At 51.5% G+C, this 101,485-nt stretch overlaps 3 protein-coding genes and 1 long non-coding RNA gene across 4 annotated transcripts; all 4 read left to right on the forward strand.

Moving 5' to 3' along the window:
- Positions 1–401: 401 nt before the first annotated feature.
- Positions 402–2,839, forward strand: LOC119154507 (WAP four-disulfide core domain protein 2-like). The gene is made up of 5 exons (XM_037402115.1): positions 402–536; positions 749–889; positions 1,226–1,366; positions 1,452–1,856; positions 2,719–2,839. Exons 1-5 carry the CDS (start codon positions 446–448, stop codon positions 2,733–2,735), a joined length of 795 nt encoding a protein of 264 aa, XP_037258012.1. The 5' UTR covers positions 402–445; the 3' UTR covers positions 2,736–2,839.
- A 13,238-nt stretch (positions 2,840–16,077) lies between these two features.
- Positions 16,078–71,723, forward strand: CTNNBL1 (catenin beta like 1). The gene is made up of 16 exons (XM_037402107.1): positions 16,078–16,215; positions 24,333–24,521; positions 26,966–27,072; positions 29,044–29,183; positions 33,257–33,354; positions 35,602–35,695; positions 36,584–36,675; positions 39,917–39,989; positions 40,272–40,330; positions 41,058–41,206; positions 47,340–47,521; positions 57,859–57,956; positions 59,056–59,136; positions 65,178–65,315; positions 65,932–66,004; positions 71,466–71,723. The coding sequence occupies exons 1-16, from the start codon at positions 16,186–16,188 to the stop codon at positions 71,552–71,554; spliced, it is 1,692 nt and encodes a 563-aa protein (XP_037258004.1). The 5' UTR covers positions 16,078–16,185; the 3' UTR covers positions 71,555–71,723.
- Positions 29,190–32,236, forward strand: LOC119154519. The gene is made up of 2 exons (XR_005106481.1): positions 29,190–31,760; positions 31,840–32,236. It is a non-coding gene; the product is annotated as an uncharacterized LOC119154519 (long non-coding RNA).
- Positions 71,724–81,494: 9,771 nt separating the features above from the next.
- On the forward strand, positions 81,495–97,717 carry VSTM2L (V-set and transmembrane domain containing 2 like). Its single transcript, XM_037402126.1, has 4 exons — positions 81,495–81,742; positions 91,712–91,881; positions 93,070–93,120; positions 96,282–97,717. Exons 1-4 carry the CDS (start codon positions 81,634–81,636, stop codon positions 96,591–96,593), a joined length of 642 nt encoding a protein of 213 aa, XP_037258023.1. The 5' UTR covers positions 81,495–81,633; the 3' UTR covers positions 96,594–97,717.
- Positions 97,718–101,485: the final 3,768 nt, after the last annotated feature.

The following is a 101,485-nucleotide window of genomic DNA, read 5'->3' on the forward strand; positions in this document are numbered from 1 at the left end:
GCCTGCTGCCCGCTCCCTGCCCACAGCCCCCTCCCTGCCTGCTGCCTGCTCCCTGCCCGTAGCCCCTTTCCTTCCTTGCCCACTGCCCACTCCCTGCCCGCTCCCTGCCAGCTGCCCGCTGCCCGCTCCGAGCCGTGCTGCGCTGGGGCTGAGGCTGGGGCTGGGGCTGCGCGGCCCCCCCTGTGCTCCCACCCGCCGTGTCTCGCCGCCCCGTGGCCTCCGAGGGCAGCGGGCCCGATCCCGGCGCGGCATTCCGGGGGGCGGCCGGCAGAGGAGGCTGTTGCTCCGCCGGAGCGGGCCGGGCCGGGGAGCGGGGCCGGGCTCCGGGAGCCCCGGGCCCGTGTCCGGGGGCGGGGACCGTCGCGGGGCGCTCTGCCGGGCCGGGGCCGGGGCCGGGGCTCCCGGGCCGTACTTAAGCGGCGGCGAGCGGCGCGGGGGCAGCGCCATGAAGTCGGGGCTGCTCCTGCTACTGCTGCTGCTGCCGCCCCCGGGCCCGCCCGGCCACTGCCGGCTGGCCTCGGGGCACAGCCTGCCAGGTGAGCCCCGGCCCCCCGGCCGGGGTGCGCTGGGTGGGCCACCTGCCGCAGAGCCCGCGGCCGAGCGGGCCTCCGGGGGGGTCGGGGAGGTGTCCCCCCGCGTCCCGCCTCTCCCGCCGGCACCGAGCCGTGCAAGGGGAGGGGAGTGGGGGGGCGCTGCCCAGGCTGGGGGGCTCTGCCTGCGTCCCGTAACCCCCTGCCCGCCCTCCCAGGGAAGTACGGCGAGTGCCCCCCACCCAGCGGGACCCCCCTGAAGTCCTGCGACAGCTTCTGCTCCTCGGATGGCGACTGCCCGGGCAGCGAGCGCTGCTGCAGCACCGGCTGCGGGCGGGAGTGCCGGCTGCCCGCTGGAGGTGAGGGGGTATCCATTCCCCAGCAGCCCCCGACCAGCCCGTGCTCTGCCCTCGGGGGGGGGGGGGGGCGGGCTGCAGCCCTGCCAGACCCGCGCCCCGCCTGGCCTGGCCTGGTGGCCTGGCCGGGCTCATGCGAGAGCCACTGCCTGGGCGCTGCGTCCCGCGCTGGGGCCGGCGGGGGTGGCTGCTCCCCCGGCTCCCACCCCCCTGGCGAAGGGCGGCAGGGGTGCCCGTCGCTCCCTGCCGGCAAGACCCGGAGGCGGGCACCCCGCGGCTGGCTGGGCGGTGGGAGTAGGCAGGGGCTGGTGGGGTCCTGACCCTACTGGCAACCCCCAGCCAAGAGGGGCTCCTGCCCGCGGCCCAAGCCCGGCCTGGTGACCATCTGCCTGGTGGAGTGTGGCAGCGACAGCGAGTGCAGAGGCAGCGGGAAGTGCTGCAGCATGGGCTGCCATGTCCGCTGCACGCAGCCGGTGCCAGGTAAGGGCAGCTGGGGGGCTTGGCGGGAGGGGGGCCACAGCCAGGACAGACCCCATGCGTGAGCCGGTGTCCTTTCCACCCACAGCCAAACCGGGCGTCTGCCCCAAGAGGAGGGTGCTGCACACCTTCGCCCCCTGCAACAGCTCCTGCAGTGACGACACCGATTGTCCCCACCGTGAGAAGTGCTGCTTCACTGGCTGCGGCCGCGGCTGCCTTCCTCCGGACAAACGTATCACAGCCCGGCACCTGCCCGCTGGCTGGGACCACCTCCTGGGTCCTGCTGCCTCCAAAGGCCCTGTGTCCTCAGGTGACATCTGTCATCTCCCGCCTGTGCGTGGCCCATGCAGGGGACTCTTCCATCACTATGCCTACAACCCTGCCACAGGGACCTGCCAGCCATTCATCTACAGTGGCTGTGGGGGGAATGCCAACAACTTCAGGACGGTGGAGGAGTGCCAGCAAGTCTGCCAGCAAGTCTGCCAGCAACTGGGTGAGAGTAGGGGCTGGACTGGGCCATACTGGGCTGCCCCTGCCTGGGCGGAGGTGGGGGCTGGGCATGGGGTGGGAGCACAGAGCTGCACTGCTTGCAGCCAGGCAGCCGGACCTAGAGGGTCTGCTGGCCTCGCCACAGAGCGAGGGCAGCCTTGCCACAGCAGGGAAAGCAGCAGCATCCCCCATCACCCCGGCACACCGTATCCCTGGGCCCCAGTGCGCAGCCTGGGGTCTCCAGGTGTTTATGCTGGGTGGTTTGAAGCAGCTCACAGCTCTGTCCTGGGAGCTGGCGTCATCTTTGGTCAGCCAGGCAATAATGTTAGTAATCATAATTTTGCAGCCTGATTATCAAAGTAGGAAACCTGACCACCAAGGTGCTCAGCCTGCACGGGTTGGGAGAAAAGCCTGCTCTTGCAGTTTGCCTTCCCACACCACTGCTGAATGCATTTGGCACAGGGTGGGCATTTGGGAGAGCTGGCAGAGCCACGGTGGCCTGGGCAGGGGGGTGGCACTGTGAGGGCACTTGTCTGATTGTGACATTGTTCCTGAGTGTTACCACTGGTGGTTGAGGCTGTTGGTGGTTTAACAGCCACTGTGGCTGCTTGGTTTCCCTGGCATGGTGGTTGTGTCTGCGCAACACTGGAACCACAAGAGCTGCTCCTGGCAGTGCCATGTCCCTGGGGGTGTGGGCCAGGGGCCAGCCTGTGCCTGGGGCTGGGGGGCAGATGCTGAGGGGTGAATGCACCAGGAGTGAGTGCAGCAGCAGGTCTAGGGCCAGCTGTGCTCCCCAGTACCAGCACCCTAGTGTCCCCCCTACCCTGCCTGCAACTCCCGCCTCACTGTCCCCTTTTGTCACCCAGGGAGAGCCAAAGAGTGACACCACGGAGGAGAAAGCAGTGGGGCTGGCAGCCCCGGGGGCCAGGGTCTGGAGTGCCACTCTGCTCCATACAATAAAGCTGCCAGGATGCCTGGCTTGCAGCAGCCCAGTCTCCACTGTCTCACCTGACCCACAGCTCCACATGCTCCCCAGTGCCTTCCTGCTTCCCTTCCCAGCCATGTCTACCTGTGCTGGTGCTGTAAGCCCAAACCCTGGCCTCAGCCTGGCCCCCACAGCAGGCAGCTGGGGCAGTGACCCTAGTACCTCGTGTGGCTGGATGGAGCTGGGCAGTGCTGGCTCTGGTGTGAAACATCCCTCCTGGACATGGCCCCTTCCCGGGCCCTCAGTGGCCCCGCAGGGACAGCCCCCCCCTGCCACTGCCCTGGCCAAGCACCTCCAGCTACTCAATGCCTGAGGAGAGCACGGCCAGGGGAGGCAGGTCACGCTGCGGTGCCAGGTGTGGGACAGGCCATGGGTACCTGTCCCCATGCCAGCCTGCTGCCAGCTGGGCTCTGGGCTGGGGACGAGGCCTCATGTCCTTCCCTGCTCATCCTGCAGTGCTGGCTGGTCCCAGTGCCTGTCCTGGGAGCTGCCATGTTCCTGCTGCTGCCTGGAGCTTGGCATGGGTGCAGGGTGCAGCCAGGGCTGGGGGAGACGCAGAAGCAGCTCCCATGGGGGTGGCACCATCCCTGCTGGGCACCACCACCTGCAAGCCAGGAACCTGCAGGTCTTCCCCAGAAACACCTCCTGTCAGCACTCACATTGTATTAATTTGCTAATTAACGAGAGCCCAGAGAGGGGAGGGGTCTGTGCCTGAGTGGGCTGCCTGCAGATGCTGGGGATGTTCCTGGGAAGGCTGGTAAGAGCACAGAGCACCTGGTGTGCCTCAGGACAGTAGCACCTCCACGGCCATCCCACAGTGGTGACACCCAGGCCTCTGCCTGCTGCACTGGGGAGCCTTGGGCTGGGCTCAGGGGTGGGCAAAGCAGGGGGGTGCACTGGGCCTGAGCTTGGCACTGCCTCCAGGCACGGGGGTGATGAATTGCAGGGCAGCTGCAGGAGAACCCTTGCTCTGGGCATCTACCGGGGAGCTGGTGCCAGACTGGTGGGTGATGCCCACCTGCTCTGGCAGTGCCTTGGTGCCCCTGACCTCCCGGGGCCAGGCTTAGGGGGTAGGAGTGCCTCAAGAGTGGCATTTACTCAAGCAGAGCAGGGTTTTGTGCCAAATCTGCAGCAACCAGATGGTGCCATGCATGCTGCTTCCCCTTGTGCCACTGGTGAGCTCTGCAGGCAGAGACGGTGAGGAACTTGAAACAGAAAAGATGAAAACCTCCTGAAAGTGCCCATTTATTATTTAGCTCCCTTCCCCCCTGCTCTGCTCAGCCTTGAGCTGGTTCTGTGGCTGCATAGATGAAAGTCCCCATGTGGGGCGGGCAGGGGGGGCATCATCTCATCCCCAGGGCCCTGTCCCTGGAGCCAGTGTGTGGTGTGACCACTGTGTGGGAGCTCAGGCGGGACCCCAGGGCTGCTCCCTGCTTGGTGTGAGGAGGGTGCCCAGCGCAGGCAGGCTGCCCCCCACTCAGCCCCCATCGGGCCGTCCTCCACAATCTGTCTCTTGGGGTTTAACAGCACTGGCTGCCTGAACGCTGCCACAGAGGCTGCTGCTCTGTAACAGCTTTAATAGCTCCTGTCTGTAACAGCCAGCTGCGGCGAGACGGGGATGGAGGTGCAGGGGGGCCTGGCAGGCGGCAGCCCCGGCCTCGTGGCACAGTGTGGATGGTGGCACAGCCACGCGTGGCGTGCCGGCTGGCGGCACGGGGAAGCGGCCTCCCAAAATGGGTTTTTTATTACAGCCATACATCACCACGGCGGCCTGATGCGGGCAGACGGTGGTGATTTTTCTTCATGGTTTACAGACAAATGAGGGGAAGGAAAATTGATGCGAACTTTGCTATAGCGAGAGGTTGGGTGCGGGCAGGGAACTGGTTATGGATGAGCTGGGGGCCGCTGGGGCTGCCTGCCCCTGGACCCCTCCTGGCACCCTTCTCTGGGCTGGATAGAAGGGAACCCTGGCAGCAGCAGGAGTGGGAACATTCATTGTGGCTGGTGTGGGGACTGTGCTGCTGCTCTGAGGGGCTGGAGGAGGGGGGGGGGCTCAAGCTCCCTTGGCCCCCCATCATCCACGGCAGAGCCCTGAGCAGGCGGCTACACCCATCCCTTGTCAGAGGGATGCTCAGAGGGATGCTTGGGGAGGAGGACCCCATGGGCAGGCTTATTAATTCCGGCAGATATTCATTAGCGCTGCAAACATGGTTTGGATGTGCGGTGGTGGGCAGGCTGCCGTCACCGGCTTCTGGCGAGATCTTGGCTGCTTTCACCACGATTAAAGTTGCCTCCAAACACCACGGTCCTGCCCAGTATAAGATAACAGTTAATACCCTCAAATAGGGACTATCAGCTTCTCCATAAGGCCCATAAATATTAATACAATTCTAATTAGTTCCTTTAAATACATTGCCTAAATTAAGCGTTTCCTCGGCAGTAAATCAGCGGTTTGGCACTCTGCTCATGCCCATTAAGCAGATCACGACATCTCCCTGCCCGCCCGGCGCCGTGCCGTGCCCCGGCTGCTGCTGCTCCCGCCTCGGGGGTCCAACCTTCGGGCTGGGAAGGGGCGGGCGGGTTCCGGGCTGGAGCAGCCGGGGCCGCCGGGGCGGGGGGCTGCTGTGCGGCGGCGCTGCCCGGACCCGGCCGCCCCTCCCCCCGCCCTCGGGGCTGCGCGGCGGCAGGACCCGCAGAGCTCCGCGCCGGGCCGCGGGCTGGGGGCGCCCGGCGGAGCCCCCCAGGCGCAGAACCAGCAATGAATCGGCCGCCAGATCCAGGAGAGGGAGGGGAGGCGAGGCCCGGCCTCACGGCACAAGCAAAGTGCCCCGCGACCGGGATCGGGGGTGGCGCTGTTCGCGCACTCCCCCGGGTGCGTCCCCGTTCGCATTCCCGGGCGCCTGCACAGGAACGGGCCCCGCGGCCCGGGCACCCCCCTGACGGCGCCGTGCTGCCCCCGGCCTGCGCCCCCGGCAGCCCCGCCCCCGTTCAGCCCCGGACCCCCAAGCGGCCTCCAGCCGCCCCGGTCCCCCGTTCAGCCCCGGGCCCCCCAGCAGCCCCGTCCCGCAGCCCCGGGCCTCCCCCCTCAGCCCCAGCCCCCCCCGTAGCCCCGCGGGCTGCAGGGACCTGCCGGGGGGCGGGGGCAACCGGGGCCGGGGCAGGGCCCCGGCGCCCGGGGGACCCGCTGCCGCCGCCTCGCAGCCGGGCTGGGTGCTCCTGCCGCGCCAGCCTGCTCTGGCCTTCGTCCCCGGATCCGAGTCACCATCCTCCTCCTCCTGGGAGGCGGCAGCTGTGGCCGTCCTGCTCGGGCCTCTACCCTGGGATCCCTTCGGGGGGCTTGTGTGTGCCGAGCAGGAAGGAGGGTGAGCGTGTTGGAGAATGAGGGCGTGCAGCGGAGTGAGCGTGCAGCGGAGTGAGCGTGCAAGGGAGGGGTGAGTGTGTACAGGAGTGAGAGTGCACGCAGGGGCATGCATGGCAGTGAGCGTGCAAGGGGGTGAGCGTGTACAGGAGTGAGCGTGCACGTAGGGGCATGCATGGCGATGAGTGTGCAAGGGGATGAGCGTGCATGAGGGGCGTGCACAGGGTGAGCAAGCACAGGGCGAGGGAGCAGGGTGCAGGTCGGGGGGGGCGGATACGGCATGCATCGTCCCTGTGCGCTGGCATTGGTGGTACTGGAAAAGCGCAAATACCAAACTCATTTGCTTGAGGAGAAATTAATACGGTGTGAAGCCTGTAGTGGGTGATTTAAGAAGTGAATTTAAAATCTCAACACAAATAGATTTTTTTATAAGGTCAGAAGAAAGATTAAATGCTACAGACAAGCCCGGAACTTGCCATTTCCAGCATTGCTTTTACCATAAATATTTTGGGCTGGCACCATGTCCTGGCACTACCCACGTGGGTCAGAGCCTGCTTGTCGTGGCGGGGCGACATTGGCTCCAGGCGTGGTGCTGGGTGAGCAGGGGTGACCCCGGGGAGGGTGTGACATCTCACTGTCCCCTTCCTCATGCAGGCAGCCCAGATCACCGCAGGCCGACCGGGAGCAGCCAGCAATGCACTGTGGGCGGCGAGGGAGGAGAGGAGCTGCGTGGGGCCATGCTGTGGCAGCACTGGAGGGACCAGCTGTGGCCACCCTGGACTGGGCACGATCCGGCCCCAGGCCCCTCCAGCATTGCTGCCAGCCGTGAAGGTGCCGGTGGTGCCAGGGAGAAATTGTGCAGCCCAAGTTGTGGTGCCCACCTGGTGGGACATGCGCCCGCTGCCAGCTCCCAGCTCCCCCTCCCGCTGCCTGGCAGGGACCAGGATTGATGGCAAGAGATTTGAAAGGCTCCAAATGTGGAGGTTATATTGCTGAGCCACCCCCATCCATCATGAGACGTTCATTATTAAGTAACACCCTGCACGCCGGGCTGATTTCACACCTTATCTGAACCCAGCAGCTGTGCCCTAAATCCTGAGCGCCGCAACTGTCTGGAGGAATTCGGCTGCCTGTGCTTAAAATTAGTGTTAGCATCTATCATTTCCCCACACCAAATGGCTTTTGTGTCGGCACTTGGCAGCGCTCATCCGTCACTGGGGCTCTGGGCTGCCCAGCTCCGTACCCTCTTTGTCACTGTCACAGGACCCCTTGTTGGCAAAATGTCACCCAAAGGACAAGTGCAACAGCTTGGCCTCTTCCTTTCACCCAGGCTGGTGGCACTGCCAGCGGTGAGGGTGTCCTCTGTCCCCTTGGGCATTGCAGGCACCAGCCTTGCTCCCAGTGGGGCTGTCCCCATCCTTCCAGCCCCACCGCAGCCAGGCACGTAGCATGGGTACAGCCTGCCAACCCTCCCCTAGGCATAGCTGCCTCTCCCCTCCCGTGGCATGGTGGCTCGCTGCCTGCCATGGTGCCATCCACAGCCTCGTAGCCAAGCCCCTCCTGGCCGCTGCTGCCGGCAGCCATCCCTGGTGAGGAGCTCCTGCCAGGCAGGTGATGCTGGAGCTGTCGGCGTGATGAAAAGCCTCCCGCAGCAATGCAGATAACATACAAGCACAGGTCAGGCGAGGCCCGTGTAGCCCATCCATCAGGTGCAGCAGCTACAGGCGCTCCCCGTGCCACCATCTGATGCACGTTATCCGGCACAAATGTGTTTCTTCCCCCAAGGTTAAACGGATGAGTGAGGTTCAGGCACTGACAGCTCTGCCTGCCCCGTGCAAGCAATAAACGAGCTGGAAGAACCAGAGGGATAAAAAAGGTTTGTTTTCTGTCAAATGCTCCTTTTGATGGTGCTGACGTGAGGATGGTGGCAACATGGAGACAGACATGAGGACAGGGATCCACTCCCAGCGCAGCTGGCGATGGCCACTGTCACAACCATGTCGGGTGCCACCAGGTTGCCAGTGGTGACGGATGGGTGAAAGCCAAGGCTCGGCAAGACACTGGCGCACCAAGCAGCCTTGGCGGCAGGTGCTTGGTGTAGCCCTGGCATGCTGCTGTGGTGTGCTGGGCTGGAGGGATCGGGTGGGACAACAGCGAGGGAGCACATCCCCCTGGTATGGCTCCTGTGGGTGACCCCAGGAGCAGTGCCATGGGCTGGCTGAGCTGGCGCTACAGGCAGGCGGGGGCTGGTGCCGCCCTTTGCGTCTCCAGTCTGTGATGCCCAAGGGCCTGATCCTGCCTGGGACTGCCTGCCTGCTCTGGGCGCTGCCTGCAGCCACAGCTGAGCTGTGGTGCCCCCGGGTGTGTGCCAGGTGGGGTCTGCCTCCCCGCGCAGCGTCCCCACTGGGCTGCCACTGCCCTCGCTCAATGTCACACTTGGAGCCTGTCAAAGTGAAAAAAGGTTTGCAGCCGATAAGCGATCGGGCTGTCAGCTGTGGAGTGCCGCTTGCTTGTGATTTACTGCAATGTTGCTAACGGAGCACAGATTTTTCTTAATCTAAATTGAAAACTACTCAAGTAGAAAAATAATTTCATTGCTTCATCTTGAAGGGGCGGGGGGAGAAGGGGAAGAGCTGTGCCAGGGCAGGCAGGTCTGGGGCTGGCCATGCTGCCTGTGGTTCTGTACCCTGGCCAAGCAGGGCTGGCCCTGTGCACCATTCCCTATGGCCCTGGGCAGCTCCTATGCTGGGGACTAGTGGCAGCTTCTCTGGATATGGCAGTAAACCCCTTTGCTGTGCTCCATGCTCAGCCTGGTGGGAGCCGCTGGCATGTGTCAGGATGAGGTGGATGGCAGGAGCTCTGTCCTCACCCACGGGGCACAGGAAAGGCCTCGGGGCATCCCTGTGGGGACACAAGGACAGTGTCACATCCCTGCAGCATCCTGGAGTAGCACAGAGGTGGTGTGGAGCCATGGTGCTTTGCTGCGCCACAGAGCTCGCCATGCCCCAGCCCTTCGGTGTGCTGCGGTGCTTTGCTGTGCTGCAGTGCTCACCATGCCCCAGTGCTTTGCTGTGCTGCAGTGCTCTCCGTGCTACCATATGGCATGGCAGAGCACGGTGAGGTGCGTCTCAGGTGTGCAGGTGCCTCTGATCTCAATGAGCAGGCTTTGACAGTGACGGTGTCCACTGGTGCTTTGGGTCCAGCATGTAATCTAGCCAGCAAAGCTGCACACCCATAGCCCCCGTGCTGACACAGTGGGTCTGCAGAGGCTCCTGGGGCTCCGTGGCAAGCACCTGAGTCAGCCCATGTTCGGGAAGGGGCCGCCCTGGCGGTTGGGCACATGGTGGGTAGCAGCGTCACAGGGACGCAGAGGCAGCCACCGTCCTCACCGCACAGTGCAGAGCCAGCACCTGGGCTGCGGGCAGGGTCGTGCTTTAGGCAGCATCAAAGAGCTCACACTCTGCTTGGAAAGAAAGTTGTTAAAACATTGAGTGCCCCTCATCCCCCCGTCTTCTTGTTAGGGGCCACCGGCACTGGTGGGTGTTTAGTGGGTGACCCATAGGCAGACACACACACGCCTGGCAGTGCTGATATGCCCAGCCCTGATCAGTCTGGATTTGCACCATTAAATACCAAGAGGGGCTGGGAGAGGGGCTGGGAGTGGGAATAGGAATCACCTGTGCCGGTGTGGGTGTCCCGGGGCATCACTGTGCTGGCTGGGGCTGGGCTCATCCTGTGCAGGAGCAGAATCCGGCCATTTTCCACCATCAAGGAGCTGGGATGGCATGGGGAGGGGGCACCCACCAGGGCTCGGCTCTGGGGTGGCAGGGCACAGCCTGGTCCCTGTCCCGCTTGCTGCCCATGGGGCTGCGCCACAGGCCCCTGGTGCCAGTGGATGCCAGCACAGGCAGGGATACACTGCCTCATGGAGAGATCAGTAATTTGGAGTGTGAGTGAATTCTGGGAGCATTTGCTGAGCTGGATAATAACGTGCCCAGTGAGCTGCATCCCAAGCATGCTGCCAAATTAAAGAAATTTTTTTCCCCTTTAATTTAAAAGTCACCGTTGGGAAATCTCTGTCGGCCTCAGCAGTGATTTCCCCCCAGGCTGTCTTTCTGGAGAAATCTTTAATTTTGATTGTCACACTTTGTGGAGTTTAACTCAGGGAAGCAGAGCCACAAATAAGGTGCTGCTCTGGCACCGGCACTCCAGCTGTGCCAGGACGGTGAGCAGTGCCAGCATGGGTGCCAAGGAGGGAGCAGCCCAGCCACGGCCACAGCCACCCCACCACGGCTTGTGGCCACTGGCCACCTCCTTGCACCTCTTCCCCTTCCCACCCTCCACTCTGCTCGCTCCAGCCCCTCACAGCCCGATTTCACAGGTCAGCTCCATTTAATTACCAGGGTCCTGGCCCCCCTACCTGCCTGCCAAATGAATCGGCAGGTTCATGAAAATCTCATTAACCTTAATGCCACAGCTGGCTTCTCCTGCCAGCACCTGCACCTCCCGGCCCCACAGTGCTGTCTGGCTTGGCGAGCACTTGCCCCAGCACCCAGCACCCTGGGACCCCAGCACCCGGTGCCCAGTATGCCAGGACCCTGGCCAGGACCCGCGGCAGGTGTTACACCGAAGCTCTTGGGCTGGGAAGGCGGCACCAGAGAGGGAGGGCAAAGGCTGCATGTTTTGCTCTGTGCTCTGGTCTGTCACCCGGCAGCCCCGGCTTGGCTGTGTGGGGCCGTGGGGCTGTGGGGCCGTGGGGCTGCAGCTGGCGTCACGTGGTGGGGGCCAGCTCCCAGAGCTGCCCCAGTGCCCTGAGCTTGGTGGAACTGGGGTGCGACCCCAGAGGGGGTCCTCTCCTCTCCCTACAGGGCCTTAGGAGAGAATCTCCCGGCAGCTCTATTAGCAATTAAGAAAGTGGAATGAAATGCAGGCGTCTCGGCACAGAGCTGGTGTGGTAACACCGGGGCGAGCTCCAGAAAGGTTACAGTCCATTTGCATTTTACTCTTCAGTAATTTCAACACTTAGGGGTGCAATTAAGAGGCAAGCCTGGCATTACGAAGCTATCAGCGTGGAGAGACCTGAATCCTAACAAACTCCCATGCGGATTCCCATCCCAGGCTGTCCGATCTATCCGTGATAACACCGCAGTAATGCCGGCAGATTTCCACTGGCCGCAGTAATGCGCCTCGACTACTTTAAATGCACATTTTTTAACTTGTCTGATAGCCCAGCCCGCCCCAAGCCATTTGGGTGATGGGTTTGGTGTTTGCTGCGTGCAGGGCACAGACGACTGCGGTTGGTGTGGCAGGATGGCAGCCACAGCAGAACCAGGGCCTGGCGGGTGCCACGCTCATCACGCCAACGAAGTGTTGGATCTAACGTTGCCCTCTGGAAGAAGAGCTCCAGGCCTGCTTTCTTTTACCAGCAAACGCCGATGCGGCAGCACTGGTGGGACCGAGGCGCCCAGTATGGCACCGGTGGCACATCCCTCCCGCAGGACGGAGGCTCCTCCACACTTGGCGGCTCCGGGCTCAGAGAATGGCCATTTTCCCCTTTAAGTTTCATCCCAGTTTAATTGCATAGTTTTGAGCCCCGGCTCATGATTTCTGCAGCAATTTGGTCTGAGATTTCTTTCTTTCCCTCCATTATCCACTCTGATTAACTCAGCTGCACCTGTCAGCTTTTATTCAGCGGTGCGGGGAGCGCCTGCAAGAACCTGTTAAAATGCATGAGTTTTATCACAGCCACTCTTTCCTGACCAGCGATGCTGAACTGGGAGGAAAGGGGCTGCAGGGAGTGGGGCTGTGGCAGGGGAGCCAGGGGCTGCGGGGACCCTCGTGGCTGAGCTGAGGGTGCCATGGGGTGCCATGTCCCCCTCCTTGTGCCAGCGGCATGGAGGAGCCCGGCTGGGAGCCAGCCCGGGCTGGTGGCGGTGGGGAGCCTGTGGGTGCAGGCAGCTGCAAGCAGGGCCCTGCCACCACCCTCCGCTGCCAGGGTGCAGCTTTGCCACTTTGCAAATGCTCATTTTACATTCCAGCTATAACTTGTTCCCTTTTTCTCATTTTAATAAAAACGAAAGCATCCGGAAACACTGCTGCACCCAAGAAAGCGAGATCTGACATAATTAAAAAGTGGCTTCAATCAGGCTGTTTTCCTAATGGTTTGTCATATCAACCCCCACTGCCCTGCACCCCCCTCCCCGTGCTCCCAACCCCCTGAGGCATCATTTACATTTCTTAATAACCCCTCATTAATATTCATGAAATGGGGAGGGTAATAACGGCTGAGTGCACACCACTAATTCAATTTCAGCGAGCCTCAGTGTGTTTAGTTAATCACCGGGGGACCAGGGTTACTCAGTACAATTATTTATTCGGAATTAGATCTCGAGGCGTCTGGATTGAAACCTGAACTCAGAATAAAATTAAACTGGGATTCTCCTCCTCTCCTCCTCCTCCCACTACTGCTCCCAGCTGTGGTGCCGAGCATCCCCCAGCAGCCCCGCCGGGCTGAGCTGAGGAAATGTTTCCATATGGGCACTCGTGCAGTGCTGCTGGGACCATTGTGGCAGCTGGGGCTTCTCCCCACTGCCAGCGGCTGCTGGGTCCCAGCTCCTCTGTGCCTCCACAGCTGGGGAGGCCACAATGCCACCATGCCATCAGCAGCCCTCTGTGCCCATTTGTGCTGGTGTGGTTAAGGGAAAGAAGTCAGATAAGGTCTGTTTTGGGTTGTCCTGAGACACCCTGGAGCCCCCGGAGAGGGGGACGGTGCTGTAGGTCCCATTGCCTCTGGCTGAGCAGTCCTTGGGCTGCAGGGACAGTCAAGCCACGAGGGCATTGGCCATACCCTGGCCCTCGCAGAGGGAGTGTGCCTGGGGGTGCGGAGCCAGGCTTCCCTGGGGTCAGAGGGCCCTCCTGTCCGAGCTAAGTCACAGGGTTTGCTCCAGCTTGTCGAGAGCCTCCAGCCTCTTCCCACAGCTGTGCCACTTGCTCTACTGTTCCACAGGACAGGCTGGCGCTGGCCCCATGAAGAGCCCACCACCCAGGGCAGCCAGCTCATCCTCATCTTTTCATTTCCTTGAGGGCTTTTTGTATACTTTGATTTTGCTCCTGGTTTTGCTTTTTAATTCAATATTTTGTCCCTGTGCTCCAACTCCCCTTATTGGATAAAACTTCTCTGTTATTGAATCCTGCCCTGCAGCAGCTCAGTGAGAATTAGGTTTCCCGGGCAGCAACATGGCTGTTTTGGAGCGTGATGGGGCCGGCAGAGCATGGGGACAGGATTGGGGACGGGAGGAGCCGGCAGAGCTGGGGGCTGTTTTGGTGACAACTGCGCCATGCTGTGCTCATGCCCAAGCTGCCTTCCTCTTGCCCAGCGCCCCGAGGGCTCACAGTGCTGGGCAAAATGGTCACAGCAACAGGAAAGCCTTCACGGGTTGCTTCTAGGTGCCTGTCGCAAATAGAGAGGGGCTTTCAAGACAGCCTGGGAATCAGATGTGTGCAGGCTGGGACCCTCCCCGCAGCAACTGTTGGATCCATGGGGCTCCCACCTGCCCTCCACTGCCATCAGCCCCCCAGTAGTGCTGCCTGCCAAGCACTGCCACAGCCGGCACTCCAGCTACGTCCCCGGCTGTGTCCCAGGGGCTTCGACTGTCCTCCCTGCGCAGCAGAAGGGACGGGAGGTGCTGGCACCCAGCCTCTGCTTCGCATTCGTTCCTTTTTCTGTGCCAGTGTTTTCACAATTAATTCGCCTCCACGGGCAAGGGGTGGTGGCCTGTGCCTCCAAGGGATTTCTAGCCATCAGGGTGAGAAATGGCACCTGAGCTGTCGCACCTTTCCCATGAGGTTAGAGAGTCCTGGCTATCAAGTTTTATTTAAGTCAGTTAATGCAGCAGCCACTTCTCAAATTCCTGACTTTGTTTTCCTGAACATCCCCCTGGCCTCACAGTCCTCCCAGGGAAGCGAATCAACCATTTTCTATCCCTTTGTCTAATGAGAAGCTCCAGGCAGGAGGTGCCAGCCTCACTAGCTGTGTTCATGTTTGGTCTTTTCTCCTAACTGAAGATTATTCGATTTTGCCTTCCCCCAGCTCCCATGCAGCACTGGCTGCATTTCCCTGTCTGCATTTGTCAGCAAACGCCTGGTGACCCTGGGCTGCTGTCGCTGCCTGACACGTTCCAAGGCCAGCCGCCCGACACACGTCAGAGGGCTGAGAGTGGGGTGCTTGCAGCTCACCTGCTGGTGGTCCCGCCGCGCCTCACCCCCAGTGCCAACGCTGCACACCAAGTCCTGCGCTGCTGGGGCATGCGGCTGTGCAGCCTGTGCCCTGCCCCCATAGGGCTCGCTTCATTCTGTGCACCAACTGCCTTGACACGTGGGTAAAATACATGTTCAAGGTGCTATTATGGAGGGGAATGAGGATTTTTTGGGAAAGAACGTAATTCAGAAGGGAAGGGAACAGGGAGGAAGAACCTTGGAGCAGAAGCAGATCACCATGCCTGGTGTTTCTGTCCGTAGACGGAGGGTCAGTTCTTATCTCCGGCTGCACTTCACGTGTTTTACAGCGGTTTGTTGTGTTTATTACCATCACAGGTCAGGCTTCCCAATGGCTGCATCATCTTCACGGGTCTGTGAGTGATTGTGAATGTTCTGGTTTCACAGCTGGTGAACAAGCTGAACACTCAATAAAGGAAAGGCAGATGATCCAATAATTATCTTCTATTTATTTCATCTTTAAAATGCAGATTTGTAGAGTTAATTTTGTCATGACTGGTATCTCCTATATTTCACTAAAACAACAGGGGATGCGAGACACTTCTTTGAAAACATTATATATATTTTTAATTTTGTGAGTGTTCTCAAAGCAGACTCCCACCGAGATAACTGCGTAATAGCTACAATCATTATGTTATAAAAAATTATTTTAGCTCAAAACTGGTTTTTAAAGCATAGTTGAAATAAAATCTGTAAGATTTTGGCCAAGTTGACTCTCTTCTAATTATTCATATTTGTTAAATTGAAAAATGCCTCAATCTGTCTGTGGTTCTGCATCTTGTTGAATTACAGAACTATTTGTCACAACCTCATCAAACAGAGGGATCGTCACGTCCCCTCCTGCTGCATTCAGTGCTCAGTTACTGGCCTGTTTTCAAGGTGACAGCGGTTAATGACGCTGTATATAAATAGAAGCATGTTGTCAATAAACACTGGCAACAGCCTTCTGCTTTTCAAAGCCTGCCTCAGCCCCGGGAAAGGTTCGCAGGTGGTTATGGAAAAAGTGTCAAAAGAAACCACCGATTTTCGGTGCCACCGCTTTGCAGCAGGGAGGGTCGGTTCCCGGGGGCCGTGCTGCGGTGCTGTGCTCCCCGGCCTCGGGTGCTACGCAGCATCCAGCCGGCGGCACCGCGGCAGCCGGGCCCCAGGCTCCCCCCGCACCCCCAGGGGCACGGCCGCCCCGCGTCAGCCGGGAGGGGCCCTAACCTCTCCCCGTTCCGCAGCCGGCGCCACCCCCCCGCCAGCCCCCCGCCTCCCTCGGTATCGCTCGGCCCCGCGGCCCTGCCGCTCCCCCGAGCAGGCCGCAGCACCAGGCCGAGCCCAGCCGGCGGGCGGGGGGTCTCGGGGGCGGCCCCGGGCCGCGGTGGCCGGGCCAGCGGCAGCGCAGTGTGCGGCCCCCGGAGCCGCTGCCGCAGCCGTGGGCTCTGGGGTGGCCGCCGGGCCCGGCCCGGCCCGGCCCGTGGGACGCGGCTGACGCCCACCCAGCACCCAGGCCGCAGCAGGGCCGCCTGCCCTCAGTCACCCGCCAGCCTCCCGGCGCTACTTTGCGGCAGTGCGGCGCCTCCCGTCGCTCGCTTTGCGGCAGCGGCCCTCCCGCCTTGCTTTCCGGCAGAGTGGCGGGCCCCCGGCTCGCCTGCGCTCCCTGCCTTACGGCACGGCGTCGCGCGGCCCCGGAGCTTGGCGACAGTTTCCCGGTGGCGGGGCCCGGTCGGTGCCATGGATGTGGGGGAGCTGCTAAGCTACCAGGTGAGCGGCGGCGGGGCCCGTCAGGGTGACGGGGCCCGGCTGCTCCCGCGGGGCCTGGCCCGGCCGCCCGCGCCGGTGGGAGTGTTCGGTGCGCGGGGAACGGCCCCGGGCCCGCCCCGGCCCTTTCTGCCGCCCCGCTGGGGAGGGTCGGGCGCAGCTCGGGCCGGCCCGTGCTGAGGGTGGCCGAGGCCGCGGTCCCGGCCCGTAGCCCCGAGGCACGGCAGCTCCGGGGGCGGCGGGGCCTGGGCCGGCTGCAGCGCAGGGCGTGCCTGGCCGCTCTCGGTGCGCTCCCACCGCAGCCGGTTAGGGTGCAGCCAACTTTTCGGGGCCTCTCCCCTGCTTCGGAGGAGCGGTGCCCCGGTGGGACCCGGTTACCGGGGGATCTCCAGGAACGTGACTTTGGTGATGCCGTTCCTCCCGCAGATGGGCAGGGTTCCATGTCCTGGTGCCTGTGCGCCTGTTCCTGATGAAAAGTGACACATGACACTGTGCTGGTGTCATGGCTTGTGTTCTTGTTCTTCTTTCGTACCAGTTTTATGACAAAACCCATTTAATTTGATTCTTACCAAAGTATTTTGAAAAAGTTTTCCATTTTATAAAAAATTTCTTTTATCTTCCGAGTATTTTTCTCCTCTCCACATGTGATTGTTGCTTATTTGTTGTTTGGAGGTTGATTTGTAAGCAGATGTGGTAAATTATATATTTATTGTCATGAGAGGGGATGTAGTGTGTTCTCTTGTGGGTCAGGGAACAAGAGCATGGATTTGCAAGAATGTTTTGGTACTTTTGCTGCGATTTGTACATGTGGTGGTGTTGGCTTTTACTTTAGTTCTTGGGCAAACAGCATTGGTGCTTCCCTGTGAGTAGGTGGGTAAGAAAAGCACTCTAACACGTTATCTACTTTGTAAGTAATTGAGTGTGGGAGTAGCGTGAGTGGATCAACTTCTTAATTCAGAATACAGGATTCATTATTGAACTCCTTCTTACGTGCCATCCTGGTACGTGTTATTCTGTGGGGGCACCACATGTTCAGAGCTGAAAAGAGTTTGGTCCATGTTTGTACTTTCAGAATGTGTTCTTTTGAGATGCACGGGGAAAGAGGGAAAGTTACCTTTGGATCTAAGAAATTTCTCATCAGCCTTTCACAGTGGTATCAAAATTCTCTGGAGTATGCCTGTAAGAACAGTCTTTCTTTGAGAACTGTGCTAGATTCTCTAGGATGCTCTAGGACGTTTTCTTCTGTGGCTCACTGTCTCTAACATCCTTCCTACTCCATCCGTTTGTGCAGTGCTGATAGTGTAGTCCTGCTCTTTTGAGATCTGCTCTGCTTTTGTATTTTTCTGCCTACCATTTTTGTTTCTGTTATTTTTCAGTATTGAATTAGAATGATAATTTCTCATGTTCCTTAATTCTTTGGTATTCTCTGCCTCAGTTATGGCTAATGATGCTGTTCTTGTTCTGTGATATAATTTACACCTAAGGCGCAGAAAGGTATACCTGTATTGAGCTGCTGTGTGTTGTAAATTTTTAACCAGGTTCTAGTTTGGGGTTTTGTTTGTTGTTTTTTTTCTTGCTCTGAAACTGTGAAGTTCATTTCCCTTCATAGGATTCCCTTCTGCTCTGGAGGAAAGTGTGCATCCATGTTGCTTTGGTCACTTTGATTTTGTACAGCTTTCTGTTGGCTGAGCCTTCTGTACGGTGATGTGAGTAGTTGCCTGTGACAGCGTGGGGCTGTATTCTGGCGGGGGCTAGAGGTAAAGAAATGCTGCTTAGCTGCTGGGTATGATAAATTTTAATTTCATTCCTTGCTGCTGAAATTATTCTTAGCTGTGGGAAAAAGCATTCTGCAGCTTTCAACCAACTACTGAAATTGTGCCTGAAGGGTTTGTCCTGATGCTGTGCTCTTCTGGTTTCTCACCTGAATACAGATGGCTCTTGTTCAGTGATAACACTTCAGAGTAAGTGTGTTGGATTTCAGTGGCACTGAATTCAGACCTCCAGAATTAGGTAAAATGGTGAAGACATGTGAAAGGAGTGGAGGAGCAGAAGGCACGTAAATAGCTGTGATTCTGAGAAAATGAGATTCCCTTCTGTGAGGATGCTTTTGGCTGAAAGATAGAAAAAAAAGTTGGAAACAACAGGTTTTGCTGCCTTCCATCCGGCGCAGGTCAGGCGTCCGCTACGGCTCGTAGAGATGGGCGAAGCGGGTGCCCTCCTGTATCATTTTTAGAAACGTACGTTCTTGTCCACCAAATGAGCAGAATTCAGAATAATCAGACCTCTGTTGTGCCTGTGCCACAGGGAGGATGCTGGCTTGTGCGTGGCAGGTGAACGAAGGGAGTGTTGCTCCAGGCTGCCTGCTGTACCCAGCTGGCTGCTGCTTCCAAGAGGAGGGTGGCTCGTACAGCAGCTCTTCACCTGCTCTGGTTTTCTGCTTGCAGAAAACTTGAGTGCAGGTCTGGGAGCTTTCCTGCACTGGGCTGAGGCGCGGGCTGGTTGAGGATCTCCTCCTTCACCCTTGCTGCAAGCTGGCACTGGCTGTCAGGTGGGTGGGCTGGATGATGGGTGGTGTGCGCCTCAACTGTTTGATTTTTAATCTCTTGCTGCATATGAGTTGGTCTTCTCTGTTTCCCTCAGCACAGGCCAAAATAATTACTTTTCTCTTACATTGTTTTGAATTTGTCTCCTCTAAATACCTAATCTTGCCCTTGCTTAATCAAGATGATGGTTCTCCCTTAGTGCCAGGCTTGTCATGGAAGATTTTGGGCTGTGTGCCACCAGTTCAGTATCAAGTGTCTGTCAGAGTGGGAAAAGGAACCTCTTGCAACAAAAAATGAAATTAAGCAGCACCTGCCAGTTTATACAGAGCTCAGGAATCCATAAACTTTATGTGTTGCTGCAAAACAGTTGCAGATGGTCTAAACTGTTGATTAAATACTGCTGCTGTTCTACCCAGAAAGACTGTGCCCAGATCCTCTGTGTCTGGTCTCTGATTATGGAGGGTAATTAAGGGGACAAAGCCAACTCTGGTTCTTTTCAGAGATCTCTTTCAATTGTCTTGGGAGGGAATAAGGGAGATTATTTTAATTCTCATTAAATGCAGATTTCACCACTGTGAGTGATCATTACAAACTGCTAATTTTTTAATGAAATATTAGTAAAATCAAATAACAAAAGAAGCAGTAAACAGGGGATAAGGTCTGACTTCACCGAGCTGGGCGAGCTCACTGTTTGAATGGGTTGAGTGCAGTTTGTAGTGGGATGGTTCTCTGTGTTTCTCCAGAGGCACATAATAACTTCTGCTGCTGGTATAGATAATTTACTGTACATTTGCAAGGTAATTGATGAATCTGATGGCGGAAGCAGCTCAGCTGAGCAGGTTGTTGACTGCTTACAGCCTTATTACCATGGTAGCTCTTGTCCTGCCTGTGGGTTAAAAGGAGGAGCTGTCACCAGCTGATCCACCGGCATCACTGGTCTGCAGCACCTGGCTGAGTTCAGCTCAGCTCCCAGGGAGTGTGGGCCCCTCGCTGCAGAACTTGGGTTGGCACGCTGATGGGGTTGCAAATTAATCTTTAGTTTACTTTTTCTGTGTGTTATCTTTGGCTACCAAACTGGAGCATGCATCAAAGTCTGCGAAGGAAGATCCCTGCCCTGTGCGCCTTACCGCTGGGGTCCCGATGGCCGTACTTCTCGGGGTGGTCTGGAGCCTCATGAGCAAGTCTGGAGAGGACAGGGTTTGTTCTCTGAAAGTAATAATCTGCGTCCATGTAGGTACAGCGCACATCTTTCATTTGCCTCAGTCCGTGTGATTTTGGAGCTCTTGGAACTTGCTGAAATTTCTGGATTTTCCTGATACCAGTTCTTCTAGTTTTTAATGCTCTGATCTGCACCTTCTAGAAGTGTCGTGCTACAGGAAGAAAAAACAGTGAAAAGTAGGATTGATAGTAGCCTGGTTTATCACAAATGTTGGAAATAAAATTAAGAAGTTAGTGAAGATACTTCTGGAGATTTGGGGCTTGCTTTCAGGAGTCCTAAACTGATAGCTAATGTGTAGCTTTCTGCAGTGGCTCATCCGAGCAGACTGCAGCCGACTGAGATGTGGTCGCAAAAGGAGCTGCATCACTTACAGAGATTTATTTCAGATTTCATTAACAAATAATTTCTGAGCTTCACAGTAACAAGGTTACTTACAAAGCAGATGTCTTAGTAATATGAAACTCTACTGCTGAGACTTGTCTAAACCTTCCTGATGTTTGGAGAAGGCTGGAAGCAATCAGTACGTTATCAGATTCTACGGGATACTTAATCCTGATAGTAATGTGCAGTCACTGCTTTGAGGGAGACCAGGCAGGGGCCATGGGTATCATTGTTCCTTGATTCAGGATGTCATTTCTCTCGCTTTCCCCACACACAAAGCTGGTGCTGATGTTCCTGCTGCCTGGAGGAGTGAGGGGCAGGCTCCGCATTACGTGTCTGTGCACAAATGAGGACTCGTGTCCGGTGTGAGTTTGTAGAGGAGGTCTGCCCCCCGACGCCTCTCACCAGGCTGTAACAGCTTAGGATATGTCAGTTAACATACAAAGCAAGTATAGCTGAAGACTAGAAGAGAAATGGAAAGATAATTCTCCCTTTACCAATCACCAGCCTTTGTTTACTGTATTTTATAAATGTCAGCTTTTTAAAAATGCTTTTGTATTCGTTGTTTTTTGTGCGGTGATATCAGCAGTAGATTTAAATGAAAATGTCTTCTGAATAAATTACTGTGAATGCACTGCATTCAACAGGAACAAAATTAAGCTTAACTAACAAAACAATTTAAAAATGCTTTTCTTGTGCATTTTCTAATGAATTCCATCTTCTTGCCAAATGCACCTTAGCACAACTGAGTAAGAAACCCCACATTTTATTTATGAAATGATTAACTTTCTCTTTTCTACCTGAAAGGCAAAACTTGTGGAGATGTGTGTGTAGCTATGAAATTAATTAAATGTGTTTAGACACAATATATGTGTTTCCTTAGCAATATGCCCCAGTCTCAGCGCAACAATGTACGTGCTTAATCCTTGTTGGTTGGTAACAGTCCTTTAGAATATACAGATGCAAACCAAAGATGAAAATCAATGAACAGAAGCTAATGCTTGCCTTAAATCAGTTGTTCATGACTGTGCATCTCATGTGAAATGGGCAGAAACCCAGGTGTTTCACTTACGCCTTTATTTCTTAGTTTTAATAGTGCTGGTTGGAAAACTGCAATATCCTTAGTAAGGTTTTGAATAACATCAATAACAAAAGGAAAAACCTTAATGCCTGCTTAATAGCGTTTGCCTGGGAATTCAATTACTGTCTATTGCCAATATGTTGGCAGCGTTAATAATTGCATGCAGGGCACTTCCATAATTTATCATAATGATTTCTGTTATGTATTATAGAAGATTCCTCCCCCCCAACAATGCATAAATACAAAAAAGGATAAAATAATTGAGATTGAAACAGAATGTAAATTCTGGTGCTAAGGATTGTGTACTCGGAGGAAATGGGGTTGGTTTCATGATGGAGTTTTAATTTAGATTTTGTTCTGGTGATGTAGTCCCTTTCCATGGTACATTACTTTGCATCTGACAAACCAGCAGCTCCCTTGGTCCCTCATTACAGCTGCAGCCTCATTGAGGGTTTTGTTCCTTTTTTAATGTTTAGAAATGAGAATGAGGAATGAGACTGACTCCCTAAATTAGGAACATCCAAGAAGGCAAATCTTGTAGGGCTTTTTGCTGTACATTTCAGGATTTCTTACGTCACTGATTTCTATATCTGTGTAACGTTAATCTGTCAAAGGTGGTTTAGAATGAATTGGATATTCTCAAGGAGTGAATGGAAGGACGTGCAAAGGACAGAGACCTATGTGCCATTAAGGGCACTGTGAAAGGAATAACATATTTACTGAAGTTTTTTCCTCAGATAATGACATTTAGAAGAGCACCTTTTTTCTTCATGGGGTTGCTGGTTGCTTGGGGCAGGTTTGAATTATTAGTTGTTGACAATGACACATTTGTTTCCAAATGGATCTATGTGAGATTATACTTTAATGTACCCAGAAGATAAGTATTTGGAATCTGCTTTAAAAAAAAACACCACCACCAAAAAATCCCCCAACCCACAAAACCCTCCAAGCAAATAAATTTTTCATTTCAAAGAATCTCTGGCTATGCTTCTGCTTCACGGCTATTGAATTATGAGCTGAGTAATTGCTTTAAAAGTGCATGGGAGCACTTCAGAAGAGGTTTAAGTCAGGAATGTACCGTCCATAATGGAAGTGGCAGAGAAGATGTAGGCAGAGGGGAGATAGATAACAGAGTTTGAGTAGGTCTGGCTGGGAGCAAACATCTAGAGCTTTGATTTGTGCTAATATGTTGTCCGGGAAACTTGATTCTGCATCTTCCTCAAAGTGGTGACAACACCATAACCCTGAAAACAGTGTGATCTTGGTCAGTCTGCTGGCCAGTTCGCTTCTCATGATAATTTACATTTCAAGTGCCTTTGAGGGGGGGGCTTTTTTGGTTAGTGTTTTTTTTTGTTTGTTTGTTTTTTTACCTCTATCCTGAAAGCAGAGTTTTCTTGAGAGCAGAGCTTTCATTTGCTGGCTTTTCATTTATACTGAAATAAAAAAATACATATATGCTCTCTGGGTGGTGCAGAGAAGCAGTCATAGTTGGTCTGCAGCATGTGCATCGTAATCGGAATCACAGCAGGATTGCCTTATGAGCCTGACAGATTTATTGTCCTTTGAGGTCCAAGAGTTCCCAGCATGCTGGGGAGCTGGAAATTCCCATCTCGATGCCCACACTCGTGCTGGGCCTGGCAGGAGAATGGCACTGTTACCTGTTCCCTCTGCATCTTTCTTAGAATTGAACCCAAGAAGAATCTAAATGTCAGTTAAAAAGCATGCTTTATGTTTGTGAAAGCACAGTGTGACTTTTATGATTTTAGACAAAGGATCCCACAAAGCAGAAGAGCAGTGTCTTCCTGCCAGGTAATGTTTTCTGAAATAGACTGGACAAATGTTAGACCTAATGGGGTTATGAAATCATCTACCAGGCAACTTCTGAGCAGTGGTAGGAAATAAAAATATTTTTTCTTACTGTTTTCATTGTTCTTAACACACAAGCTCCTTTTAAATAGTAAAGAATTAACCTTTGTTTTCCTGTAGTTAGAGAATGGAGTACTCCTGTTCCAGCTTGGTTGTCCTTCAAAAAATGGAGAGACCAGATTTAATATCCTTGTGGTTTATGAAGGGAAAGAGTTTTTCCTTCTGTTGCAAATGCTTTCATCCCTTTTTGCCTAAATTAAAACGTGGGATTAGAATTAATGGACTTATTCTTGTCAAAATTAAAGGTAATTTGACAGGGACAATTAAATAGAAATTGTGGAATAAAATAATATGTTGTTCCCAGCAAACCATAAAGGTGTGGGCACCACTTAATCTGGTGCCAAGACCCTGCAGAATTGCAGCAAGCAACAATACTCCTGTCCTGCATACTCTAAATTAGGCTCTGATTCAGCACGCAAGTGTCAGCAAACTTTAGACAGAAGGATGGGGAAAGTCAAGGTGAATTAGGGTGCAGTCAAGAATTCAATATATTCTCATATATGAGGTGGGTAAAAAATTGTTTTTCACTGTTACCTGCTTGAGCTCATTGGTCTTCTGTCTAAGAGATGAGTTTGTCTCAGCTGACTTAGCTGAGTCCAGATCCTTAAGGTGGTCAGCTGCACAGTCACTGAGCGGTTCAGTCTGGCCACTTCTTGTCTTTGAAATAGTGGTCTTTGCTGCCTATGAAGATATTTTCCCATGAACAGTGTTCATAGATCAAACAAGGTAGGATGTTGACATAGCTCTTGGCAGAAACATTCATCTACTCATGTGATGTTCCACTTCACTAAATTAATTTCCTTTCCAGTTTTCGGAATTGTTAAGTGTTTTTGGAGCTGTTAAGCGTTGTGTAAGCACGTATTTTAAACAACTTGTAAGAATTTCCTCAGTATGTCTTGTAATATTGGTATTCTGGTTTGCAAGGGTCACAAAAGACTTGTATTCATTCACCTTATTTTTCTGACTTTAGCCTAACAGAGGGACAAAAAGACCCCGTGATGAAGAGGAAGAAGAAATCAAAGCACGTCGGAAACAAGCTAGTGCACGAGAGCACAGTCGTCACAGGGAAGAGGAGTCTGTTGCACTGGAAGAAACTGATGATGAGAAGAAGAAACTCCTTCAGATAATTGAGAGGGATGGAGAAGAGGAAGAAGAGGAGGTAAATCACTGGTGTCCTGTGGGAAAGGGGAGGCAGTGGGAAATAAGCAAACACTAAATCACTTCTCTGTGATTTTCATTTCTTACCATGGAGATGATGAAACCAACTGGTGATTTTCATATGCCTCATACAGCTTAAGGTTATGGTTTTACTGTCCTGCCCTGCAGCTTGTTCATTAATTTCAAACAGGGCTTTTCAAAGATATCCTCTGAAGCTTTAAAGGGGGAGGGCAAAAGGGAGGGGGAAGGAGAAAGCGTTCAAGCCTAGCCTCTGCTTTAGGCTGGGAATACCCAAACCAGCTGAAATATATCTTTAGGAAATAGTTTCTGTATTGTAACCGGTTTCCTGACTCTGTTGTTCTCATCAGTACTCCCAGCCATGCAGCTTCTCCCACTCTCTCTGTCTTTGTAGCTGTGCTGCTGCAGCAGCAGCAAATAAACAAACATTCTTCTATACAGGAAAGGTCTTGGGTCAGAGGAGGGGGGTAGCAGCTGTCAAGAGTAAGTGATTTCAAGCCTTGGAGACAGAAATCCAATGCAGCGTTGGCCTTTCTGCCAAGGGCCAGGGAAAAGATCACTTTATAAATGTGACACATGGATTGGTATAAATCTAGAAGATATTTGCTTCCTGCTGCCTGTGTCCTGTTTGATAAAAAAACAAGTGATATTCACCACTGCAAAATCATGTAGGTTTGTAAAGTATCATTGTCCTTTGTATACAGCATTGCTAGCATTTGTCTCTGAAAATCTCCCTCGTTTTTTTGATGTTGAGCTATTGCCATGACAGTGGTTGCTGATAGTGGAGAAGGATAACTCGGGATTTCTGTAGCATTTGAGCTTCAATAGGATGAATGGATGCAGCCGAAAGTCCTCTTGACTGGCCAGTCTTGTGGATTCCTGCAGTGTACAAGTCCCTTGTCTTTGTCAAGTGGAGTTCTCCTGTCCAGACATCTTAAGGGCTGGAAGTCCAAGTTTGTTTAGAACCAAAATCTCTTTGTTTATTTTCTTGAAATGCAGTTAATATAAGTACCATCAAAAAATTTGTACCAGTAAATCTGATGGAAAGAAGCTAATCTGTAAGACATGGTAATAGGGAATGCAAATTAAATACAAGATACAAAGCTGATCCTAATTGGAGATATTGCAGTGATCTGTGTTAGAGAAAGCAAAGAATCAAATGAAACAGAGGGAAGCCACATCAGCATGTGTGACAGTATCTCTGTGGACTGAAATCCCATTGCAGGAATGATGTGTTTTGGGCACTGTAGTATTGATTCCTGAATGGGATGGTGACGTAAGTGGGATGGTGCTAAGACAGGTTGGGCCTGAGAACATAGGAAATCCAATAATAACGGAGAGCTTGGACTGGTAATTATTGTAAATGAGTTTGCTGAAGAAATATAAATTTTCTCTCTCATATAAGATTGTTGCTTAGAGTTGCTAACCAAAGAATCTTCAACACCAGAAACAACTCTTGATTTAATCCCGAACAGGGGGATGGAACACAATACTTTGTTTACGGTGGGAAGGGTTCAGGGTTTTTTTTGCTTTTTGTTTGAGAACTTCTTTTTAATAGTGATTGTAACAAAGCTGAATAGAGGAGAGGCAAGAGATTACACAAGAAAATCTAGACCATCAATGTTTTATTTAAAGATGTGCATTAAAATCCTGAAACAAGGAAAACAACAGAATCATGTTTGTAGGTGTCAGGGAGGTAGCTAAAATTACGTTACTGCTGAACAGTAAGTGTATAATGCCAGCTGAGCAACACCTTAGAAGAACTTAAAAATAAAAAGAAAGTGCTAGAGTAAAATATTGATTTTTTTATTTTTCTTCAGAAAAAGGCTTTAAAATAGAAGTGAAAGCTTACCCAAGTGAGGAAAATACAAAAGAACATAAACTCAGGGCAGTTAAATGTAACCTACAAAAAGAAATAGCACAGTGGACTTCTGAAAGGGAACTATCCCTGGGCATAAACTGCTAATGCAGGTTTACTCTAATATGTCAGCAGCAAAAAGCCCCAGTACATGCTGATGGTGCCAGGTAAGAATAGGTGAAAAAGAACAGCTCAAGGAAGATGAGCCATTGCAAAACTGGGGTTCTTTTCCTTGATACTTGGTTTCAGAAAGCATAGGGAAGCTCTTCTGGTTCTCTTCCAAAGAACCTTACATTGGTAAACCCCTGGTTTATAAAAACCTGAATTAGAAGATTTTGCTCTTGGGGAGCTTGCTCAGGTCAGAGTTGGAGTAAGCCAGTGAATAGCAGTGGTGTATGCGTGTCTTGGCAGCTTTCTGCAGTGAGGCTGCTGGGGGCTGCCCTCTGTCCCTGAGGGGTCTGGCCCCGACTGCTGTCTCCCCACGTCACTGTACTCATGCTTTTGTGTTTTGCCGTGTAATTGTTCCAGCCATCCAAAGCTTTGTTTTCTGCCCTTTTGGATTTGGTTAGGAGGAACCTTTGGATGAAAGTTCAGTAAAGAAGATGATTCTCACCTTTGAGAAGAGATCTTACAAAAACCAGGAGCTGCGGATCAAGTTTCCTGACAATCCAGAGAAGTAAGGTTATGCTTAGTCCCTCTCTGTTACCCTTTTTTTCCTCTGATTTTGGGTTTCAGCCCTAAATCAATTACTTGAATATACAGACATTTCAGTTACATAAGGCTTATGTAACAGCAGTCATTGGCATGTAGTTCTTCTAAATTGTATTTGAAACTAACTTTGTTAATTAAAAATAGCATTATCAGGACCCTGGTTGTGGCCAGTATGTAGCTAGCAGCACAAAGAGAATAATTAGCAATGAAGGGAAAGGTTCTATTATTAAATTTTTGCTGTTGTTAATATTATAGATTGTGAAGTACAGATTCAGTACTAAAACTCAAGTTGCTGTTGTTTTTATTTTGTAAGTGCAGAAATTCCATCAGTTTTGCTAGCTTTCAGTTAGGTAAGTGGCTTGGGTCTCAAAAGTGAGCATTGCTGAGCTCTCCCCATCAGTCCCCTTGGCAGCCGGCATCAGAGGGTCACCAGCCATGCCACGGGTCTCTCGTTTTTCAGGACTGTTTTCAAGCAGTGGTCTCTTCCTCACTGATGGGCCCGTGGTAGGTATTTTGGGGGTGGGCTGAAAGATTGAGATCCTGGATTGCTGAGTTTCACTTTACAGGTAATTAAAGATTTCATGCTGTCTTTTTGTATGAAGGTGTTGGGCTTGCATATGCAGTCAGCGGTGTGTGTGGGAAGGAAATAATTTCATATTATGGAGCTGTCAGGTGCTGTGGTGAGCGAAACGGCTGGAGGGGGTCTGAAAGCCAGGCTTTGTGTGTGTTTCTTTCCACACCTGTGGGTCTAGTGAGCCTCTGCCTCCTTTCATGGAGTTTTGTTATTCATGTTAAATGAGTTTCTTTCTACACTTGAGTGCTGTTATTTTTTTTCCAATTTGCAGTTCTTTCCCTTATCCAAATTCTTTTTATGGGCTTTAATTCAGACTAATACAACCCACATACTAATATGTGGTAGCTAGGGAAGGTGCATCGCTCTGGAGAATTTATTTTATATGCAGGAGGGTTTCATGTGTAGCCACAGCCTCTTGATTATTTTTTTTAAACTTTTTAAGTTTTAGAACTGATTTACAGAATTGGAATTGCTTATTTTACTGTATGTAAATTATATAGTAGGACGGTGTCCTGGTTTCGGGTAAGATAGAGTTAATTTTCTTCTTAGTAGCCGGTGCAGTGCTGTGTTTTGGATTTGATGTGAGAACAAAGTTGATAGCACACTGGTGTTCTTGGTTGTTGCTGGGTAGTGTTTATACTAAGTCAAGGGCTTTTCAGTTTCTTGGGCCATGTCAGCAGGAGGGCTTCAGGGGCACGGGAAATTGGGAGGGGACACAGCCAGAACAACTGACCCAAACTTGCCAAAGGGATAGTCCATACCACAGATCATGCTCAGTATATAAACTGGGTGAGGGGGTGCCCAGGGACTGTTGATCCCGGCTCAGGGACTGGCTGGGCATCGATTAGGAGGTGGTGAGCTACGGCATTGTGCATCACTGGGTATTCTTTTGAATTTTATTCCTCTCTTCCTCTCTCTGCTTTTCATTACAATAGTTGTTAGTATCACTATTATTTTATATTTTATTTCAATTATTAAATTGTTTTTATCTCAGCCCAGGAGTTTTTCCTGATTCTCTTCCCTATCCTGCTGAGGGATGGGGAGTGAGTGAGCGGCTGCAGGTACTTGGTTGCTAGCAGGGATTAAACAATGGCAGGCGGCTTATCCTACTGCATCGTTAAACTTCAAGGGGCAGGCATAGGACAGGACAAGGCACAGGCTGTCTTGTCTCTAGTAGTTCTGGACTCAGTGATGATGTGACCACAGAGGATCAGAAATGCTGGGGCCATGTGCAGTAGGTTGATGAGTCTTACAGGGTATCTCCTGAAGGTGATGGTCTCTGCCTTGAAAAGTGCTGTGCCTTGAACATAATTGATGTACTTTGTGCCTTTTTACCCACCATTTTTTTTGGTCTTTCCTCAGGTTCATGGAGTCTGAACTGGATTTAAATGACATCATTCAGGAAATGCATGTGATTGCAACGATGCCAGACCTGTATCACCTGCTGGTGGAGCTGAACGCTGTTCAGTCCCTCCTTGGGTTGCTGGGACACGACAACACAGATATCCTTCAGTTGTTAAAGCAGCTCTCATGCGAGAGGCTTTCTACAGAGTTTTCTGTAATCTCTTACACAGGAACCTGTAAAAACAGGATGTATGTTTTTCTCTTCTTTTGCACAGCACTGAATTTATGTCATCTTTTTTTTTTTCTTTTTTTCCAAGTGAAAGCCTTCTTTGTTCAAGTAATATTGATTCTTTTTTTTTCAGTGCTGTTACTCTCCTTTCTTGTTTTATGATCCTTTCATCTAGGTTTGAGTGGCTGCGTGAGAGTGTGAACAATACAGGAAAAGCTAAGGTATGGGCTTAGCAGCGTACAGCCTTGAACTGTGTGCAGACTTTGTCTGAATAGCCCCCGGTAAAAATGAATCTGATTGAGAACTGAGCGGTCATGCTTTCAGCTATTTGCCATGGACTAGCTCACCACAGTGCTACACCTTAATTTGTAAATGTAACATATTCTTCATGTGTCAATACCTTTAATTTGGTGTGCTGAGAGCTTGAGGTTGTGAGTAGCCTGTCTGGTTATGTAAATACCCAGAGACATTTCCATGCTCAGTTGGTTCTTGGGTCACTGAACTGGATCCCTGTGTACATCTGTGTCTTGTTCCTCTGCAGATCTGAGAACATCTCAGAGAATTTTCTGTCTATACTGTTAAAGACTTTGGTAGTTTTAAACAAAAACAGTGACTTTTTTTTAATATCTTGGTGCCTTGATGCATAGCCATCAGCTGATGCAGAACTATGCCTGGCTTACCATTGTGCAGTCTTTAAAGGCAGAGCTCAGCCTGCACTGCTTGTAAAACATTCTACAGTAGATTAAGCTGGAAAATGCACGACGTGATTTGAGAGATCACGTGTCTGTGTCCTGACAAACATTAGTGAATGGAGGGAGTGGTGAAGCCCAATGGAAAGGGCACTGGACTTAGACTTGGACTACAGCAGGCTTTTCGTTTTTTGTCTTTATTGACTCATGGGCTTAGGAAAGTAATTTATTCTTTACTTCTTTATGTGTAAAGAAGGAGGTAATACCAGCTTTTTTGAGGTGCTCTGAAATATGCAGTGTTAAAAGGACTATTAGTGTGAAATGTTGTGGCCCGATGAACAGATCTTGGTTTTCTTTTTTAGCACATTTCTTTATAGTACTATGTATTAAGAATTCATAATTAATTCTTTCTAAGTGGGTATAGTGATCAGAAGATAAAAATGAAACATAAATATTTTATTACATACCAGTTTATATTAGTAAGCACTGCGTATGTGTGTGGGTATTGCAACTTGTATTTAGCTGAACCTTGATGTGGTGAGTGCTGGTCCATGCAAAATGGCAACCACCACAGCTTTCCTTATCTGTGACCTGTAATGGGAATTACTCTCGAGTAAATTTTTGTTAACAATTTACTGTTGTACAGTGGGAAACACCTACCATACATAACCAGTTTCATAGCTACCAGAATTTCATTACTTATTTTTTTGCTAGACACTGCAGGCTTTTTGTTTGCTGTGTGCGTGGCATTAAAAGCTTATACTGAATATCTAATTCACAGGGAAAATATCAGCTACGGGTATTTTGGCTGGGACAGCAGAGCTGGTTCATGGCTGGTGTGCACAGGAATACGGCTTGCTTTGTCCTTTAGCCGTGAAAAGCTGTGTCCTAGGGCCACTGCTGCTGTCAAAGACTTGTCAGTATTTCTACTGTGAACTCTTTTTAATTGGTTTGCAACTTGCCTGTCAGTTAGTTTACCGGGTAGAAATTTGGTCTGTGAATTGCAATTTTGGGAAAAGTATATTTCTTGTTACAAAACTACTCAAGTGTTTTCAGATCCATTGGAAGCAGACACAGGCTGTTGTAATGCCTCTTCGTTGTGCTGCTGCTGCTTATGTACAGAGTAGAAACACTATTAAAGTGATACATCTAGACGTAAAACTAAATTGGTAGAGCTTGAGTTTTCTAATGACTTTTTGTCAAAACAAACAAAAAGATTTTAAAAATGAGCTTTTCAAGGAGAGAACAAAACAAATGGCTCTTCAGATGTGATTTAAGTGTAGTGTCTTGAGGGACTAACGCAAGGAGACAAAAGCATGTCCAGGGGGAGCAAATAATCTGCGGAATGATTCATGCAGTTTTACACAAAACATGTGAATGGAAGATGATCACCGACAAGATTTTATTAATGAAAGACAGAAAAGCTTCAAGTGAGGTTTTGCTTTTCTATCTCCTAAATTCTATAGGACAGCTGATACTTCCACTGGAAGCCTCAACAGAAGCTCCCTAGACGGGAATGCCCTGCAAGATAACCCCTTTGACTGCTAGAGTTCTTTGCTGTGCCCTCTCAGAAAGATCTGACTCAGTTGTCTTTATATCACCCAGTATGTAGCAGTAGTTGGCAGCTAGCTCCTTTCTTAGCCTTCTCTTCCATGGGTTGATCAAGCCCCATCCCCTCAGTCTTTCCTCATATGTCATGTGCTAGCCTCTGAGCATCTTGGTGGTCTTCCACTCTCTTTTGAGTCCAGTATGTCAAGGTCTTTCTTTCCTTGGGAGAGCTCACAACTGAACAAAGCCTCACAAGCACCAAGCAGCAGGTAAGAATGCTTTTTCTTGGCCTGCTGGTTTTGCTCTCTGTAATGCATTGCAGTTGGTGATGAGCCTTCATCGCTGCAGTGGCATACCTTCAAGTGGCGCGACCTTCAACTTGTCCACCAGAACTTGCAGATTCTTTGCTGTTGTGCTGCTCTCTCCAGTCATCCCCAGCACATGGGCTTGTTCCCTCCCAGGTACGGGACTTTGGATTCGTTGAACTTTGCGAGGCTCCTGTTGGCCTGTTCCTCCAGCTTTTGTTAATTAATAGTTGATTCTTTGCAGAATAAACGTAAGGCAGGTTATTTTCTCTTAACTCGCTTATTGGGTTGTGCTCCAGCTTGCTTTAAAAAATTGTACCCTGGCACCTTTGTCTATATTTTTATATCAGTACGAGTGACTGCCCAGTGAGGAGTAACCACCCTTCGTTTGGTTCCTAATGGCAGCTGCAACTGGAAGTGACATCTACCTATCAAGAAAATGTACAGATGGCATTGGCTTCATTCAGGAGTGCTGTAGAGTATAAAGAAAGTAGTAGTCTTACTGATACGCATCTTCTGCAGCACCTAGACATAGGTTAGCTTGGGACCAGGACAGGCAGCTCTGTTACAGTCTTCCCTGAGACTAGATAAGTCATGACTGAAACCTTGCTAAGAAAAGATATTTTAAAATGCTTTTCCTACTGCTGTGTGTCTGAATGAATGCACAAATAGGAGAACTGGGAGGCTGGATTGTTAGCCTGTGCATTTTAAAGAGATTCATCACAAAGTTGTTATATAGGACATGCAGAAAATTGCGTATCCTCTTCTACCCCAGTGGGACTCCGGCAAGATTGATCAGTGTGTCTGAGAGAATGGAGAAGTGGGTCTAATGAGGTAGAATATGTCTTGTCATACAAGAGAGCTGTGTAGCAGTCAGGGGAACCATGTATTATGCAGCCCAGAGTTAATGAGTGAAAATTGGGCTGGCAGAAGCTATGCTGTTCCTGCGAGGTGTGCGGTTAGAGGAGCATGCTGTCCTAATTGGGCCAGGCCAAAGGGGGTGATCGCTCCTGCTTCCTGCGGTGGCCTTGGTAGGTGCATGCCGTATCTGGTTAGCAGGGGTATCGCTGAGAGCAGAATACCCAAATCAGATTATTATAATTCATTTCTCTTTGCTTCTATTCAGTCTTGACAAGGCAAGATGGCTTAGTTATACCGACTCTAGCAATTTTGATTTGAAAAGAATAAGTATCATCAAGAAACAGTAAAATTGCTTGATACAATAAGCACACAATCCCATTTGTTTTTATTGTAGTTGTAATTGTTGGGATTCTCTGATTTTGGTGCTTATGAGGACTGTCTGCTGAAGTGTGCTCTTGGCTCTGGTGTTCCTGTGCCTTGCTGCTGTAACATACTACCAGCCGTTTTGGATTGTGTCACAAGCATGCTGGCCTAAGAGCAATCTACTTTTGATATTAAATGTGTCTGCCTCTGTGTTGGTTGTCCTTAACACCTAGCACATGTTTCCATAGCTGTGGTAGACTTGCTTCAAGAACTGACCGATATAGATACTCTCCATGAGAGTGAAGAAGGAGCTGAAGTCCTCATAGATGCTCTAGTAAGTAGTGAACTCCAGATTTTTTTCAGTGCCTGAACATCTGCCATATATAGCACAGCAGTGAATACCCTGAAGTGCCACGTGCTCTACAGCTGTGGTTACCCCTACTGCCAGCACCACGATGAAGTTAGCCGGTTGAGGAGCCTGCTGTCTCGTACCTGGAATGCTGCGTTGAGGACTGCAGTGGATGTTTTTGGTTGGAATGCCAGAGTTTGGGGAGTAGGTTCCTCTTGCACATTGTTAGGCTGCTTCTTTTTTGAAAAGGAACGCGCTTGTATTGCAAAATTTGTGTAGGCTGGGAGGATTTCTTTGTATGAAGTAATGTTTGTGACTTGGACAGTGTCCTACTGAAAACAGGAGCTTCATTTGTTTTTTTCTTTTTCTGCTTACAAAAAGGGCTCAGATTGTTATCTGACAGACAGCAGGGCCATTGTGGTATTTCAGTCTAACCTCTTGTGCAAGAGACAGGTAGTCTTCTACCCAGTAACTCACTCTTGTTTCAGACCCAAAAATCTGTGCTCGAACTGGGACATCTTGTTTCAGTGAGAATATGCATTTTTCTTAACAAGAAGTAAAAGCATGAAAGTTTTCATTTAACAGAGATAACACATTTTTTGGGTGGAGGAGGGTTGAGAGATAATGATCCTTTTTGGTGCAGAGATCAAACACCACCAGAACATTATCTACGTGCAGTAGAAGATGCATTGCTCGCTCTTAAGTGCCTGGTTAACTCTTCTGAGCTGGCCTCAGTGATGGTGGATTTCCCCCTTTTTCTGGCATTTGCACTGGATGCCTCCTGCTCCTTGGCTGCAGGAGGAGGATGTCGAACTGAGCAGCTCTCCAGAGAAGCGATGCCCAGCAAAACTTGATTTACATGTCTGTGCTACTGTTGTGCGTCTTCTGCTAGTGAACTGCTGCATTTGTGAATTGCTGTGGCTGTGTCTTGATCTGTAACTATTATGTTGAAATGGAAAGATAGGGAATTACAAGTTTGCTTTGTTTGGCTGCTCTGTTTTCTCCTGCAATCCTTCTTGTCCAGTCACTATAATGTTACCTTCCAAAGGTTAATGACAGTGGCCCACAGCCGAGTTCCTCCAGCTGGCCTCTGAGCTGTTCTTAATTACTCTGCCTCCATGGTAAGATTGCTGGATGAATGAAATGGTAGAGAGGAACTGCTAGAGAAGATGTTTTCTATAAAATGTGTAGAGAGGTAGTAAATCAAGTGAAGTTCTTTCTCTGTTTTCCTTGTCACCAGCCCACTGATAATAGCCAAGTTTTAGAGGTTTTATTGTTCTCTTTGAAAGAAACAGGTCAGGCATATCTCAGGAGAAATGCTTAGATACCTGCTTTTAGATTACTTTTTTTTCCTTCTCCTCACAAAGTAGTAGGTATAATGTTGTATAGTATCTGTGAAGATTGTTGCACTACCTTCCACAGCAGCTGATAATGGTATTTTTCCCATGTGTTCATTGGGCCCAAAGCTAGTTAACAGAGTTTGAATTGGAAATGTTATTTTTAACTTTCCCAAGCTCATGTCCACAATGGAAAGTTAGCCAAAGTCAAGCTGGGCTCTGTCCAACTGCAGCTTTAAAAGTAAACTTTTTGTGTTAGTGTTTTGATTAGGAGGCTCCACCTGCAGATTTGCGTTCCTGCTTCTGCTGTTGGTTTGTCTGGGTTTTGTTAGCTTGCTGAAGTCAGCTTGGTACATTCATCTTACTAGGATTTAAATGTGAGTCTTCAGATGGTGGTCATTCAGCTTTTGCATTTAAATCTGTGTGTGAGCATTGTTCCTTCAGCTTTTTGTACGGAAGATACAACAGAAATGTAGGCAGTAAACACTTGAAAGTGGAGCTGCTTGCAGAGCTGACAGCTAACCCATCCGTGGTGGTTTGCGGTGCCTTGCACTTCAGAATTCTGAGAGATTATAAATCAATCAGGCTGGTTCAGGAGATAAGACTGTGACAAGGTGCATGTTTTCCTCCAGATGTTTTTCTGTTTAATCTGAAACACAAAAGTCGTTTAATTAATTAGGATAAACATAGTGGCAGATTTACTTGGTGATTCCTTCACTTCCTCTGAGATTTTAGAGCAAGATTGTTAATGTGTTCTGGTTGTGTCTGGCAGGATGTTTCAGTAGGGCTTATTGATTTTTATAATTTATTAAGCCCCCTGTTCATTCTCCTTCATCTTCCTTTTTTCAGTCGTCTTTCTTGTCTTTTTATCTTTCCCATGACCCTGGTGATTTAGGTGGAGGGCCAGGTTGTGGCCTTGTTGGTCCAGAATTTAGAGCGCCTGGATGAAAGTGTGAAAGAGGAAGCTGATGGTGTCCACAACACGCTGGGTAAGTGGCTGTTGCCCAGCCTCTCGCTTCTTTCTGTGTTTTGTACACAGGGTGAGTGTTATCCCTCCCCTTCCTTTCCTCCCTACCTCCTTTCTCCTCACACTGCCAACACTGTGGTGGAGGATCTAGTGCAGCTTTTGTTCAGGTACAGCTTTAGCTCACTGTAGAGCCTAGTCCCTTGAGCCAGTGTTTGTCGTAGGGCTGCTGGTAAGGTGCCTCTTCCCAGAATGGTTACATAGGGAGTTGTTGCTACATGGATGAAATAGCACCAGCTCCGCTGCCTGTGTATTTACTGTGTGCTTATCTGTGAACTCTGCTTACTCTGTTATGAGAGCTGTTCATGTCTTGGCAATATAATATAACTTTCAGGTTGTAAAACATTCGTATTTCTTATAAGTACATCACTACCTCTCTGTTCCCCAGTCCTTGCACAGCACAGTAACTGCTTTGCAGCATGTTGCCGTTATTAGCATTTAGACCATCATCCGCTCACTTCAGTCATTTGGGATTGTAATCTCCCAAGGGCTGGAAGAATGAGAGAGGCCAGAAACATGAGATTTGGAATTTTTACTGCCGTTGTTGTTGTTTTGTGCAGTGAGAATTGCTGCTAGAGTAAAGGGAAGTATCTTAGGCTTCTTCCAGTGGGAGCTGGTGTCACACTAAAGATGGACTGTGTGGGCAGTGTTAAAACTGAGAGGGTAGCATATACCTGAGCTTAAGTCTCACTTTTTTTTTTTTTTAAAAAAAAAAAAGGTAATTTGCAAATAAGAGGCAACTTTGAGAAGAGCAGTGCAGGCCTGGGAAGGACCTGGCAAAGCAGCGATGATGCAGGCCTGAACTGAACTGTAGGTGGGCAAAAATGGCTGTTTTATGTGTCTTTCTTCTCAGCAATTGTTGAGAACATGGCAGAGTTCCGACCAGAGATGTGCACAGAAGCTGCGCAGCAGGGCCTCATGCAGTGGTTGCTCAAGAGGCTGAAGGTGAGCTTGTTTTCCTGGTGTCATTTGGGAGTTATCACAATAAAAACTGACGGGTCACTGGTCTGAAAGCTGGTGTGCTCGAGACAGTGTTTGGCACAATACTAAAGGCCCAAGGCTATTTATTATTGCTTCTTTCTGTTTGTGTAGGTTATCTTTATGATAAGTTCTGACATTTGTGAATACAGTGAATTCAAAACACCTCAAACTGGGAAGTATGTCCCTTTTAACTTACTGTAAACTAGCAAAATTGAAGGAGTGGCTTTATGTGTGAGAAGTTCTACACAACATGATGCAAGTCTGTGAGCAGAAGTACTCTCATTTTCATAGCATTTGCCTGGAAGACTGTCTGTAATGTTGAGTAGTCTTGAATGTCTTTTGGGTTTTACTTGTTTCTGTGGGAATTCTTTTTGGTAATGTGTCCCTGATTCTTCTGTGGGAACTATGGTCTTTCCTGCAGAGTTGGCCCCTTCCCAGCACTACAAAACAGCACTCGGGCTCCAACCGCTGATGTGGTCATCCCCAGCAGCTGTGATACTGCTGCATTCCTAGCTCAAGCATCAGTAGTGCTAGAACTCTTGCCAGCACCAGCCTTCCTCCTATAGACCAGTTAGTATGAACTTAAAACGTTGCTTAAAATAAGCCAGTGTTGCATGTGTGTGTGTTGGAGAAGCCAAGTTAACAATAAAAGATTAGAATTCAGGGTTTGTATCCTCCGTGGTTTTGGCTTAAACAGACATACTTCTGTGTTTATATTATAAATGTCTTATAGTAGAAAGTGTCCTTTTTCTGTTTGATTCCTGTGTGGTGGATTTCTGGTCCATGGCTGAGACCTGTAGGAATATAAAAGCTGACCAGTGAGTGGGAAACCTGATAAAAGACCATGTTATGCCTTTGCTTCCTACATTTCTAACACTTTTTCAAGTGGGGTCCCTTGTTTAACTGCTGCTAGTGTAGCTTATTCTTTGAACTCATCTAGTCGCCTTTTGAATACCAAATTACTTTTTGATACAGCATCCTGTGGCAGTGAGTCACACAGTTTAACTCTGTCTTGTGTAAAAAGATGCCTAAACGTTCCCTAGAAAATACTGTAGGAAAGGAATGTATAGTTCCACTCTCTTACAGAGCTAGTGAAGGAAATTTAGCAAATAGATTCTGGCTTTTTCCTAACCCTGTTAGTAAGGCATTAGCACTTCTATACTTAAATGTCATTGTGGTTAAAAGGCTTCTGAATCACAGAAATACTTGTCAGCTTTGTAAGCATGCAGATACCCCTCTGTGTACCTTGTATACTTGTTAGCAGCAGTAACCTATAATTTCTCACTACAGGTAGTAATATAATTGTATACCTTTTGCTTAAAAACAGAAAGTGAAGTTAATTTTCTGCCAAGCAGGTATGTACTGCTGCCTGCCTTGTAATTACTTTGGCAGCTGAAAGACTTAGAAACTTGGAAAAGCAAAATAATAACAACTTGGGTTCCCCTGTTTGGTGCCACAGAAAATGAGTGTTCATGGTGTTCAAAACTTGGTGCTGAATGTGTCTTTCCTTTGCCCTGGCATGTATTAAGTGTCTCGGTTTGGGGGTGTGTGACCAGACAGGGCTTTTTTTTCTTGCTCACGCGCTGTCATGGGGAACTGCACACTGATGAAAGCCCATCACAGGTGCCTTTTCTGTTGACAGTGCTTGGTCTTGAATCTCTTGCCCTGACAGATGTGGTTGGGATTAAACCAGGATCTCAGCATCTGGATAGAGTGTTGTGCTGCTGAAGAATGTCTGTGGGATGAGTTTTAAAATGAGGGTTCTGTCTAGGAATCTATGAGGACATCTGGCATGCAGCACAGAGTGTGAATATCTGTTTTCTGACTACATTTCAGGTTGTGTAATTGTATTCTGACTGTCAGAACTGCCTTGGAAAGCTCAGATGGAGAGCTTAATAGCTCACTTTTCCAAACATAAGCAGGGTTTGATGGTGGTTTGTGCAGCCTTGAGAGAACAGAGCGTTGAGTATTGTTTCCCAATGCTTGCCGTAGGACAGCAGTTGGTATGCAGGGTGACGGAAGCCAGCAGAGCTGTACAGCACTGAGCACCTGCCACCTTCCTCTCCTCGTGCCACTGATTGCTTGGAACTGTTACGTGGCTGCTATAAATACCATCATCTACAGAGTAGCTGGGGATTGTTTGAAATGAAAAGCTTTATTTAAAGTCAATGCTTTGTGGCATTTGGGATCTTCCTGCTTTTTATGTTTTTGTGTTGCATGGTGCTTGTGTATTGTGACCTTTTCTTTAGTAGCAGGTCGGGATAATTGGCCCACTTGTAGCCTTGTGCAGGCAGGTTCGCTCAGTCAAGCCGCAGGTAGTCATGCATTTGTGGGAAAAAATTGTGGGTGAAAAATGGTATGTTTTAAGCCTAGCATTTATTGCTAGCTTTTTTTCACCCTCTGGAACAGTGGAATACAAGTAGCTGGTAACCAATGATTTTTAAAATTGTTTTGCTTATTTTATGAATTCCTTTGGTGAACCAGATTGCATTATTATCTGATCAGTTAATGTTTAGTCTTTTTCTGTAGATGAAGCAGCTTTGGCAGCATGCAAAAACATTGAATCAGGTTCAGAATCCCACTTCAGGGATTATTATTATTTTTTTTAATTTAAATTCAGCATTTTGGTTTCATTATGAGTACTTTTTTTAACATATTTGAGTACGGTGGGAATGTACAAAATGAAAGTTATGTGACTGCAGGTTAAACCCATCTCATGTTCTTCTGACTGTGTCATTGTGATCCTCATACAAAATTCTGGCAGTTACTATTTAATGTTACTGTGATGTATTTTCTGAAATTCTGTTTTTGGTGACAGGTGCAGACTTTCAGAATAGGGATAAGCCACATGCATTCATACAGCTTCATGGAAAATTTGTCAGAGGAAAGAGATTCTGTGTTGCAAACAACTGGAGACTCTTTTCAGAGGTTTTGACCCAACTTGGTCAAACCTACTTATGTAAGACAGCATGAAGGATCAGAGCCGAGTTTCTGCACATGCGTGCACAAGCACAGCCCCCACTGTCACCCCTGAATCAGAGAGAATGATTACTGTTTTGATACTGAGGCATTCTGCAAAATTACTACTCTTGTATTTTGGTTTAAGTGTTGCTCATATGTTCAGTGATTTGATTAATGTGTTCTTGAAATCAGTGAAACAGAGTGCCATGCCCTGATGGGTCTCGTGTTCCTTCTTCACCAACAGGCTAAGATGCCTTTTGATGCCAACAAGCTGTACTGCAGTGAGGTGCTGGCTATTTTGCTTCAGAATAACGATGGTGAGACGTGCCTCTGGTATCGATATTCTGTTAGGGTAGGATCCAGGCTTCTTTCAGATCACAACAGCACTCTTCTGCCTTTGGCTTCCCTTTACTGGTGCTCTCTCCCCTGCACGCGTGCTCTCTCGCATATACATGCACCCTCTCTTTCTCTGCAGCTTTTGTACTCTGTCAGGCTGTATTGATTTTGTTCGCTGATGTATCAGTGTTAGATGGCTGTAAAATCTGACAGTTAGCTTCATTTTTCTCTCTCTTTTCCTCCTTCCCCCCACCTCCGTCTAGACAACAGAGAATTGCTTGGGGAGCTGGATGGGATCGATGTGCTGCTTCAGCAGTTATCTGTGAGTAATTCACATACACCCTCTTTACCGTCAGAAGACTTGCAGGCTGGGTACGAGGAGGTGGAACAGATTCTGCGTGTAGCATTGTCCTAGCAATCTGTAGATACTACGGCACAGCAGTACTTTATATTTAGTGCTGGCATAGTCCCTGAATAACTTCCACACAATTATCATCCATGGTAAGTGAGGTTAATCCCTGTTTTAAAGATGTTAATGTTGAGGTACACAGAAGTTAAGTTATTTTGTTACAATTGCATGGCAAGTTGGAGATAGGCGGGGCTGCAATTTGGCCATCTTCAGCATTCTCCACTCCAAGCACTGGGCTGTGTTGTGCCTACATTTGAGCTAGCTGAAGGTAATGTGTTCATAGTTCACTTTCATTTCTTGAGGTAGCACTGTCTGCAGCACGCTCAGGTATGCATTGTGCCTGGGACTTCTCTGGTAACAAACTTATCCACATACTTTTGTGAATTGCACAGTCGGTGAACTTGCCTTTCCCTTTGGAGGCCCCATATTGTCTTTTAAGTCAGGCATTAGACTGCAGCATGTTTGTTGGTATAGTCAGGGCAGTAAAAAGGGCACAAGAATTACAAGAGTGATGTGTACAATTGCTGGCTTATGCGTATCAGATGCTGAAGACTTGTGATGCAGAGTGTTAGTGTATACAACAGCATGGACCAAATTAGGCTGTCCATTTTGGGGTAACTTTGCTTTCTTTGTTGTGCAGGTGTTTAAACGACACAACCCTAGTACAGCAGAAGAACAGGAAATGATGGAGAACCTGTTTGACTCTCTCTGCTCCTGCCTAATGCTCAGTTCCAATCGCGATCGCTTCCTGAAAGGCGAGGGTCTACAGCTGATGAATCTGATGCTTAGGTACCCAAATAACTCTGTGATTTTCCTGCCTGCTTTTGATGTACCAACACACTTTCTGGCTAGATATTTGTGTTTTGCTGTTTATAAAATTTCTGTTTTAGCATATTTGTCTTCTTCTCTTTTTCCAGCATGTAAGTTAGACCTTCTCAGACATCATATAAGCTCCACTTGTTGTCTTTAGCTTTGTTTCCTAAGAACTGGGGTTACTACAATAGCTGCTGGAAGGTAGCAGTGCAGATGCCCGGATGAAAGAATGCTGTAGGTCAGACTACTAATCCTCTAAAGATTTAATAGACCCCTCTGAGGGTAAGAGAGAACCTTTGGATGTCTCTAGGGAAAACACTTTTCCTTCTGTTCCCCAGTTCAGGCTTCATTGTGTTGCATATCCTCTGAGCTGGTGAATTTTTGTGGATTTTGATAACGAAAAATTGCTTTTGTGAAATGGGTGTAAGTATGCATTTCTTCTTGTGATGTGTTTTGTCACACCATTAATCTCTAGGGTTTCTCTACTCTCTTTTCACTTTTACTTCCTAGCCTGGTATTGAAATATGACCTTGGCGCTGAGTGCCTTCCCCCAGACCCCAGAACTGGGTGCAGTGGGGCTCTGTCTGGCTTTCCCTGGTATGCTAGGCTGCGTGCAGGGGCTGGTTAGCAAATGCCAACAAGAAATGATGGATTCAACCAAATGTGGATTATTCAGATAGGAGCACTGGGTTTTCCTGAGGCTAATTAAAGAAAAGCTCCAAAACTAAGAATGAGAGGGAAGCCTCCCTCTGCCTCGAATACTAAGCTGCTAAGCTAGCCTTGCAGAACTGATTACTTGGAGTTCTTGTGCCGTGTGGGTGGGACTTGGTGTTTGGATTTTTAATAGCTTTTTTCCCATTTTTGGACTCTACTGTTTGCCACTCTCTGCACCAGGATCCCAGCTGGAAAATTATGATGAGGAAAATTTCTCCCTGGATGCATTTCCCCCTGCCCCTCCCAGTAGTTGTGAAGGGGTTAGAAGGGACAGAGCATGACTTAACTAATAGCAGTAGCTATGTCTAATGGAAGAAGTTTCCAAGACCTCAGTCTTTTGATGCTTAGGAACCTAACTACAGGCTGAATGGGAACTGGTAAAGTGGCAATGGAAAAAAAGTAACAATTCACAGAGTATTTTCTAGAAACTAGTGTAACTACTGTCCATGAGCATGGACTATACTGACAGCTGATTATTTTACGAGTTTTTTTTAATTTTTCTTATGTAGCTCAGATAAGTAGAGAAGAGTTGGAAGTTGTTTTTACGATTTCCTCAAACAGCCAGGTGAGTTGATAGCTGACTGTTATCCCCAGACCAGCTCCCTTCGGGCCCTGACTTGTCCTACACTGCAAATCTCATTTAGAGAGAGCAGCACCTAGCTGGACAGAGAGTAAACTTCTTGTTTCCAATTATGTCTTCAGACTGGAGCTGAAAGTGTTAAGCTGGTACTTTTATTGCTGATTCTATTTTCTCCTCATTTGATGAGCTGCCAACCACTTTTCTTAGTACTTCACGCTATCCGTGTTGACATGTCAGTTCATTCCTATACACAATTTTCTTTTTTTGTCTTAATACTCCTAATGAATGAAACCTCAGGATTCTGACACAGGTAATCATGCATGTAACCTAAACCATGTGAAATCGGTGATGCTCGGCACATGCCTAAAGGTACTTCCATACTTCAGACTGGCTGGCTGGGTCAGAGCTGCAACGCTGTCCTGAAGTGTTTATTTTTGGTAGGTGTGGTGTTTCCTTATTGGTATTACAAGCTTGCTTCTGGTATGCATAACACAGAGGCGACTGTGTATGTGTTAAGTAGCTAACTCAGATCTTCAGAAGTGCAGGAACGTGGTGCTAAACTGCTGTCTCTTGGCACCTCTTGAAAACCAACTTACTGGGTTCTGTGTTTTGGTGCTTTATCAGTAGTAAGTAGTAAAAGAATGAATGACATTAGAGTCACAAGCTTTGTAGAGAGCATAAGAGATGATTAAGGTAAAAGCATTGGTTTGTCTGATGAGAATTAGGGAATGGATGTGGGAAGAGGGTGGCTTATTATAAGGAAGAGCTTTGGACATGCTCAGCTGCTGCCATGGCAGGGTACTTGCTTTTGCAGGTCATGGTGTGATTGAAGGTAGAAGGGGGTCCACTGGACTTAGTGCTTTGGTGAGGAAAATAGAGCACGTTTCTGTAGCTTTCAAACTACCAAACAAAGCAAAACATCTGAGAACTGACACTGCAAGGTTTTAGTGTTCGCTTGCTTGTACGTTTTTTATATATGTATTATTATCCAGAAGATATTAAACGGCTATTAATTCCGTTAACCTGTTATCATTGGGACTTCTCTTGTTGTACGCTTAAAAGTTCTTACAGGTGCTCAGTTTTTCTTGGACAGTACTGCTTTGGTAACTGCAGGCTAGCACTGTAAATAGGGAGTGAACCCTGAGAATTGTGATCTAGAGTGCTGCATGGGAGTATTGTACTTCTGTATCCTATTGATACCTTCGTGACAAACAACAAAAAATAGAAATGCCATTCAGTTGTGATTGACCACCTCGCCCAGAAACAAGACAGAATATTTTTCTCTCCTGTCAGTGTCCTCTGAAGACTGGGAGGAGAGATCTGTTATTTTTTGGTTTTACTCTGAAGGCGGTTAATCATTGTACTGTAGTCTGTGCAGATGAAAGGACAAATAAGCAAAGGTGAAAGTTTATTGACATGATGTGAGATAGATAAGCTGTGTGAGAATAAAGATATCAGGCTTGAATCTCCATTACTGTCTTAGGGAACGTAGCATTCTGTATGTAGTGCTGCCCGATACATCTAGCCAAGTTGTTCTGTTAGTAATGGTCATGCACACAGACCTGCAGGAAGGTGTAGTGTCTTTCAGCTGAGCATTTAACGTGCTGAAGAGATTCCTGTAGACAGTAATGAAAACAGGACTATTTTCTGTTATGCTGAGCCTTAAAATGTGTGGCCGACAGCGAAAGATGGTGTATTGTGTGAGGTGTATTGTATTCTACCAGTTTATGGGGAGACAGTGGTAACACCTGAAAATGAGTACAGCGTGGCTTATGTGTATTACGTGCGTGTCCATAGCAGGCTGTGCCCTGGACCTGGTGTTGTGGTCTCGGGCTTGCAGTTGGCCATGGGAGCGGAGCTTCACCGAGCAGGTATGTGGGAGGTGTGCAGAGGGGCCTGGGAGAAGACCGGATTGGGAAGGACAGCAGAAACAAAGTCAGAAGTTTTGAAGTAGGATGAGAGCACGTGTATATATAATTGTTTGATTTGCATCTCTGCAGCAATGAAGGCTTGTTTATTTTGTGGACTGTCTTTATCAAAAAAAGATGGTTTACCAAGGCAGTAGCCACCAGTGGAAAGTCTGTAAATGTCACATAGAGTTAAATTCCATTTTTTTTTTTAGGTCAGGAAGCACTTTTTAGTACGCAGTCCCTCAACCTTGCCTTGGTAACCTAAATGCAGTTTACCTTACAAAGCCAAAAGAGAGAAAAACAGGCTTGTAATGTCAGTTCCCTTGCGCGCACTGACAGGAAGCTTATTGCTTTTGCTGTAAAATTGTGTTAAGGTTTGGAGGAGATGCAGCCACTCAGTTCCCAGGGGATCTGTCAAGAAGATTCTCTGTTGCATAGGAAAAATGACATGTGGCTTTCCCAGTTATTAACTGAAGGTGCACGTGTATGCACATAGACAAATGCCGCAAAGGGAGCTTAGGGAAACATGCATCACTTGGGCAGCACAGTTTTCTATTCTGCAGCTATTCAGTGGCATTTCGTGACCCTCAAAAAAGCATTTGCTCCTGTACAGCAAAAACAAGGTGAAAATGGACACTTCTGTACGGCTCCCTAAAGGTTGACTATAGCTATTTCAGGGTATATTTTTTACAGTTATTAAAATCCTTTTATGTTTTCTTGTCCTGCTGTTCCTAATGACCCTATGGAAGCTTAGACTGTCTCTTTACTAAATCTTCTGGTTAATTAAACAGAACCATTTTATGCAGCATATTTCCCGGAAATCTAGAATTCTGCTTTTGCTAGTATTTTAGAAGGAAATTGTGTTATGTGAGTGTGGAAAGTCCACGTAATGTTAGCAGCTCTCCTTTTTGAAATAATAAATGCACTGAAAGAATTCTCTCAGATGTAAAAGTATTAAAAGGAGGAAAACAATGATTAGCAAATAAAGTTGTAATTCAGAGTTCCCTGTGAAGACTGAGGTCACTCCCTATTTGGCGATACTCATGTATGCTAGTCTTTGAATTAGTGTACAGCTAAAAGTTACCTCAGTAAGCACAGATGAGACTAAGATAAACTGCTTGCCCTCTGGCAGAATAAATATTTCAAATAAAATCAACTCTAGACAGTCCAGTCAAGCAGCTATTGATCTCTAAAAGCCTGAACTTAAACCCAATGAATATTCCAGAGATCAGCTCTGTGCAGCCTTCCTAAATGCTGATCAATATGCAATTACTTCCCCTGAAAACATTTCTTATATTGTCTGTCCTAAGAAGTCTTTTATTTTTAGCTCCCTGTAGAGGCGAGGTGGGGGAGTTGAGCCACCTTCCTGCACTGCTCTTCACTTGTGGGTAGAACTTGCTGCTGCACCAGATCCCAGCTGCACGTGGTGCTTTCAACAACTGCTTCGTGCCCGTTGGAAGCATCCGTGGCTGCACTGGGCAAAGTAACTTTCTTCTAGGCTACGGTGTTAATACATAGGTTTTGAGTTTGCATGTTGGTATGGATTCATGAAGTTTCATCTCTGAAGAGAAGGCGTTTCCCACAGCTCTCTGGAGCTTGGGCTTCAAGAAGCCCTGGAGGAGAAGACCCTGCTGATGGACGTGAGGTCCAGGTGGCTCAGCAGGCGCTGTTTGCAGGTGGGCAGGCTGCTGCTGCACTGCTGGGCTTGGCAGGGGTGTGTGAGGGCAGCGTGAGTGCTGCTGCCTGCACAGGGGGAAGGAGGAGGGAGCTGAACTGTGTCAGTGCTTTCCTAAACTTTATAGATCCTTATTCCAGGTCTGCAATAATATCTGAGTGCCGTATGGTAATGTGGAGCAACTTGTGTGTCCGAGGAGAACTGTTGTCTCATCATCTCTCCAGGGGAAAAGCACAGCTTGTTTCTGGGGGGGATTTATTTTTATATGTGCATGTAGCTATGTATTTGTTAGAGGATAAATTCTCTTAGAGAAGTCAGAGGAGGTTGCCATGCACTTGGAGTGGAAGGTGGTGGGGCTTGTGACCATCCTGCCATGGGGGAAATGTCCTCCTGGGCTGACTGGCCTGGCTTTTGGGGACGCTTTCTTGTTCTTCACCTCACGTTAGCTCCTGCTGATGTTTACCTGGTCTGTTGGTTTTATGGGCTGTATTAGTGACCACTTTTGTAGTTCATGTCTCACAGGATATTTTACATCTTTCCCTGGATGAATTACAAATCCCTCTGTTTCTGGTTTGAGAGACACAGGACTTCTGGAGATAATTTTCAGACCATCTGTGTGTTATCAGTTTGAGTTACCAGCATCAGCATTCTGAACTCACCTTAAAACAGAATAGCCCAGAAACTATCTGCATCCTTCCAAATGTGATTTCTGGAGACAGGGTTTTCTTCATTATAGCTGACCACCAAGCTATGTGTACTAAACGTAGTCCTTTATTAAGTTGAATTATTGCTAGATCTAAATCCTAATCTTTTTGGTGTGACAGTGTTTGCCTTGTGTACCCAACCCAGTCTCCCCTGCTATTTTTTTCTAGCATTTGTAAGATGCTGAAGAAATAACTTCTTCAATAGCTGAGAAATAAAAAGTAAGAAAATAAACCCATAACAATAAAATTATAAAATGAAATAAAAAGAAAATAGAAAATAAAAAGAAATAAAAGACGTTAAAAAAAGAAATAACCAAGAGAATACTCTCAACCACAGTTTTGAAAAGAGTATTTCTTAATACATTGTTTTGGCTTTGTGAAGAAAAACTTGCGTAGACCTTGTGCTCAGACTCTTCATACTTTCCTTGTCATATTAATTTCCCTTTTTGTGCCGTCTCTTTAAAGCAGTGTGGTCCAAAGCTCCTTGTGTCCCTGAAAAATTTAACTGGTGTGTTTCTTTCCACAGAGAGAAGAAGATTTCCCGCAGCAGTGCCCTGAAGGTACTGGACCATGCCATGATTGGACCAGAGGGCACAGACAACTGTCACAAGTTTGTTGATATCCTTGGTCTGAGGACCATCTTTCCTCTCTTCATGAAATCACCCAAAAAGATAAAGAAAGTTGGAACAACTGAAAAAGAACATGAAGGTAGCGTGCTCCCAGATCTTTCTTAATGTCCTAGAGCGGGTGAATGGATGCAAGTGGCTGAAAAGTACTGCAGTGAGAGGGAGTGGCACATCACCAGGGCTTTCCAGGGCTCCTGCAGCTTTGGGTGCAGGCAGCCTGCCTGCTCCCTCTGGCAGGTTAACTGTTGATGACACACCTGCCCTGCTTGTCTTGGTGTTAGCAGTTCCTGATGATTCCATTTCACGTGCTGTTAATAAGTTATCTTACCTTTTTTGGGTCTGTTGTTTGAAGCTCTGACTCTGATGCAAAACTCTTTTGAAGAGAGTGATGAAGCAACTACAAAAGTCACCTCAAAAGCAGTGTTTTCATGGCTCTGAGCACTGAAGTATGACTCGATGAACATAAAGCATTGCAGAAAGAAAGTGCATGCTTTTGAAGTTGCTTTTTTTTTTCTTCTCCCCACCACCCCCCGCCTTCCCTTCCCTGGAAAAGTCTGCTTTAATAGGAATCTACTGTGGAGTATTACTGCAGGACCTTATGCTGAACTGCATCTCGGATCGGTCCCACCTGCTTCTGGTAGCATTACCTTTTCCATTTTGTTGATAATTGTCTATGTCTTGCAACAAACTTTAAATGCTGCCAGTGGTGCTTGAAGTTTTGTGCCAGTTCGTTACTCATCTCTGTTCTTTAAAGGGTGAATAGAGTCAAAAGCTGAAGAGGTGTGAATGGGTCTCAGGCTTGCCTAGTACCCATCCTTAACTCTTGCAGCAAACAAGGTGAGATGGGAGGGAACAGCATCAAAATGGGAGCTCTAAACCCAAATATCCTGCTTTCGTCCTGTCCTCGCAACTCAAGTGGAACCAGGCATGCCAGTGTTCTCCAAAGCAAAGGCAGGGAGGTGCTGCCTCGGGCAGACCTTGTCGGGCACCGGGCTGAGACGCTGGCTGGGGCTGAACAGCCCCTTTTTCTGGAAGAGCTGCAGAGCTAGGGGCAGCTCAGTGGGCGTCTACTTATCTTCCTCCTTCCAGAGGACAGGGTGGTGAGGAAGAGGAGAGGCAAAATGAGCAAGCAGCTGTTTTCTTCTTGAAAACTGTGCTGCTGGTGGGCTGGTAACTACATTTGTCCTAGAGCACCAACATTAGAAGATGACAATGCCCTTAACAAAGGTGGTGGCTTGGCAAGGCACGCTTAGGCTGCAATAGCTGCAGCAGTGGGCTCTATGCCTCGGAGGTGGTGGGTCTGAGGCTGGAGGGTGGGTCGAAGCAGGAGCTGGCAGCGCTGTGGGCTGTGTATGCAGGCGTTGCCAAGGCTCCTTTCCTAGCGCAGGTGGAGAGAAGGGGCTTACCTGCAGCCCAGCACCAGCCACTGGAATGATTTACACACAGGCTGCCAATTTCAGCTGCCTTATCTGTCTTGTATTGTGTTGCTTGTCGTGGGTAGATAATGGTGAGCAAAAAATGCTGTCATGTGTTCCTGGGTTTATGTAGTAAAATTGTGGAGACTGCAGTTGCTCTTAGATGATGGATTTAGGGGATGTTTTGAAATCTTCATTTGCAGTATGAAAACAAGGTGGTTTTAATTCCTACCAAGAGAAACCTCAAGCTAGAATACAAGGTTCTGAGTAGAGATCTGGATCTGTGGCTCATGTCATTGACTTAATTTTTCAGTTTGGGAAAGTGAGTTAATCTCAGTCTCATCTGCTTCGTCTTGAGACTGAAGATGACATCTGTGTGCAATCTTGGCTACTGTGAGGATTAGGTAGCAGTCTGGAAAGCCCAAACGGGGTCAGTTCCTAACTATTTCTGTCACAGGAGAAAAAAGCAAATCTGCCCTCAAGAAAATGGAGTGATCTGTGCAAACAGTCTTGTATTATACCTCCATCTCATTAATATTCAGAAGAAATGGAGGATGTTAAGATGAGTCCAGAAATCAGTTTTATTAAAATAAAGTCTCCCTAAACCACTGTGGTGGTAAGTCCAATTTTCTTTGTTTTGCATCGCTGGGCAGGTAAGTTACTGAATTTCTAAAGATGGGAGTTAATTGAGATGTTTAACAGGGGTTCCCTTGGAGCCTGTCACAGCCATTGTCCTGACACGTGTATAAGCAGCATAGTATATGTTTTTACTTTGCCAAATGTTACACCAGCAATACAGTAATTACTCTGTGCTCAGGGGCACTGCTGGTTGATGGTCGGCTGCCAATACTGCAAAAACTCCTTGGTGCCTGCTGGTTTCGAAGGAAACAGTGCAAGTCTAACGTGACTGAGAATTGATGCCCTCTGTGCTGTGTTGATCCTAGGAACACGCTTGTTTCTGCATATCTCTTTGTTTATTTATCAAAAAGAATGCTAATATGCAGTCCTCTCTTGTCATCTTTTCTTGTAAAAACTTTCTCTTGTGTTCAAACTCTTAAAAAAATATTAAAAATTAATTAGAATGATCCTCTTCTGCTAGGAGAGCATTCATGTGTATGTCAAATGGAGGAACATTTTCCTTTAAAGGATTAACTAGAATGGCTTTGTAGCAGAGGCATCAGTATTTATTAAAAAGCAGCTCTAAGGAGCTGCGCTGTGCATGCATTCCCTGTAATGCCATTGAGACTGCGTCGGGACAGACACTTGTGGTTGTGCTGCAAAAGATGAAATTCTTAATGGGCTATTAGGCTGCAGGTTTAATTACAACTGCTTAAAGGACAGCCCTGCTAAAATGCTCCAGCTCTGAGCAAGGTACCAACCAGCTCTGCCAGAAGCATTTGCCCACTGAGGCTCTACCTCTGCTGCCTGCCCTGGGCATCCCTGTGTCTGCAGCTGCAGAAGTCTGCATGTACTGGTGCCGGCTGGGCCTCAAGGATGCTTTAGCTGCAGTTAGCTGCAGAGACACTCTTCTCATTGGGCAACCAATGCTCCATCTTTAAAGCACAAAATCTTTTGTATGCGTCTTGATAGTGGCAGGGAAATACTCCCCTTGTCTTTATTTTATAGTAGCGTTGCTTTTTACGTAAGAAAGAGTCTGTAAAATAATGCTTATTTTATTGTCTTGAAGGCGGTGTTCTGAATGTGACAAAATAATAAATGCCCTGGTGAAAAAAAATCTCAACATGACTTGGTGAGCTTTTATTTATTACAGAAATTTATAATCCAAATAAAATCTGATAAAAATAACTTTTCTGTAATGTATTTCTCTCTGTTTTTAAAAGCTAGCATAAAGGTGTCAGTGCTGGTTAGCTACATTTTAAACACTGTCAGTGTTTAAAAATTATTTTACTCTAGGGAGCCTGTGAACAACTTAAATCCAACTGCACATATTTATGCTTTATATACACCATGTAATTAGGAAGAAAAAAGGGAAAATTTCTTAACCATCTTTATGGATGATGTGAGCCTGTACATTATCTACACTTGAATTTTGCCTGACTTTGTACAGATCATGATGTACTTCTGAGGGTATTAGGTTTGGGATAAAAATCTCATTTGAAGCAATTTGCCTTTTTCTGAGGCAGTGAAGCAACTCAAAACAGAAGTGTTTTGCAGTTGAAGACAGAAACGGCTTGGTTTTCCCATGTCTGTGAGGTCAGAATGCTTGTGAGTATCCAGCTGGGTTAGCCAGCCTTACCGAGAACGAGCCTGTCATTGTAGAAGGTAGTGTGTCCTGGGTATGGTTCTGTTGTGAAGTTGTTGAATGGCATTCTGGGGTCTGTCTGACAGGCTGCTTGGAATTATGTGGAGCGGATGGAAGGGTGGATGAGGCAGTTTCTGGGAGGTGGAGAATTAGTGACAATCATTACTGCAGAAATGCATTTAATTCCACTAGATGCTCGGTGTGTGGTTTTGTGATTGCTCCCTGCAATCTTCCTGATTAAGGATTGTGATCCCTCTGGTGGTGTCACCCAGAGGGGCGTCTACTCAGTGACTGAGCACCATGTACGAGGTACAACACGATGTAGCTTGGCTGTAGCCTTTTGTTGTGGCTTATCAATACAGTAAGTAACACAAGGTAGTATAATATAGCTTACCTATAATGAGCATTGGTAGAAAAGTAAAGGCCAAATTGTGGAGGAAATACGCTCTTGGTCAGTCTGAGACCGGGGGCTACATTACATATATAAAAGGGTGAAATCTGCTGTGTTCATGTGTTCTGATGGGGCACCCTGAGGGGAGACCGGCTGCCTCGTGGCTTCAGTGGAACTGAGCTGGGAGGGCAGAGGGGCAAGGGTCTAGTGTGTGTGATTGCAGGCACAGAAGGGGAGTTTGGCTTTGGGTGGTTCTTGGCATAAATGTAGGGTAAGATTTGAAATAATGCTTTGTATTGTGAATTTTGAAATGTGGGGATTGCTGTATGAATGTCTGTGTTCTGAAAACTCTTCTGTTGCAGAGCTGAGCCTCAGCTTGTCTTCACTATCCCTAAGGGTGCAGCGGCTCTTGGTACTGGGCTTCCTGCAGCAGCAGTTGAGTCGAGGTGTTGGAGCTAACTGGAAATTGTTTAACAGTCTCGGTGAGCTAAAAATGGAGAAAACACAAATTCCTTCTGAATTAGGGAATCTGTAGTGAAGCAATTGTAGCTTGCTTGATAGCCTGTATATTCTTCAGCTCTTTCTCAGGACAGTTATTTGCAGTCTACTTTTGCTCACTTGTAGAGTCTCATGAATGTTACAATTAAGTTTGTCCAATTCATCTTCATTTTAAATGCCTTCTCTTGACTTAGATGTCAGTTTTACTTAGGAATGCTTAATCTGATAACCTGAGAATTAGTTCAGCCAATTTTGAAATGAGAATTCCTATCACTGTGCTTTTGTTACCTGTTCACCCTCTAAAAATAAGGAATCCTCTTTTAGAAGTACTCGCTATACACTTCCTTGAAACAAACAAATATAGCAGCCTCTTATTTCTTAGTAAATAAGCTCTTACTCCTTTGTAGCATACACTGAAAGGCAGCAAAACCCTTGGAATGAGTATCTGCTGTGGAACTAAGTTCCCTGGGCATGGAAACATGAAGGCAGCAACAGAAAAACAGCCTGATAAAAAGTTATCTTTATTAACTGAACACCCTCTGTCAGCCAGCAGAAAATATTTTTCATCTGGTGGTCTTCTAAGTGAATACCTAGGGAAGACATCAGTCTGTTTAAACAGAACTTTATTATGCCAATTTGTTATTTTACCATCAGCCCTCTAGAATGTGACAGGAATTTGTTATTTGAATGAGCCATGATGCTGAGTACAGTGTTAGATTTATCTCAATTAAAGTTAGCATTCTTTGTTACAAGAACATGACAAAAATAAACTTTCTCAGTCAATAGAAATAATTTTGTTTTACATTCAGTGTGATGGCTGGATTCCAGCTCACCAGGGGCGTTGTGTGAGGAGCTTTTTCAACCTTTCCAGGCCTCACTTTACTCATCAGTGAAATCGGTATTTCTTACTGTTGGCAGTATTTTAAGATAAGATTTTTCTTGGCATAATACTGTGATGCTTGAGTGGGTTACTCTTTTAAAATGCAGATGATTAATGCTTGTGAAAACAGGTAAGCTTATGAGATGCTACACCACTGGAATAGCACGTCCCTGGTACCACCTGTAATCCTGTAACAAACCAGAACACTATGGGGGTGCAGAGTGGTCAGTCTTCCGTGACTGCACTGCAAAGCGCCCAGCTGAATGCATTTCATATGCATACGAAAGCTGTGCAGAGGAGAAACTCCAGGACACCTCCCAGCACTCCTTTTCTGCTGTGGTTTTAGGCTTGGTGAATAGTACACCTGGTCCTGGGGTGTTTTGGCAGCGTGAGAGTTCTCACTGCTGGAGCCAGGGACTTACTCGCCCTTGGGATGTGCCAGGGGCTTTGTCCAGGTTTCCAAACAAACGTTGTGTAGGAAGGGTAGAAGTTTCTGAAAGAGATGACTTTTTTTTTATTTTCCCTCCCTGGTATTTTCCTGCTCCTAATTAGAAACAACAACTTAATCTTAAGAGAGTTTATTTAAGAGCCTTCTGTCTTGTATGTGTTCTGCTGGTTCACCAGAATATCCTCTTGCCCACCTCATGGCTGCTGTCCCCCTGCACCCTGAAGCACGCCTTCCTCTTCCTCGGGGAGGATGCTTGCCTTCTCTGCATCAGTGTTGCAGGGGTGCGTGCTTGAGCTTCCTCCCCTGCTAGGCAGATGTCTGTTATAATGAAATGTACAAAAAAAAAAAAAAAAAAAAAAAAAAAGGGGGGGGGGGCCGGGCAATAATAAAGGCAGAGGAGTGTAATGTTATGGCTTGATTTGACAGGACCTCCTGCTGTTGCAGCTGCCAGTGCCAGCCATGGAATAGATTAATCTGTATTCCAACACGCCGCAGCTGAAGTCAAGATCGATCTAATTAGGGTGTTTTAAACACTGCTTGCATTCTGAAGTCTTCGTGCCTGTCTGGAGAGGGAAAGGCTCCTGAAAGCCCTGGTGATCCTGGTCTAAGCAGGACTTTGATGCAGCTGGGTGAGCACACGCAGTGTGACCTGCCTGGAACCAGGGACGTGGCTGGCAGGGCACGCTGCACTGCAGCGGCGGCATCGGGGGGAGCGGTGGGTAAGCCACTTGATGGGGCAGAAAGCAGCATGATCTACTTATAAGAAAGAGGCCTCTGTCTTCCCATATCCATGAAATTGTGAGATTCTGGGATGTTTATATGAAGAAAGTTGTTCTTGATGCATCCTACCTGCCAGCTGATGACTTGTTTCGTTAAAGGGACCTTGGTGGTGCTGAGCGTGGCTCATTTTGCTGTTTGCTTTTCAAAGGAAACATATTTAGTTGTTCTTGGAAACAGAGGCTAGGTAGCAACTTCTGCCTCTGGCCTTGTCTCTTGCCTTCCCTGACAATGAAGCTCTTTGTGCATGTGATGTGGACTTTGGCTGAGTGTTGACATGATTATTGAGAAGTTCCCAAAATATTCAGAGACAGGCAGGCTGCCCGAGGCATCGCCTGAGGGTGATGTGCAGCTTGTGGCCTCTCTTTGTCAGCTGAGATCAAAGCTGGGTAGCTGCAGGTTTTGCTTTCTGAGGACCCAGAACAGCACCAGCTACTAATAATTTTTCCAAAGAAGATCCGATCTGGAGCAAATATTGTGATTACGGGTTTTTAAAATTTTGTTATGTGAGAGATGTGTTGGTGCAGTCTGTGGGAATGTGGCGAGACCCCCACATCTGCAGAAGCCTTCACTCCCAGGTTAACACCTCTGGCTTCTGATTGCTTGTGTAAATGCTTTAACCTGTTAAATAATGGATTCAGCCACTTACCCTGTAGCACTTCTCTTACCCAAGATTTTCCCTGATTTTGGCTGGTGTCCTTGCACATGGATGTTGGTGTTTATTGGGCCAGGAGTTGCATTATAACGTAATTGTGATTTTTAGGGGGGAACATGAAACATGTGCTTCCCCCCCACCCCAGAAGCTGATCAAAAAAAAGTTTAGGTAGTTCAGAAATATTCCTGTAAAATATTTTTTTGAACACTTTGACCAGGTAAGTATTTCCTGGATTTTCTGCAGTGATGTGTTGAAAGAATAACCTCATTCTTAAAAAGCCTGCGTCAGCTCCTTTAGACTTCTCAGTAATTTTAAAGATTTTATCAATAAAATGGATAAATATCTGCATATGAGCACCAAAGCAAAAAAGATGGTTAAAATAACATTTCCTAGTAAAGGAATATTGAAATAAAGCAATGAAGATATATTATTGGTGAGAATATTACTACTAAAATACTCTGTCAACACTTCTAAATGCTTCCACAAAAAGAAGGTTTGGGAATAAGTAGTGTGAAATACAGAATGCTGTCTTCTTTCTAAAACAGCAAAGCATCTGTTGGGATAGACATTTATATAAAAAAAAGTCTTCATTTTGTTGTATTTTTTTCACCTTAGGAAAACAGGATCTTGCAGGGACTTCAGAGGTTTACAATATTTTTTTGATGTAGACACTTAATTTGGTGTTGCTTTTTGTGGAATAACTGTTTCTCTGCAGCGAGAGTGTGCACTGACATACCCAGAGCCATCCTTCACCCCCACGTTATCCTGTCAAAATGACAGAGCAGCCACACGGTGCTGGCCACCTGATAAACCTGTTATCTCCCCTGCTCCTCCTGCCAGCAGCTCTCCCAATCTCTTTGGTACATGAAAAATTGACACCACCTCGGGCAGAAATCTGTTTCTAAGGAAGCTACATTTATAAGTAGCTAATGAAATGGGGGGTGTGCGTGCATGTGTACAGCTTCTTCAGTTTGCTGCCCGTATGTAGCATGCAGATAATCTGCGCTGCAGAGAGGGCAGACACAACTTGGACAAGCAGCCTGTGTGACCTCGCCTTTCCACGGCCGCGTAAGCTGGCAGGTAGCGCAGAAGCTCCCTGCAAATATGTCGGGTTTGCTTGTTCTTTATACGCTGGTGCAATCGATCAAGGCTTCTTGTGGCTCCAGGCTAGGCAGCGCTGTGGAAATGCATGTTAAAGTGGTTTGATGGCAATAAAGTGATGATCCTTTTCCTCTGCACATTGCATTTTCCTCTCTGAAAATAACAAATCTTGGCGCCCCTTCTCTCCCCACCACCATGGGTGAGGAAATACGTATGGCTGTTACTTTTCATCAGTCTTTATCAGCAAGATTACAGCAAGGACATCTTGGAGATGTTACAGTTTTGAATATATTGAGATATCTAAAACATAAGGTCTGTGCTTAATGCAGACCCATAGGCAGTAAGTAATACCAAATGATTTGGCAAGGGAGAGAGACTCGTACCTCTCATTTGCTTCGTGCTGTTGTGCTTGGGGGTTTTTCCCCTGTATTAAAACCATATACCCTTCGATACCACCACCACCATCATTTCTGGTCTTGGCATACATTTTGCAAATGATCTGTATCTCTGCATCTGCTGTGATACCAGGGTGCGGAATTGCAGTGTGTGGCCGCTCTACTTCCCTTCTGCAAGAAAAAGAAGGCAGACAGCTTCCCTGGCTCCTTCCCTCTCCTCACATGGGGGTGAGGTGGACCCTCCCCCTGGAAACTACTCATGAGCAAAATGAGAAAGAGCCAGAGCATGAGAATTGTTACTTGAGAGCTTGACTTGAAATGTTTCAAACCAATATGGTTTTATAGAGAGAGTATATAAATTGCACATAAAACTGATGAATCCTACTGAGGAAACAAAGACACAGAGAAGCACTGTTATTGTACTGCACTGAAGTCTGGCGCAGCCAAATGTTAGTGGTTAAAGAAGCATATGGCACCCTATGTGGAAAAAGTGTGCTTTTGGAGAAGATCGTGTTGCTTGCTGTCCCTCAAGGAGCAAAGAGCTCGAGGTCCTGTTCTGAGCCCCACTTTGTGCATGGCGTTGGCGAGGGATGGCATCTGGGGGGGTGCTGGGACCTGGGCTCAGGAGGAGCTTCTGAAAGATGTGCAAGCGGCAGTGCCCCGCGACCTTTTGGGACCTCCTTTGGTGGTCTCCCGCCAAGGGACAGCCGTGTTCCTGCAGAAGCCCTCAAAGCACTGCTCCTCAGGAGACGGCCGGCACAGCTGTGGGTTCGAGGCACTCGGTTCGATCACCTTTCAGAGCATGGCTGGACGTTAACACAGGTGTCGTCTTGTGTGCTTGCAGTGTTGACTTTTTACTTGGCTCTAAGGTTTGCGCTGTAAAATATGACCCCTAAGCGCAATTGAGAAGACTGTAGAACACGTTTATTTGGTCGTTCCTTGTTTGTTGTGGCACATTCGTATTCATTCCACAGGATTTTCTGTAAATAAAAGCAGTTTGTTTGAGGATTTTTTCCTCTAGCTAATACCCTTTAAGTCTCTGCAGGGGCTGCATGCTGGCACAGTTATTTCTTTCTCAAGCTCTCCTGTTTCAATAGCTGACCCCTCTTTGGTAACCTTGAAGGTCATTTGAGCGACAGTGCTGGCTTTGGCCAGGTTTCCTTGTCACCCCAAGGGAGGAGGCAGCGTGCTGTGCCTTGAGCTGTGATGAAGGGTGTCAGAAGGAGTGTGTGTGCGGCTAGGCAGGCGTGCCAGCCTGGGGAGGTACGCTGGAGCAGAACTTGTGCTTTATGTAAGGTGCTTTTTTCAGGTCACCAAGGAAAAGCAGGATCAGCGTAGCAGGAGCAGTGCTGCAGAGCCCGAGGAGACCTAGCAAGCTGGGCTGCAATGGGCGAGAAGCTGTCTGTGCTCCCTGCAAACATGGCTTGCTGCGCCTGCTGCCGCTCTGCCTTCTCCCACCACTGATGAGAAAGAACCAGGGTTCCGCTTATCAACAGCTACATGCTGGAGTGCTAGTAGTAAATGTAATGCCATGTTATAGAGAAAATAAGCTCCTGTTCCTGATCTCAGCATGCAATTCTCATTTTGTATCTGTAGAACATGTCTGTTCCATCCTGGCCTCCCTTCTGCGAAACCTGAGAGGGCAGCAGAGGACACGGTTACTGAATAAATTCACAGAAAATGACAGTGAGAAGGTGAGTGCTGAGTCTGTGTCTGCAGCCTCTGGGCTGCCAGGCTGGGACGGTACTTGATAACAGCCAGATGCCTGTGTGTGCTCGCTAGGTTACTGCAAAGCTGCCTCTGCACCTGCCTACAGAGGCTTGTGCTCTCACAGGCCATTGTTCTCTCATTTGTGTTATCTACAAACTGGAAATGCCTGTAGTGCTTGGCCTGCCACATCACATGTGCTCTTGCTTTCTGGTGCTCCTGCACATGGTAGTAGCGGTTCTCAGTCTGGGTTGTATGTCTTTGTTGAAGCCTGACCATAGTGTGGTATGACGTTGTGCTGGCTTTCTGAGACCAGTGTGGAAAGGTGCTGTTTTTTCTAGTGAAACTCTTTTTGCAGAGAATTTAGAAATTGCTATAGTACACATCTAACATTCCCCATTGCTCTCCTAAAACGTGCCACTTTGGTGGTGTTTACTTTGGGAAATGATTTCCAAAATATTTACATGGTGGTGGATAGATCAAACAGCTGTAAAACAGAAACAGCAGATTTTGCAAACCAGGAATCCCAAGGAATTTGTAAATTTTACCATTGGGGAAATGCTAGTTTCTTAGTATTCCTCATTAGTGTGTCTTAAAGGTGTTTTTCACACTGTTCTACCAATTGTGGAAAATTTCCCATTACTAGATAGACTCTCAGTTGCCTAACGCAGTTCAGAGGAAGGCAGGAGAGCTGTAACATGTCTGATAAGCTTTACATTTAACATAAGCTTGGCTGCATACAGCGTAGGCAGAAAGGTCTGCTGAAGAAACCAGGGGAACTGGAGAACCACAACGCAGGAGAGCAAGTGAGCGAGCAAGGGACACGTGTCTCTTTGCTGCCTTTTAGCTGGAGCTGACGAGACCATATTGTCATACGGGATTACATTCAAATGCCTGCAGACTCAGCGTGCTCATCCAACCAACACTTGTACCATCCCTCTGTAATGTATTCCTTCCTGTGAGTGACAGAATTGCCTGTTTCTCTGGGAAGACTGCAGCTGGGAGGAAAACAAAATAGCATGAAGGATTAAAGATGATTTCATTGTTCTTTTTTCTTGCTTAGGTCTCTCTCTTCTTCACTTGCAGGTTGATAGGCTGATGGAACTGTATTTTAAGTACCTGGATGCAATGCAGGCAGCTGATAAGAAGATTGATGGAGAGAAACATGTATGTATTGCTTACGTTTTGCCAGCTCATGTCTATAATACCTCTGCACGTGTCATCTGTACAGAACTTCTGGCTCAGCCAGGTCACTCTTCTGAGTTGTGCCCTCGTACTTGTGCTGTTACCTCTTAATTCTTGTTGCCCTGTTCTCCAGCTTCCAGTTAACCTTAGATAAAATGGGCCGAGAACTTCCGTGCAGCAAGTGTTCTGGCCTTTTCTTAGCGTGAATTTTATGAGGAGGCCCCAAGTCCGTGCTTCAATTTGTCTTCACTTTTGCTTGGCTGCAATCTTGCTTGGTTTGGCAGATGGAGAGTAAGTGAAATGCAGAGAGACAATTACATGATAATGTGCGAGGCCTCCTACCCTGGTCTTTAGAGTTCTGATCAGCTGCAAGAAAGCGTCTATTTTGATTAGTTAGATGAGGCTGCAGCCAAAGGCGTGTGTACTCTCTGCACACCAGCAGTGAATCGTTTGAATGACATGAGCCTTGGTACCGCACAGTACTTTCTTGGAACTGAAGCTGGAACAGACTTTCTGAAAGAGAACGAGCTGTTGGAGTCAGGAAGCAGCTTGCAGAGCTGTTAGCGAGCTTGGCCAGCTTCCCACAAGATTATCTGTATCAGCACTGAAGAGGGTGTGAGATTGATTAGCACTGACGGAGAGTAATCACTGCAGCCGCTGTCCCTGCACACGGGTGAGCTCAGCGTGCCACGGGCTGCAGCCCCCCGCCAGGCTCCGACAAACAGCTGTCTGCCCACTGCCAAGGCCGCTTCTCTGGGCACTGGCAAACATTCCGAGGGCATTGGAGCGCTGCTGCTGCTCAAAAAGGCACGGGGGTGAGTGATGAATGGAGTGGCTTTGCTGCCAGCGGTTCAGGCTCCATATGGGCAGCTGCAGCTTCACAAATGAACGGTGGCCTGAAGAAAAACAGCATTTACCCTTTCCTGCTATCCCTCCACACTCCGTTCATCCTTCTCAGAACAGAGCAAGAAATTTATTCTTTACATTTCAGTGTTGGTGTGTGGGATTTAGGACTCAAAAAACAGAATGGATTTTTCTGGCTGAAGTCTTGCGGTGTATTGGCAGCTGCTATCCAGAGACCTTCAACGCAACACACAGAGCAAGTGTATGTGCCCTTTATCCAAAAAGATCCTGAAGCAATCTGCAAATGTTAACACCTGTAGCAAACAGCCAGCACAGTGCAGGGGTGAAGGGAATTTGAGTGTGAAGAAGCTTGTGTAGAAGCTCTTTAATTAATAGTATTAACCCATTCGTGTCTACTGATGCACAAGAGAGGAGAAACCAAAGAACCTCAGGTTTTCCTCCTATATCCAGAAGGCCACTGTGCTTTTGCCCTGGTGCAGGGTCTATAGGCTGAAGCGACTGGAATTAAATGGATCTCAGTTCTTCACTTCTATTAGAACTAATAACAGGATTTGGCAGAAACATCTCATAAGTGCAATGTGTTGGGCACAACGTGTATGAAATATGATGTTGAGGGTCATTCCTAGCTTGGAACGTTCTTGGAATTATAGTTTGCTTTGTTTTGTAGTATCCTCAAATGGTCAGTGGGACACGGTCTCCTGAGATCTGAAGCGTCTGGAGCATTTTCCCCACGCAGAAGTAGGCAAATTCTGTCTGTCAAATCACAGCATTCTCTGGCTGTGACAGGATTTATGGAGCACTTTAATGTTTGTAGTTGTGGCACATGAATCATTGAAGTGGATGGCATGAACACTTCAGAAACTGTGCTCTGTCGCTTGGGGGCTTTTGACATTCCTCTTGCAGTAGAGGACATAGTACCCCAAAAATATGGTATATAGGTCCCTGCCTTTCTCCCTGCCGCAAAGAAAAGTGATACCTGATGATGTTTTACAGGCTGAGCCTATACTGGTGAGAGCGAGATCCAAGTCTGATGGACAGAGTATGCTGGTGTAAGTCTTGAATTACAAGAAGTGAAAACCTGATTAGGCAAGGAATGACTGAGTGTATCATACCTGACGTTTTATCTTGTCCTGGTTTTGGTAGTGATTACCCTAATTGCCATCTGAAAACCAGCAGCAAAGTCCATGTGAGCATTTGTCTCCAACACCTGATGCCTGTCTTAGCACTTTTCTTAGAGTTTTTTAGTTAATGAAACTTAGAAATATCTTGCCCCCTGCTCAAATTCTTTAATTCGTTCTGTAGGAAATTGTGCAAAATCCTGTGGCTTTTAACTACCTCTGAAATGAGGTACAATTACAGGTGGCAACAATAGCCTTAGTGATCTCTAAAGATGGTAGGAAAAGACAGGAGATGGTTTAATATTTTTATAGTTCCACAGAAAATTATGCTCAGCAGGTTTATTCGATAAAATATTCTCACCAGACACTTTGCACTATAATGACTTACAAATTACATGCTAATTGTGCTACAGTTAAGTCATTCCATCCTTTGAAAGGAAGAGGTGGAACTCCTAGCATGAGAGCAAGGCCCACAGATTGGGCTAACTGAAATAGGAATTTGTATTACCCCATCCTTCCAGCTTGGTTTAGAAGGACTGAATTGCCTGGCGTGGCACTGAGGGCAGGACGTAGTGTCCTGGCAGGGGCGGTGTTAGGGCAAGTGCAAGCGTGCAGCCGTGTTCGTGGGAGGGCGTGCGCGTTGCGAGTGTGGCTGTATTCGCGCTGCCGGTGTGGTGAGCTTTGCCAGCAAACGGCCAGCAAGCTGAGGTAAGATTTGAACTTTCTTGCTGAGACTAGTGGGTCTTTCTAGATGACTGTCCTAACATGGCTTCTGCTTCATGCTGCTGAAGTTGAGCTCCTGCTTTTGCAGGAGCTGCTGCTGTGTTTCTCCTGACTCAGAAGCAGTGGTTTGCTTTGCAGCAATCGCAGTGAGCTTTTCAGCCCTTGCAGACTGGTGGCTCAATTTACAGAAATTCAAGCGTGTTTCTGCTTATAAGGCAGAAATGAACAAAGTCCTTCCCACAGCAGAGGGCTCTGATGGTTTCTTGTGTGGTTCTGAGAGCTTCTTGGTCACCTTGGTATGACCTGGATGCGTGCTGGCAGCAGAGTCTGTGCCTGGCTAGGGCTCACTCCTAACCATTCTGTGTTTCAAGGAATGTGGTGGTCGGTCTGCCGAAGAGACCATGACTTCTGCAGCCTCTGCACATGAAAGAGGCTTCTGGGGAAATTATCATCAGAGCTGTGAGCTGAAAGCAGATGGTCCTGGACAGTCCTGGTTACAATGGTGTGATTTCACCCATGACTTCTGCTTGCCCCTCTCCTGTTGCAAGCGTCAGTCTCTTGTCTCCTGCATATCCTTTTAGACCAAGGGCTCAGTGATGACTCTGAGCTTTGCTATTAGCCAGTGGTCTGAAAGCACCTCCTGAGCGTGGCTTGCATCACTTACCCCATTGCCAGGGAGGGGCAAGAGTCTGTACTTGCTGTAAAAGACAAGTTGTGAGAGTTGTTTTCGTGCATGGCCGTTCAGAGCCACCTCCTCTGACCACCTGGACTGGCCTCACTGTCCCACCCAGTAAGGAAGTAAAACCAGGATCCCTTCGGCTCTGCCCAGCCTTGTTGCATGTGCTGGGGAAGGTGAACGATAGGTAAGGGAGGAGAAGGATGTGGAGAATCTTTTGGGCCCTACTCCAGTGACTACGTGGAGCAGATGTGATCTTCTGTATCGCATTGGCAGATCCATTGTGTCTAGGTTTTGAGTCTTGACACCTTGAGGCCTGTCAGTCCTGGCTCATTAGTGTGAGAGAAGCTCATTTTAGCTTCACAGAAGCCCATCTTATTGCTGTCTTCTCCCATCAGCGAGGGGCATCTCAGTACGTATTGCTGGCAGATTAGAAATGGCATCTGAGTGCTCATTTGGAGGTTAGTCACTTGACAGCTTTGAAAGAGAGACAAAGTGGAAAGGTGGCTATTCGGTACTGTACTGGGAGGCAGATTAGCATTTAAAGGGTAGTTGTGATTTTCAAAAGAAAGACTGTGAAAAAGTACCTTAAAACTGTACTTGTCTTCTAATTAATACCTGCTTAATTTACTGGCACAAAATAATCTTGCTTCTCTGTCAAGAGGGCCTGTTGTAACTGTTGCCTTCTCTGTGTAATCAAGACAGCAGTTGTCTGGATTCAGCTCCTGTGCCACGCTTGGATCAGAATACAGAACAGACATGGTCTTTGTTTCCCGCTCTGGAGATTCAAAATCCTGGCCCGTGGATATCTTTCTGTTCAGGAATTTAGCACTGTTGAGAAGAGTAGCCAATAAGCTTGTGTACCGTGAGGAGGGTAAGCGGTAGCTCAGGAATGAGTGCTTGCCGTCTTTTTTGAATCGTTTTTTTTTTTTGAGATTTCAGTCAGTATTCCAATCTCTTGCTAGCCAGACTCAGCATTGCTTAGCTTTAGAGACCAGATTTGATGAGATTCCTGCAATTTGGCAAGGGTATAGGGTGAGGAAAGTCACTCCTTGTGCACAGTTGGATTTTTCTTTTACTGGCAAGAGCTTGCATGCAAGCTTTGCCCAGTCATGCCTGTGCCCATCATTTTGAGAACCTGAAGTAAATTACAGTTGTGCAAATGCTGGAGTCTACAGGAGCTGATGCTAAAGCATCCTGGAGCATAGCCAAAACAATTGACCTTATGGCATTGGTAACTCGGCATTGGTTTTTAATCTGAACTTGGTCTTTCACTGGCAAACTAGATTTCTAAGAGGAAAGGAGAAGTATTTCATTACCTGTGCTTTCCTCTCTCACTTTCAGGAGGTGGTGGTAAACAGCTGTACTTCGAAGTCACTTGTTCAGATTTCTATATGGCGAACATCCGTCATGCTCTCTCCAGTGAGAAGTGCATGGGGTTAATTTTCCTTCATGTGCCTAAAGGACCCTACTTACAATTAGATGCAAGGACTTGGCTTGATAAATCAGGGAAATTTGGTAGCCTGTATCAGCTTTGGTGCTGGTGACCTTGCTTGTGTTTGCCTGGCGCCTGCGCACCCTGAGGAAGCGCTTCTTGTTGAGCGTTCCAGGTACAGTGCTCTCACTGGTGATGGCTCTAATGAGAAAATATTGCTGCGCTGGTATGTGCCCACCTGCCAGACGGCTGCATAATAAATCACACAAGCTGCAGTGAGCCAGCGAGGTCTGACAAGCTGCTTCCTTTATTTAAGAACAAAACCAAAAACCAAACCCCAAAATGCAAAGGGTCGCACATGCGATCAGTTATTTCGGCCTGTCGGTCTCTGTGAAAATGGGCAGCAGGTCCAGCGGCAGACATGGCCAGCCTTTCTCAGGGGGACGCTCTCTGAGCTTATTGCAGGCTGCCTTTGCAAGTGCTTTGAAGAAGATGCTCTGTCTGAACAAGACGAGTGGAATGGCCTCTTGTGTTCTGCCTTTGGGCAGGTCTCGCTAGTGAAACACCGTTCTGTGCAGAGGAAAAATGAACTGTCGGCATTCCCATGGGAGCCAGTGGTCTTCTGCTAACAGACCCCGGCTGGGGTTTTGCCCCCTCAGTATCACTGACAAATGAAGCTGGAAGAACAAGGCTGGACATGGAAACACTGTACTTGTGCAGGAGATTGTTGGACCTGGTTTCTCATTCATCGGTCACTAATGAAGTTGGAAACCTGATAGGTCTTTACAGCTGCTGGAGTAATGTTCTGCACTGCTTAACAGCACCCTCAAATGGCCAGTAAAAGCGCAGGTTTTTCGTTACATTTTGACAAAGAACTTATAAATAATAGATACACAGGTTTGTTTCATATTCACAGTCTTTAATCGCTCAATTTAGAAATGTAAGTTGTATGTTTAAATCAAAATTTTAATTTGCAGATGACCACACTTCACAACCAGGAAAGGCAAAACCTTGTTCAAAACGAAATGAAATGTTTTGTAAATTTAAATGAATTATTAAAAGTACTTATTTGGTGAGAAATATATGGAACGTTTTGGGGAACAAAGTGTTTCTTAAAAAACTGCAAATATCACCAATATTTTGCCAACGCTAATGAGAACTACTTTGAGAGGCAGTCATCGCACCTTTTCTTTGTGTTGCTTTACAGGACATGGTGCGTCGGGGAGAGATAATAGATGATGACATGGAAGACGAATTCTATCTCCGTCGCCTGGATGCCGGTCTCTTTGTTCTACAGCTCATTTGTTACATCATGGCAGAGATCTGTAATGCCAATGTTCCCCAGGTAAAGCTATATACAAGGTTGGCAGATCATCTGTGTTTACATCCATGATACAAACAGGACACTAAATCCTTGCAAATACTGCCTTACTGAGTAATCTTACCTTTAATCCCTTTGTTGGGAGGAAACCTCCTGCTTATTGCACTTGTGCCCATATAGCTTCATTAAGTTATAGCAGTTAGGAGGGCATTAGTGGGTAGAGAAGCTGATCGTTGTCACTGAATTCATACAGTCTGCCATGAGCGAGGTCACAGTTTGAAATGAAAGGCCCTGCTTATGCCATGCTGAGAGAGTAGTGGAAGGAGAGGTTCTCTCAGAAGGTCTCACAAAGGCACAGGCTACAACAAGTGACTTTTCTTGATTTGTGAAAATGCTGCATCTCTGCTGGTGTGAATACAGTGGGGGTTTGTGAATATTGTATGTGGTTACTTGTACCCGTGCCACATGCCTTCCTGAACGTTTCTGAGTAGGTGCTCTGAGACTGTGGGCTAGCAAGCCTGAGGTGGGTTTTGTGGTGTTCAGGGTTTCTGCTCTTCCCTCAAAATGGGAAAAAGTGGGGTTATGCATGGTTTTGTGTTGTATTGAAGACTACTTTCTTCTCTTTCCTATCCTACATCAGATTCGTCAGAGAGTCCATCAGATTCTGAACATGAGAGGCAGCTCCATTAAAATCGTTCGACACATCCTAAAGGGTGAGTTGAGATATTCCTGTGCATGTGTCTCATCTCTACCAGGGATGGCTTGGTCATCGCTTTGCAGAACGAGCCTTCACATGTAATTCTCCTTGACTTCATGAGCACCTTCAGGCAGCAGTTGAGTAGTGTTCTGAGATCTGGGCAAGGCTAGAATCACCCTGATGAGAGGTGTGCTTTACCTCGGAGTTAGGACACTTGGTGTTGGCTGCTGTCATGGAACAGCACATCCGTTTTCATGCTGCCATCAGCTGCAGACTGGCTGGAACTCGCTGCTAACATTAACACTAGAGTAAATATTTAAGAGAAGTGTATATGCATGCTAGAGGGAAGAATAGTGGAGTCTCATCTTTCATTAACATGGCCCTGCACTTTACCATCTGCACCATATTAGTATCCATGGTGTATTTGTCTTGTTCTTAGCGTCAGATTAATATGGATTATAGCATTAAAGTATCCTCTGTAGCTTTAAAACGTAGCTGTTGTTATTTGCAATCCCAGTTTTAAAGTACTGCTTGTTATTTTTAATGCTTATGTTGAATTAGAGCAATGCTTATTTGAGCTGTGGCTCTCAGCTGTAGCCTGCTGTCCTTCAGCAGAAGCAGCCAATTGAACTGGGGAGGAAGACAGGGCTCAGACTCTCCCCACGGCCCCCTCTGAGCTGCAAAGCTTAGCTGGAGCAGCTGGTAATCTGCTGCCCACCACAGATGCCTCCTTATTAGCAGAGGGTTGTGCAGGACGTCTTCTGCTCCTGAGGGCTGTGCTGTTTTTGGTGAGGGGTAAGAAGTCCTCTTTTCTGGAGAGAAAGGAAGGCTGGCAGCAACTCTGGGGTGCTGGGCTATGGTTGTGTTGTTTCCGTGTCTCTGCTTTCTTTGGCAGTAACAACGATGTTCTCCTGACTGTTTCTGCCCCCCTCAGCCCCCTCATCACTGGCCAGTACAGGCAGCTTTTTCTTGCAGATCCTGTTGGTTTTCTTCCTTCCTGTATGCAGGAAGAAGGGGGATCAGAAGGATGGCGTGGTATGATGAAATTAAGAGTGATTTTGCGACTGTGTGAGATTACCTGCAGGTATAGGCAATCTCTTTGGCCCTTGTCCTTTGCCAGCAAGTGCCAGTTAATGCCTGCTGATGAACAGGGGGGACTGGATAGGATATCTTTGCTGATGTTAATTATGATACTTGACAGTGCCTGCCTCCCAACTGTCCATTTCCAGATTTAGAGCCTGGCTCTCACCCACGTTCAGATTCTCATGCTTGACCCAGGCCAAGGGTGCCCAAGGGATTCGTCTGCACACCTCGCTGTATTTACACACCTCACGTTCATGTCTTTGGTTTGTTGATTTACATACCAAGATGAATTGGTGGGCAGCTGCATTAAAATTTCATCTGATTCTTTCTTTCACAGACAGTGACTTGCATTGTGAAACTTCTTCAGTGGTTTTATCATGTCTTGCAAGCTGTGGATTGTACAGTAGGTTCAGTACTCTCAGCAGTAACGTTTTCTCTGCCTGAAGAGGCCACACGTGGCTTGTTAATAATACAGCTGACAGACACAGTATTTGGGGCTCTGTCTCCAGCTCTCCCCAACTCTTATGCTTGCCAATTTTAGAGACTTTTGCCATTGCAACTGTCAATGACCTTAGAAATAAATTTGTTGGCAGGCCCTTGTGAAATACTGCAGTGGGGCCCAGAAGATTCCTGCCAGGTAGGAGCAGCACTGAGTCACCTGCAGTCTGTGCTGGTGACATTTTTTCCAGTAGTTACACACCTGTGTCCAAATATGTTGTCAGTGTAGATTCCACCAACTTTCATGTAAGTGACAACACGGACGAGTTACCTGCCTCTCCAGAGTTGTCAGTTTGTTGAATGCTGCCTGGCTGCTGGAGTGGTGGTTTGGTGGTGGACCCTGGCAGTGTGCCTCCCGGGGGGCTGGGGCCAGCGGGGGATTTCCAGAATTTAATTGGTGTCAGAACTGTACGACCCTATCCCAAATGACTGAGAGATCAGGAGCCCTGAGCCTTGGCTGGAACATTTCCAGGGCCCCTTTCCAACTTGCTGTAGGACAGATGAGGGCTGATTATTTTTACTTTTGTTAAGTGTTTTGCTCTTGTTCAGTTTTTATTTCTATTTTTGCATACTAATTAGGTGCTTGGTTTTAGTTTGATTTTTATGGCCTACATATTCTCCATGTTTCTCTGGCAACCTGACAGCTGATGGATCCCTTGGGGTTGCTCAGAATTACTTATGATGCAAGCAAGGAAGCAAGACTGTTTTCTTTTGGTAGGGCTTTCAAGGGGGAGGAGTGGGCAGGGAATAAGTGAAGGCTCATTAAATGCATTTCTGCAGACTGACCAGTCCTCCCACAGTTCCTTTTTCTTGAAGAGAAGCATCACTTGTAACGGGACAGTTAGTTTATCCTTTGGAAGAAAATGACTGACCAGTGTGTGTGCCTTGGCTGGGGGGATGCTTTGGGGATGGAGACTGGTCTTCATGACAGCAAAGTGGTGTCTGCATCTTGGGGCAGCGCATGGTCTTCATCTCTCTTGTTGGCAATGGAGCGAGGCATGGACCTCTCTAAGTAGCGATACTCAGCCCAGGAATGGGAAGGTGCACTGTTCCTTATGGATCGGCAGAGACCAGCCTTGGCACCTGCTGCCTTTGGGAGCTGCTGTCAGAGGAGCCCTGCAGAATCGGAGATGCAGAGGTCCCTCGCCAGAAGCGCTGCAGTGTGATGCCTTGTTAAACATCTGGTTTCAGTGAAGGTAGTGGGCCCATCAGGGAGCCCGGGGGGGTGGAATGCCTACTGAATGTTATAAACTAAACCTGTTAGCATGGGTAATCAAAAAGAAAAGGTAGGTATGTTATGAGGACTGTGCTAAATTTGGCCTGTGGTCCCTCAGTATGTGCAGGTTTTATAGCTTCCAATATCCATTACAAGCTTCAATATTTCCCTATTGATTTTTACTGTTCTGTAACCATTGTATTTTGTCTAATGAAGCAGAAACCAATCTTAGGTCCTTTCCCTTTGTGTAGCTACAGCAATGTGTAAGCTCTGTTTAACTGTTGGCAGGGGGAGCTTACATTTGATTTTTTTTTTTGCTGTCTCACTGAAGTGGTGGAATTTTAAATAAAAAAAAGTAAATACATAAAACCTCAGTGGAAGATTATTTTTTTTTAAGCCTCATTCTTGGGGGGTTTATCTGGTCTCTTCAAGTCAGCATTAGCAACTGTTGGTAACCCAGCAAACAGTCTTGCCTTGGGAGTCACTGGGATTTTAGTCTTACAAACCTTAAATATTTAGAGGGGAAAATGCTGAGCTTTTGGGCAATCTTAGAGGAATTTGTGGCTTACTTTTGTCTGAGTGATCCCACGGGGATGATAGGGCAGTGTCATTAGCGGCACTGGCAGTTTCCCTGCTTGAGTTGTATTGTGTGTTCAAGTACTCTGGCAGTCCTTAAAGCTAAAACGGGCGCTGGGCCAGGAGCCGGTGGGTGCCTGGGGCACAGGGCTCTGCCTGCAGCCAGGGCTGCCCCAGCGCCGCGCCAGGCTCAGGGACCACATCCATCCCTCACGCGGGTATCCTGAGCTGTCGAGAGGTAGCAGCAGACAGGGAAACGTTGCCCTTGGGCTGCAATAAACACAGGCAATTGCAGTTGCTGCATCTGTTTCAGAGGCACTTACTCTGACAAAGCACGGCTGGGGACAGAGCCTGCCTCCCCGCCAGCTCCCCATGGGAACACAGCTGCTGACAGAGCGCTGGTGCTGCCTGAAGGGGACAGGAGAACCTGAGCTAAACGCTGGCCTTAGCTGGCACTTTTTCCCTGGAAGGTAACCCCGGGAGACTGCCACAGTGGGGTTTATCTCCTGCCAGAAGCGGGTGGCAGGTTTGGATCCCCAGATGCTGCGGTGCAGCCCTTTGCTGGGGTGTGGAAACCGCAGCAGAGCTGAAGCTGGGTTGCTGGGGCCTTGTCCTTATGCAATTAGCTAATATGCAGGTGGCCACAATGCACCTATTCGCTTTATGCTGTCTTTAAGTGCAATGGAGAGTTTCCCCTCCATGGGAGGAAGAGTGCCCTGTGCTGGTCCCCCTTCTCCAGGGCAGCGAGGAGGTTAGGTTCACTTGCAGCAAACCTCAGCATTACCCACCTGCTCTGGTTACAGGTACTGTAGCAGTTTATAAATATTAAAAGGATTTCTCCCAGAGGCCCTGGCAAAGAACTCCGCTTCTTGTACATGGAGAGAGAGAGCACACACAGGAGGGAAGACTCCCACATCAGCTAACTTCTCCTTGTCCTCACTCTTTTCAGTGCTCATATAATAAAGGCTTTGATGGAGCTCAGAAGCATGTAGCAGTGCTGAACATATAAATATTAAAGCAAACTTTCTACAGCAACTTACCATTCAGATGCTGAATACAAGCTGTTCTGTTTGTTTAGGAAGAGAGGAAAGAATGTGAGAAGGCGGAGGCTGGAAAACACTGTCTAACCAGGCAGTCTGCTCCTGATTTACTAAGATTTGTTCAGCTCCTTGCTTTTGCAGCTCAAAACCTGCTTTTTTTATTTTTTCTTTTTGAACCATCTTTGAATATGCAGGTGCTGGTGGCAGGAAGGAGGGAGCTGGTACAGGCATGAGAGCTGCCAGCTTTAAATGAATGTCAGGAAGGAGAGCTGCAGAGGACGCTTTGTTTCCGTGGAATTGGTCCTGTGTATGGATGTGCAAGACTTTGATCAGGGTCTGGTATCCTCTGCCTGAAGACAAAGAGTTTGTTTTGTAGTTAAATCTGAAGTGGTGTTATCTTCGGTATGGGTTAAAAGCACTTGTAGATTGGGGAATTGGTCTCTACTTGACAAAAATCCTCATTCAGGATGCTTGGATAACAGACAGGTTCATGTCATCGGGGTTAGGAATGTTTAATGGTTGTGTAACAGCCCCTGCCTGACCTTCCTGTGTGGTACTTGGGGTTAGAAGGGGCCTGGAAAGCCAGCGGTGTCCAGGACTGTTTGCATTTTGTGGGCTGAAAGAGGCCATTGATAGGACTGTCCAGTTTGAACAGCTGCCAGTGGGCTGCTCCACTGGGATAGCTGAGGAGTTAGGAGGAGCACCTAGACTGTCACCTTTCTGAATGGTGAGGTGCTGCAGAACGCGGAACGGGTGCTGCTGCCTCGTGGTGCTAGTGTCTGCTCGGGCTCGTAGTGCTGCTTAGTGATGAGAGCAGGATGTTCCTCCTACCGTCTCTGTTTGCTACAGAAGCTTTTAATGAGGGGTCAGTAGATGTTTGTTATGCAGAGCTTTAACCCTGGGGATGGGGAGAAAAAACATAAATGCTCCTTGCATAAATTCCTGTTCAGTTGTTCGCAGTGGACGCAGATTTAGATTCTGCTGTGTTATCTGCAAGAGAAGTTACCCATTGTTCATTAGTGTCTCACTCAAAGCCTCTTGTCTGTCTGCTTTCTCCCCCGCAGAGTATGCGGAGAACATCGGGGATGGGAAGAACCAGGAGTTTCGGGAGAGCGAGCAGAAGCGGATCCTGGATCTGCTGGAGAATTTCTGAGGACTCAGGGTGGGACAAATTCCGTGTCTGCCCATGAGGATGCGGCTTCTGGTTCTCTCTCGTTCTGCTACCCTCCTCCAGCCTTCATTGCACGATTAAAGCAATGTTTCTATGAAACTGCTTCCTAATGGGATTTTCAAGATATTAAAGATAGTTTGCTTTTTTTTAATTCCTTGTTTCTTATTGAAGTAGTCTGCTGTGAGTGGGATTGCACCCGCATGCCTTGCATTAGGACAGCTCAAGATTCTTCCTTTTATTTATTTCCCGCCCCACCCCCATAAGTCAAACTGCTGTGATCAGTGTGAAACAGTACAACAGTATATGTATCAGAGGGAGGGTAGAGGAAGCTCAGATAGCTCAGGAGATTGTTTGCAGGTGATTCCAGCCTGATACGTTAATGAAAATGTGCAACACCCTGTACAGATGTGAAATGGGGAGGCTGAGACATTGGTATGTGCCCAGTTCAGCTGCTCCTCAGTGGCAGAGGGAAACCAGGAATCAACCACATTAGCCATTCCTGTTAAATCTCCCCGGGGCTAAGTCGGTACTGTTTTGGCACAGGCTCGTCAGCCTGAAGGGGATGTTGGAGTGAGTCTGTCCAGGTTATACTCAAAACTAAGAGGGAGTGTAAGTAATGAAATGCCCGGATTCCATTGACTTCCTTTCACAGTCGGCTTTAGGTCTTGGCTGTACTTGTCCTGTAGAAAATCAGTGTTCTGATTCTTGAACTCAGAGTCTGGCTTTTTATAGCAGCAATAAGTTCACCAACAGAAGAGGGTAAACCCGGCTCGTGCAGTCGTTTGCAGGTGTGCCATGGGAGCTGCAGAAAGACCAAGTGATGTGCCCCTGACCGACTGGCTGATTGCGGTGGAACAGACTGCAGCTCATCCTCCTGCGCTTGCAATGTAATTTCAGATGTCAGCGTGCCAAACCCCACCACTTCCCCGAGCAGTGACTCCCAACTGGGACAAGAAGTAGCTGAGAATATTTTCCCACATCCTCTTTTCTTCTGCTGAAGTTAATGACTGTCATCACAAAACATCGCAGCTCCAGCAAGCTGGGCCTTGCCTAATTTAGAGAGATTTGCATGCTGGCAGCATTCATTTTTTATCTCCAAGAAAAATGCATTGTCAGGGAAGCTTAAAGGCTTCCTTCAATCGTGACTGCCTGGGCACTGCTGGCCTGAGTGCTATCAAACACTTATTCAGGGGGATGGACATGGAAGCCATGGTTTCAGCAGCCACAAAAAGCTGCAAAAATACATTTCTGGTGCAGAACTTGTTTGAATTCCTCATTTCTTTCTTCTCTTTTCAACCTGGTTCCTTAAAGGTCTGTTTTTTTCCTTTATCTTTCCGATGTGTTTAGTTGGTATTTTACTTTACTTGCATCTGGGAATTGTTCCCTTTCCACACCACAGACAGTGGATTTGTGGTCAAGGCTGGTCTCTGCTTTTCCTCCTGGAAGATGATCTGTTGTTCCCTGTCTCACAGTATACTTGTGTTTGGGAAGCTGGGGAGAAAGGGATGGGGTGTGAGAAGGGAGGTGTGAGGCAGGACAGAAAGGGGACTTCACTTTTTTTCAGTTTTGACTGAAAAGCAGGGGCCATGTATCTGGGGAGGAAAAGGGCAGATCTTGAAAACAGTACCATAAACCGCTTGAGTGCGAGGTAAGTGGTTTTAAACCTGAATGTACTGTCTTTAATCTGATGTCAGCGTGTGTGCGTATGCGCAACCATTGAGTGGTGTGGAGCACAGTCGCTGCGCTGAGCCAGCCCCTCTTGCGGAGAACCTCCAGCAACACCTGGAGGGAGCAAAACCTCTCCTGTGCCGCTGCTTCAGCTGGAGTTTGGCTTTCAGAAAGTAAATTTCTCCTCCCTTACCATTGCCATTCTGGGCGCATTAGCTGGGTTGCTAAATATGGAGACTCTGAGCTGAAAATCATTCCCTGCTCTAATGGCTGGCCGGCTCGCTTTTGGGAGCGGTGCTGCTGGAGGGAGCTCAGGCTGCTCATAATGAATGTTCCTCTTGTATAAGACAGCTTTTCTTTGATTGTTTTTTTTTTTCCCTTTTGTAATTTGTCAGCTCTTCGAAGCGCTTCACCAAATCCTTTAAGTCTCTGGATAGTTCACTGCAAGAACTGGTGTTGAAGCAGCAGTGATTTAATGTGGTGTGTACCCGGCGATTACGCGGGGTGCTGCTGCTTCTGCCGGGAGGAGAGTCACTCTTGGAGTGGGTATTTGGCACTGGAAACGCTCCTGAGCTTTAATGGTTCTCACCAGCTTGTTTCAGGGTCATTTTCTTCTGGGTTTTTGCATTTGCTCGACATCAGTCGCTGCCACAGTGGGTGGTGGCAGTGAACGTGTCCTGGGAGCATTCATGTGGAGGGACGGGGAGTGGAGGAACCAGATGGATGGTGCCATGGTGCTGCCATGTTTGGTGGTTCACTGGACTCCTAGGGCAGCGGGGAAGGGTCCTGGTGTTGCCCCAGGTGCCAGTGGCTCACAAGAAGGGTGTCATGACTTTCCCACCTGGAACTGGGGACAACTGGTGCTGGGGACTGGGGTTTAGCATCGTCCTGTGAGCTGGTGTTCTCTGTGCCTGCCAGAACAGGCTGCAAAGGGGCAGCTGGGCACGGTGAAGCTGCTGCTGGAGCTGCTGCCGGCTTTCCAGCCCGGGCAGCTGCAGGAGCACCTGGTGCCTGTGCCACAGCAGCTTTCTCCTGGGGGCTGCAGGGCAGGGGACGTGGTGCCACCCCCTGTGCTATCCCTCGCGGTTCCTGAGGCCGGCAGGGCCCTGCCATGGTGCCGCACCACGCTGCACCGCAGCTGCAGCCCTCCCCAGGGAGAGCACAGGCCTGGCCTTGGGAGAAGGAACGTCTTGTGCCAAGTGTTTTCACTTATTTATTTTTTTCTTCCTGAGCCAAAGGAGATACTTGTGGGGGATTATGAAAGGCTGCAATACCCGTGCCTACCTGAGCACAGCCCAGCCGTCTCTGTCTCTCTCTGACAGATAAGGGTGGTCCAGATGTTGCTGAGGAATTAGTGCAGAGCTTGTTATGGCAAGTCAGGCTTTTAGAAGATGGATGATGAATTATTCTCTCCTCCTAATTTCCAAACTCGTTCAGAGGGAGGGACCCTGCTGTGCAGAAGTTGGGATCCTCTGCCTGGGGGACTGGAGGCAGCTCCCTGCCCTGTCAGGGATGCACGAAACCCGTTATCCTGCACAAACCCCTGGTAAAGCATGAAAAAACCACTTAGTGTCCCCAGGGCCTGTTGTGCATTGGGGAGCTGTGGTGGGGTCAGGCTCTCTGGCACCCCCCGGCACAAAGGGGGGGGGCAGAGCCCCCTGCTCCCACCTGTGCTCCCCCAGCACCCAGGACCAGCCCTGTCCATGGGCTGGCCTCTGGGCTTGCGTTTGCCACTCCTAATGCTTGTGCCTGGAGAAATCCCTGCTCCATAAACATTTTCAGCAGATAAATAATGAAATTTGGGGAGGAGAAGGAGATGCACTGAAAGAGGGCGGTGACCAATAAATGGTGATCTTGGTGTGGGCCCGTGGGAGCTGAGCTGCGCTCTCCAAAGCAGATTTGATCGGTGCAGTGCCTGAGGCAGGGAGGTGGCTTTGTGCCTCTCCTGCGGTCAGGGGAGCCTTCGGCACCAGCTCCACCGTGCACCTGCGCCACAGCCGCAAGCTCTGCTGCTGGGAGGCACTGGTTCCTCTGCCTTGGTCCTTGGGATGGGTTGGAGGCCCACCTGGGCCCGCTGTTATTAATTAAGATAATTATTCAGCTTAATGTGCTGCTGCAGGCCAGCTCATTTTTGCTGTAATGTTGAGCAGAACAGAAAAGCCTTGGAGGTACAAGGACGGGTGCCATGAGTCTTAGCAGCTGTGGAGAATGTGGTTATTCTAATTGGGGGAGGATTAAAGGGTTGAGCTAATAACAGACTTTCTTAACGAATCATTTGTAGGTGGCGGACAGTGGGGTTTGTTCCCTGGTTTAACCCCTTCTGATTATTTTGACCCTGGGTTAAGGTTCAGGGGCAGCAGCATCGCTGTTGGCTTTTGCGCTCAATGTGGGGTCTGGGGAGTGGGGCGAGGGAGCAGCGCAGACCCCAGGCAGCACCGGCCCCGGGGGCCTGGGGCAGGGTGCCCATCTCGCCTACAGGGAGACGGTAAAACCTTCCCCAGGGCGGGGATGGTGGGCACAGCACTGCGCCGGGGAGCAGAAGCTGGGGCCGGAGCACTGGGAACCTGGAACCCCGCTGTGTGTTTCGGGCAGAACATGGGGCTGATGCACCTGCCGCTCCCTGCTCTGTGGGGACTGGCGGAGCCGCTGCCCATACTCTGGGTGCCGGGCTGGGCTGCAGCACAGAGGCAGCCAAGCGTGTGGGGAGAGACACCAGTCTTCATTGCATCTCTCTGGGTCGTGTTTTCTTGTCTCTGATTGTAAACAGATTTGACTAAAGAGGTAAATTAGAAGTTAATTAGAGGGAACGTGATTGATGAGGCACTCTGGTGATGGGGAGGTAGGAAACTTTCACTCCTAGAGAAAGGAGAGGGGAGAGTGTTCTGCAGCAAGAGCATCACCCTTTTCCCCTGCATTACCCCATGCTTCCCCTCCCCTCTGCAGAGGGACCCTGGGACATGGTGTCGGGGGCTCTGCTCCCCAGCGGAGCCCAGGGCTGCCCCAGGCTGAGGCCAGCTGCAGGCAGCAGCTGCTGCAGGGAGGGGATGTGACCCCATCACCTGGGCACCTGGGCTCTGCGTCAGGTCGGGTACTGGGCACACGAGGCTGCTGAGCACCAGCACAGGATTTGGAAAGCAGGAGAGCAGCAAGGGGCAGGGGAGATGCTGTCCCTGGTTTGCGGGGCCGTTGGCTTCCCCTGTGCTCCATGCAGGCGCTAGCCCCGGTGGGGTCTTCGCCAGGCTGGGGCCGATCAGGGCTTGGCTGGTGCAAGTCCTGGGGAAGCCGGTGTGGGAGGGAGGGACGGTTCCACCAGCCCTGCGGTGGGCAATGGGGTGGGAGCCCCAGTGCAGGTGGCTGATGGCACCAGGGAAGGCGTTGGATGCAGCCGCAGAAGCACTGGTTTCCTCCCACCAGGAGTGGCAGGAGCTGGTGGCACTTCCCCGTGGGCACCGGGGACCAGCACTGTCCTCACCGTGTCTCTGAATCCATCTTGAGCTCCGCTTCTTCTCTAAAAGGGGAGAAATGAGTGCAAATCATGACTGAGGAGTATCTCTTGACATCCCGCTAGAGAGACCCAGGCTGCACTAAATACAAAGAGACACTGTCAAAATTGGGAAATAAACCTTCAGCAGCACAAATAAGTCACTTAAACGATTGGGTTTTTTAATTTATTTTTCTTTTCTATTAAGACCTGGGTTTCAGGAAAGGCTTTTCTCATATGGCAGTAAATAATCTGGACGGGGAAGGGGTCATTGGTTTGGGGGTTTGGATTGGCTTTTTTAATTTTTTTACATTTGATTTTTTTTGGTCCTTGAAACAGTAGTTTGGAAAGAGGGAGCTGTTGCCAAAATGGTTGACACCTGTGACAGCGCTTCTCTCCATTGGGAACCTGATGGTGGGTTCTGCAGAGAAGGAAGGAGTTAATGGCCTGGAAATGGGCATGAATTGTTCTCTGAAGAAATAATTCTTCTCAAGTAATTTTCTTCTTAATTTTATGTTTTGGATAACCTTCGCTGTGCGAGGGCTGCTCTGGGCAGAGCGCTGTGGCTCCCAAAGCCTCCATGTGCTGGTTGGAGGTTCTCGCTGCCTTCCCCCACACCGTGCTGGGACCCCCAAGGGCTCCCAGTGCCGGGGGCACAGAGCTGTGGCTGAGCCAGGCAGGGGGATGGAGCTGCCACGCTTCCATAGCCGATGGATACTCAGGCAGTCCGCAGGGCTCTGGTGCTCTCCCAGTTAGGTTGTGCCACTGGGAAGGGCTGCACTGGTTGCGGCACGAGGAGCCCATGGTGGTGCTGGAGCCTGAACCCAGCAGCTGGTGAGTCTGGGTTCCCTCGACCCCAAACCCTCTCCCAGGCCTGCCTCCCTCCTTGATTTTATTTCATTTTTATTATGTTTTGTTGTTAATGGCATGGTTGGGTTGTGTTTGCTCACCTGAGTGCCCACCCTGCCGCCTCCCTCAGCTGCTTCTCTACGTCAGGGGTTTTCAAATAGGTGCTGTCTCCGTGGCTTATTGCGCCTGGGATGATTTGTGGAGGAGAAGGTTGTAATGTTGGATGTTGGTAGCGTTGTTGTTTTCCTGCAGTGCACGCAGACCTTTGCAAATAATCTAATAATGCAGGAATGTCAAACTTCAGCTGTAGAAGGAAATCCTTTTATACAGGGATTGTCAAGTCTCTAAACAAGTATCAGCAATGAGCTCGATATCAATGTGGAGGGTGTTTATTCTGCCCGTCAGAGAGATGAACAACCCAATCCGATCTCTCAGGCAGCTGTGGATTTGAGCATTGGCTCATGGACATCAGGAGAGCTTGGTGCCCAGCCCCACAGCTCATGGGGATGTGGGACCGGCCACTGCAGGGAAGCGTCGCGGGCGAGAGTGGCTGCAGACAGGGCAGGCAGGCGCTGGGGGCCACAGAGCCAACATCCCACCATGCCCCAGAGCAGGGGGTGCTGAGCCTCGGGGTGCTCCCGCATGAACCTTTTAATAAGTGAATCTCAAAATAATGCATGAGGCAACCTTCGGTACTGCAGTAGCCGTGGGGTTTTTGGGGTGGGTGGTTTGGGTTTTTTTTCTTCCCTGGATGCCTTAAGCTGGAGATGCAGTTGCTGGGTAGCTCTGCTATTGAAAGAAAACACGGGGTTTGAATTGCATCAGAACAAACACCAGCAGCACTTGGTTGCGCAGAAGGGCTAACCATCTCGGTTTGGTTCTGGGTGTCCTTGGGGAGTGCCAGGCTGGGGCTGTGCCATCAGGGGCCAGACCCTGTGCCTCAGCCTGCACGGCAGGGCCCAAGTCCTCCTGGGGCCCTGGTCAGGGTGAATCCCCAGGAGGTGCTGCTGATGTGGCTGGGACCTCCCCCACCCTTCCAACCTCTCATCCAGCTCTTCAGAGCTTCACCACAGCCTCCAGCTCCACAGGCTTGCCTGTGCCACCCATCAGATGGGCAGCTCAGGGAAGACTCACCTGCAAACCTCATGGGCACGGGATCTGTGACTGTGGTGGATGTGGTGCCACCAGGGTCTCTGGTGTCACCATGTGGAAATGGCCACTAGATTCCCCCATCTTGCAGGTGCCCACCCTGAGCAGGACCAAGGGCACATGCAAAATCATATGGTAGGCAGAAAACCTGATGCTAAGGGAGGTAAGGAACGTTTCATCCTTGAGAGCGAGTCCCTGGGCATGTTCAGCTGGAAGAGGAGCTTTGCAAGGGAGGCACCAGCTATTTCAGAGCAATAGCAAGCGTGCAGATAAGGGACATCGTTACGCAGTGAGCACCAGCGTCTGTCTGGTCTGGGAGCTGCTGGCTCTGCTCTCGCTTCTGTCTGCAAGCAACCTCCCTTCCTGTCCCTGTCAGACACACAGGGGTTCATCAGGGCTGTGTGGCTGCAACAGCAGACAGCATCTGCTCTGGGCCTTTTCACTGATGAATTAAAATTGAGGAGGAAAATGAAACCTTCCAAGTGCGCCCGAGACACGTGGACACTTGGCTCTTCCCTGGCTGCTGGGCCCCTGCACAGACCCAGTGTCCGTTTGTCATCCTGCTGCGGTGGCAGAAAATCAGCTGGAAATGGGACTTAATTCAGGCTCTGCATCTGGAGGTGTTCCCAGCACCGAGAGGAATTTATGCTCTCTTTGCTTCCTGATGGCATGATTTAAATAGCTCTGGTGATACGCTGGAAGATCCTGGCAGGGCTCAGCCCTGGAGGTGCAGTCACGCAGCCTCGGCACCCGCTGTCCTAGCTGCCAGGGGGGGCCGTGCCGCCCCTGGTGCGGGGGGTGCCAGACCTGCACCTGGCATGGGGACCCCTGCCCAGGACAGTCCCTGCGGGGTGATGTCCCCGGCTCCCACTCCAGCTGCACCCACAAGTGGGAGCTTAGTAAAGTGGTGCCCCCTCAGAGCTGACGCCCCCATCTGCAGGTGCTGTTGCAGCACGGGTTCGCCCAGGTCCCCTCACTCCTGCTTGGCCTTCGCTGCTTTTTCCTGTTGCACGTGACCCCATGTGTGACCCCTGTATTTTGGTGTGTGGGTGTTTTGCCTCCACACGTGACTCTGGGTGAGCTGATGCTCTTGCTTCGCTCAGGATCCAGCCCAGAGGCAGCCATATTTGCTTGCTGGCTCCTGGACATGGGGGCCATGCTCCAGGCTCCTGGACAGGGCAGCCTGGAGGACCCAAGGAAAGGGTCTCTCAGAGCACAGAGACCAGCCCTGGGCTGTTCACCCCGGGTGCAGTGAGAAGCTGCCCGCACCCAGGTGGCTGGTGCCTCCTGAGCTCCTCCGGCATCTTCTTCCTTCTCCTGGCCAGTGCAGCGTGGCTGCTGCCGGCTCCTGGGAGCTTTCCCGCAGGAAACCCAGAGGCCTTCGCTGCCTCTGCTCTCTCGCTGGCCTAGAACTGGACCCTCTGAGCCCAACCAGCCGTGGCTGTGGGCGCCCAGCTCATCCTGTGCCGCTGCTCCCTCCTTCCTCCAGCTTTTAACTCTAGATGGAGTAATGAACTTGGGCAGAGATCAATGCTTTCTGCTCCGCTCCCATCTGGGCTTTATTCTGCCATGTGGAGAACACTGCAGCAGGTAGAACTTTTTTTAAACTATTGATTTGTAAGGCAGGTACGAGGCAGCGCAGCTCCTGCAGTGGCGTGCGGGGCTCTTCCCGGCTGAGCCCAGGGACCCCACCTCGCCAGGGTAACGGGAAAAACGCTCCCGCTCCTCCTGCTGAGGGAAGGGTGAAGAAATACAGTTTGTATTTTCAAGTCCAATTTAAAGAATCTTTTTGTAGCAAGTGTCTGTCATCTTATGGCAGAAAACACCTGAAAGAATCTGATTTTTACTGTATGTAGAGAGCAAATATCCTTCAGATCATTACACGTGCACAGAGAACAGCGAGTGAAGCCTGTGCCCGTGCCTTCCCCCCAGCGCCGACGCTGGTGTTTAGGGTGGATTTGTGCCACCTTCGGGCTCCTTTGGGCATTTTCGGACTGTTCAGAACGTGCCCACCGCACAGCTCACGGTGCGCGGTTCCGACCTGCGAGGCGCAGGTTTGGGGAGCCCGGGACCTCGCCCCACGCAGCGGAGGCTCCTTGCGCAGAGGCCGGAGCGCGGTGCCCGTGGCGCGGCGTGGCCCAGCGGCGCTGCCCCGGCTCCGGGGGCTGCGCGGAGGCGCATCCTGCACGCGCTGGGGTGCGGGCGGGGGCGCGCGCGGGGAGTTGTGTCCTTGCTCTTCCCTTCGCGGTAAAGGCACCGACACGCCGGGCCCCGGCCCTGCCCCCGGTCCTCCGGTCCCCTGAATGGCCCCGAAACCCGTCACTGCCCGGGGCGGGAGGGGCGAGCGTCCCGCGCTCCGGGGGCTGAAACGGGGGGCGGGGGGGCCCGCACCCCCGGCACCGCTCCCTGCACGCCCGCACAGTGCAGGCTGTGCCGGACCGGGCCGGGCCGGGCCGGGCGGAGCCGGGCGCGGCGGCGGGCGCTGTCCCGGGTGCTGAAGCCGCCCCCGCCGGGGCCGAGCCGGGCCGGGACCCCGGCCGAGACACCCTCCCCTGCGCGGGCGCCGTGGGCGCGGCGGTGCCGCGGGTCCGGGCGGGGGGCGGGGGTCGTGCGTGGGCGTGTCGGTGCCGGGGGTCCGGGCGGGGGGTCTCGCGTGGGCGCGGCGGGCCCGGCCCCGCCCCGCGCAGTTTAAGAATGAACCGTGCGAAAAACTTTGGGGGTGTGCGCGGGGCCGGGATCCCTCCGCCGGGCGGGGGAGGCTCCGGGCGAGCCGCGGCACCGCCTCGGCGCGCGGCGCCCTCCGCGCGAGGGAAGAGCTCCGCAGCGCGGCGGCGCCGGGACCGCGGCGCAGCCCCGGGGACAGGGCTCGGCCCGGCGGCGCCGCCGCCCCCGGGACAGACGCGCCCGCGGCAAGATGGGCGCCCTGGCCCTGGCCCTGGGGATTTTCCACTACCTGGGGCTCTACCTGCAGCTCGGCGCCGCCTCCCGGCACCCCCCGTGGGACGCCCCGGCGGCGGGCAGCGGTGAGCGCGGGCAGCGGGGCGGGCGGCGGCCGGGGCGGCGGCGGCGGCGGCGGGGAATCAGGGGCACCGGCTGCCGCGGGGAGCGGGAGCGAGGGGGGGGGCGGCTGCGCCCGGGGCGCTCCCGGGGCTTGGTCTCTCGCGGAGCCGGTTCCCGGCCGTCTCGGCCGCGCGGGACTGGCGGCGGGTCGGGGCGGCCCCTGGCCGGGCGGCGGGACGGGGGACGCGGGGGGGGTGCCGGCGGGCAGCAGCGCGTCGCGGTCTGTCGCGCCGGCAGCTCCGGGGAGCCGGGGAGCGGCCCGGCCGAGCCGGGGCTGAGATCCGCCGCCCCGGTCCCTGGGGCCCGGCGGCAGCCTCGAGCGCGGGGGGCTTTGCACGGTGCGTCCCCGTGCGAGTGTGCATCCCCGCGTGCACCCCCGCGTGCATCCCCGCGCAAGTGTGCATCCCCGCGTGCATCCCCATGCGCATCCCCGCGCAAGTGTGAATCCCCGTGTTCATCCCCGTGCAAGTGTGTATCCCCGCGCGCATCCCCGTGCACCCCCGTGCACGCCGCCGCACATCCCTGTGTGCCGCCACGCACCGCTGGCTGGAGCGCTCCCGGCTCCCGTTCCCTGCCTGCCGTGGCTCCTCCGCCGGCCCCGCTGCGCCGGGCTTGGGCCAGGCGGTGCTGCTGCCCAAGGGGGACTGGGAAAGGGGCACCCCTGCAGCCCCCCACCGTGGACAAGTCAGTCTAAGCATGGGGGGCAGTTCCAGCCGCAGGGTGCCGGATGGGTGACAGACCCCCCGAGAAGGGTGCCGAGGCCCTCTTTGCCCTCTGCGGGATGACACGGGCAGGTGTAAGTCTGAGCCCGAGCAGTGAGCACAGGGGGCACGTGGGGTGGCAGGATCGCAGCCGTCCCCCTCGCACGGCTCCGGAGCTCCTGGCATGTGGTGGGGAGCTGTGCTCTGCCCCGAGGAGCCTCCAGGTGTAGGGAGCCCCGGGCCGGGCGCTGTGCGGTGTCCCGCAGTCCTGCAGCATGTGGGCCGGTGGGCACCTGCCTGCGTGGGGAAGGGAGGATCCGCCGTGGTGCTGGGGGACAAAGGCAGGAGGGTTTCCGGACCTGCCAGCCTGGCGTGCCGGAAGGAGACGTGGGCGAAGAGCCTCCATTAGCCGCTGCTGCTCCCCTCAGAAATTCAGCAATAGGCAAATAAATAGTGAAATGGTCGCTGCAAGGGAGCAGGGAGCCAAGGAGAAGAAATATTCTGCGAGGGCGAGTGCACTTCGGAGCCACATTACAGCTTGCTACTACGAGCAGTTCTGCAGCAACTCACTTAATCACAACAGAAACCTTTATTAACGATACTGAAAAGCAGTGAATAAGTGGGTCATGTATAATAAGCCATTTGTGTTCAGTAGGTGAATACCAATTTGATAAAAGCTGTGTGTGCTGAAAACCTGTATAAATTGCTGTTTAGCAGATCGGAGATTGATCATTTCATTACTTGCTGGTACAGCTTTCCCTCCGCATCGCAAGAGCCCCGTGGGCCAGGAGCACGGAGTGGGAGAGGGGCCGGGGCCGATGGGGTGGATTTGGCTGGGGCCAGTGGGGGCGGGCAAGTCCTTCCAGACTCTGCCTACAGCAGGCAGCACCCGGAGCTCACCACCATCTCTGCCCGGTGCAGGCGGCCTGGAGGAGCCTCTGCTGCACCATGAGGGTCTGGCACAGCCTGGGAGCGCGTTCGGTGCTACCTGGGACTTGTCCACAGAGGATGCAGTGAGGGAATTGAGCAGGAGCAGCGTGGTCTCGGCAGGCATCAGCGGGTGGCTGAGGGCAGATCCCCCAGCCCGCTGCCCTGCAGGCGTGAGCAGCGTTGCCTTTGCTCACATGGCAGCCAGTGCTGCCTGGGAAGGGAAAAACTCTCAGTCAAAGAAAGTCCTTTCCCTGTCCTCACAGCAAAGGGTCTGCCTGGAGCAGGGATGGAGCAGGGTTGGAGCGGGGGTCAACTCCGTCTGCCCCACCACCCCGGCAGAGTGCCTGAGCCGCAGGATCCCTCCCTGCATCCCTCCCCTAGCCACAGCACTGCCTCTCCCCTCCTCTCTCCTCTCCTCAGGCTGGCGCCTTCAATTATTCATGCCCCCCATTGCAGACAGCCTGTGCAGGCTGGGCTGGTGCCATCGGCGTTCAAAACCGGTGCTAGCTGGGAAGCTCCAGCCGCCTTCCAGCCTGCCGGCTCCCGGAGCAGGGCAGGGAGAGCCGGTTGGCAAGCAGCTTGCGTTCCCGAGGAGAAGCCTGGCTCCTTCCTTGCATCGTTTGCAAGCCTTAGTGTCTCACCATCAATAAAGCTGCTGTTGAAGGGCTGAGGGCTGGAGGGAGCAGTGCCCTGGCTCCCCAGGGTGCTGCCCTTCTTTCTTGCACACTCCGATGATTATTCTATCAATTACTTTCATAAACACTTTGCATTCTGCCGGATTTTTTCACACTTCCTGATGGGAATTCTCCACTCGATGTGTTTTTCCTGCTGCTGTTCGTGCAGTCATTCAACGCAATTACTTCTGACACCTCTCCTCATCAAATGTCTGTGCTTTCTTTTCCCTTGAAGAAGCTGACAGACGATGGGCCAGACACTGGGAATTATTACGTTAGGACAGTGACAGCTAATTTTAATCATAACATTCCATGTGAACGAGGCAGCAAATCAAACAAACAGCTGGTGCGGCTGCGCATGGGCCGGGAGCCCTGGGCAGCGTGGCGGGGCTGGAATGGGGACCCCGGGGCTTCGCTTCGCTCCCCACTTCGGCAGGTGCCACATTGGGGGCCGGGGCTGGGCGAATGCCCAGGCGGGGACCTAGGGGGGTGCTCTCCCGTTCGCAGTTCCTCTGGCGTTTTGGTTCATGGTGGGGCATATGGCTCTTCCCGGCCCTGGCCACCGACAGCTCCGGCTCTGTCTGGGCTCCCCCTCTTCGTGGTCATTTCCCCTGGCTGTGGGTTTATCTCCCACCTTTGCTGCCCCCTCCCCATGGCTCTGGCTGCGGTGGGTGCACAGCTGGGCACCAGGGCTGCCAGCTGGGCTCAGCCACACTGGATGCGTTGATGCTTTGCATTGTGTAGACTGGGATGAGCCCAGCAGTCATGGGGCAGGCAGAGCTGGGCAGGAGGGCGCTGTGCATGGGCAGGGGGTGCCGATCTCCAGTGGAGCAGAGCCCCTGTCTGCCCCATCCCGATTCCTGCCTGCTGCCAGGTGCCCTGCCTGTTGGGAACCAACCCCTGCCTGCTGGGAATCATCCCCTGGCAGAGACCAGCACCAAAGCAAGTGGCGGCTAAAGGATGGCTGCACGGTGCTGCCAGGGGTCCCACTGGGAGCTGTTGTAACAGGCCATTTTAGGTTTTTGCTACTTATACTATCAAATAACTGCTCTTCCTCGTTCCCCTCAGGAGGGAGTTGTCTGAGAACCATGACTCCTGGGGAGCCAGCTGGGAGCAATGAGTACCCTTGCCTGGGGAAAGCTCCTCATAGCTGGGGCCAGGCTGGGGGAGGAATCTCACCGCCGGCGTCTCTTTTGCCATGGGGGTAGAACCTGGGCAGCAGGAAGGGCAGGAGCTGGGGGGCAGCCTGGCCGTAACGGTTCACTGTTAGAAATACTCAAGGGTTTCAAGGTTAATTGCAGCTCCCTGGGAAAGTGAGCTCTGTCCTGATCACAATCACTGAATTATCTGGATTTTGTTGTTGTTGTTGTTTTTAATTTATGCTGCAAAATCGAGCTAATTCTGCTGCTAATATGACAGTAAATAGGGGCAGAGAAATGGAGCTCCCATCGCCAGTGTGCCGGCGGGAGCCCTCCTGTCCCCGGCCGGTGTTCGCAGTGGTCCAGCCTGATGCTTCTCTTGGAAGGGGCAATTGCAGGATTGCCAGAGGAGAGCAGTGCTCCCGCAGCACCAGGGCCAGGCTGCGAGCTGCTCGGCACCGGCCGGACACTCACTGGGCTACCACAAGCAGGTCTGTGGCTGGATCTGTCCTGGGCTTCAGCCCCAGCCCTAGTCCCATCCCTGCCGGCTTCTCGCCACCGAAGCCCTTTGCCCTTGGCGCAGCTGCTGGAGTCGGAGCTGCCTGCTCTGCTCTCGCTGGTGAGACTGGCCATCGCACCGCTGTGTTTATGCACCGGTTTGCAGCCGTGATGTGTTTTTGGTGACCTGGAGTCAGCATCCCTGCTCACAGGCTTGTCAGGAGGAGATGCATTCACAGATGTTAATGGGCAGATGGGAAGAGGAGGGAGGTTTTAGTCCAACCTGCATAGCAGACACTGACAACCCTTGTGTCCCTGCTGCTGGGACAGCATGGACCCGGCACAGTCAGCATGCTGGAGTGGTACACATGCTTCTGCTATTGGATCTGTCCAGGGGGGTGCCTCCCATGCCTTCTGATCTCCTGGGGCGACTCCTGCACAGGCAGCCCGTGCTGAGGGGTGGAGGGACCCCATGGCCTTGAGGAGGGTCTGTCCCTCCCCAGGTTACTGCCCAGTGCACATGACAGGCTGCGCCTCTGGTACCTTTGGTGCCAGTAGGACATGGGCAGCTCTGCAGCTGAGGCTGTCCCCTGCCATCAGCTGGAGGGGACGCAGGTACCTGGGGAGGGGAAGGTGTCATTGGCTGTGGTTGCTGTCAGACGCATTTACTTTTCCTGCGGTGGTGCAGGCGCGCGGTGCAGTGCAAACTCAGCGGGTCAGGAGCCAGCCCCGCGCCAGGGACACAGGGCAGGGTTTGCATGGTCTCCCCAGCGGCTGGGGCAGGAGCAGGCCCTCCGCAGCTGTCCCCAGGGAGGGCTGAGCTGGAGAGCATGGGGATGGGGGAGACAGGGAAGGGGACAGCTGTCTCGGCAGCTCTGCAGGGTCCTCCCCGGGGGATCTCCACACATGCTGTGCAGCTGGTGGGGAGGGAGCGGCTTGGCTCTCCTGGCAGCACTGGCTGCTTTCTCTTGCCTCTTATTTTGCCCCATAATGGCAGCAGCAGGGGCCTGGTGGCATCTGTGCCAGGAGCTGCTGCCGGTAGGTAGCCAGTGTGACAGTGGTGCAGCCCCCAGGGCAGGCGGGTGGTGATGGCAGCCCTGGCACCCCACCAGCACCCCTGGAAGCTCTGGGTGCTGGCAGGGACCAGCTCTCCTGGATGCAGCCCAGGGGGTCCAGGCAGCTGGGGGAATGTGGCTGCTGACATTGCTTGGGGCCAGGCTCCATGGGAGCTGCAGGGGGCATGCCCTTGGCCGGGGTCAGGGTGCCCCTCACCCAAGTGCGGACTCAGGGCTGCAGTGGCCATGTCAGAGCTGGTTCCCTTCCACCATGTCCCATGGCACACTCCTGCTGCGGAGGCGCGGGCAGGGGGCTGCCGAGGGAGCGAGTGTCGGGAGCACGAGGCTGAGCTGGCAATTAGTCCTCCAAGTGTCTTGACTCACCGAACCATAATAAACCATGAATTATGACTGGGAGCTTTGTGAAGGGAAGAATAAACCACACTTGATCACAGCCCACAGCATAACAGCGGCAGCCGGAGGGAGGGACAAGGGGAGGCAGAGCCTGCCAGCCTCCCCCTGCCCCGCGATGGAGCCAGCCCTGGCCACTGCCACCTGTCCGGCACGTGCTGCCCCTCTGCCCCGGGTGCTGTGGGGCTCCTGTTAGCCTGGGCAGGGAAAGAGGCATCTGATTGACCAGTGCTGTAGTGTTTCAGTGATAAATAACTCGCAGAGCAAGTGTGCTAACTAGGTGATTAACATGCATTTGCAAATGTGCAATACATATTTAATCACCCTCTGATACATGTTTACACAAATGTTAACCTGAGTGCATGCCCACATCGCTGCTTAAGCCGCGGCCGTCTCAGCAGCCGGCGGCTGGTGCTTTGGGAGGGCCAGGAGCCAGCACAGCTCTTCGCAGGGCTTCACCAAAGCCTCCGGCAGCAGGCAGGGTCCTGGCCAGACTCCGGGGCTGCATGGCCTCGCGTGCTCCACAGGGCAGCGGCTGCGGGGACGGGGGCTGCCAGGTCCTTTCCCAGTGCCGGGGGTGATGCAGAACCTGGCCTTGCCCCTGGCAGGGGGGGCACCCCTTCCGTGCTGCCCACTCGCTGCCGGCAGCTCTCCTGCCCGTGCCAAGCGGGGGCCGCGGTAATGAATCCTGCTCGCTGTGCGGAGGGAGCGTGGCAGCCTGTATATCTCCAGTTTATGAGAGCACCAAGCTGTCCCAGCAGGCGTTTTCAATTCCGTTTATCTGTGTTTCCCCATTGAGTTCATTTTATTTCCCCTGATTTTTGTTTCCCAGAAGATTTATTGATCCTGATTTTCTCAGTTTATGACAGGTAGCAGGCCATAAAGCACAGAGAGCAGCAGCCTGGCGCCAGCCCCCTCCCTGCCGCTGCGAGGATGCGGCACCAATGTCAGCGGTGGGGAAGGAGACGGTGCTGGGTGAGGGAGGGGGCCAGGGCAGGCAGGGGCTGGGTGCTGGTCGACTCCAGCAGCTCGGCTCTCCCCTGTCCCTGCCAGCAGTGTGGGTAGGAGCGGGGGACAGGCAACTCAGCCACCCCCATGCACCCTGTGGGGGCTGCGCATGGCTGGGGGCTGCCGCAGGCCCTGGATCTCCTCTGCCTGGCTCCCTGCAGAGCTGCAGGGCTGGGGCTGGAGGGTGCAGTGACACCTGTCCCCACCAACACGCCTCTGCCCAGGTGGCTGGGATTCACGGCATCCATCGGGGAGGGCACATGGTGCTGCTGGAGCCACAGGGAGTTGCTGCTCCTGCCCTGCGCTTCGGTGCCTGCTGCCGCTTGGGGCAGGGGGCTTGATCTGGCCACGGCTCGGGCGCCCAGCCACGGTGCGGTGCGCGGGAGGGAGGGTGCTGTGCCGGGGCTCTGGCTGCAGCCTGCACAGGGCTGAGCCATGGCTGGGCTGGCCAGGGAGCTGCACCTCAGCTCAGTGCCGGGGTGGATTTTAGCACGCCCTGCCAGAGCACGATCGAGCGCTCGTGCTGGGGTTCAGCAGCTCTGCAAACGTCTGAGCTCTTGGATTCCCACCGGCTCCATGGCCCACCCAGTGCTGACCACCCGCCCCATGCAAAGGCTGCACACGCGAGTACGGACCAGACAGACCAAGGGATGTGATCCCCAGCAAAGGGGTGACCTGATGATGCTGGTCACTTGTTCCTGCAGACTCTGAGCCCTGAGATGCTTCTGCCTCCTTCTCACCCCACCAAGGCACCCTGTCCCCAGCGGCCCAGCCTCGGCTCTTCCAGGCGGCTCTTGTAAAGAAAGGGCTTCACTGCCCCCCAGGCGCTGCTGTCCCGTCCGTCAGACACCCCCTCCCTCATGTTTTGGCACAGACAGGAGAGATGAACTGTCCCTGTGGCATCTTTCCTGTCACTGACCCATCACCCGGAGTGCCTCTGTCCATCCATCCGTTGTCTCTCATCTCACATCCCCTCTGCTGTGCTGTCCCTGTTCCTGCCGCTGTTTCTGGCTGCTGCGAGGCTCAGCCTGCTGTCCTGGCACCTCTCCTGCGCCATCAACTGCATTCTGCTCTTGCGGTGCCACGTGGGACTGTCCTGCTGCGATTCTGGGGCTGGGGACTGTGCTGGTGGTGGCCTGGCTTGCCCCTTGTCTGGGGTGTCCCGGGGGTGACTGCTGGGGCTGGGGGGGGGGGGGGGGGGGGGGGGGCAGAGCAGCCCAGCACCCTGTGGATGTGAGCTGCGCAGCTGTTCCTTGGCATGGGGGTACTGGAGCCCCCTCCCCTTAGCGGGGCCATGGGTGGGAGGCTGGGTGGCGGGGGCAGGCAGTGGGGCAGAAGAAGGGGACGGAGGGCCGGGATGTGCAGGGAGGGAGGGACCGGCCTCACCTTCCCTTCTGCCCATCCATCCCTTTCCCGGGATGGTTTCTAGGCTCTCTTGGGAGTTCCCAGCTTGTCACTCACAACTGCTATGCAGGGAGGTGGGGAGGGGTCGGAGACAGCAGTGGGCTCTATGGTCCCAGGGATGCTGTGGGAGGGGGCTGCCGCTGGGCCCCTGTCAGCGGGACTTGCCCTCCTTTGGATGCACTTTGAGGTGGCCGAGCCCCGGGGTTAATTAATACATACGCTTCCCAATTAAATCTGAAAGAAAGGCGACGCTTGCTTCAATCAAGCCTTTTCTCCACTCATCTGCCAAATTCCCGTCTGTGAGAGCAGATTTTAATTGTGTTCACAGTAATTTGGACATGGCTGGAGCCCTCAGGCCGTCACCCCTGCCTCTGCTCCATGTGCCCAGCCAGGACTGCAGGGTCCCGGGGGGCTGGTGCCGGCTCTGCTGGGACCCTCTCTGGCCATCGCTCTTGCCATCAGGAATCCTGTGGAGCAAAAGCCTGATCCTGGGCCACGGCTCTGGAATGGGTGGGCAAGTGTTGGCGAATGGCTGGACATTACGGCCCTGGCACTGCTGCGGCAGGAGCACGATGAGCCCTTTGCCATGTGCCAAAGAGCAGATGATGCCGGGCAGCACCACTCTCCTGCTCTTCCCACAACCTTGGACCACTGGAGCTGCACCCCAGCCTGGGATTCCCTTTGCTCTCTGGCACAGAGCCTGAGCAGTGCTGGTGCCTGGCTCCTGGGCAAACAGGGGTGCAGGAGCTGTGCTGGGAACCCCACCGGGAGACCCAGGCTTGTTAAACCCTTATGCTGGGTATTTCCCTCAGTTCCCCTGCTAAGATGGATTAAAGGAAAGTGATAAGTATATGGGATTTCCATGTGTCCAAAGGGACGGGGAGATATTAAAGGTATTAACTTTTCCATCTGGGCTGATAATAATTCGTTTTCAGAGGGGATGAGGGCTTGATGAGAGGCTCCGGGGAGCTGTGAGCTGCTCCTGACAGGGTGTGTGTCCTGGGGGGGCTCCGGTGGCACCGGAGGGACCTGCATGGTGGCTGTGAGCTGGCAGTGCCGGCAGCACAGGGTGGCCGGGGAAGATGGTGGGGCGGGGGGGGGGGGGGTCACAGGGCACCCGGCACAGATACAGCGGGACCCTGATCCACCTCTGTGACCTGCCTGGGCCAGGCACCACGTGCCACAGCTCATGGCAGGGCAGGGACAGGCTGCCGGCTGGCCCCATGCTGGAGCAGATTCCAGCTGGACCTGGTTCATCCCAGTGCTGCTGCTGGCCCCGAAGCAATGCTCCTTGGGCAGTGGGGACAGGGCAGGTGGCCCCGTGCCCTGCAGCCCCTGCCTGCATGTCCTGACATCTCTGTGGCCAAAATGGTGGCCAGGGGAGCACAGGGCAGCTGGCAGCCCTGGGCCTGGCCATGCCAGTGTTGGGGGCTCAGCCCCTGTGCCATGCCGTGCCATGCCGTGCTGTGCCATGCTATGCCAGGGAGAAGACGCCGTAGATTGTGGCAATAATATTTGCTGGTGACCTGCATGCTGGGGCCGTCTTTACAGAGGAACAATAATCTCTCCAGAGGAGATGAAAAGAATTCTAATTACATCTCTGAACAATATTTGTTTTGAGCGAGGAAAGCAAACCATATGGCATGTGGGAGACTGTTTGGGGGCCGCATTAAACAAGGATTTGCTTTTCATTTATGCTCTGATCTAAGTGGAGATGCGATCATGCTTTATTTATTTATTACACCTTGGAGGAGCGTGGGGTCCCGTGCTCACTCAGGCAGAGGTCCTGGGGGATGGCGTGGCACTTGGGGGGGCAGAGGCTCCTGCTGTCTCCCTTTCCTCCCACTGCTCTTTGCAAAGGGCCAGGGGCTGGAGGGGCCAGGCAGCTCTTCCCGGACTGGGGAGGGGGCACTGGGGTGGGTGAGGGACATCTGGATATAGGTTATGGCCAGGGAAGGGTCCAGGTACTCCCAGGAACCCTGCTGGTGTGGCTGGTGGCATTGTTCCATGCTGGGGTGGTGGCATGTCCCGTGCTGGGGTGGTGGCATGTCCTGTGCTGGGGTGGTGGCATGTCCCTGCAGGCGCCCGCAGCCCTCGCTCTGTCTCCTGCAGCCCTCTTCACGGAGACCCCCCACGACATGACGGCCCAGGCAGGTGAGGACGTGGAGATGGCGTGCTCCTTCCGAGGCAGTGGCTCCCCTTCCTACTCCCTTGAGATACAGTGGTGGTACGTCCGCAACCACAAGGACTGGACAGACAAACAGACATGGGCTTCCAACCAGGTAACACCCCTCATCCTCCCCCTCCGGCAGCAGCAGCCAGAGGCAGAGCATTCCCCTGCGCTTGCCTGGGGGGCTGCGCTTGCAGCTGGGGCTCAGGGGTGGGGGGTCCTGCAGCAGCATTCTAGCACTGACCCGACATGCAAACAGCAGGGTCTCACCCCGTTCCACGCTCATGGGCAGAGTGGAACCTGGGGGTCCCGCAGTGCAGGACCACACATGGGGTGCACAGTGTCCAGCTGCACTGAGGATGCTCTGGGTCATGGGGCTGGCGAGGCTGGGCTGTCCTGGCCACCCTTACCAGCTAGCCACGGGGGCCACGTGGCCCTTCCCCTGGGACTGATCCCAGGCAGAGGCTTTGTCTTTGTGTTTGTGCCTTCTCCCATCTCATCATCGTCCCCTTGCATCCATCCCACCCCTGCATCATCTGCACCTCCAGCCCTCTCTTGTTTTCCCCATTTCCGTGTGTATCGGTCTCAGCAAACAGCTGTCTCTTTATTTCTCTTTCTGTTCGCACAGAGATAAGGGCCAAATAATGGGAAGGCAGCTTTAGGTATTTTAATGAGCCTTTATTATTGTGTCTTTGGCAGAGCTGCTCCCGGCATTACCATAAATTGAGAGAAGCATTAGAGAAGTGCTGCAGCTTGGGAGCACTGTTGCGGGGCCGAGGGGGCTACGGGGCTGCAGGGTGGTGGGGATGCCTGGTGTGAGGAGTGGGCATGGGAGCGGGCTGCATGGCACAGCAGGGAGCCTGGGCGCCTGTGCCCCAGTACTGCCTGTGGCTGCTGAAGGGGTCACAGGCTGCTGCCCAGTTTGCCAGCTGATTTGGGAACGTCTATGGCAAGCGGGGCAGGTGCTGGCTGTGAAGGGGCCAGGGTGGCTGGGAACAGGGGTCACTGCTGCAGTGATGCTGCTGCAGGGAGCGGGGCTCTGTCCCCAGCCCCGGGTCACGGGGACCACCCGCTGATGGAGCACCCCTGTGGCACTCTCGTGCTGCCATTCCCTCCCCTTCCTGCTGCCCCGGCTGGCTCCCGTTTGCTGGGGCTGAGCAGCCCTCTCCTCCCACCTCCTTGCTTGGGGCAGCCATCTCGGGGGTGGGCAGGGGTCCGGTGGGCTCCTGCCTCGTCCCAGCCCAGCTGACAATTTCTCTTCCCTCTCTGGTCTCCCCCTCCATCCCTCTCTTCCCAACAGCTGAAAGCATCGCCGCAGGAGGAGCCTGGGAAGGACGCGACAAAAATAAGCGTGAGTTTGGATAAGGGCTCTTGCAGGGGCTCCGGTCGATGCCTGCGACGCCAGCACTCAGCATTGCACAGAGCTGGGGTGGTGGGAGGGTCTCGGGGGTCTGTGTCTCTGGGTGCCCCCAACGAGGCATCCTGGGAGGTGGGGGGCTGCGCTGGCAACACTGGAGCAGGGGGGCAGCTCCCCCCTGTCCAGGCTGAGTGGCACAGCCTGGCCCATCAGCCCCGTCTGGCTCTCCTGTCGGCATCTGAGGGACGTGTTTATGCTAAGGAGAAAATAATCTAATTTACTCACTGGATTAGCATCCCAAAACCATTTAGGCTCACGTGAACAGAATGAGGAGACACTAATCAGTTAAATAAAATCAACGCTTTTGGCTCCCCGCTGTCAGGTGTGTGCCCCCTTCCCCGCTGCTGGCCCTCCCCACCTCGGCGGGCTCTGCATTTGGGAGTGCCACAGAACCGGAGCAATATCGGGAAGCGCTCCCGCTGTCCCCACTGTCCTGGCAGCCTCTTCTGCTTCTTCCATTGACCCTTTGCTGAGTGAGCAAGGGGGAACGGGCTTGCCATGGCCCATGACTCCTCAGGGCTGGGTGCTGCTGGTGCCCAGGATCGGTCCCTCTGCCTGACTCTCATCCCTGGGAAATGGCAGAGGCAGCTACAAGGGGTAAAACACCAGAAAATTTCACGATGAAGCACATCGCCTCTCACTGCCCATCTGTGGGGATCGGTGTGGGTAGATTCTCTTGCCAGTTATGAGTCCCCCATGGGGACATACCGCTTTTTATCTGTTCATGTCAGCTCCTTGAGGTTTCAGCCCTGCTGGTCACCAGTCCTGTGATGGGCACTGTGATGTGCCCACAACCTGCGGCCAACCCCCAGCGCCTTCAGGATCGGTCCCTCAGCGGGGTGCTGTGGCTTGCTGCCCCATGAGCAGCAAAGCGCTGGGGCTGGTGCTGCAGTGGCTGGAGCCCGGGTGCTGCCAGTGCGGGGGATGGTGCTGCCCACTGCGGGCAGCCAGAGCTGGTGGGAAGCTTTGCAGGACACTGCACGGCTCAGAGGGCTGCTGGTCACCCCCGTCCCACCCCAGCCCTGCTCCCAGGCACAGCGCTTTGCACCCTGCTGTGAGGATGCTGGGGTCCCGGTGCCTGATGCCAGCCAGCAGCTGGGGGCCAAATCCTGCGCTGGGCAGGGACGCGCGGCCAGGGACTGGTGCCGTGTTAGAGCCAAGGTAAGGCAGGTTCTGCGGCACAGCCAGCGCAGCCGCACAGGGTGGCGGAGGGGCTGAGGCAGGGGCCGGGGCTGTGGAGCCATCCTGGGGCCAGTGCTCCTGCTCAGCTTGGCCATTGCATTTTTCAGCATAATTAGGCAGTTAATTGCACGCTGGAATGAAATCGATGCATGCGCATGTGTAACCAGGATTTATTTTGAAGCGCTCAGGGTGCGATGCTTCTGCCGCCTCCTCCAGATCAAGCCAGCAGAGAGAGGCTTGAGTTTCAAACCCTTTTTTTGGTGTGGTGTTGTTATTTTAAATGTCCTTGATTATTAATTGTTTACAGGATGGAGAAGGTAAATGAACACAGGTGAGACACTACCACGAGTGGTTCTGATAAAATGTGCGTTACAGCCACAGTGGCAATTGACTGGGAACAAACAGCAGCATCAATGATGTAAATCATACGCAGAAACCACCGTGCCAGGCACCCCTTGGCCACTTTTTTATCCACCAAAACACAGTTGGTGCTGGAAGTGCCAGCACCAGCTCTGCCTGGAGCCACCGCACGTTGCAGGGATGTGGAGAGGGAAACCGCTGCTGCCCTTTGCCATACGGTAGCAAACACCATGGGTCTGGGTTTATTTTTTCCCCCCTTGAATTCCTTGCAGCGTATTGCAGGGCTGAGCTGATGCTGGGCACTGCTGCGGCTGCCTGGCCGTCCCGGCCTGGCCCGGGGTGTCTGCCCCGTTCCCATGGGCAGCGCAGGCCGTCGCTGCCCTGCCCCAGACTGCGAAGCCATGAGCGTTATGACCCGTCATAAAATTATCCCTCCCGCTGATAACCGAGCCGCAGGCTGAGGCTCAGTGACCTGCTGGGCAGCGGCTGCATGGCCACTGGCGGCACCAGCAAATTGGGGTTTTTCTTTTATTAGTTCTAAATTTCCCAGCCATTAATTTCAGTAAGTGACTTCTTGCTCTTCTGACACAATGGAGGTTTTTTTTCTGAAGCTCCTTTCCTGTGACAGCCTCAGCACCCAGGCATGCTCGCACCAGGCCTGGCAGCTCATCTCCCTCCTGCCCCAGAGGCCCTATGTGCAGCCCCCCAGCCCCTGTCTGCCCCATCACGGGTGCAGCTGGGAGCCTGCTTCATCCTGTCCCCCCAGACCCCCACTCCTCGTGCTGCAGGATCGATGTTCACGGCTGCGCGGGGGCTCTGAGCAGCCCCAGAGCCGCCCTTTGGGGTGGCTGTGGCCACCGGCTGCCTCTCAGCAGCCCATGGTGTGCAGGGCAGTCGAACGCACCTGCTTGCGTGTGCTCATGTGTGCTTGATGTGCTGGTATGGGCATGCATGTGTGTGTGCATGTGCAGGTGCTGGCTGCCTGCGCGGAGCGGGGGGTGGGTAGGGGTGGTGGTCCCGGTGCTGCTGCTCGCATTTCGGCGCTGCCTCCTTTGCTTTTGGGCTGGGAGTTTGCTTCCTTTGGTTGCGGCTCCCAGCCCCGTTTCTAAACACCATAAAATCTTCAGCTAACAAATGCAGCGGCAAGTAGAAAAATGGCCTTTGCCATCCAGTGTGATTATAGGGAACAGAGCCAGGGGCCTCGGGGTGGGTTATAAATCTGATTTATTGACCCAGCCCAACAGCAGCCGCGGCTATGGCTAGTGAGTAAGTCTTAAATTTCATTGGGTGATAAATACTGAGAGCGAATCAATTTGGTAGAAAAGCTAATTAGCCAGCGTGGTTCTGCATCGATCTGCAAGCCCCACGCGGCCAGGCGCACGCCAGGGACTCCATCACCCCGTGGTCTGGGGCTGGGGCCGGGGTCCCCTCATGCTGACTGCCCACCTTTGCCATGTCCTCCCCAGCACGCGGCGTGGCGGCACGCGGTCAGGGGTGGCACTGAGCTGGGGGGGTCCCGGGGGCCAGCTGACCCCCTGTCTGCCTCGCCACAGGTGGTGAAGGTGGTTGGCAGCAACATCTCCCACAAGCTGCGGCTGTCGCGGGTGAAGCTGGAGGATGAGGGGACGTACGAGTGCCGGGTGATCGACTCCAGCGACGGCAAGGCACGGCACCACAAGGTGAAGGCGTACCTGCGGGTGGAGGCAGCGGGGGGCACGGGGCACCCCCAGGACACCCAGCTGCGGGGAGTCCCAATGCCAGACCCTGCTGTGCCAGGCTCAGCCCACGCGCACCACCACCACCACCACCACAAAGCCGGGAAGGAGCTGAAGAAGCGCTCGGCAGACATCTCCTGTGTGCTGTAGGCGGGTGGTGTCGGGGGGACACCGGAGCCCCCCGCTGCCCCGGACTCAGCAGAGCTGTCGAGGGTCCCGTGCCCCCTGCCAGAGACTGGCCCCACCGCCCCGTGTTGCCCACCAACCCCCACCACCTCCTCCTCCTGCCGGCCACTGCCGGCTGGGTTTCTTCCCCAGCCATGTGGCGCAGCGGTGCCAGGGCTCGGTGTGGGAGCAGGACCGTGTCCGTGCCAGGGGGCATTGCTGGGACCAGGGCCAAGGCATATGCCCACACATGGTGGTCCCCGTCCCCACTGGCCCCGTGCGGGTGGGTGCCCCACTGCTTGCTGCCACCCGCGGTACCACGGGCCATGTTGCACCCCAGCTTTGTGTGCCCAGTGGAGGCCCCCCCTGCCCACTGGACCCTCCCTCCCTCCCTTGTGCTTTGCAGAACTGACCGTCTGTTCCTGTAGGAGGCCTACTTTAGTTGCTTTGTTCCAGCCCCGCAGTGCATATATAAGTTCCAGCGTCCATCTTCTAGACCGTGTATATCACCTCTCCCTGCCCCTGCCTGCCCCAGTGCCACCCCAGCACATCAAGGCCTGAGCTCAGCATTGGAAGGGTGGCATGGCACGCTCCCAACGCGCTCCCCAGCACAGCCATCGCACTGTGGGCTGTGCCACGGCATCGCCCAGCCAGGCAGCTGCCCGTGGTCCACATGTGCCCAGGGAGCCATGCTGTCAGAACTGGCCTGCTTCCACCCATTGCTCCTCCTGGCCCTTTGCATTTCATGGAGGAAGGAGGGGGCTTGGCCATCAGCCCCGTCTGCCCTCGCTCGACCCCCACTGCCCATGTTGGCATGGCTCTCGGCCCCCTGCTCACGGCTGAGCATCCCTTCCTCCTGCACCATGGCACCGCATCGTCCCGGGCAGGGTCTAGCACATGGGCTCCCACAACACAGTGCAAATGGCAGAGCCTGTCCCTGTTGCCCCCTGGGTAAACACCGCTGCTGGGGATAGAGCCGTGGGGACCGAGAGGGGGGTCCTGAGTCTCCCCATCTGGGTGCTGGGTGCTGCTCCCCTGCTGCCACTCACCTGTGCCGCCCAGCCTACCGCCACCAGACCTGCTGCAGCTAATAAAGCTCTTTAAACAAAGCCTCTGCGGGTCTGCAGTCTGTCCCTGGCACGGTGAGGGGTTGTGGCTTTGGCACTGTCTTAGCTAAAAAGGGGCACAGCTGGGGCTGCCCCCAGGTGCTGCCAGGCTGGCCGACGAGGATGGGATGGGGATGAGGATGGGTATGAGGGTGGGCATCATCACCTGCAGATGAGGGCTCAGAGCATTTAAAAGCTGCAGCTGGGAGCTCCCTGTTCTGCCTGGGAATGTGATGATGATGCCCTGTGGGTGCAGGATAAGGCTGGCTCCCAGGTAAGCGGGGGCTGCTCCGTGCTGTGGCCACGGGGTGCTGGGTGCAGTGGGGAGATGCATGGGCTGCAGGGATCAGGCCCCTCTGTGCTGCTGGGTGCCAGCCTCAACCCCTGCCGGCGCATCTGGGGCAGAGGCCTCATCACCAGCCGGGTGGGAGGTTGGGGCCCCCGAAGTGGGGATGCTGGCTGCCCCCTGGGCTGGGTGCTGCCCCACCGGTGGGAGAGGTGCACCCAGCATTGGCAGCGCTCAGCTGCCAGGAGTCCCCTGGCTGCTTTGCAGTTTATTAATCCCTGGAGCTCCATTGCACTCACCTCTCACTTTGCTGATATGAAGCGATTTGTCATGTGTTAAGAGTAACAAAGCGCAAGCCGCTGGCCTGGTGTCAGCCAGCACTGGCAGCAAAGAAAGGGCACAGCGTGGCTGGTGACCGCGGGATGCGGCGAGAGCCACACTTTGCTTTGCCAGCTGCTGCGGGCTTCACCTGCAGAGCCACGGTCTTGAGGGAGCAACCGGTACAGGAGCCTGGGAAGATGCAGGGTACTTTGTCAGGAGGAAAATATGAAGCAGCTGCAGGGCAAGGGGGCTGTTGTTGGAAATCCTGTTTTGCCACAAGCAATAACAGCCGCCGTGCTGTAGCTCTCCGTGCCAGAGCTGCAGGGGTTTGGGTGGCACTCGGATGCTCTCTTTCAGGGAACTGTATCACTGGGCCAGGGGGTGGGGGGACATTGGGCACTGGTGCAGTAAAAAACAATCTATAGAAGGGGGAAAGGAAGAGCCAGAGCTGCTTTGGGGAGGGTAAAAGGCTGCAAATCACCTCAAATGGAGAGTAAACAAATTGCTGTGTGGTGTAGTAATTTGCAAAACCTAGAGGCAAGCTTTAAAAATAACAGGTTTTATTAGAAGAGATTAATTTTGCTGAGCTTATGTGAAATCTTGGGTGCGGGAGTCAGAGGCGAGGACTGGGTCTGTGTGTGGGACCCGGCACCCTGGGGCAGCACCCAGCCCCTGGGCTGTGTGTGGGGCCATGTCCAGCCCCGGGAGTGGGGGTCTCCCCACAGCCCTGCCTGGGTTTGTGCATGGAGGAGGTAGCTGGGCACAGGTTTCTCAGCTCCCCATCCCTGGGGAGGGTGGCTGGGGTCAGGGGGAGCTCACTTTGCCTGGGAAGGGCTCTGCCCCACACACAGCCCCTCGGGCTCCATGGGGCATCTGCCTGCTGGGGCCAGGTCTCCTCTGTGATGCTGAGGGTGGTCAATGGGCTGGAGCTGGGCACAACTCCTGCACCCCTGGGTGCTCATTCTGGACCCTGGTGGGTTGGGGGACTGCTCAGGTGCCTGCCCAGAGAGGAGGTTGCAGGCAGGGCAGTGGAGAAGCCCCTGGGCTCGCTTGCAAATGGGCTGAGCTTAATATGCAAGTCACTGCTGGGGAGGAACCAGCCTCATGAAAATGCCATTTCCACGCAGTCACTCTTCTGGCCATTATCCTGCTTCAGACAAAAGCAATTTACTCTGCCTGTAATAAAGCAGGGGTGATAACGAAGCTGAGAAGAGCCGTGACAGGAGGCTGGCTGACTGACTGAGACAGGCCAGCCTTTCCCCGCCGCCTGCACCGAACCGCTGGCTGGGGACTGTGGCCTTGGGGAGGGCGGTGAGGCCTGGAGGCTGCGCTGGGAGAAACCAGCGCGGGGGGTCTGCTGGGGCTCTGTGGGCATCTCGGTGCAGTTGGTTGTGCTGGAGGCCCGGCTGGGGGGGTGCAGTGGGTTCCTGCGCACTGGGGTATGGAGCGGTGTCGTGACCGATGCACTGACCTGCTCATCGGGCAAGGCAGGAGGGTGGCCTGGGGGAGCGGGCACCAGCTCCCTGCCTGCACCCTCTGCCCTGCCCAGTAAGGGGCACCCAGCGAGAGAAGGGCCTGTGTGGCGAGGTGCATTTCACAGAATCATAGTTATTTAGGTTGGAAAAGACCTTTGAGATCATGAACCATTAACCCACGACTGCCAAGCCTATCGCCAAACCATTTGCTTTCATGGACGCAGCAATCTGTGCTGGGAAGGGGCGTCACAGGAGGGACAGTGTGGTGGGTCTTGCTCTGTCCCCAAGGGGCATGGCAGCACTGTGCCCTCGCTGTTGTAAGCACCTGAGCACCCTGGTCCGTGCCGTGCTGGGGCAGTGACCCGCTGTCTCGGTGCGATGCGCTTTGTCATGAGGCAATATGCCTCGTGGCAGCAGCCCCTGAGCCCCACCAGCAGCTCTCCAGGAGCCCAGCTTTGTGCGCAGCCAGTGCTGCCTGGCTCAGCGCTGGGGCTCTATCAGCCCTGAAACCAGACGGCTGTGTTATGGCATCACCAGAAAGCCCATGCTGGAGCGGCAGCCCAAGGCCCCCTTCCCAATGGATGCAGCTGATTTCATTTGCTCCCCTTCCACCAGCTCTGTTACACGGGGAAGATGGTAATTAAGAGAACTTTGCTAATTCTTCTCCTGTCGTCACAGCCCTCCTGCTGTCTGTACCATCCTGCTCAGAAACAGCAGCTGCCTCCCTCGCCCTGCCCATGGGAGGCAGGTGGCTGGTTTGGGCTCTGGGGTGGTACCGTGAGACCCCTGCCCATGGGGCACACCCTGGCAGCAGGGGCTGCAGCCCCCGGGGGCTGTACGGGAGACAGCCTCGCCACGCTGCCTGCGGGAGCTGTGGCTGCACAGCCCTCACCGGCGCTGTTGGAGCCCTGGGAGCGTGAGCCAGCGCAGACGTGACCAGCAGGGATGTGCGTGATCGGCAGGGGTGGGGGGAAGGACTGCCATGTGCCAGTGCTGTTCTTGAGCCCCGTGCCTGTCCTTCAGCGTGGTGGTGTGTGCTGACGTGGGTGCGGGCAGGCTGGTGTCCGCAGAGACCCCACTGCTGCGGTGGGCAGGGACCCTGCGGCCGGGCGGGACAGGCTGCTGCTGCCACCTGCGCTGGTCTACAGGGCTGGTGCTGGGCAGCTGTTTTGCTGTGGTGGATACTGCAGATGCCGTTTGGGTTTATGCTTTTCCTTTGAAACTTATACAACTTTATTCTAAAAAAAGCTAGAATAAAGGTTATTGGGTTTTCTTTTGAGCTTGCCTTGTCTCAGCAGAGGCGAGTCCAGCAAGGCTGGGCTGCTACAGCTTCCCAGGGGTGACCAATGCAGCAGTGCAGAGCACGCGCAGGTAAAAATCCCTTGCTGCCTGCAGCCCGTGACCAGCTGGTGAAGCCCAGCAAGAACAGGGGTGCTTCCCCTCAGGCTGCTTTGGGGACTGACACCAAGCCGCAGGAAGATGGCACAGGTTTCCCATGGCAATGTTTCGCTTGTACCCCCCTGGCAAGAGCCACAGCCCGTGGTGAGCCTGTGACAGCCCAGCACCGCCGGCTGCAGGGGGCAGGGTGAGGCTGGGGGTGGGGTGGGGGGGAGCCGAACTGATGGTTTGGGCAGGAGCACCGTGTGCCATCATGGTGCTGCTGATCTGTCACATGTGAGCTCCAGCCAG

Source organism: Falco rusticolus, chromosome 10 (genome assembly GCF_015220075.1).
Source record: "Falco rusticolus isolate bFalRus1 chromosome 10, bFalRus1.pri, whole genome shotgun sequence".
NCBI classification, from domain to species: Eukaryota; Metazoa; Chordata; class Aves; order Falconiformes; family Falconidae; genus Falco; species Falco rusticolus.

What these genes read in the sequence shown, in the direction of transcription:
- LOC119154507 (XM_037402115.1), top strand. Translation starts at nt 446, where the DNA reads ATGAAGTCGGGGCTGCTCCTGCTACTGCTGCTGCTGCCGCCCCCGGGC. An exon ending in CTCGGGGCACAGCCTGCCAG is followed by an intron (nt 537 to 748) that starts GTGAGCCCCGGC and finishes CCGCCCTCCCAG; the next exon opens with GGAAGTACGGCGAGTGCCCC. An exon ending in GTGCCGGCTGCCCGCTGGAG is followed by an intron (nt 890 to 1,225) that starts GTGAGGGGGTAT and finishes GGCAACCCCCAG; the next exon opens with CCAAGAGGGGCTCCTGCCCG.
- CTNNBL1 (XM_037402107.1), top strand. Translation starts at nt 16,186, where the DNA reads ATGGATGTGGGGGAGCTGCTAAGCTACCAG. An exon ending in TGGTGTCCACAACACGCTGG is followed by an intron (nt 35,696 to 36,583) that starts GTAAGTGGCTGT and finishes CTTTCTTCTCAG; the next exon opens with CAATTGTTGAGAACATGGCA. An exon ending in TGCTGCTTCAGCAGTTATCT is followed by an intron (nt 40,331 to 41,057) that starts GTGAGTAATTCA and finishes TTTGTTGTGCAG; the next exon opens with GTGTTTAAACGACACAACCC.
- VSTM2L (XM_037402126.1), top strand. Translation starts at nt 81,634, where the DNA reads ATGGGCGCCCTGGCCCTGGCCCTGGGGATTTTCCACTACCTGGGGCTC. An exon ending in CGCCCCGGCGGCGGGCAGCG is followed by an intron (nt 81,743 to 91,711) that starts GTGAGCGCGGGC and finishes TGTCTCCTGCAG; the next exon opens with CCCTCTTCACGGAGACCCCC. An exon ending in AGGACGCGACAAAAATAAGC is followed by an intron (nt 93,121 to 96,281) that starts GTGAGTTTGGAT and finishes GCCTCGCCACAG; the next exon opens with GTGGTGAAGGTGGTTGGCAG.